This window comes from Caretta caretta, chromosome 16, assembly GCF_965140235.1.
Source record: "Caretta caretta isolate rCarCar2 chromosome 16, rCarCar1.hap1, whole genome shotgun sequence".
Classification (NCBI taxonomy): Eukaryota; Metazoa; Chordata; order Testudines; family Cheloniidae; genus Caretta; species Caretta caretta.
The window spans coordinates 8,717,916-8,840,696 of NC_134221.1; the positions used below are offsets into that span (position 1 = coordinate 8,717,916).

The window sequence follows — 122,781 nt, forward strand, 5'->3', positions numbered from 1 at the left end:
TACTGAGACTCTACCAGCTAGTTCATGCATGTGAACATTAAGATCTTTGTATGCAAAAAGTTCTATTCTCAGTCCACTAAAGAAGCAGCTTTCTTACTGGGTTATGGCTAGGACAAGAAAATGGTGTTCACGCTTAGATTAGGGTTTGCGTTGAGGGCAGAACCAGGTTTGGATTCAAAGGCACTGAACTGTGAGCTGTCATGGTGAGCATTCAGCCCAATTACTGTGTGATCCGCGGACATTACGCATTTCTGGAAGGCCCCCTCTGGAAGAGCTAGGCTCCAACTGTTTGGATTCAGACAGACTGTGGATACAGGACATTCCCCAGGGTTTGAGGGTATTTCTGGTCTGGGCTTTGGTTCAGACTGTTCCCTCCTGGTTTAGTTTGACAACTGCCACCATCAGTAGTGCAAGTAGGGTGGTACTGTCCAGTATGCAGTACTGACAAGAGATTTTTAGGGAATACAGGGTACCGAAAAGACTTGGGGCTAGCTAGGGGGTGGGGGCTGCGCTCTGCTCTTTAAAGGAGCGGAACACAGCTAGGGAGGGCATTCATTCTTTAGATGGCTTTAACAGCACAATGCATACACTAACAAACTTAAACGAAGGCTTTCAAATTTTTCATCAAAATTGTTTTTCAGTGGAAAACTAGGTTTTGACTCAAACATTTTCCGCTGAACACATTTTGGTTTTAATTTTTGTGATAAAATAAAGCACTTTCCAGCCAGCTCCACTTTTTTGTGAAATTGTCGGTAGCTCTTCCTTCTACTTGGGCAAAAAATCTACTAAAACCAGCCTTTCTCACCGTATTTCAGTTCTTCGCTACTCAGCTCCAGGAAGTGAAGAGAGACAAGAAAATGAAAAGTAAAGGCGTGGGGAGAAAGTTAGTCAAATACTTTTGTTTTTGAAACGAGTTTCAGTTCAAGCGTTGATCAAAGTTCCCGACGAGTTGTTGTTGGTTTTAACTCCTGCCTGAATAACAACAAGCTGGTAAGAAGGGAGGCCTCTTTGGTAATGGGAGCTACAAATGAGATGGTGAAAGGCACAACCTGTACTGAAACTATCTATATGTTTCCACTCTCAGTCTGCCGGTCTGTGACACTCTCTCTTTCCTCTTTGGTGAATATGATTTACAGTAAAAGCACAGGAAGCTGAATGATTTCCTCTGAGGAAAGCACCTGACAAAGAGGTAATATTGCAAGTAGTGAAGTAGTCTCTGTGAGTAAAGTCGTCAAATGGTTTGGCTTCATCACCACCTGCTACATCCTCCGAGGTTTCAGTAAAAGACCTGATCCCAGAATGAGAGGGCTTTGATGTGGTCATGAAAGTGCATGACATTCAGAAGGTATGAGAGTCCTGAGCTGCTCCTAGTGACAGCCCAAGTACAAGCAGCTTTGAGTTTTCCATTGTTTTTGTGACAAAGCATTTAATCAATACGTCACATGCTATACCACACCAGAATCTGCCACGATCACCCACCTTGAGTAGTACCTTACTGTGCAAATAGTGCATTGATGTCAGTGGAACTACTCATGGACCAAGACACTACTCACCGTGAGCAAGGGTAGCAGCGTCTCTCTCTTGGGAACTGTGGTGGGCCTGTCAGACAGATGGCTGGGTAATCTGCAGTGTCCTGTGGGTGTAACACTGCACAGCTGCCATTTTACATCCTCTCTCCTACCCCCACACCCCACCCCTGCCTCCTGTGAAGCGCGAATCCTCACACCAGCTTTGGCTGCGGGACCATCACTGCACAGGCGCCATTTTGGATCTCCCATCCTGTGAGGAGACAGTTCCTTTCAGAAGTTTAAAAATCTTTTTTTCAGATACCTAAGAACCGACAGCTGAAGTTTTCAGAGAGATTTGGCCACCTGGCTCACATAAAAATGTATGAGAGGTAGGCATCCAAATCCCTTAGTCAGCTTTGAAAAATCTCAACCAAAAACTTTCTGAAATTTCGAAAGCTGTCCTGACTCAAGAGCCAAGTTCCCCATCCAAGCAACTCCTCAACAGCAGCTGCAGAAGGTACGAGGTGTGGATCTCAGTGGGAGCAGGAGTCCTCTACACGTCAAAAGTGACGGCCTGGTAAGTGGGTTTATGTGTATGTTTGTGTGCAGGTATAGGTGTGTGTATCGTGGCATGAGGGATGGCAGATTAGGAAAAATGGGGATTTTATATTTTGTTAGGGATGAGCAGTTTGTCCATAAATGGAATAGAATGTTTTAACTTTTCTTTCTTTCATACCCAACCCCCTCTTCTTCGAAGAACACTCTATAAAATACACAGGCGTCATAATGGCAAAAGAGGATTAACTCTGGCTGTTCCTTTCTCTCCTGCGAATGCCATAAAGTTTCTAAAGCCAAATGAAATCATTGTGGAGTAAATGAGGCAGTCAAATGTGATGTGAGTGAAGTGTTACTTTGCAGGAGGAAAGTGACGGGGTGTAAACTGGATGGTGAACCATTCCAAACCCAATGAGAAATTCCTTAGCTGTGGAAGTGCCGGATGCCTTTCAGTTGAAATCAATGGGGTTGAGGTTCCCAAGCTGCTTTTGAGCTCCCAAAAAGCCAGGAGTGGTTTGTGAGAGAGGAGGATGGCCTAGAAAAGCAAAGCTATTCTCTCTTTTTCCATTTTTTTCCAGAGAGGCTCCCCCCACCTCTCATCTAACCCTTCCTTTTCTTCACCACAAGAGAGATTGCCCTGTTATCTTGATGAGATTCTACTTTAGCAGTCATTCGTTCATGATGAGGCTGCCCGCTTTTCCAGGAATTAAGATAATTTGTATTGTTGTGTGGACGATGTCTACTTGCACTTCCTCTGCAACAATCAGACCTTGTTTATTAGGACTCATATGTGTCTTACCCACACACAGCTTCTCTGGCACTGGAGGCTGAGATTTCTTTACCTGTGGAGGCAGGCGGGGAAGTACCCTAGGGGAGGCTATACGCACACAGACAGGCGTTATGAGAGTTCCTGATCAGACATTTTCAAAGAAATGTATTCCATGAGACATGGGTTGCACGGAGCGCTGATGGGGCTATCCCCACCAGCCACTGGAGCTGCTGAAGAGACTGGGATCAGCACAAATGAATAATTATTTTTTGTCTTTCCCCCAGTTTCTCTTTTACACACACAAAATTCTCCAAACCATAAAATGCTTGTGTACACCTCTCTATGTTAGTTTAGCAGTAAAAGTTATAGTCTGGGGGAGATCTGTGAGTTGGTGTGAGAGGAAAGAGCTGAGCTTTATTTGTTTTGCTTTATTTTTAATCATCACCTGCATTCTCCATTTATCTTCCCACCAACCTTCTTTACAGAATCATTAGCAACCCTGCTAAATTTAATCTCAGGGGGTTACACAATCAACTACTATGGCAGGGAGCATGAACAGAGGAAGTATGGATGCATGGCTAAGGCAGTTGACTGGGACTCATTATCTGGGTTCATTTCCTGGCTCTGCAACAGATTCTTTGTGTGTCCTCGGGCATATCACTTCCTCTCTCTGTGTCTGACTCTCAGTTACGCAGACAAGCACAAAGCTTCTTTTCATTCAGGCACTCCCATGTCTCCCACTACACCCATCTCCCTGCTCAAATCTTCTTAAGGAAAGATACCCTGAGTTGAAAGTTGACGTTGTTTATCAGACAATAATAATCCACTTCCCACCTCCGAGTGACTGAAGGACATATGGAAAAAACCCGTCCTGCTCAGGATATAGAAAGGTCCTGCAGCTGTAGACATCAATAACCGGCTGGACTACCCTTTCTATCCAGGAGAGAGTCCAAGAAGTAGGACTACCTTGTCTCAAGGCATGCTGGGAAGTAAACACTGCATGCAATCCCATGAATTTTCTCTGAAAAGCTCTTGCGTGGGGCGACTCTGAGGGGAGAAGCCTTTTGTGAGAAGACATATACTATATCGAGTTCAGTTTCTTATGTTTAAACATTTGGTCTGGCTCTTTGTTTTACTATTTAACTAGGCAACAACACAGGCAAAAATAAATTCTGTGAAAATTGATGAAGCGATAACAAAATAATCTTCCATTCTAACATAGAAGTGCAATCTTGTAATTATATAAGCCCTGTCCACACCCATCACTAATCTCTAAGCTATAGCTTGCAAGGGCTTTTCAGTAATGTTCACATCATGAAATCTACCACCACCACCAGTAAAGCCAGTTCCCAAACCCCTTCTGACTGCGCAGTTTCCACTGGAGGAGTTTCTCTGTGTTTCTCGAAAGAGGAAGCAGCTCCCATAAGTAAAATTACTCACGTGTTTATTTTCTGGATTGGACCAATCATACTGGTCCCCAGGGTCTGAGCAGTTCCTGCCATAGATATACTGCAAGCATTTCTTGAGCACTGTGGTAATGCAAATGTTCAAGCCAGATTCTGTTTCAAATTTCCTTCGAAACATCCTAAGGTCTTAATCAATTCAATCCAATTAATCAATTAAACATCTTAATCAAGACTTTCTTTTAAAAAGGGTTAAAAATTTAAAACGAATAAAAAGAGGATAAAAATTTTAAAAGTGCTTAAATGTCCTAGTACAGGGATCGGCAACCTTTGGCCTGTGGCCCTTCAGGGAAAGCCCCTGGCGGGCTGGGCCAGTTTGTTTACCTGCAGCATCAGCAGGTTCGGCCGATCGCAGCTCCCACTGGCCGCGGTTTGCTGCTCCAGGCCAATGGGGGCTGCCGGAAGCGGTGACCAGCACATCCCTCAGCCCGCACCGCTTCCCGCAGCCCCACATTGGCCTGGAACGGCGAACCGCGGCCAGTGGGAGCTGCGATCGGCTGAACCTGTGGATGCTGCAGGTAAACAAACCGTCCCGGCCCGCCATGGGCTTTCCCTGACTGGCCGTGTGCCAAAGGTTGCCGATCCCTGCCCTAGTACCGTCAGGGAGTGTCCACACTTACGGTGTGTGGAGTACACACACTGCATGTCCAGCTAGAACAGGTATAAGTAGCAGTGTGGCTGGGGAGGCATGGTTGAGGCAGGTAGGATGTCTTACATGCCTGAACCCCCAGGATATATATATGGGCTCTCTACACTTCCCCCGCCTCCCCGCCATAGCCTTTCCCCGTTGCTGGAGCCTTTCACACAGCCTTTAGCTACACGTGTTGTGCTTATCCTCTACATGCTGCCATAAGGGCAGAGCCGAAGTTCCATTTTCAAAAGGGACTTAGGCCCAGATGTTCCAGTGTATTTAGGGCCCAAATCTTCCAACTGATTTCAATAGGAATTAGGCACCTACATCGTTTTGGTGATCTGGGCCTCGGTGATTAAGCTGAGAAAGGCAGCTAGTGGGAGTCTCAAAAGCACTTAAGCAGGTTAGGCGCTTATCTCCCAATGGGAGATGAACATCAATAGGCATTAGGGTCAGATTTTTAGGCACCTCAAGATACAGATAGATGCTTAGTAGAATTTTCAAGTGCCTAAGCACCAAATTTCCGTCGCTACCAATGGAAGTTAAGCACCTAGGTGTTTTTAAAAATCCCATTAGGCATCTAGCTGCATAGCTCAGCATTTAAATTCATTTAAATATATGGCTCATCTGCTCCTAAGTCACTTAGGAACTTTTAAGAATTTTATCCACAATGACTTAATTTGAAAGTGGCTTCTAATTTCTTATTTGGGGAAAAAAAATAATCTAGATGAGTCTCTAGATCAATCTTGGCAGGTTTTACATTAACTTAAAGCTGAAAGTGTTCTCATAATTTTTACAAAATGACTCTGTCAAATTAGAAGTAGGGATGGAGGAGGGACAGCGAGAAAGAGCATTCTATATCCTACAAAAGATGCTGCAGTGTGTTTTTTTATCCTGAATCAAAATTGCATTAGGTCAGTGGTTTTCTTTTGACATTCATTACTTTGAGGTTTTGCCAATTTCTTGCTAGTCAGTGGCCCTGAAAAAATATCCGGTAAGGTATCTGTCAGTGAATAATTACTGGAAATATCATCTCTTTCCCATTCAGCTTATTTGCATGACTTCTGTGACTAGGTGGAAACCTAAGCTGGTCTATACCAGCTGTGTTTGGATCTCCCCGATGAAATCTAAGCCGTTAGCATAACACCACAATGATTAGATAGAGGTTGTTTTGGGATGCTTCTAGTAATGAGGAAATCACTTCTATGCATTTCACCTAATTCTTTGCTGGCTGAATGTCTGCAAGCAAATTGTGAGTTTCTTAAATTTGCTTGTTATTCAAAATTATTCAGTGACATTTCACATTAATGCGAAGAACGGTCTGTGTAGTATTCAGCCATCTTTGTGTGACTTGAGAGGAGATGTGATCCAACAATGAATGCTTTGCTGTTCTTTTCTGGTACCTATCATTTGAAGGGCTCACTCTGTGCTTTGACAAATATCAATGAGAAGTGTAATCCAGCACCTTCCACCAATATCCCTGGAGGGATAACTCAGTGGTTTGAGCATTGGCCTGCTAAACCCAGGGTTGTAAGTTCAATCCTTGAGGAGGCCATTTAGGGATCTGGGGCAAAAATTGGGGATTGGTCCTGCTTTGAGCTGGGGGTTGGACTAGATGACCTTCTGAGGTCTCTTCCAACTCTGATATTCTATGATTAAGTTTTATTTCAGTACTCTAGAACTGGCAAGATACCTAGATTGATTAGCCAAGTGGAACTCTGATTCAGAGATGTAAAGAGAGTCTAAACAGCTTTGAATTTTGGGCCAGGAGTACCTCCTTGTAACATGGGCATGGTGGGGATGATGCTAACAGATGAAGAATTTACAAGTGCAGTCAAACACAAGGCCTGGAACATTAATTGTGACTAGAGAGCGCTCAGCTATAATGCAAGATAGAACTAGCGTGCCATCTGCTGGTAAAAAGAGATAGAAATAATTCTAGCTGAAGCCTGAACAAATTAGCGTGGGAGAGAGAGTGTGACTCCCCACCAAACGTTGGGATGGGGGAAGATGTGAACAAAAAGATCCCTCAAAAAATCATTTGCTAGTATCAGCCAATACACTTAGCCACTTCCCCACAAAGGGGTTTGCTGTTATCAACCTTTAACTCATTTAACAGGCTCCCTGCATTTCACTCTCTGACCTTCCATGTGTAACATTTGTTTTGTGGTGAGTAACTTGTGAAACAGTCATGTGGAAGACTCATAAAAGTGTGTTGTATTGTCTTGGTTCTTGCAACACATCCTATTGTAGGCTGCTTCTGAAACGTGGGCACTGAAACCTGATAGCAAGGCAGATTATAGTGAGAGTTATTGCTCATGTCTGCTTTGCTTAGGTAGCCACATAGCAGTGGCTGACTACTCTCCACATTTATTCATTCGTAGCATAAAACCTTGGATGGATTCGCTAGTAGGCAGTCTCTTCTTTGGTTGCTCCAAAGTCCTGACCAGAAATCTGCAGGGGAATGCCCCCAGGACTTTACAGCTGTCAAGCAGCCAAAGCGCAAATGTAAGAAACAAATTGAAGGATGCAATTTAATGAAACAGCAAAGATGCAAGTGATGATGAAGGGGGACAAGAAGGGAGATGGGAGTTTTTCGAGTATCTTTGTTCACTTTTTTATACCGTTTCAATTCAGCAATTTCTGACCCAATCAAATGACTGCAGTAACCCTGGATTAACTGTACCTCTGTACGGGACAGAAGAAAACATGGGTCTAAAACAAGGCGTTGCTCATAGGTCTTTTCCTTCTTTATCAGACATGGTATGAAGATGTAGGCTGGGTTTGTTGTGTCCCAAGTGAATGGCAACCTTTCATTCACATGCTAAGAGTTAGGGTTAAAGGCAAAGGACTAACATCTTTCTCTCTAAGGCACTTATATGACTCCCCCCACCCATTACCATAGCATCAGACCACCTCCCAATCTTTCATGTATTTATCTTCTCAACACCCCCCTGTGAGGTAGGGCAGTGCCATTAGCCTCATTGTACAGATGGCAAACTGAGGCACAGAAACACTAAATCCCAGAACCTCTAAGGTAGTTAGGCACCAAACTCCTATTTCATATACTTTATCAAATACCTTTGAGGATCTAGGCCTCAGTGACTTGCCCAGGGTCACAAGGAAGTTTGTAGGGGAGCGGGAATTGAGCCCAGGTCTCCTAGTTACATGGTAGCACCATAACCACTGGGCTATCCTTCCACTTCATCTTTAGAGAATGCATCCAGCTGTTGGATGGATGTCAGCACAGCTCCGCCAAAGTGGGATATTTCTTAAATTTTCCAGGGCGTTTAGGACCATAAGTCCCATCAAAAGCCAATCCTTTAGGTGCTTTTGAAATTCCCCTAGAAAGTGAGCTGTCCAACCATGCATGAGGCTTTTATAAAGTCTGGTATGCTTTCTTCAGTGGGCTGTCTTTACCTTGATTCTTCCAAAATCTCAGTCCAGAACATCTGGGCTTTGAATCACACCCACAGAAGTGGTTGTTTCATAGACATTATGAGTTGTCTCATGAGAAGTTTTCTGTTGAAGAGGACACTCTCCTGTTCCTTTTCAATCTCTAGTCTCTCCTGTAAAAGGTTAGGACTGAGGAGGCAGGGGAAAGTGCCTTCAATGATGCTAGCACTGCTGTGAGTGGCGAGAGCTTGCTGGCAAGGAGTCTGCCGTACGTCTTCCACTGGTCTAGCAGAATCTCCACATCAGCTTAACATGCAGCTCCCCAACTGGATGAGCTGGCTGTACTCATCTGTGCTCGTACACTCAGCCACTGGCTCTGGGCCAGAGAAGGATCAACAACATTAGGGGAACGCTGTAATGGAAACAGGGTTTGATCTGTTTCAAAGGATTACACTATGGAAACACTCTTGAGGCTGGGAGAGGGGAGAATCTTGTAATTGGGGGCCTTGAAAAGAACAGGGCTTGGTAAAAATGTTGTGGCATCGTTGAGGCCTTTAGGAAGAAATGTGGTGGAAGACAGATATATTTTATGTCATTAGCTAATCACACATGTATTTTTAACCTAACCATATTTTAGCTCCAATGTGATATCGAAACTTCAGGTATTCGGGGAGAAGAAAAAAGGCCCTCTTGGACAGAGTTTTGCAGGACGTTGTTGCAACAAGGCACACCCACCTTGGCCAGCAGCATGAAGTCCTTGTTAGAACAGATCTGCTCACATCTGTGTTCACAGAGCAAGCATTTTCTTTCCAAGCCACAATCCAGAGATGGCAGAGGAAGAGTCAGAAGCCCACAACCGAGGAGCATGGAGAGAGCAAGGTAAGGAAGAGAGACCAGGGCTTAAAACAAAAGGTTTTTTATTGTCTTTAAATCAAAGAGTATGGTACAGAGGAACTACACAGAGGCTTCGTTCATTTTTTTTTTAAAAGGAGCCCTTTATTTACACAGGTGTCCCCCATCACCAATTGGTAGCTAATCCCACCTTTGCATTTTGCTGGTTTGGTTTTGTTAGTGATTCCCACCTAGTTGAACGTAAGAGTCAGTCAGTTCGATGGCACGGCGAATGTGCTTCTGGATAGGAAAAAAGGAACACCCTCTAAAAACCTCCCTGAGCATTCCACTGCAAGGAGTCCACCAGAATACTTACACCCAAACACTGACAAAAGGGAGCGTGCTTTCTGAATAAATTTAACATCCTGATCATTCTCAGCCTTCTTTACTCCCCTACTTAAGGAAATATACCCTGGACGTGCACAAAGTTGATGCATGAAGAAAATGTAGAGGTTTATTTAAAATTGTGCTTTATTTAAAAAAAAATACAATCAGACACTGTCCTGCTGTGTTTCGGAAAGCATGACAAAAATGTAGCTTATTATTATCATTATTATTATTATTATTTTGTCATTATATTAATAAAATTAAGATTTTGCTTATGTTTTAAATTGCTTCCCCTTCCCCATCTTTCTCTGCGATACATGATATATATATATATATTTAAAAAAAGCTTTCCAATGACCAACAGAAGTTTGACCAATAATAATAATAATGATAATCATACAAATTTGTGTGTGTAAAATATGGCTGGTTCTCAAACTATCAATGTACAGCCTTTCCCCCCGCCCTTCCCTTGAGCTGCCCAAGAGACCATGGAAGAATCTTGTCACGGAACCTCTCTGAGAAAAACCCCCCTCCCAAAATCTAAAATCAATATAGGACCCTTGAGATTGTTGTCTTTGGTGTGAAGGGCATTAACCATGGGCAGCGAAAGCTGGTCTGCAGAAGATGCTGTGGTTGCATAAGGCTGGTCACTCAGACTGTAGAAGGAGCCCCAGTTAGGCCAAGCGTCATCGATGCTTTGGTAAGATTACCAGCTGCCTTATCTCCCCCTCCCCCCTGTTATTCCAGAAAACCCTCCCACTACCCCCACTCGGCTTCCCAAACTTTCCTCCATCTCTGGGTTTTATGCTCTCTTTCGTCTCCCTTCTAGATTCCGGAAGCTGATGGGTCTCAACTTCATTTCTGCAAACTGGATGGAGTATTCATGGCCCTTCCAATGGAACCAGTTAACACCCTGCAAAAACACACAGGCAACATGACCTCATATTAGTACAATCTGCATCCCTGGCTCTTATACAGCGCTTTTCTGCCATAGATCACAAGAGCGGTGAAATGACTTGTTCAAGGTCAGCTCAAGTAGGCTAGCAACAGAGCCAAGAACGGAAGCCAGGTCTCCTGACTGCCAGTCTGGATCTCTATCAACTAGGCAATGCTGCCTGTACATGTATTATTCTATTCTAGAACCTCATAACAGAGAGGTTGCAGTATATATTATTCTCCAGGATTTCTGCATTATGAACTCAAGACTGTAAAGCAGGAACGGACCATTATAATCATCTCATCTGACCCATGCAACCCAGACTTGAATTTCACGCAGTGATTCCTGCATCAATCCCAATAAACTGTGGTTGAATTAGAACATCTCCAAGAGATCTCCAACCTCAATTTAAAGGCTGGTGAAGAATTTACCATGTCCCCTGTTCCAACTCCAGCTACAACAATCTGTGACTAGAACAGCAGTGGGTTCCCCGCAACTTTTGTCCCTGAGACCAACTCCTGGTGTGGGATTAAGGAGGCGGTAGTCGCTTTGAGATCCATCAAAGCCAGTGTTCCTATGCCATTCCTTTTACTGACCCCTGCTGGAGGAAGCAGCGGCTTGGGCTAGAGTAACAGTGAGCTCTCCCAAAACTGTCACTCCTCCACTGTTCTCTCCTAGGTTTACTTCATTTTCAACAGAATGCTCTTTTCTTAAAACATGAGAACCTGTATTTGAAGTGATAAAAGCTCCAGCCCCAAACATTCCCGTGAACTTTCATGGGAGAACGAACAAAGAAGGTTGAGAACATATTTTGACCGAACTGCAATTCTCATTTGGTGAATGTGATTTAATATAACTCCCCACCCCACGATTCATTCAGTTTTAATGGTGGGGTTTCTCCTGTCTCTCTGAAGCACTATATATTGGCCACAACAAGGGACTGACTAACAGAATGAATGAACCAGTGACTTGATTTGGTATGGCCACTCCTACATTCCCATGCCTTGAAGATCGTTACGTAATGTTGCTTTCAAATGGCAAACTCACCTGACTGTGGCTGTTGTCCCCATATCTGCCCATCAGATTGACTCGGTGACAATTCTTGTACCAGAAAGCACCTTTGTAGGACAACGCACAGTTTGTGATGGCAGCGTCATTGTCCTTATCAAAGGTGGAGAAGGACCGTCCATTGTGATAGGTCATGGAGTCACCTATACAGGAGAAACCAAGAGAATGGTGTCAGAGTTTTCACCTGACTTCTATTCTGCATGTGCAAATGATTCAATGGGTAGGGGCAACTCTGAGTTTTTGGGCATAAAATACCTTGGTTGCTCCTGTAGAAAAACCTGGCAGTGCATATCACAAGTTTTGCAGAGACCACTTTGAAACCGTGGTCCTGACTTTCACTTGAAATGCTATTTGCCAATAAATAAAGGAGAGATGCACCCACACTGTGAATTTTGCCTCTGTATCCAGATTCTGAACCCACCACAAGCTTCTTGGGCTTCAGATCTGGGGGTTTGGTTCAGGCCCATCTTGGCTAAAAATAAATACCAAAAGTAAACGAAGGCCAGTTAACGGAGCTATGCTGATCTATATCAGCTGAACATCTGACCTAAACATAATTGGTGTGTAGGCTTAAAAAAATGACAGATGTATACATTTTAAAACTCAGTAGTTTAAATGGATTTCCTGTTCACTCACTGCACTTGCTGAATCCAAGATTCAAACCCTCAAGGTGCAGCGTTTCTCTTGTTCGAATCAATGTTATATTGTTTAACAGCTGCAGCAGAGCAGGGCACTGCATTTCTTATGCTACTTTAGATGTCAATAACGTTATCAGGAGAAACAAAGAACCCCTGAGACCTTTAACTTCAGCCTTGGCAGATGCTCAATTGCCTTTCCGCTTACCTCTCAAAAATGCACTCATCAAATTTAATTCTATGCAATGTGTCCTTTGGATCTGACAACTCCACAACTGGCTGAAGTGAATTTGATCTCCACGGTCACTTCTACGGCTCTGCGTAAAATTGCTTTGGGGCCAACTGTCTGCAGTTCGTGCACTCGGGGCTCAATTCCCTGGTCCCCTGTCCAAAGCCAGAGTGAACAGACAGTGCAGGGGGCTCTTTGTGTAGGACACTGATGGAACTGAGTCTCCCCTTCAGCTGATGGCATAGCAGTGATGCTGCTACTGTAACCCATGAGCTGAAGCAGCAGCCTCTACCTCAGTCTGTTTGCCCTATACTGGGGGAGTTTGACTGTTGGGGCTGCACAATTGCTAAGCCATTGGCCACACTCCTGTCCCTGCTACTCAACTATCCAGAGAGCCACCATGGACAGCGTCAAGGTGCATAGTCCCCAGAGAGTTCTTTCTGTGGCCATGCACAGCAGAATCACAGTATTTCTCTTTTGTTTAAGCCCTTACGCTCCCATGCCACAGAATTTTGCCCTTGGTCCTTACTCTGTCAACAATGAAGCCAGAGAGGGGGCTGGACATGGTCTGCAGGCCTGGGCTTAATGGGATTGAAGGAGGCAAAGGCATTCTTCAGGAACATCATCAAGCACGTTATAACAAGGCATCAGCGGCACATTCTTCACAAACGGCACTGCAGCCAGCTATCCTAAGCCCTATTAATGACAGGTAGGCAGTGCTCGCATGAGACATGTGTCTGTTTAATATGTTTGTTTACATTTGGTCGTAAGCATGTTATGAAAAGTGGCACCTGAAGGAGCAGAGCATTGAGAATGGAATCAGAGAGGAAATTGATCCTTTCATATTTTCAAATCTCCCCCCACCCAAGAAAAGACTTACTTTCTGTGACAGCAATCCCCATCGCTTGCACACAGAAGTTGTTGCTCTGAACCAAGTGGAAGGAAATTGTAGCTCCAGCCAGATATGGAGAAATGCATAGCTCCTCCCTCCCCCACCCCTTTCTTGGCCTATTTCTGGCCTGAAAAAATATGAGTTTTAACCAACCTGCGGTTCCACTGTATCCATCCACTTTTAGCCGATAACGGGTCTTGGAGTCTCCCACGCTAAACCGGTCATAGAGAGCATAAGCTGTCTCGCCCTTGTCTCGCAGATCCACACGCAGCTCATACTGGCCCTGGGAAGTGATTTTGTGGAGGGTCTCCAGACCTGTTGTAATGAATGGATATATGAGTAAAGAACCACTGTGTTGTCTCCCTCTCTCTCGATTTTCTGTCTTAATGTCTTATTACCACATATTACATCTTCCTGCCATGAGCCTCTTTAGAGAAGCCAATATTGTGGTCAGCGACATGGCTGTCATGCCTACAAGTGACTCGTTCTCTTTTGTTTCAGAAAGCTCTTGCCAATCACTTACCTATCCAGAATTCATCCTTGGGATCCCCAAACCCAGCAGTGTAAGTCCTCCAGTTCCTGTAGAAATCCTCCTTTCCATTGTGACGCCTCAGAAACACCTAAAACCCCAACATGCCAGTAGCTTTATATTTGCAACAGTTAGGACTTTTACACACTAAGGACTTCCATACACCAACCATCCCAAAGCAACATGGGCACTGACATATTTCAGCCCAAGCTAGTACAGATTTTAGCAGGGCCACTGAACATTTTTTTAAAGCAAGGCCCATGTTTCTTCTTGGGCGCCAAGCCACCTCTATAGTTTGCAGCCTGGTAGTCCCTGCCCTCTGCTTTCTTAGCACTCCCTCAAAGCTCAATATCACTCAGCCTTATTGCCAGGTCCTTCTGTATCCTTCAACCTGTTGTCCACGAAGCCTCAGTATTTCTCAAGCTCCTTGCCTTCACTCTGACACTTCTCAGACTCTCAGCCCCAACTGGCTTCTTTGAATTCCACAGATTCTCAGCACCATACTTTGCTGTTCCTCTTGCCTCTGTTTTTACTGCCCTGCTTACCCACCCTTCAGTGTGACGGTAGACCTAATGCATCCTTCTCAGGCCTCGTATCTCCTGCAAAGCTTTGGAACTGGCTGCACCTCTGCTTCAGTCTCCCACCCCGACTGCAGTCGGATTTAGAACGAAAAGTTAAATGTCCCATGTGTTTTGGCACATTAATGCAACATCATTAATAATGAAGTAATTGATTGAGGCTGTGCCCTATCCCATGTTCTTGACTCAGGCATAAGGGAAGAGTGACATAGAGGTTCTGGATACTCACAATCCATCCACCTCCATCAGAGGTCATGTCACAATACACCTCCACAGACTGGGACTTGTTTCCATTCATATATACGGTGTAAAGTCCAGAGGTACTTTCTCCATTCAGCAGAACTTGGGAGCAGTCTTTAGGGTAAGGATAGAGAAGTCCAGCTACACACAAAAGAAAAAAAGCAGAGAACAGTGCTTGTGAAATCGTTTATGAAAAGGGGATGCAGCTTCCTGTCATTTAGGTAATTAATTTGTGAGCTCTTTCTGGTGACAAGGCAAATGAATGTATTTCATTTAGAAGAGATACTGCTAAGAATGGCGTAATGTACTAGTGGTGCACAGACTTGAAAATTTGCAAGAGAAAAATCAACTTGACTGTCCACAAATCTGGATGAAAAAATACTGATATTTTGCAGTTATATAGTACGTTCCTTCTTCAACTTGCTCATTAACTAATGAATCCTTACAGCACACTAGGTGCATTAAACAGCAGTGTCCTTAGTATACAGTTGTAGAAATTAAATCAGAGAACTTAGGTGACATGGCCAAGAAGGTTTCTCATCTGGTCAATGGCCCAGCCAGGAATAGAGCCTAGGAGACCTGACTGTAAATTCTAGAAAATCCTTGATCCTGTATTCACACCCTAGACATTATTGTAATAATCTTTGTGCAAAATATGCCTTGTGAGAAGTCATTTAAAAACTAACACCACACTGATCATTAATAATCTTATGTAACATATGTACATAATGCCTATTAAGCATTATGAACACAAGCTGAAATTATGACTGCCATTTGTTTACCAGACAAGTTTGGGGAGTAGGTAAACTGGTTACTCAAAGACAAAGGACGAACTTATACCTCTAGCCAGTTGTCATCAAAGTTGATTGGTAGCCACCTGTCAAGTGGCCAGTCTTTGGCAATGAAGGGGGGTGGGGCAGGAACAGATCAATCTGCATTTTAGAAAACAACATTTTTCACCCCAAGCCTCCATGTCTCCTTCCTCACAGATGGAATAAACTTTATGTAGGCATAACTCTCAAGAAAATGCATTTCAAAGGGTGACAGGACAATAAAAGTGAGGGGCAAAATATCCCAGTTGATCTCTCGTTCACCTAAGAAGACAAAGGAACCAGCCATTTGACTCTGAGGGGAGATCCTGACCTGAGAATTTGGTCAACCATGTTGCTGGAAACGTGGTAAGGATTTTACCTTGAACCAAGTCTAGCTTGTTAAGTTTTAGCTACTAGAAAGTGTGTTCATCTTTATGTGTCTTGTAATCATTTCTGACTTTCATACCTGATACTTGAATTCACTTAAAATCGCATCTTCTTTTGTTAATAAACTTGTTTTGTTTTTTAAGCTAAACCAATCCAGTGTTTAATTTAAACAGCACTGTTTGGCCACTCCAGTTAAAGTAGAAAACTGTTGAATACTGACCCTTTACAGAGGCAATGGACCTGTAAAATCTGAACAGTCCAGGGAAGGGCTGGACAGTGCAGAACACACATTTCTGGGAAAATTCAGGACTGGGAATTTGTTGGGATCACTCTGGAAGTAGTAACCAAGACTGCTGGAAGCCAGAGTGTGACTGGAATGCTGCTGACAGGCTGCTGGGGCCAGAGCCGCTGGACCAGAGCTGGAGCTATACACAGACACGGAGTGTGTGACTTGCATGCTGTAAGACCGTTAGTGAGCATCCCAGGTTGGGAGTTACAACAGCAAAGCATTGTGAAGCACCCAAGGTTGTGGACCAGGACTATATATAGAGAGAAGTTCTGGGTTGCAATCCAGACCAGTGTGGGGTTGTGTATATATATATTAATTTTAAAAAATCAGATAATATGTGATAAAAGGAAATATTTAGGGACAGATTTCTAAAGCTAAGCCTCCTGTGTATGTCTGCAATTTTGAAGGCTCAATTAACTGTATTTATATGCCTACCTACCTACAATGTCGGCACAATCATGTAGTTAAATGTTTAAGTGACATCAGTTCTGTCTGCAACTACCTGCAGGACAAAACTGCACCTTTAATGATTTGCATGTATGGCACATGAGACTATAACAGTGGAAGCATGGGTAAAGCCAAGACGAAAATTGGGACTTCTTCAACAACCAGTGTAATGCAAAGTATGTTATAAAACAAGGTGTGTGAAAAAGAAAAAAAACAATGGTGCATTTTTTTCTCATTACAACTTAATAGAGGTATAGGTGCAGTCAATACAATTTCGAACACAAAAAATCCCCCAAACTATTAAAATGTGAATGTTTCTGGCATTTTCTTGACATCTTTGAAATGACTGAAAATATTATTGATTTTAGCATATTCAGTGGAAATAACTGCAACAGGTGTAATTAAGGGATGTTCTGGAAATGTATATTAGGTGAATTTCTATTATTAACACTTTTATAGTCTCAAAGCCAGCTGTGTAAATGTAACTCAGGGTCCATTGTGTATTATGTGACGCACTCTGTGCCAGAGGATTTGAGTCCGTTACAGCTCTCTACTATAGGACTTAGGCCTCCAATTCAGGAAAACATCCCTACTCAGGGCAATTACTCAGTGGGGAAGTAAGCACACTTACTCATGTGCTTGCCTCCCCACTGAGGTCAACAGGACTCAAGCATGTACTTAAAATTAAACATGGACTTAATTGTTTGCCTGAATAAGGTACTAGCTCTTTAGCTGAAGCTGTAGAGATTCATGCTTTAGCTTTGGAGGTCTCCAGTTACTGGTCATGAAGGTAGATGTCACTTAAACACATCAGGATCTGATTCTGCTCCCACTCGCTGATGTAGCTCCATTAACTTCAATGAGGTTACTCCTGATTTACATCAGAGTTGACTGGAAACAGATTCAGGGCCCTGTGACTTTACCTAGCATTTTATAAGCACTTGACCTGATGTCAGCATAGATGGCAGAAGTCAGAGGCAAACATTTGAAGACGCTGTTCAGTTTGGAAGGTTGAGAATTGTGAGAAGTGAGGAGAACGGCAGGTGGAATTTTGTAGCCATTTAATCCTTAAAAACAACATTGTATTTTCCCTGCCATCAAAAATGTGGCAACAGGAGAACTGACTGTCAGCTGTGATGAGGCTTTCAGAATACTTGATTGCATTCAGTTTACTGGAGAGCCTTCCCAGGTAGGATCAGAACAAACACTCTGGGGTAGCAGCATGAAAACTGAGTGAGCTCAGTGGGAAAGAGAGAAGGAGAGGAGAAGCTAGTCCAGGGATTAAAGCTGTAAGGGCCAACCTGAGTGCAAGCCACTCCACCCACAGGCTGAATCAGGCTCTGTGTGGGTGGAGTGTGGAATGGTTGAACAGCTGAAATCCAACCTTCTAGTCTGAGGGCAGTGAATGGGGCTGCTGCCTCATACAGAGTTTAAGTGGTGCAGGGAGCCTCACGCTGGCTTTCTACACAGAGGCTAGCCACTCGTATAGATGCTCAGGTTCCTGGGTGGGGTTGTACGGTCCATGCTGCAGGGGCTTCACTGTTAGTGTTTTTCAAGCTAGCTAGATCAAAGCTAGCTCAAGCTGCATAAGCTATAGTCACACCTCTGACTGCAGTGTAGACATACTCACTGCCCTAAGCACACTGCAGGTATCCACTGCCCTTTGACTTCAATGGGAGCTGCATCTGCCTATTCCAGAGCTCATTCCTAAGAATGGACCAACCCCTCATACAAAGCAAAGGCCTTACTTGTGGTGAAAATAGTCTGGATTATCTTGCTCTTCAGGGCTCTGTTCAGTGCCTGCAGCTTCACTGTGTACTGGGTGGATGGGCTTAGCTCAGACAGGCTGTAGGAAGTTGCCTCAGGTCCCAGGATGACTTCCTGTTGGAAGAATAAATCCTACAGAAACTCTGAAATGAACAAACCCATGGACTGGAACTGTTGCATATTTTAGATTTTCAGATGCCTTTTTATGTAAATTATTGATGGTATTTTTAACCGTTTCAAAGATTTATTATGAAACTTTATTCCTACAAGATTTTTACCAGACTAACGTCCATTAGTAATATAAGAAAGGTTGCCTGGAAATGAATGTTTAATATTATAATGTTTAAGTAGTGTAGTTTAAAAGCAAGCATGGTAGAAGTTAACATGGCATATATATACACATCATATTCTGCCGCAGGGGCGAAATTCATCAAAAATTAAGCAGGATTGTCCTTTGTGGTATGTCCGTAGATGCCACGGAATTGAATTTCCAAACGTGACAATTTTGGACAACCATCTTGAAATATCTAGACAAGGCCTGATGTTCAGAAAGTGCTAAACACCCGCCCTCTGAAAATTGAGTCTTTAAAAGTGGCTCAAGTTGAGCACCCAAAATCACTAGTCACTTTTAGACACATATGCCTATTGCCTTTATGCCATAGACTTTGGATGGGAGAAGGCAGCTGCTTGCTGTCTTATTTTTTTCCCTATTGCGGAGAGAAGATAGACTATATGTTGTCTCGGCTGCAGCTAAGTTTTCATTATTGGCTCCGATTCAGGAAAGCACTTAGACATGTGCTTAATGTTAGACATGTGCTTCAGTCCCATTGACTGGCATTTTCTGAGCAGCTCTACCAGCATGTCTCCCAACTCAGAATTTCTGGGTTAGATCCAAGTGCAGTACCTTGACTTTGCCATCGATAGACTCGTAGATAAGGAGATAGCCGGTGACAGAAGCCCGTGGAGGCCTCCATGACAATACTGCTGCTTCTGACTGGACCTCAATGGCATTCAAAGATCTTGGTGCATCCATGCCTAAAGGAGACAAGATACAGTGAGTGCAGTGCTGGCTTGATGGCAGCAGACAATGGAACCTTTGGCTGCAATGCTGGGGAAAGGCTTGACACTGCACCTGTAGTGAATTTGGTGAAGACTGTCTCACTCTTCTGAGGTCCCTTTACTGCATAGATCCTTAGCATATATTCAGTTGCAGGACGAAGGCCATTAAGGTCATATTCCACAGTGTTCCCAGACACCGTCTGAGTAACTTCTGGATCTACACAGCGAACACACAAAAGATGGGAACAGAGAACTTTAGTTTGGGGGCCACTAGAAGTCAGGGGGTCGGTTGTAAGTGGCGAGCACTCCTCAGAGGGAGGCTTAACACCAGCGCTCCGTTCAAATGTTCACATCCTGAGCTAAGGGCTGATCGTTCATTGGAAGGAAACCCATTTTTCGGAGGTGTTTCAGGACGAGGATGAAGTAAGGAGAAGCAGTGGCTCAGTGGAGTCATTGCCTCAACCCATACCAAAGCTGAATGCAAACTGTTAACTCTACAGTCAATTCCATACCCAAGTACTAGCGCCCCCTGCTGTATGTGTTGAAAATAACAGTGAGTTTTCTTTTCGCCTCAAGGATAACACAGATACAGCTCTGCTGCTGCTCACCACCGGGATTAGGGACTGACAACTTACTTAAATGAGGATGCTGTAACATGCTCCTAACCAGCCTTCACCTCTCAGATTCAACCTTCCTCTCCCCCTTCCCAGTTGCTGAATTCAGTCCTGAGCACCACTCTCACCGACTGTGGTCGAGCTCAAAGACGCCCCCCACTGACCCTTCTTACCATCCTCAGCAATGTAGGAGATGACATAATTGTCCACTGTGGCAATCGCTGGCTGCCAGACTGCCAAGGCCTCAGAGTCTGTGATATTCACTGCTACCAGTCCTGATGGGCTGTCCAGAGCTGAAAGGACAGATAATACCATAATGAGGGAATTATACATATTAAGGGTTTCCCTGCTGCATATAATATGCTGTGCCAGGCACATAGTGAAAACTGAGCAGACACTGCTGCCCTTGCGTGGTCCTCTTTGGAATGGGGGGGTGAGGGAAGGGGGGTTACTGGAGAGATGTCGAGCTTCACAGAACAGCACTGCTGCAGAGGGAGGTCATCATGGGAGAGGATTAAACTCATACCAAGAGGCTGGCAGTGAGAACTAATTATTTTCAAAGTCTCAGTTCCACAGGCTCTAAGATAATACTCTTGACATCATCCATCTTGGGGCCTCTTTCAGACCTGATACCTTTCTCTCCTCAATGCTCTCAGTTCCAGACAGGTTCTTGGGGAAAACTCACACTACCGAGGCTGGGGAAAGGACTGAACGGATGGCAACTCATGGCCATTACAACCTTCTACAGACCTCTAGCCACAATTGTTTTGAATCACATAATCTGCTTTTCTACATTCTTTCTTGTGGGGATTGCATCTTCCCTCCTTTTCATGCCTTCCATCAGAGACCTTGCACTGGGACCATTAGCTGCTCCCAAGGGTGAGGGATATGAAGTATGACCTGGCCTCCAGTGCTGAGTGCATTGCCCCTTCCTCCCAGTGCTCTGTACCCCTATAAGCCCAGGAGCATTATGAATCAATTAGACTGCAGGTGGTTTCCAAAGGGATGTGGGGGAAACCCTGGTTTATTTAAAACTATGCTAGACAAAAGAGAGATGAGAGAGAGGATGGTTTTCTGGAACTCAGGAGACCCGAGTACAATTCCTTGTGCCACCCCAGACTCCCCGTCTGATTGTGGCCAAGTGACTTAATTAATCTGTTCCTCAGCTCCCCATCTATAAAAGTGGGCTAATAATGCTTTCTTTCTGTTTTGCCTGTTTAGACTAGAAGATATCTGAGGCAGGGGTCTGTCTCTCACTACAAGTTGGTATGTGCTTAGCAGAATGGGGTAGTTAAAACATCTAGACTCATCTGCAATACAAATACAAAGAATAAATAACCAGTAGGCAAAATACAAAAGAAAGAAATCCTCTTGTCAGTATCAGGGGATAGCTAAAATGTGACTTGGTTAGTGTTTTTCAATTCTGATTTTTATGAGTCTTCTGTATGACACATGAACTTGAACAAACTTACTAGGACTTTATTTCTTTTGGGCATTACCTGTAGTCAGAATTCCAGAGATAGGCTCGCTTTCTTCAAATCCTTTGATGGAGATTATACTGACAGTGTAGTCTACACCTGGGATCAGTTTCACCAGCTTGGTCCTAGCCTTGGTTCCATCCACTGTCACAACATTGGGAGTACCTAGGAGCAAACCATATGTCAAGGCAATGATGAAATGATGTTCCAGCTCGTGTTTAGGCTGTGGTGCTGTGCTCCAAACAAAGGACTTCATTTCCAGTACGGAAATAAGTTTCATGGAATCATAGAAATGTAACGCTGGAAGGGATCTCAAGTCCAGCCCCCTCCACTGAGGCAGGACCAAGTAAACCTAGACCATCCCTGACAGGTGTTTGTCCAACCTGTTCTTAAAGACCTCTAGAGATGAGGATTCCTCAGCTTCCCTAGGAAACCTGTTACAGGGCATAACTATCCATATAGTTGGAAAGATTTTCCTAATAACTAACCAAAATCTCCTTTGCTGCAGAGTAAGCTCCTCATTTCTTGTCCTACTTTCTGCGGCACAGAGAACAATTGATCCCCATTCTCTTTATAACAGCCCTTAACATAACTGGAGACTATCAGGTGCCCCTTCAGTCTTCATTTTTTATGACTAAACATGCCCAGGTTTTTTTATTACTCTTTTCTCATAGGTCAGGTTTGTCATTTTTGTTGCTCTCCCCTAGAGACTCTTCAATTTGTTCAGAACTTTCTTAAAGTGTGGTGCCCAGAACTGGACACAATACTCCAGCTGAGGCCTCACCAGAGAACAAAATAGTTACCTCTTCTGTCTTACATACAACACTCCTTGTTAATATGCCCCACAATGATATTAGCCTTTTTTTACAACTGTATATTGTTGTTGACTTATATTCAATTTGTGCTCCACTATAACCCACGGTTCCTTTTCAGCAATACCGCTCCCTAGCCAGTTATTCCCCATTTTGTAATTGTGCATTTGATTTTTTTCCTTCCTAAATGAAATACTTTGCACTTGTCTTTATTGGATTTCATTCGGTTGATTTCAGACCAATTCTCCAATTGGTCAAGGATGTTTTGAATTCTAATTCTGTCCTTCAAAGTGCTTGCAACCCCTCCCCACATGGTGTCATCAGCAAGTTGTATGAGCATATTCTCCATTTTCCAAGTCATTAATGAAAATATTGAATAGTACTGGCCCCAGGACCCATCTCTGTGGGACTCCAGTGAATCGTTGATAACTACTCTTTGACTATTGTCTTTCAACCAGTTTTACACCCACTTTATAATAATTTAATCTAGATCACATTTCCTTAGTTTGCTTATGCAAATGTCATGTGAGGCTGTGTGAAAAGCCTTACAAAAATAAAGATAAATCATGTTTACTGCTTCCCCCCCATCCACTAGGCTGGTAACCCTGTCAAAAAAAGGAAATTAGGTTGTTTTTTGCATTCTTGACAAATCTTTGTGGGCTGTTCCTTATCACCCTATAATCCTCTAGGTGCTTACAAATTGACTGGTTAACAATTTGTTCCAGTATTTCCCAGGTATTGAAGTTAGGCTGACCTATCATTCCCCAGGTCCTCTTTGTTTCCTTTTTAAGGATAGGTACTATGTTCATCCTTCTGGGACCTCTGCTATCCTCCATGAGTTCTCAAAGATAATTGATAACGGTTCCGAGATTGCTTCAGCTAGTTCTTTGAGTAACGTAGGATGAATTTTGTTAGGCTCTGCTGACTTGAATACATCTAACTAAGCTATATATTCATTAACCTCTTCTTTCCCTATTTTGACTTGTGTTCTTTCCCCCTTGTTGTTAATATTAATTGTGTAGAGTATCTAATCACCACTAACCTTTTTATTGAAGGCTGGAGGAAGATAGGAATTAATCACTTCAAACTTCTTGATGTCATAAATTATTAGCTTTCCTTCTCCACTAAGTAAAGAACCTATACTTTCCTTCATCTTTCTCTTGCTCCACTGTATTTAAATAACCGTGTGTTATTACCTTCAATATCCCTTGCTAGGTGTAATTCATTTTGTGCCCTATCCTGAGTTTGTCCCTCCATGCTTGTGCTATGTACATCAGGGCCAAATTTCCCCCTTGGTTAAACCCACTGACGTCAATAAGATTGAATAGGTGAAAACAAGGGAAAATTTTGACAGTTGAGGATCAGTAAAAATAGTCTCCCTAAAACATAAATCAAAGGGGCTGGTTTATTCGTGTTTTTTTCCCCCTAGTGGTCCGAGTGCCAACATTTGAATATGTGTAAGGAAAAACTAAAATCTTTTGCACGGGCATGGCCACATTTTCATGTGCAAAATGGATAACTGTCACGTGCAAATGTAGGTATTTGCACATGCAATTAAATACAAAGAAATCAAAGAGTCTTGTTGTATATTTGGACCGCTTTGGTTTGGTTTCTGATGGGAGGTGAAGAAAGGCCAGATATCTATTCAGAGTCTCTCTTTGGCCCACTTAATCTCAGACCAAGACACAGTGCATATTAGCCTGAGAGGTCCTACCTGCATAGACAGGGACTCGGGATATTTATTTATTCCAAATTCTGGTCCTACTCCAACAAAGCATTTAAGCACATGGTTAATTGTATGCTTTTGAGAAAGCCCAATGAGTTCAATGTGACAACTCATGTGCTTAAAAATTACATATGTGCTTTGCTGGATCAAGGCCTAAATCTTAGTGGAAAAACCAACTCCAGTTATCTGATGGTGGTGGTTTCCCATTTTGTAGTTTCCTATCTCCTTCCTGTTCTGTTCTGTAGCACTTCCAGGATGTTTCTTTTAGTCCCTGGTAGGTGCTCTTCACATGCTGTTAGGTAATCTTTCCACCCAGGGGTCCCATGAGTTGTGCTAAAGTCTATTACTCATCACGGAAGTCTCATGAAAAAGACAAGCTTCCCATTTGCCAGTGAAGCACTAAAACAGAGAGATATGGTGGATGGAATGAAACATCCTTAAGGGATATTCAAAAAAGCGTTGACTTAGAAAGCACAGTTAAAGCCACAGATGACATTTTAAAAAACAAACTATTTTCAATCTTCAAGGGCCAGCTTTTCAAAGGTGCTCTGCATGATGCATGCAGGCTGAAGTGCCTAGGAGCCAAAATGGGAGCTGAACTCTTTGGAAAATCTGGCTCCAATTATGGGTGCTCCCGAGCACTCGGAAATCTGGCTTTTTTGCAAGTCTGGTCCATGGCATACTAGATATGCCATTCATACAGTACGTCCACCCACTGGAACTGGTTAAGTGCACAGTAATTGTGCCTGCCAGCTGCCGGCTAGCCAGAGAATTGAACCTCTGTGTCCTTCTGATATGGAGGCTAGACCTCTATGTACCGAGTGACTGACACCAGCATCACCGTAGTCCCTTCCACTTGCTCTCTACTCTCTTTTACCAGTGCACCCTTATTCCTTTCACTACCCCACGACTTCCTCACCTCCTGTTATGGGGATGTATGAAATCCGGAAGCTCTCTACTCGGGTCCTTGGAGGTGACCAGCTGACTGTGGCTGAGTTTTCAGTAATGTCAGAGAACGTGAGTGCCTTGGGTGATCCCACAGCTGCCGGTGGAGTCAGAGGGAGAGGGAAAAACACACCACACAGACACAGAGAAAGAGTTAAAGCATGTGCTTATCAATCATTTTTTGCTGGAATAACAATTGACCTCAGCCTCCTGTCCCAGGATCTGAAGCTATAACTATCTAGTTCAACGTAACGTGAGAGAAAGTTCCACACAGCTCAGGGTTTTATTACCCACTCAGAACAATCAGTCCTGATTTTGTTTTCCAATAAAGTTACAGCCATGTCCAGCCTCATAAAAAAGCTATTAAATGTATTCATATTATATATTACTTTATTAATAGTATATTGCAGGGAATAATGGCAATTGCAGGGGTTATGGAACAGATCCATTTTTTGGTTTGCACTCTATATTGTACAGAATTTGTTCTAGCCATTATTTTCTCAACCCAATTGCGCTTGGTCTATTTTTAGTTTTTCATTGAACATCAGAGGCAGCCCATCCTTACACCCTGAAAGCATTTGTGCACAGCAGTCTTCAGAAATGGAGAAAGCCCTCTTTCATGGTGCCAAGTCCCAAGCAGGCAGGAAGCCCACAAGAGGTCTTGAATCTGCAGTCTAGGTGCATCAAGGGCTCCATCCTGCGAGAGGTTGAGTGCCCTCAACTCCTGCTGATACCAAAGGGAGTGGAGGACGCTGAGAAACTTGCAGGATCAAGCCCCAGATAAGATCACAAACTCCAAGTAACTCCTAGCCCAAGTCAAAATCACTGAAGGTTCAGAATGCAGAGAGAACACAGTACCCCCCTCCCCAGCACCAGGGGGAGTCCCAGCTGTGCAGTGTGTAGAAGAAACCATTCACTCCCTGTGGTGCAGCACTGTTTTGGACTTTATTTCTCTCTCTGTAATGGCATGCAGAAGGGAATCAGGGGCAGCCAGTGGAACCACAACTACATGGATCCACTAGGACAGGAGGCAATATCCCCTGTGGTGTGGCTGTGCAGCCAGCCTGCACCCTGCTTATGAAAACGGGGAGGATTCCATCACCTCGACCCCAGAGTAGAGCCCCCGGCTGAAAGCCACTTTAACTTGAGCTTTGCATATGAAAGCAGCATTTTACCCAGGGAGCAGGAGGGGAAAAACACATTCCCTGGCTGGGAAGTGACTGGATATTTACAGCCAGAGAACAAATCGTTTTGAGGGAGGAGGACAGGGAAGGAATTCTTTTGGCTTTCATTCCTATGGATAAAACCACTGCTTCTTCTTCTCTCTCTCTCTCTTTCCAAAGCAGGGGCCATCACTAAGCAGAATTTAAAGGGGCCTAGGCGAGGTATGTACTTGTTGAGAGCAATGCAGCCGATGTTTCGACTGCAAACTCATTTGGGTCAGAAGCCGTCTTGTTCTGTACAGCGGTAAACGCATTGTAGGCCCTTAACAATAAGTAAGAATAAGAATATTCACTGGTTGGTGTGTACACAGCCGTAAATGCAACCAGTTGACCTGGGTTTATGGCTGATTTGCATTGCCAGAACAACACAAAGCAGCCAGAGCATAACAGTGAATATGGCCCCATATATATTTTTGCATAAGTGAAACCACTGGGGGTAGATAGGTCTTATGAGAGATGGGGAAACAGTGAACCTTTGAGGCTTTGGTTTCTCTCTCTCTCTCTCACACACACTCACGTACACACAGAGGCTCTTTTGTTAAAAGCCTGCTGCCCTTCCAACCCTGTCTCCTAATACCTTTGTATACGCATTGGCTGGAATCAGACATGTAAATCGGACTGCATGCACCACTTGGATAAGTAGAAAAACATGTGTCAAAGAGATTCAGTCTGAAGATGTGTTCTAAATTTTTGCCAGTCTGCGCAGTGTTTTAACCAATTAGATCTTAAGTGTGATCTGATTGCGATGAGGGCTCCCAGCACTGTGAGGTAACAACACCTGGCTCTTGAAAGTTCATGTTCAGCATTTCAGTCCTAATCTGCCCTTTTGTCTAATAAAAACAACCCTGATCATTGTTAACAAAAATAAATAGCCCACACAAGAGAAGTCCATTAGCAGAAGAGTGACAAATACCAAACACGAGCTATATGAAGAGGATTAGTGGAGACAAGCCAGGGTATATGGTGAGAGGGAAAAAGAAAGAGCCTGTGGGTGAAATGGCTTGCAAAGAAAGAGAGTTTGCAGGAAAAGGAGTCATAGGGGGTTGTGACTTCCAGGTGCTCCTGGGAGCTCCAGCAGCAGGGCACTAAATCAACAGAAGGGAAAGGAAAAGAAAACAACCTGCACTCCACTGAGAACTGTAAATTATCTCCACAGCTTGCTGTCCACCTTGGGCTGCTGGGTTTGTTCAAAAACAAGAGCGGGGCGGGGGGCTTAAAGACAAAGCAAATTGGGTTTGGTAAACCAGCACTGCACCAAAAGCTGCTGCTGATTTAGCCATCAATCCACAATCTGAGGGAAACAGTGAAGAAGAAAAAACATGGATGAGACAGAGCTGGAAATAATATCGATTTAGTTTTGCAATTCCAGTGAATTTAATAGCTGCTGAAAGCTGATGGATTGATAGCCCTGGAGACTGAGAGCCTCTAGTGGGACCAGATCCTGACATTCTTATGCATGGGTGAAATTCATCCCCGCAAGGAGTGCCTGAGTACCACTCCAGCCCCACCTATGCCCTATTCTGAGCAGTTATGTGATGTATGGCCTGGATGGTGCCTCTCTGCATGGGGCGAATTGCACCCTCTTTGAATAATCCCACTGTCGTCAATACTGGACTAGACCCTTGAACCACAGCATAGGTACAGCATGGGCAGTGACAGTGCAAAGCATTTCAGGTTCACTTCTACTGCCAGTGAGACTCTGTGCCATGCTAGAGGGGCCACCTCTTGGTGTGAAGGAGGAGTTCACTTTCCAAACGGACACTTTATTTTTGGTCTTTCCAGCTTTTGTTTCAAAACAAAATGTAAAGATCTTTTTTATACCTCAAATTATTTCTTTTTGATCATTTTCCATCAAATCTTTTTGAAATGTTTCATTTCATGACATTTTTTGATATTTTGACTTTTGCTTCCTATTTGGAAGGGAAAATAATGGTGAAATGTCAAAATTCCTCCAAATATTTCTTTACCATCATCGCAGAAATGCTATGAAAGTCTAACAGACAGAAGCTACTAACTCAAAAAGCTAATTAGGTTTCTTGATGGCATTGGCTACTGTTGCTGGAAGTGGCATAAGTGGCAGCCTAAATCATCTAACTGGGATTCTGTGGGCCAGGCTCTATTATCAATTATCCATGGGCTATTTATGGGGGTCTGTCTTCTGGACTATTAGCTTCAATAGCTGACATGCTCCTAAATCTTTCTGCCAGGACCAAATCAGAATGTAGGCATGAGGAAATTTATAACTGCCTGTGGTTTACCATAAATATTCTGTGAGTCAGTGAAAATAGGGACATGCTGCTAAAACCTACAGTTGACTTTAAACAGCACCCTCTCTCAAGAGTCAAACCCGTGGGTTGACAAAAGGCTGTCTGTGATGGATTGATGTTCTGCGTATTGCAAATGTCTCGGACTGTAAGTACATTTGCTTGCTGTTTGTTTAAGGAACATGGTTGTGATCAGTTAGAAGCTGGTCACAAGTGTGCATTGCCCCTCAACCATGGGGGACCAGTTAGATGAATCATGGTGCATGCGGTCTCAGTAGATGCTTTCCAACACTGATCTACCATTGGCTCTTTTCTTCTCCAAACACTGGCTAAAGGTTATCAAGCCAGATTTAGGGCCTGATTCACATTTTCATCAAGACCCCTTTATACCACTCTGGCAGTTTAAAATGGCCTGGAAGTGAGAGTTTATTCCAGGGGAGATTTGAAAGGCACACATGGGAGTTAGGCACCCAGGAATCAAGCTTCAGGATCATGGCATTGGCATTACTCCATTTCTGCGCCAGGTTAATGGAATTCTGCCTGGGTAAAGTTGGCATGATACAGTGTAGAATCCAGCCCTGTTTTTTTTTAAGCAAAATGGCACTAATAAACTCTTGTGTCTGCCTCTTTCCTTGGGGATCCCATTAACTGTAAGACTCAGCTAAATAAGCACTGACACATGGATACTGTACTCACAGTCAAGCTGATCTACAGCGTCCTCTATTTGAGGACTTCAGCGCACTCCCCAGACACTAAAGGGCTTGATCCTGCAAAATGCTGAAGACTCCTGTGAACTGCTGAGCATCTTTAGCGCCCATTAAAACCAGTGTGAGTTGAGGGTGCTCAGCACCTGGCAACCTTGCAAATCAAGCCCTAATTGAGTACCCTCTCAATAGCCCTGTGAGTTAGGTAAGTTTTATCATCCATCCTTCAGAGGTGGGAAACTGAGGGAAAGTGAAGACAACTGACTGTCGAAAATTACGGACAGTGCCTGCAATAGAAGCCAATCTCCTGTCTCCCAAACCCCGTGCTCTAACCACTAGACCATGCTGCTTGTCTTCAGATAACAAGTATGAAATAACCCTCCTTTTGTTTTATTAAATATGGTGAACAAGACCAAGCAGAAGAGTATGCTCCATCAGATGGAGCAGATTGCAAAGAAAAGAAATCTTGGTGAGAGTTGTTGGGGCAAACGGCTTTTAAAAACTTTGTGAGAAGTCAAACTGGATGTGAGAGGGACAGAAATGAAAGAGACAGACATGCACGTCATGCTTTTCTCCCTCCGTTGCAGAGGCAATACCTGTGGTAGCTACTACATTTATGGGCTGGGAACGTCGTCCACTGATAAGTCCATAGAGTTCAATGTCATACTTAGTACCCTCTTTCAGCCCTGTTATATCTTGGGTGCGTTCATGGCCTGGCACTATTAGTTCCCGTGGGTCAGACTGCCTGTCGGTATCCCTGATTTTAAGAACAAAGCTGTCGAAGACCCCATCATCTGCGGTCCAAGACAGACGGAAGCCATCTGGGGTAGCATCTGAAACCAGAAGGTTGTCGACCTCGGGTTCTGCTTCTAAAAAAAGGAGAAAATAGCAGTAGGAAGAAGAAATTAGATTCCCCCCCCCCCCCACACACACACACACCAGTTCATAGTGACCAGCTCTAGGTCGGGTCAGAGCACGCTGCAAAAATCCAACCACAGTTTAAAGAAATTGGAACAATCTGCTAGCTATAAAAAAGAAAAAAGAAACCTTTGGATATTCAAGAGTTATACAGGTACTGTACATGATATATGTGTGTGTGCGTATAGGCGTGCCCAACTTTTACAATACCCCAAAGCAGAACAAATATCTGGATACAGGCCATTTGCCCCGGTCATGAAATATTGAAGATGCTAACAGTAAAAGTGATGTTTATTTGTTCTCTGGCTTCCACTAGAGTTACCCATCCTTTGCGAGCCCTTTATGACAAATAAAAACAAGCCATTGTTAATAATCTGCAGCTGTGCTTATATCGTTGCTTGCTTCTCCCGCTTTGATAGGAGCACTGTAGAGGAGTCACTAAAAAGTTCCTTCATTCCTAACAATTATTGCATGTGGTTCTGGACTTCTTGATGCTTCTGATCTAGCCTACAGTGTCCACTTTTCCTTTGGAATCAATGCTGAAGCAGCAAGGGGAAATCAAGAAAATCTATATCCACAATGCTGCACGCTTAAGTCCAAAGAGGTTTATCTAACACCCCTAGTAGAGGAATCCACCTAAGAGGATTCCAGCAGTTACCTAAGATGGTTTCTCACTATTATTGTGGTTATCTGCCTCATAGGGTACTCTAGGCATCACTAACTGTAGCAATGTTACCAGAATAATAACTGTTTAACAGTATCTCCAATGCGGTTGTATTTTTCACAATAAAAGGTCCATATTTATTTTCTCACCAACGTTCAGCCATATAACTCTGGCTTTGCTGGTGCATGGAATGAGCAAATCCTGTGGCTGAGACTTGGTGAAAAGAAGCAATAATTGTTCAATAAGGCCAAAATGCAGCTGGAAAAACTCAGCTACGATGAGAATGAGAACACGGGCAATGCTTTGTTAAGAGATGCCCAACGCTATTGGTTGTAATGATCCTCTTGTTTATTTGGCATGGAGAATGAAGGGGAGGAGTCCATGGGCGGGAAGCCCAGCATGACTCTCCTGAATGGTCTTGTTGCATAGACAATTGAAGAATATCGAGGTACCTGGTGGCTTATAACATGGTGAATTCGTCTGGTCTCCTTTCTCCAGCTAAGGGTTCTTTCAGGGAGCAATTTACCCCTCCACCCTGTTCCACTCTTCTCCACTGGACCCCACAGAGACAGAACATAAAGAGAATACCAAGAAACGTAGAAATGGGATCACATTAGTGAACCTCTCAATCATGATGAGGTATGTGTAGCCATGATGAAAAAGGATATGCAAAAGCCATGGTTTGTTTTGCAAATGGATTGCACACAACATCTTCCAGGTGAGAAGAGAAGCATGAAAGAGAGGACGGAAAAGAACAATTTGCCCACGATAATATACCTGTAACAGCCACAGTGCTTAGGGGCTTTGTTTGGCGCCCCTGGGCAAAACCATAAAGCATAACCTCATAGCCAATGCCAGTAATAAGGCCTTTAAGTTCCAGTTGCCGCTGGGCTCCTGTAAGGAGGAACTCCTGTGGGTCCAGCAGCTTGCCAGAATCCACCACGATTACTAGAAAGTTGTCAAAGGCATTCTCCGATGCCATCCAGGACACCGTGAACCCATAAGGATTAATGTCAGAGACAGTTAGGTTTTCCAGTGGGGGCATGGACTCTAAAAGAAGGGAAGGTGCAAAAAAACAAAAAAGAAAAGAAGCATAAAAACATTGCAAGTTAGATAGTGTCACAGCTTCCAGCAAACATCAATCACAAGTTTTCCCCCAAAACCATAAGATTTAATGGAAATGCATGGCCACTACAGCAAGGCTGAGATATTCAAAGGAGCCTAAAGAAATTAGGTGTTCAATTCTCACTGCATGCCAATGGGATTTGGGTGCCTACTTCCTGTAGGTCCCTTTGAAAATCCCCAACCCTGATACTTAAACAAGTTTCTTCAATTTCACATGCACACAGAATCAGTTGTGAATAATAGAGGTTTACGCTGCTTTGAATAACACATCTATTTCCATCCTCCCCTCTCCATCACCATTGCTTTAGGGACAAGCCTCAATTTTCACATATCTCACGACTTCACACCAGTATCGCCTGCTTTTCTTTCCAATGGTTGACCCAGTGGAACCAGGGCTTAAACCAACATGGGTCACTGCAAACGTAAGATCTAAACACTGAAGGATTTTTTACTTGGAGAGATTGTGCTAACAACAGCTAATGACTGCAGGTAGTGGCTGAAGATCAGACTGGCTAAAAATCTTAATAGCCAACAGTTCCTCCCCTCTCTCCCCTTTAACTGATATGTTGACCACTTAAAGAGATTCCAATACAGAATGCTTATTCCGGTAGTTTTCAGACCAAAAGGGCACTAGTTTAAGTTCAGAGGCATAGGGCCATGGGTTCAAAAAAGGTCAGTTTCCATTTCGGCACTAAAATTAAGTGGCCAGGCTATCAAAAGAGCCCAATCTGTTGAGCTCATCTGAATATCTGGTCCTAGGTGTCACAGGCCTAGCCCAGATTGTGGGTGCCCAGCCCTTGGCAATCCGATCCTAAGCTTTTTAAAAATCTGGCTTTGCTCTCCCATATGGCCCACTCATGGAATCTTGCAATCCTTCCTCAACATGATCACTTACTACAGTGGAAGTTTATCCCTAGTAAGAGTTGAGTGGATTTGGTCCTTGACTTCCTTCTTTCCTTCCTTCCTTCCCACCCCCCACAAAATAACCCCGCCTGCATTTCAGTATGTGTGACTACAGAAAGAGCATTGAACAGTAGAGATGGACCCAAACCAGAAGCATGGATCTGAAACACGCAACTCAGGCATCTGAGAAAGTTTTTGAGCTGAATTCTACAGCGTAGGCCATGTCTACGCTTGGAGGTCGGAGTGCGATTCCCAGCTCGCACAGACATACTTGTGCGATTTCGCACCGAGCAAGCACGCTAAAAATAGTACCGTGGCTGTGGTAACGCAGGCGTGGTAATGCGAGTAGCAGCAAATGGTGGTGCAGGCTTTCCTCCGAGTACAAACCTACCTGTAGCCCACAGGCAGGAACTAGAGGTGGCCAGCCCATACTGCTGCTCGCTGCTACCCATGCTATCATGGCTACACTACTATTTCTAGTGTGCTGACTTGATGAGAGAGAGAGCAAGTTTGTCTGTATTAACTGGGAACCACATCCCTAGCTCCAACTGTAGACATAGCCTTAGTCTGATCCAGGAGCTCAGATACGGACCCCCAACTTCCAAACTTTGGGAAAATTCGGGGTTTTGATCAGAATCAGAACTTCTAGGCTTGAGCCAATCTCTACACAAAAGCCACATGGCTCTTCAAAAACTAGGCATGAACAATGAAGTATTTCTTACTATTATTAAGGGAAGGACCCGAGAACCAACTTTGGGGCGCCCTGTGGCCTTCTTGTAGGAACTGAGACATTGTTTCCCTCATTCTCCCATCCATAGTATTAAGCCATTTAAAATAATATATAAGTCCTCGAGCTTTGATGGCTGCATAGCAATGTACCAAAGGCTTTGTTAGAATTTGATGCATGTGGAGTGCATGACGTGGGCAGATCAGGTGCCAGCTCTTAGCAAGGCTTTAGGCCTCAGCCGAGCACTGACAAATTCAATGCTGGAAACTAGTCTGTTTTACCTGTGCGTTAATATGGTTTAGATGGGTACTGGAATGATAACAATGTGTTTAGACTTTATGAAATGCTTGTAAGTTGCTGCATGCACTAATCTCACTTAGAATTTCTTTATCACATGATATAAGTTAATATTTAAGTTCTTGCTGTGTAACTGTAAAAAATGTTTGCTCTGAAACTGTGAACCCAACCAGGAGGGTTCATTTCCTGTCCATCAAGAAGGCCTAAATGGGATGATTTAGTTGGGGATTGGTCCTGCTTTGAGCAGGGGGTTGGACTAGATGACATTCCTGAAGTCCCTTCCAACCCTGATATTCTGTGATTCTATCAAAACTAAATGGGCCATCGTAGGACATCACAATACAAAGACTTTGCTAATTACTCCCCTACACCCATAAAGAGGCTACCTGCAAAAGGGCTAGTTCCATTCTGGAAGAAGGAACTAAAAATAGCTGACAAGAAAAAAATTCATCTCTTTTGTTGTTTGGACTCTCACAGGACACAAAAGAGAAGCAGAGGTCCCCAGGGTCAAACTGGGTTAGTCCTAAAAGACATTCAGAGCTGACAGATTACTACAACTGTGTCACCTTCTGAAACCATAGACTGTAACTCATTTGTGTGCACGTTTGCCTGCTTTAACCTTGCATAATGACAGGTTTCAGAGTAGCAGCCGTGTTAGTCTGTATCTGCAAAAAGAAAAGGAGGACTTGTGGCACCTTAGAGACTAAAATTTATTTGAGAATAAGCTTTCGTGAGCTACAGCTCACTTCATGTATCCGATGAAGTGAGCTGTAGCTCACGAAAGCTTATGCTCAAATAAATTTTAGTCTCTAAGGTGCCACAAGTACTCCTTTTCTTTTTGCTTTAACCTTGTAATAACTCTTTCATTTCTTTTCTTAGTTAATAAATCCTTAGATAGCTGACTATAGGATTGGCTACAAGTGTTGTCTTTGGTGTTAGATCTAAGGTACAAATTGACCTAGGATAAGTGACTGGTCCTTTGGGAATGGGAGTAACGTGAATATTTTGTGATCTAAGGTGTATAGCAACCAACTATCACCCAGTCCAGCTTGCCTGTGTGGCAAAATAGACTGGAATGCCGAAGGGGACTGTCTGTGACTCCATGGTAAGACTGTTACTGTAGTTAGGAGTTCAGTGAAATCTAAGCGTAGAACATACAAGCAGTTCGGGGTCTCTGCCCTGCTTCTTGACACTCTGGCACTCATGGTCATGGTGCAGACAGCATGACAGAGTGGTTTAAGGGAATTACACTAATCTCCTACTGAGCATCCCCAAGATATACTGGATCCAACCCCTCATGGGTTTGCTTTGCTGGAGCCTTGATAAATAAATAAAGGACCTGAAACATTGAAATTATTTTCTAGAAACAGGTTTACATGAACTACAGGCAGACAAGAATTTGTTTGCTTGCAGGAAGCATAGCATGCTTACCTAGATCTGAGAAACTTGCCTTCAAATATAGCAATGCCACATTTGCTATAGGGAAGCATCTGTACTTTGGAGAAGCAAAGAACAGGACTGGAGAAGGCAAACGCTGGTTCATTTGTAACGCGCTACCATCAGGGAGGGAGGTCACAGTCAGCATCCTTGGGACTTCAGTGAAGCGCTTGCGCAGACTGCCTTATGTAAGGGAGGCTACCCTGGCATAGTGCCTTTGCAGATGGTGTTACCTCTGTGTATTACTTGAGTGAGGAGGAAAAGGAAAGCTAATGAGACATGAGCTTCTGGATGCAAGCGCATGCAGGACGGCTGTTTGGTCGAGGCAAAGTATACAAAGAACGGAGAGAAGCTGTAGTGACAGCCTCTGTTACTGTGATATGATGTGCAAGGAATGCTTAGTCTTCAAGGAGTATAAATGGACTGCAGGCAGCATGATCATTCATGCATGAGTGTCAGGTTATTATATTAGATCTGATCTGAGTAAAGAGTGAAACAGCAACAGAAATGGGCTGAATCTTGACGTCCTCTCTTACTGCCACATGTAGAGGTTCAAATAGGCACAAGGGTGTCTGAAGTCCTGGCCCTTTCAATTGCCACGTGTCGTGCAGAAAGGAGATGCCCATCTCACAGATGATTAGAGTTAATCAGTGGAACTGACCCAGAAGGACAGGTGGAATTTTAAAGGCCAGGGCTGCTCTAAATATCCAAGAGCTGAAATGAGGCCTAGAAGGCATTCAGGTTAGATAAATGAGCCCATGAAGTTAACCTTATTTTTTCAAAGCTCGGTGAGGGAGGTTAATTGCAGCTGAAGTTAGGAGTAAAGATTTGGATGGGTTCTTAATTCACCTGAAACTGTTCTCCCCTCCCTCGCCCTAAAAATGGATGATCTCTTTAAGTGTCAACATTACTCAGTTTCACAGAGAAACAACCGCCACACTTCTCTCCTTTCCTGCACATTAATCAATGTTGTTTTTTTTTTTTAACAAAAAACAAACACACAAAGCAGCAGCCTTTAAACGGGTACCTGTCATGACAAAAGCAGTGAGGGGCTCTGTGTGGACCCCTGCATTGGTGGTGCCCTGAATGTTAATATCATAGCCAGTGTAATCTGCCAGGCCTGAGATGCGAGCGCTGCGGGCCCCTCCTGACACCGTAAGCTCCTGCGGCGCGTGGGCTGCATAGGAATCTCTAACATTTATAACAAACTTTGCAAAAGGCCCATCTCTCGCGGTCCATGAGAGGTTGAAGCTGTCGGGGGTAACGTTTGTGAGTGTGAGCGTGCCCAGCTGTGGCTTGGCCTCTGAAGGAAAAGGAACACAGGTGAAGAGAAAGCATTACTTAGAGCAGGGCAGTGCTTAGAAGCAGGAAAGAGTTATGGCTATTTAAGGGTATAGAGCAACAGAGCCAGCCTTTACCATCTGCTGAGCAATGGCTGAAGAAATAAGGAGCTGGGCATTAAAAATAGCCATTGACAAGGGCTTTCAATTTAACCTCTTGCAGGTGTTTATTAGTTTTAATTTTTTCTTGCTCTTTTTTGTTTACTGGTAAATAGATTCAATTGTCTCGCTTAACCGTGGGCCTGATTTGCAGGGGTGCTAAGCACACACAACGCCTCATGAAGTTCAAGGGAACTGCAGATGCTAAGCACCTCTGAAAATTAGGCTCTCAATGACTGCACAGATCTGAACCAAGACTTTACTTTTGCAGAAGGCCACAGAAGGTATGGCACACTTCAGGTTAAAGTGCTTTACCAACAAGATCAGGATCATTATCTTCACTGTCCAGATGGGGAAACTGAGGCACAAATGAGTGAAGTGATTTGCCCAAGCTCATACAGCAGGCCAGTGGCAGCACCCTATCCACTAGGTCACACTGTGGACCACTGAATGGAGGACACAAGATCACTGCAACCCCCTTTTTCAGGACTTTAGGGAAGTCTTAGGGAAAAATTCTTCTTAGGGAAAAATATTCCCTTTTGGGATAAATTTCATTCTCATCCTCAAAGGAATAACTTTGGAAATTGGAGCCAAATCCATCCAGCTTTCACATAATTCAACAATGAGGAGTCTATTTAAACCCCATGTGTTAAAATGTTTTGGGGACATGAAAGTGTTGGTTAAATGGAGTCAGTGATATTCAGGGGGAGTTATTGGTTAAGTGACTCACTCTGGGGGACGTAATCTTAACAACAGAACAATTAAAGAACACAGAGAGACCTATAATTAATTGACATATGAACTGATGCAAGTTACCGCAATTTACCCACCCAAGACTTAGATTAAATGGGCCAGAAGAGTTTGTTCCCAATCCACGCTGCCGCCTTGGTCTAGTCCAGGAGCAGGGACATCTCAGTGACCCCAATTAAGGATGCATGCTGGGACTGTCATCATGCTGCCATCTAGTGACCAGCAGAGCCAGCATGGTCAGTAATGAGGTTGTCATGGCGTGAGCTCGGTGCCTGGGGAGATGGCGGAGGAGATCAAAAAGTATTCAAGATGCAAACATACGTAAGGGAGAATGTGGTGAAACCAGGCACGGCACTGTCAGTCCTGCATGCAGGTTGTAGAGAACAGTCCTTTCCACCCTGAACCCGAAACGGGCACATTCCTTCACATGCCATTCCCACCGAGCTCAGGCAGGCCCACGACATGGCATCCAGATTTCAAAGGTTACGACATGCAACACAAGTTGAAAATCTCTCTCCAGGCCAGGCTTAGTGAGTTCCCAACATCCTGTAGTCTCCACCAGTGCTGGAAAGGCTCTGGCATCCACCGGAAGGCACTGTGGTGCCCATTCCCCTACAAGACTCACTGGCAACAGTGCAAGTGAGAGGGTACAGGGCCGAACATCAAGAAGGGATGGACTTCCTTTTCAATCCCAGCTCACTGCTGAGGGGATGTGGAAAGATGCCAGGCAGAAAAAACTCTTGGTACCAGCACTGAATAACTGGACCACATCATGCAGTTCCTGTTGGTCATTGAACATGCTACCCAAAGCACCAGTAAAAGATACAAATGCCATGAGAGACATTTGACTTTTACAAACAAAGAACCAAAATGGCATGCAGTTGCCTTTCTGGTATGACACAGACACAGTGCCCGTTCCCGTGATAAGAAAGATCACAGGCAAACGAAGAGAGAGGGTGTGGAATGAACACAAAGAGTGTTCAAAGTCAAATGCAAAGATGTTCCAGAATCATCTGGAGCAATTTAGTTATATATACAGAGAGTTTGCAGATAAGTGTATATATAAATAAACCAAAGGTTTAGCATTGTGCTTCCTTAATTCTGGGGACACTTTTCAGCCATTTCCAGGGTCCCAGATCCGCTTCTTTCAAAGCAGTCTCGGATTCAGCTTATTCCAACCTGTCCCCATAGTGACCCTTCCTGTAATTTACTAACAAGGGCCATCTAGATGAGGAAAAGTGAGGTCTCTTTGGAGCCACGTTCTAAAGCAGTTTGGTGGATAAGAAAAGAAAGAATAGAAAAAGTAAATCTGGAAGGTGAAATACCTGTGGTAACCAGTGCTGTCAAAGTCTGAGCACCTTGGCCATCAACTAGACCATGCAGTTGGACAGTGTAATTAGTGGTGGCTCTTAGGTTGGTGATTACAAAACTCCGTGAGGCCCCTGGCACTGTGTACACCAGGGAATCCAAAGGCAAGTCAGAGTTTATAACTTCTAAAACAAAGCGATCAAAGGCAGCATCCTGAGCTTCCCATGTGAGGGACACACTGTCTGAGGTAGCGTTTGAGACAGTTAGTTTGCTAAGGAGAGGTTCGTCTACTAGAGGAAGAAAAACAAATGGAAATGTGTCGGAATTATTAGAACCAAAAATAAAATCAAATAAAATCAATGTCAGAAATGGAAAAGACCTATTTAATCACATTTTCTGCACCATGACCCCTCTCATTTTAGCCAAAAGCTCACCAGGATCCCCCTGCCCATCTCATTCTGCTAAATGGGAGCATGATTTTGACTCACTGACAACTGTTTGCAATCCTGCTGGGGGTCTTGATCCCCAGGCTGAGAAACCCTAATTCATCCCTCTGCCAGGATACCACTCCCCACCTACAAATGTATCTGCTATTGACTTGATCACAGATACTTCATATTACGCTGAACTGCGACTGGCATCCTAAAGTTCCATAGAACTGTCTGTCAATCATGTCAGCAGCAGCATCACCTTGTTACAATTCCTCCTACTTATACGGATTTTAAGATAAAGCACGGTCTAGTCCTTGCAATCTGTGAGGAGATATAACCTGCATTACTTGTATAATCTCTCACCAAATTAATGTAGGCACCTTGTTTTGAGATAACTTTGTGACCAGCAGTCCCGATTTTACAGGGACAGTCACGATTTTGGGGGCTTTTTCTTATATAGGTGTCTATTGCCCCCCATCCCCATCCTGCTTTTTCACACTTGCCCTCTGGTCACCCTAGCAGAGAACCATTTGCATATGAGGTCATATGAATGGAGTCACTATGGGTAATAAAAGATTACTGCATGTGATACAGAACCCTCCCTTGAGTAATCCATCTACTTTTGTAATTTGCTGGTTTTCTACTTCTAATTCAATTTTGCGCACATACAATAGGATTCCTTCTTTCCTTGGAATGGCTGTGCTACAGAGATCCAGATGTGAAACTTCAGGCTGTTCTAGGTGCTAAGAGTAAAATCCATACCAATGCAGCCAGCCAGCCCAGGGCCGTGAACCACTTCAGTCCCATGTAAAACCTAACCTGAGGTCTTAAATGGGATTAAATCTTAAATGGGATTAAAATAGGGCGTCGGCCTTATATAATTCCTCTGCTGTGGAGTCAGTTTCACCCACACCCCATTCAAAAAGAAGAAAAAGCTTTGCCTATACATCTGCCTATTCAAGAGAAATAACCCCCCTAAATGCAACGTAACAGGTACGAACACATGTTGCCACTCTGAGGTGTGCCTAGAGAAGTGTTGGCTCCATGCTCAGCCCCTAAGCAAACTTGTTGGGGTTCTCTACCAGAAGCTGCCCCTGCTCGGATGGAGCCGAGAAGAAAGAAAGCTGATTATTTCTGTTGTGAATAAGAACATCCCTCATCGCCGTGATGTCCTTTCCCTGCACTGGACAGGCAGGTTAAACATAATTGTACAGGTTAAAATAACGCCTGCAGCTCTTCATCAGAAGGCGTTGTAGGGGGAGGTAAAGGATTTGGTACCGGGGGGTTGGCTGGGGAAGGTAAGGGTGAGGGAAAGGTAAGGTCCTGTAAAGAAGAGTTCGGAGAAAGCGGAGTGAGTATGCGAGGTAGGTTTATATACCTGTAGTAGCTGCAACACTTATTGCCTTTGTGCGGAAACCACGCGTGCTCCCAGAGAGGTAGACAATAAAATCAGTTTTGGGGGAAAGCCCTGAGATATGAGCAGTCCTTAAGTTGCCTGAAATGTTGTACTCCATGGGCTCCTGTAACCTGCTAGAATCAATAATTTCAATGGTAAAGGTCTTGAAGGCCTCATCCGTGGCTGTCCAGGAAAGGTTGAAGCTTTCGGGGGTAATGCTGGAAACCGTTAGTTCACCAACTTCAGGTTCTGCTGCTGAAGAGGAAAACAAAAGGAGTGAGAATTAGATGCCCCCTCTGAAGCCGTATGTTCAGAAATGCTGTGCTTGCATCTACAGCTACCACTGTTCTACGTTGAAAAGAGGAATGGAGGGTTCGAATAACAGGTTGCTGCAAGCAGACATGAGCTAAGGGAAAGAATGTCAAAAAGAGAAAGCATCTAACAGTGCTGCATAAACGAAAGCTGTAAGACTGCAATGGTTGTCCATGCTTCTGAGCGCAGCCAAGCATCCTTGCGTATGTCTTCACTGCAGCTGGGACCATGCTCCCCAGCGCAGGTAGACAGACACACACTACCTCTACTCAATCTAGTGTGCTAAAAATAGCAGTGTAGCCGGGGTAGCATCGGCAGCTGTCCAGGCTAGCCACCTGAATACCAATCCACCTGGACCCTCTGGGTACCTACTTGGATGGCTAGCCCAAGCCTTCACCTATGCTACCCCCTGCCACTCTGCTATTTTTAGTGTGCTACCTCACACCAAGCTAGTACATGTCTGTTTACCAATACTGGGAATCACATTCCCAACTGCAGTGTCGATGTACCCGTTGAGGTCTGAGCATGAAAGCAGATGTGTAAGAACACACCAAGGGCCTTAAAGACCTGGAGAATACACTTCACTGATTTAAATTCGCTGAAACTAGATCCATGGCTTAGTCAAGGAAAAAGGGACGAGTTTCATTTGAGCTGTTCCTCTCTCCCTTCCCGATTAAAACACACAAAAGTTGGCATCTAGTCCTAGAGCTTGACCCAAAGTACAAAGCTGTGGTAGCTCCCTGGGGCTTCCTTCCCTTCTGCAGACATCCCTGACAGGCCCCCAAAAGGCACGAAACATTCTGACAATGGAAAATCCCCTGGAAAGAAAAGTCTTGAAAAGCCAAGTGGTGAGTGTGACTGAAATAGAAGGGAAAACCCCAGTAGGGTGTCATCTGCTGTTTCCAATAAACTAACAGAGACTGAGCAATGGCTAAGCCACACTTCGGCAGGACACTGTTGGTATGTCTACATGGCAAGCAGAAATCCGTGGCAGCGAGTCTCAGAGCCCGAGTCTACAGATTTGGGTTTGCTCTACAGTGCTAAAAATAGCAGTGTAGCTGTCCAGGCTTGAGTTGGGGTCTGTTTTCTTTTTAACCCCCTAAAGATTACTTTCTCCACCTCAAGGAGATTTATGTCCACTGTGACTAGACTATAATCCGATATCAACCCATACTCAGAACTCCTGATGGAAGCTTTTAGTGAAAAGTCAATGGCAGTATACAGTGCAAAGCAAGCAATTCATGTCATAAAAACCACTCTAGCCAAGCCAAGCCACGTAACGCACCACAGCAAAAAGCAAACAGTACATCCTCATTTCTGTAATTCAGTTATAAATTTTCCTAGTTCCTTCTAGCTGCTGGATAAAATGTGCTCTGAGAGAGCAAACAAGAGTAAGTCTGAGCCATCCTCCAAGCTAGAGAGAAGTTGCAGCAGGTTACAAAGGACTTTAAGGAAGGGTCCTGTGAATACTGTCTGAAACAGATTGTTAGTGCATCTGAAGGAAGAGCCACTGTGTCCCAGCCATTGTCACTGAGTAAATGAGATATAGAAAGCCCCATTAATTATAGTCTTTCTGAGTATCTAAAAGTGGCAGTGGCATGGAACAATCCAAGGAAGGATATGTTTGACTTGTTACAGTAGAAGTGCACTGGGTTGCAGGAGATATACTCCTAAGGCATAGCCAAATGAGAGTGGCTGCAATCCATTGCAAGTACAGAACAGGTAGTGCAAATAAAAAAAAATCTGCAAGGTGAAGATGAGGGACAAAATCCAAATTGGAAGGGAAAGAAAATCAAATATCTGACTTGGCAGATGGAACACATGGTCTAGGTTCTCTATATCTGAGGGTTAATTATTTAGAGTTTTGTAGATCATTAAAACAGTGTTATTTTTTATTTATGAGAGATAGGCCTGAACCAAAACCATGGAACATCTTTGAGGGATGCAAGATCTGGTTATGAATGTGGAGACTAGTGCCCATCTCTACTTTTCATCAACCCAGATACCATATTTACATCAGTGAAAGGTGAATGCATATCAATGAAAGGTGTAGAGATGAGTCATACAAATTACTTTCATTATTATTGATAATTTTACGCAATTTTTGGTTGTGTAAGACCTGAGTCTTCTCTCAGCTACACCAGCTTTACACCGGTGTAATTCTGTTGACTTTAGTGGAGTTACTCCTGATTTACACATTGTGAGAGCAGTAACAGATTCATACTGGTTAACAGCCCAATAGATGAGATCACCTATTAGCAGTAATTCCACATTGTTTTTTGTGCTTTGTTTTGAACATAACTTTTGGAATCCAAGAAACACAAGTGCTCATGGCCTTGAATATCTGGGCTATAAAGTCAGGTTTTCACAGGTTTCACAGGACAACGTCTGCTCTTTCTGATCATGTGCAATGGACATTTGGGTCTTGCAATTAGTTCCAACCAGAGAAGTGAGTAAAATAAGCAAAAATAAGTTGTTCTGAGGACAAATGGGAGCTCCTGAAAGCAAATGACAGCATGGTGGCCCGGAGACTCTCATTAGAAAATCTGATCATCACGAGACATTTCCAGGCATGATATGTTCAGCCAAGCTTTGATAAGCCTTGAGGATTAAGGGTGCTCATGCAAAAGAGTGCAGACATCCAAGCTCTCACTGGACACTGCAATAGCGCTGGCCTATATGCCTCTCTGCAAAGAAAGAAGTAGCATGGAAACTGATGAATAAATTAGAAAGGGTACCTGTTGTGGTGTTAACAGAAAGGGGTTTGGTCCTGTAGCCCTGAATCACACCATAAAGTGTGACAGTGTAGGGCATGTTAGCCTTGAGGCCAGTAACATTCACAAAGCGTAGGCTGCCTGGGACTGTGAGATTCTGAGCTTCTTCTGGATTGTTAGGCTCCTGCACCTGAATGACAAAAGTCTCATAGGCCCCTTCTGCGGCTGTCCAGTTGAGTTGGAAACCATCCCAGCTAACCTTCGATACTGTAAACTTTCCGAGCTCAGGTTCCTCCTCTGAATATGGACAGAGAGTCAATTAGTTACTCAAATTACAGATTAAAGTAACAAATAATTGGGGTGCTACCGGATGACTTTCCAGGCTAATGAATTTCAGTTATAATTAGTGTTCCTATAGATGCACTATTACACACACTTCTAGATTTATGACAGGTTTCAGAGTAGCAGCCGTGTTAGTCTGTATCCGATGCAGTGAGCTGTAGCTCACGAAAGCTCATGCTCAAATAAATTTCTTAGTCTCTAAGGTGCCACAAGTCCTCCTTTTCTTTTTTCTAGATTTATGTCTGCCCTTGGTAACTCAGTGGAAAGCTTCCTTGAGACTTGGCAATGCAGAGCTGTACAATAAGCAGAGAGCAACAATAATAAATAATCATTTTAATACTATAATATTTCATGTAGGAAGCAGCTTTGGAGCTTAGAGCATTTTACAAACATTAATTAAACCTCCTTGTGAGGCAAGTCAGTATTTCTAGAACCATCTTACAGCTGCCATTAACAATTCAATGTTTGCTACTCTAAAGTGATTGTGATACTGCTGTATTTCCTGTTCCAAGGTTAGACAGATACAGAAGTTCCCGTAAGTACCAGGGCTGTGAAGTTTATGTTTTTAATGGGGTCCACTTGAAGCAAGGTTGGTTTCGTTTGTTTTCAAATAATCAATTCCTAATTCAAAATGACAAAGAATGAATAGTGGTTTCTTTGCCCGTACATGCCCATCTTTAGAGATTTGCCCTAATTGTGGTTAACACAAGTTTAATGAGGGCAGATAACAATAACTTCTTTAAAAAGACAAGCTTATTATTTCAAAAGAAGAATCTCAGTGACATGCTATAGAAAGCCCTCCTGTGGTGAGGGAAGACAAGTGACAGACATTATGTTTTTCAAAGTCACGCTGGAAAATAGCATCTTCTTATCTGTTGGTTATGCATGGGGAATCTCCTCTTTTAATCTGTGGCTAACTTTCGGACTGGGCTCATTCCATAGCTCTCTTCTCTCTTATTTGCAATGGCTGAAAGCAAGGTAGAGCAGCCCTAATAATGATGACAGGGCCTGATTGTGCAACCCTTACACACGTTGCTGAGCACTTACTCGTGAGAGATGTTCCACTAGGACCTGATTTTCAGTTATACTCAAGGTTCCTTTAAGCCACATTGATGTAAGGTGCTTTAAAGGTGTGCACCCATTTTAAGGCAGGTTGGTGTAAAGGGGCCTTAGTGTAAATGAGAACCAGGCCCAATGAGATTACTTGTGTAGTTGCTTATCATGTAAAGTAAGGGTTGCACATAGTGTATGTGTGCTTGCATGTATTGCATGCCCTAATGCATACAGTATGGGCCTAATTTTCAGAAATGCTGAGCCATCAATGGGAGCTCCCATTGACTTAACTGGATTTCTGAATACTCAGGCCCTATATCTCTGTATAGGAAAGTGGTATCACTCAGGTCCACTGAAGCACCAACTAGCTGCCTCCCATCTCCCTTTGACCCTCAAGAGATGACACTGTACAGAGTAACTTTTCAAATCAGTGCTGCTCAAGAACTTTGCATGAGCTGTTTTAACAAAAATAGGGATCAGACACTCGTTATGATATAATGCAAAAGGGAGAATGCAGGCTGGAAAAGAAATCAGTGATCATTTGATGGCAGTAGAGATAAAATAAGACATTAATTTAAAATCAAAATACACCCCCCTCCCCCCAAAAAACGAAGTCAAGTCACAGCGAAGTCTTTCAAGGAAAAACATTATCTATTTTGCAAATGCCATAACAACTTAAAAGCCATTCAGATTTCCCTGGACATAAAATTCAATTTCCATTCTCTTCCAAGACGCAGGCTCACAAAAACACTTTTCCTTTCAGTTTCCTGTTCAGGGACATGCATGTCTGATCTGGAAATGCATCCAACTCCCATCATGCTTTCCTGTTCTCATACACAAATCATGCAATGCACCAATTCCAATTGCTGGGGAGCTCGGCCAGCCTCACCAGTAACGCCTTGACCATACATGACAACAGAGATGACAACAACATGGGGAGTGAGATGAAGAGATGATGTTTCTTAGGTTAAAAAAAAAAAAGATATAACACGTCGTAGAAAAAGATGAGACTGTTCTAGCCATTTCCATACCAGTGATTTTGTTACTGGCACGTGGACAGGGAGTATTACTAGTCTATTGTCTGTTTCTCCAACTCTACATTTGCATCTTGGTACCTGATCATTAGTGAATTGCACTCAGAGTTTATACGGTTGTTTCCTTTTACTGTTGTATTGCTCAAGGAGAAATGAATGTGCAAAAGGAAAATAAGAGGCTGTTTAAAAACTCTGAAAATCCCCACTCACAATGTGTTACAATCTTTTTTTTTCCCCCTTTCAGACATCACCACTTCCATGGAAACACTGCCAGATACTACCTCCTTGCAATCTTCCCTTTGTTTGGATCACAATCCAAACAAAACCCAGTCACATATCCTGCTATTTCCATGTGTCTTGTAAATAGCTGATGCATCGAATCCCGTCTTTGCATGCAATCTGTAAAGGGAGAATCAATGCTATGCCCCTTCAAAAGCTGGATGGGGAACTGTCCATGCTACATAACTCATTCCAAAGCAACAGGAGTTTTGTCCCATGCAGAAAATAATTTCAGAAGGAAGCCATCTCTCATGAAGCCTGGCATTTCTGCAATGGAACTGCAGTACAAGATGAAACCCAGAATGTCAAAGCAGAAATGAGAACATATGGATAACAAAATCCATAGAAAATACCTGTGGCAGCTAGAGCATCCAGTGACTGAGAGAGCTGACCTTGAGTGCTTCCACGGAGATTAATCAGGTATTGTGTGCCAGCTGTGAGATTGATAAATTCTGTTTCTCGTAGGTTTCCGGGCACAGAGATTTCCTGGGTCCTGTTTAAACTGGGCAGGCTTTTCAGGGTGATAAAGAACTGATCAAATAACGCATCTTGTGCTGCCCAGGATACTGTGAAACTATTGAAAGTCCTGCCCGTTATTTTAAGGTCATGAAGTTGGACAGTGAATTCCAGGGTGGAAAAATCAGTGGGTACTGAAAGCAGAGTGTGAGAATCAGTGCTTGGGTTTGTTAAGTAACTTAGCTCAGTAGGTGCTGGGCTGGTAGGATTAAGTGTTGTTTCGCTGTCTGATTCTCCAGGTGCTGTGACTAGATGTGCTAAACAGAGGTAAATCACAAGTTAAGTTTTCCTTATTAAAAAAAATAAATAAATAAAAGGCAAAGAAACCAAATGATGCCTAACATCTGAGAATGGTTAGTTTCTGCAGTTTGCATTAAAGATCACTAGACACAGAGAAAGCAGATGGGGTAGCTGATTGTTTGGAGACTGAATCCAGGTCATAAGCAGAGGAAGCATTACAAAGCATAATGTCAGTCTCATACCAGCCACACTCAATGGTAGCTCTCGAGCATCAATCACAATAGCTAGCAATTTAAGGACACTAGTTTTCAGTAGAGATACAGGGCCATCAGTGTAAATCAGCCTAGCTTCATTGACTTCCACGGAGCTATGCTGATTTACACTGGCTAAGAATTTGGCCCTCAATCTCTTAAACATGCCTTCTATCCACACAATATGACGGGTAAAACTGCTGATGGAAACGGGAAATGGAATGCATGCTAGGACTGCAAACATATCTAAGACAGACTGAGAATTCAGCTATAGCAGTAGCATTGCTAACTTTCTTCCTACCCGAAGAAAAACAAACGTGGAGCTGTTTCTGTCTGTACACATGCCTCATTCTTAAAAAAAATAAAATGTGAGCCTTCTTTCTTTAAAGAGCTCCACAAGACAAAGAGATGAGCCAGCACTTGCTCTGTGCATGGGTTTCCATGCTACCCAAGAGTAACATGCCTTAGACCACAATCAGCCTTTGGGATTCTGAGCATTGCACAGATAAGAGAGAACGCCCATCGCAGTTGGAGAGCAACAGGCAGAGAACTTTTCTGAGACTTCAGTTAGCCATGCAGCATTATCTCTTCATTCGTGGACTAGCCACATCATTCCACACTGAAAGGGCTCCCCTGCTTTCTTGTCTCAGTGGCATTCATTTAAAAGACAGTGAGCAGCCTTCCACCACCAGGCAGATCAGCATGGGTACGTAGCCTCGATTCAATATCTGTCTCCAAACTGACAAAATACTAGCATAGCACAAAAATGTTTGCAGAGAGAAAGAACAATTAAAACATCTTGAAACAAAAGCAAAAAAAAAAAAAAAGAAAGAAAAGAAAAGAAAAAGCGATATCTAGAAAATACATTTCCAGCACTCATGTAAAGTACTTTTCTGCTGATCTTCAAGAAATCTGAAAGCCTATGGAAACCATTCACTCATACTGGTCATGGATCTGTGTAACTCTATTATTGACTTAGATAGAGTTCCACCTGATTTACTCCAGTCTGAGACCAGAATCTATATACTGTATAAATGAAAGACAGTATCTTTATTACCATGATAGTGCATTACCTACCATGAGCATTACTATACTAATTCCCATTTTGCCAGTGAGGATACTGAGTTAGCCTATAGTTGTTAACTGGCTTTTATCAGAGTCATTATGTTCATGTGATACCCATAGGGGAGAAAAATTGAGGAAAGCATGCAACATCTAAGTATTAACCTCCTACAAGTCTGTGAACTGCTGTTACACTGGCTGCATTTTGCCAAGACTTGCCACCCGTTCTTTTCTAAGTATTTGTGGCAACAGCAGAATCTGAGGTGTGTGTTAGTTGAAGGCAAATGCTGCCTAAATGTTGACTACTCTACATGCATTCTACTAGCTAACATATATTGTAGAGTACATCCAACTATATAGACATGCACTGGATACATACACAGAACATGAGAATTAGGGGGAACAGCAAAATTATCATAGAGATATGGGGTCCGTTATACAAATTGAAATGAAGATCGTGGAGACGTGCAGAAAAGAACGCACAGCATGGAAAGATGTGAGCGGAAAAGGCAGACTGATTTTATACATCCTTTTGCACTTGCTGCAGAGATAAACGCATAACTGAGGGGACAGGGTGAACATTAGAGCTAGTTGACCATTTCTGAATTTCAGAAATGTGACAAAATTTCACAATTTCAGAAAAGAAGGGGAAAGATTTCAGTGATATTTCCACAAAATTCTAGCCCTCCCCCTATTGGTTTTGAGAAGCTTCAAAGTTGATCAAAGGTTTTCAATTGCCCAAATATAAATTTTTTGTAATTCCAAAATAAAAAGGGGAATTTTTGGAAAAAAAGTCACAATTTTCTTCCTTTTTTTCTGTCCAGCCCTACAGAAAATGACTCCATTTTAATTATTTATTCTATTATTTGCAGGCAAGGACTTAATTTGTCATGCAGTCTGCTAATAATAGAAAAAAGGATGGTGGAGTATATGATAACTCCAGTGAGTAACTCACATGAAGGGGACACCCTTGCAACTAGTATTGAATTCTGGATCTAACTATTACCAGTAGGTTAAACGTACTGGGCCAAATGCTGCCCTTAGTTTTGCCCATGGGATTCCACTGACTTCAGTTGGAGTTGCAGGGCATAAATTGGCCCATGACATGCAGGTAAAGCTACACTGTCATATTATTTACAATCATTTTGTTGCAAAACTAGCTAGGGATACTGTTTGAGGGTTTAATAACAAGACCCACAAAGGGGAAATGAATGGATGATAAGTAGAGAGAAAACCAGATTAGCTCAAAACTAACCCATAATAGAAAAATGAATGGCTTAGTGTACAGACATAGAACGGAGACAGAAATGCAAAATAGCTGGATACATGGAAAACATCCAGGTAACGTAGCTAGTGATAGCTATCAATGTATAAGAGATTGTTAACAACTAGATGAATGGACAACAGAAAATGTAACAGTTTGATTGTTGAATAACAAAGTGGGTGTGTGGCAGAGACATGTGAAGATAACAACAATTAGATAACTGGACAAAAGAGAGACAAACTAGAAACTCTGGATGGATGGGTGAGAGCCAGACAGAATGTCACCTAGTAGAACGATGAGTGAATAGCAAATGCACAGGAATTAAACACATGAAAGGGCATTTGGATGGACAACAGATAAATTGCTATGAGAATTCCTTGTCAAAGTGAAATACCTATATTTATTATCCTGAGGGTAAAAAATTCAAACGGAGGTGTCCCTTTTATACATATAGCCTATTCTTTCCTATATGGATGTTCTTGGACTTTCTAAAGGAATTCCATTTTAATTCCTCACTAGTACTTTCACTATGAAGAACGTTAATGTCCTGCCTAGAAGTCAGATTTCTCTGGGTGCTTGGTACAGAGCTGGGAGTGTTACTTTCTACTATTTCTTGTTTCTGTCTTTTGCTTTATTTATTGGAAAGAGGTGGCCACAATCAATTCAGTGCCATGTCTTCCATCAACCCAAGTTCTATGACTCAGGGCTCTCACCCTCCCCAGATAGGATTTTGGCATCAGGGTCAACCATGAAACCTCCATCTTATTTTGGGCCCTCCATTTAAATATCCCTCTCTTCTGTCTCAGCTAGATGGTTACGCTAGCTTTGTACCATTGGAGAACAACAAAGGGGAAGTAATTGGTGGCCAGGATCTGATTTAAGGTCTTACTTGTGGTGGATTAATATACCACAATGGCTACCATTAAAAATTCTGTATTGCCAGTAGTCACTAGATACTGATATCTGCAATACCCATTTATGCCTCTGTTTTAAACAGGAATCCGATGTGGTAACTGTGTAGCATCTGTTGGCAAATTACTTTTCAGTGATAACCACTGCAGGTTCCTGTCAGGCTGACTCACCTATTCATTGTTGATAATATTACTTTGAGCTTGGGAAAACGGGGACAAAACTTCAGACAAGCAGAAGCCATAAGAGAAAGAAGGACTGACACAGAATATTGTCAAGGGTCCTCAGCAGATAGAAAGAATCTTCTTTAGTCATTCAACAGAGTAGGAAGCTGCCTTCTCCAAGCCATGCTCCCATTCAGCTCTTGACCTGTAACTCACTTCCATAGACAAGAAAGCATCTCATCCAAGACATGCCAGTAGTCACTGAACAATCTGTGCACTGTTGCAGAGGAATGTTAAGCAGGCACTCAGCTATTATAAAGTCCATTCATTTATTTCCACATGCCACTCATGCGTAACATACTACTGTCCCTCCTTCTCCAGCATCCACATTATGCTGCTCAGGCATCGCTCCAGAACTGGAGCAGGGAGAAACAAAGATGCAATCTGATTGCTCAGTTTCCTCAAAGCTGGGCTATGTGGTTACACTACAAATTGACTCTCTGCCTCCATAAATGTATTTGGAAAGATATGCTGGAGAAATGGCCTTTCCAGCTAATACATGGCTTATTCCTCTTTGCTTCTCACGTCATTCTAAACTGCAAATATACCATGATCCTGGGTGGAACAACTAACAAAGTGGACCATGATTAGGGACCCCTTAGTTAACAACTGAAAAGATGTACCTGTTGTAGCCACAGCTTCAAGAGGATGGGAGCGCTGTCCTCCAATCATTCCGTACACCTTGATTTTATAGGATGTGTTAGCCTGGAGGCCATCAATCACAGTGCCTAAGGAGTCTCCAGGCATGAAGACTTCTGCGAGAGGCCCAGCTGCCAATGCCACCTCCTTGTACTCCACCACAAAACTAGTGTAGGCTCCTGAGTCCACCTTCCATGAGAGACTAAAGCCATGCGCTGTCACATTGGAGACCACAACATCCCTCAGCGTATCCTCCCCCATCCCAGAAGCCTCTGAGCTCCAAGATCCAGAGTACTCATCTGGGCCAGGAGTCGCCTCCCACTTTAGATCTAGACTACGTGTGGCTATAAAGAAATAAACAAGCAAAGGGTAGAATATGAAATACTTAATTCCTTCCTTTTTTTCAAAAGAACAAAAGTCAATGAACTGTGCACTTCATACTTATTACCGTCTAAGCAGATTTTGAAACCAGGACCTTCAGCACCAAAGCACAAACCTCTACCACATGAGCTAAAGGATCCATTCCGTTACTTGGTAGCAGTAGTTGACTGTTATCCACTAATGGGCTGGCCACTGAAGGAGATTGTGACACACACTCTTTGCCAGCGTGCTACACAATTTGCAAAGATTCTTAAGTTGTGTGTGCGTGCTTGCGTGCAAAGGGGGTGGATGTTGTTTATATTCTCAGAGGGAGATTGAAGAAAGTATGAGGGAGAACCAGCCAGACATACAACACATAAGAAAATAATGTCTTCAGCTCAACAGGAGCAATGCCTATCTTACAGGATTTCAGAAAGAGATAATTGGCAGATACAAACAAAAAAACCCTGCAAACCAAACCAAAGGCTCCCTGACCTCTGCAGGCCTGACTGAACAAACAGAAGTCAGGGAGGATTAAGGAGAAAGACTAAAATACACAACATGGGTAAAAGAAGGGAACTTTGAAAGCAAATACTCCCTGCCCTAAAGCAGGTTGCGCTCTATAAGCTGCATGTGAATCAGTTTCCTTTTTTTTTTTCCCCAGTGCGGAGGACAAATCTCTCTTTTAATGAACGAGTGTTTCCAAGCTGCGCCCCTGGGTTCCTCCGCTGCATCCTTCCTAGAATACAAAGAGCTAGTTCGGTCCTACTCATGCTCCTGGTGCCTTCCACTTGAATCAGATACTCTCCGGTCCCTGCTGCTCAGAGCAAGCACTCCCCCGCCGCCCCATGGTGAAGCGGCGCAAAAGCCATCTCTCGCCGTAGGCAGAGTGTGAGAGCTAACAAGATTTGTTTTGCTTGGCCTGAGGACTGGAGGATCTCACACATGCTGGAACATGGACGGAATCATGAAAGCAGCAAGCCCCCAGTTCACACATCCACAAGATCTTATTTTACAGCCCCTGATTCTTATGCATTTGGGATGCATCCATCCCCAGTCAAGGGACAGATCCCAGAGATAGGTTACATCAACGAGTGCTGCTGCCTCTCTGGTGCTTCAGGAGCCTCTCGGTTTATTCACGGCCCAGAGCAAATGCTTAAAAAATTACACTGCTTTCATGCATTTTTTAAGATATCACAAGAAGATACAGAATAAGGTTTGAGGGGATTTGATTCTGATGCTAGACATGACTAGCTTGTGAAACTCCACATCAAGGTCCTTCTGATGTATGTTGTTTAAGCCTTTTCACCTTCTATGTGCATTTCTTGTGAGGGTCTGAAGATTCTTCAAAGAGAAGGGGGAGAAACAACCCTGGAAAGATCAAAGGTTTGCTCATCCCTGCAGTGTAGACCCTTGGCTTTGTTCTGTGTATCAGGGCCTGCTGAGTTTTCTCCCACTCGGCTACTGGCCTTATTTATTCATCATACAATTTACTTAATGTGGATGTTTACAGCATATGAACTCTCAGCTGTCTTGAATTATCCAACTCTGTATAGCATTTATATGTACAGCTGGCATGAAAAATACTATGGAAAATAAAGTTGGGTTGGATTGGATTGACTGCGTGGCAGCAGAATAAGGTGCCTACTTCAATTTTCAGACTTCGCAATACCAGGCAATGTTCTCTTGTCTACAGCTGCTAATTTGTAAGATCTGAGATTTCTTGCATGGGTTTGTACTCTAGATGGAATTGAAGGAAAGAAAATGAAACTCCGAGGCCCAGATCTTCAGCTGGTGCCAACCGTTGTAACCTCACTGTTTTCAGTGTAGCTCTGCTGATTTATACCAGGTGAATGCTAGCCCACAATATTTAAACATAAAACACCCTGAAAACATATAGGAGCTGATTATCTTTTACCCTAAGGCCATAGCCTGATATAGTCCCATCTCTGGGCCCCATTTACACACTGAACAGTTCCTTACTCAACAAGAAGTCCCTCTGACTTCAGTAGAAACTCCTTGAGGAATAGGGTACTGCTCAAGGTGAATACTGGTGGACGAATGGCCTCTCTTTTATCGAGAAGTGTAGCAGTTGTGGTATCCAATGGACTCAAGGGACTGAGACTAACATTAGGACATCAGCTTTCCTCTCCTATTGAAAGAGAAAAATGGTGACAGGCAAAAGCGGAATTGTGAGGGCTCCAACCATGTTTTGATGCTTCCAGTGTCAAGAAAGGCTGCAATGAAAATTCATTAAGGTGGTGGGGGGGAATGTTAAAGGGGTGTGCTGTTAACATCTTTGTCCCCCTTCTTTGATTGCTAGAGTGCAGGGAAACAAAATAAACCATTAGACCGACACACACAAAATCGTCCAATTTAAAGCAAAGAACGAGGTTGTACATTCCCTGCTGGAGAATAAGTGTATTGTGTGGGTCACCTTAAGGGATAAGCAAGCACACAACAGAGGAGATGGAGAAAAACAAAGGGATAAGGAAAAGGCATGGCTACACCTCAGTTAGGCTTTCACACACTAGACAGAGAGAAACCAGGTTTTCACAGCCAGCTGACGTATTCAAAGCTGCTCCCCAGCAGCGTCTTGGAAAGCCGGTGACATTTTGTTTGGACCATCTCACATGCTCTTTAAGAGGATCTGACACAGTGCACCCATTCAGATGCTGTTACTTACCAGTAGACTCCTTCACCATTGTGGGTTTGCTTTTGTGCCTGCCCTTCTCTGCCACTAGGGTGATGGTATATTCTGTACCAGCCTCCAGCCCTCGCAAGAGGTAAGAGGTGCTATCTGCTGGTATCTCAATTTCATTCTTCATCCCAGAGGGGATAATGTAAGTGAGGCGGTAGCGGTCGAACTTGGCCAGTGGTCTTCTCCAGTGGAGGGAGAGGGTCGTTTCAGTGTTATCAGTGACCTCCAAGTCCTTGGGGTTATCCAGATCTGCACATTAAACCACAGAGGTTATTTATACATCAGAATTTTTTCTGTTCCTCAGGGCAGGAGCTGTGTACTGCCATGTGGGTATTCTCTCAGCTCACTGCAGAAAAAGCCATAATTACTCTTGCTGCCTTAATAGATTCACTGTATAATGATAGCCTGATTTCCCTTTCTATGTCTTTCAGACCCTATTCCTTGGTCTAAATAGTAGCAGGTGAAGTTCCGTTTATGTGCAAACCAAACTGAATCCAGATCTCCCTCACTAACATTCATTTCAACAGGGCTGCATGGAGGAGAGGCAGAATCTGACCCCCTCATTTATTCATTTTTTAAAAGGTATTCAGTTTCAGCTGTAATTCCAGCACTGAGCCCGTGTGATGAAACTAGAGCACAGGTTCTCAGCCTGGCAGTCATGGGGAGAGTGGGTGCCACAGACAGGTAGCAGGGGGTTGCAATTGCACGGCCCTTCCCACAGCGGTAACGGAAAGGGGGATGCCAGTACAGAAACAGGTCTGGGTACAAAAAGGGTTGAGATCCATTGAACTAGAGCAAGTTTTTAAGAAGACCTCCAATCCCGGGGAAAAGACTCACAGGGATGGAGAATTTGCCACATCCCTCACTAAGCTGTCCCAATGGTTAATTGGACCCACTATTAGCATTTTATATGTTTAGAACTGGACTATACCGTATTTTGTGGGCTTCTCTCTTTTTCCCAGCAACAACATTCACTTTTAGTGGAAGAAACCACAAGGACTGCACAATTTACCAGACTTCTACACTTGGCCCCTAACTGGGGCTCTTGAACAGCTCCAGCTTTCTTTGCTCTTTCCCCCTGGGTGGCCAAGAAAAAGGATCATCTCACCGGTTGCAGCATTCATAGTAGCGGGAGCGCTTTCTCTGTCCTGCTTCACTGCTGTCACTCCAATGCCATATTCAGTTCCAGGCCTCAGACCTACGGTGAATGTGTAGAGATGTGTCACTGTTTAGGGATGGTGCTAGATAAATAGTTTCTTGGTTTTGTTTTTAATAAGAAAACTATAGTGGCGCCGGATCTTTCCTGTTCTATGAACATTAAGAGCCAAATTTTCAGACACTCTCTGGTGGGCCTCCAATGTGGAAGAAAAACCGGTTGCATGCACAGTCAACTTGGTGATTTATTATCATCATTGCATTACCTCGAGACTTCAACCAAGATCAGGGTCCCTGTGTGCTAGGCACTGTACAAACACATAAAAAGTGACAATTCCCACCTCAAAGAGATTATGATTGAAATAAATGTAACCTGCACGAGTGTGCAGACTTCGTGTTGAATGTGAAAATCCCAACTGCCTAACTTGCAGGCAAGAGGTCAACCTGCAAGCATAAAAAAGTGCATGCTCACTTCTGCAAGCACGTGCAAAAGTGGCATGGGGAGCCGGAGCCTTGGTGTCAGATTTTTAAAGGTATTTAGGTGCCTGGAGAGTCAGATTTCAGAGTAACATCTGTGTTAGTTGGTTAGTCTCTAAGGTGCCACAATTACTCCTTTTTTTTTTTTGAGATTCAGAGAGGCACCTAGAGAGATTTCAAAGTTACCCAAAATCAACTGCCAGTGATTTCAAAATTGATTTGAAAATTCCACTAGGTGCCTATCCGCATCTTTAAATACCTTTAAAAATCTGGCCCTCAGGCTGACAATGTGGCTCCTGACAGGAACAAAGACACAATGTACCCAAGTTGGTAAAAAATGAGAGTCTCCTGGTATGTAAATCATCTTCAAAGTCTTTTACATCCTGAATATCTTCTCTACCATAAAAGATTCAAATACACTTATTATCCCAATCTGCATGGATTTTGGTGTGGTTTTAAAGTCTCTTTCATATATTCACATTTCTCTTCTCATCTCTCCAATATGACTCTTTATAGTGCTACATTTTTGTAAATTCTTTGTAATCCATTCAGAAGATACAGTCCTTTACACTAAGTGGGTCTCCTGTTCCTCTGTTGTGCAGATATAATTCTTAGAGTTGGGGAAAGTTCCATTCATAGCAAAGGAAGATCAGATCTCTCTAGATAGCTTATGAGACCCTAATGAAAACAATGCTCTTATTGAATATTGATGCAATTATGTTGTGATTATATAAATATTATGGTGGGCTGAGGCACCAGCTGGAGACATAAAATAAAGCCCAAACTCTGGTTCAATTCAAGATCCCTTTATTCATGGCTAGTTTTATTAACCTAAGATTTCAAAACAGTCAACAGCTGTGAGGGGAGAGGACAAGGCATTATCCATGCAGTAGATTCCTCTTTGTTTTTAGAGACCTGCCCCAGATCAGCCATGTAGCAAGCAGGTACCCGGTTTCTATTTGTAACCCGTTACATGCCTTTACACCTTGCCACAGTGCATCGTGATGATAGGAGGTCAGATCTCCAGATGGTTACTGGTGCCAGTTACATTAACAACAATCTCACTTTGATCCTACCTGTGAGTGTAGCCTTGGTCGTGACCTGGTTACTCCTTGGCACAGTTATTTCAGCATGGTCTCCACCTGAGATGGGAGCAAACTTGATTCTGTAGTTATCGATGCTGGCTTGGCTGTTCTTCCACTCCAAGGTGATACTGTTGTCTGTCTGAGACAGGCGCTTCAGGTTCTTCGGTGCATCCAAGTCTGAGGAGGGAAAAAAGGTTTTCTCTCTCAGGACAGAAGGAAAGAATGATTCATACGCCTGGCATATGGTACCATCTACAAGATAAGATCAATTTTCCCACAGAAGTTGCCACTTCAAGGAAAGCAGACACTTTCTGTGAAATTTTTTCATTTTGTTTAATCGAAAACCCAATTTTCCATCACATTAAAGGTGTGACGGGAAATGGTTGACCAGCCCTGGAATTCAGTATTCAGAAGATACACTCCAACCCTGGCCTAAAGGAGTCTCATCTCTTGGAGTGAAATAGGGATTTTATCTAAAAATTCCATGAGCTGTCATAATTCACTCCCATAACGGACTCAAATCCTGCTTTGGTGAAACAACTCCACCCTGGGGCAAAAGAAGATTTCATTCTCCTTGTTCCATTTATTCCCCAGCATTGTCATATGGCTCCATTAACAGATCCAAACCATGACTGCATGCTAAAATGCACACCTTTTACCAAAGCATTCCCAGCATAACCAAAGGTGAAACTGAATTAAAAATCAAAGCAGGCAGAGATTCCCAGGACCCAGGAAGGGGAAAAAAAAAGAGTTCTCTTCTAATCCACAATGGATGTAGGCAGAATAATGCATCTGTTCAGAACTAGGCACTGTGGTAATGGCGGTTATAGGAAAACTTTAGATCAGTAAACACACAGGCAGGCAGATAAGGTAGGAGGAACACTGTTTGGTGGTGGTGATGGTGCGGGAAACGGGAGATTCAAGGTAAAGGTATCTAAAGGTCCTAAAGAATCTGGGAACCTAATTTCAATTTTCAAAAGAGATGCAGGCACTTAGGAGCCTAAGTCTCTTGGAAAAGCAATGGGAGCTAGGTTCCTAAGTCACTTTTGAAAAGTTTACTCGACTTCCATAAACCTCTATGACTGGTACAGTGCTGTGCTGGCATAACAACTGTGAAGTGAAGCAACATGCTACAGCTAATTCGCATGGATGTGTTGATGGTGATTGGAATAGAGCAGAAGACAAGAAGCTATGACCATTTCTGAACAAGCTCTTTACCTGTGACAAAGATTTCCTTCACAGGGTCGCTGGCCATGTCCCCACGCCGAGAGATCAGCGTCACCTCATACTCTGTGTGTGGCTTCAGATTCCCAATGGAGTACTGGCTTTCATCCTCAAAGAGGTCGATGGTCGTCCTGTCCCTTGGAACATCCTTTGGTCCGTAGGTGAGTTCCATGTCATCAATTTCAGCCAAAGGTTTGAACCATGTGATTAAAGCTGTGGTGTCTGTCACATCTCTTGCCTCAATCTGGCTTGGGCCATCAAGCTCTGTTAAGGAAAGAGGAAAAACATGAATTTTCTGATCCCATCATAGAGAGATCAAACACAGTCTGTACATTGACCCTTAATAGTTGAATCAAAGCAAAGTTCAAATACGTGGCTCCTATTAGCTGAAACTCATCTTCATGTCGACTTCCTTATGGCCCTTAACATTCTACCGATGCAGATGGAAAGTGCTGTGTTACACAGGAAGGAAAAGGGACGTATACTGAGCCGGTCCTGCACCGGCACAGCAAGGATAAGCAGCAGTCCAAGCAAGTTCTTCAGCTGCACGAGGACTCCTGCTGGTGCCAAATAGTTTCCATGTGGTGGGTTAAGGATGCAGAGCCTGTTTCACTTTGTTGCACTCTCTGAATGGGAATAAAATGTATGCTGGCCCACGGCCAGCTGGAAGAAACATCTCCTTTCCTCCCCAGACAGGTAACCCACTCATTCCTTGTGTCAGCTACTTCAGTTCTTCCCGGCTATGTGTTTTCAAAAGCAGAAACTTTTGAAAGTGTGGCTTGGTTTGCCTCTAGTTTAGCATCTCCACAGAGTACACCAAATAACAGAATAGTACTTACTCGTGGTAAACACTCTAAACAACCCAGGTCCTCTGGTTTTGTTTTTCACTACATGCAGGGACACGTTATACTGTTGTCCTGGTGCCAGACCTGGCTGCATATATGATGTGTCTGGTCTCTTCAAACTGTTGGTTATGTCCCCATTATCTTCCTTTTTCTGTAACACACAAGGCACTTGGTTAAAATTCAAGTTGGACTAACTGCTTTTTTATTCATCCAAACTCTAACGTTTCCTGAAGACAAACTGATTTTAATGAAGTTTTTGATGGGAAGGTTTCCGAGGTCCATGGAGGGACTCTCCGGTCATTTCCAGGGAGACAGCACTGAATCCAAAAACAGACCTTTTGGAACAATTCCATTTTGTGGAAACATTGGAAAAGTTTGGTTTTCATTCCAATGAGGAACAAAAACGAATTTTAAACCCTCAAAAGTTATTGTGAAATAAAATGGGCATTCTCTGGCCAGCTCTAGTTTGAATGCAGCATAAAAGGAGCCCAACACTCTGCACTTGTACACGGAGGCATCACGGGATGAGCTTTTTCCTTACCATATTTCGGAAGACGAGCTCCCAGCCATCAAATGAAATGTTCAGAGGATCCCACTCCACCTGCACAGATGTCTCCCTGATGGATTTGAATGTCAGACCTTCAGGAGCAGGCAGATCTATGAGGAGAAACAGCAAGAGGGTAGCTACATGGATCATAGTGTTCCCACAGATCAGAAAACTAGGTCTTCACAAACGAGTACCGTGATGAAAATCACTGGGAATGTTTTGAGATCCTCCAAGATGCTTACATGGTACTGTGACGGGTGCTATAGACAGATAGATAGGCAACTAGTACAATGAACAAACACACGGTGGACAGATAGCAAAGGTGGGTTCTGTAGACGGATGGATGACTTTTTTTCTGTCCCCAAAGATGCCAGAGTTAATTTGGGACCCAAACGATAGGAAAATCTATCCACCATCCTGACTCCTCCCTCCCACTTCTCCAGCCACAAGGGCTTTTTAATCATCCTTGATTTCCAGACCCACCCCGCCAAAATGTCCGTCACACCCACAGATATGTTGGTGCCTTTTAAGAGACATGCATAGCTATGTACTTGCCAGTTTAGCAGTTCTGTGGTACACTGCAGCACTACATGTTAAAGCAGAGATCAGACTTTAGCCCCTTCTACTTACAGGTGATAGTTCCCTTCCGTAGAACCTTTCCAAGCACAGTAATTAGCACATGCATGCAATAAGTTAAATATATTATATATACCCACAATGCCTTTGCTTTCTCAAGTGGGCCAATTGGAAATATATGAGCATATTTGGGTGGCAAGACTGAAACATGAGGATAATGAAGAGTGAATGCACTTATTTAATCTGGCTTTGATGGTGCACATTACTCTTAAAAATAAAGCATAATATTCTACAGCAACAGCTTATAATAGTGTTATTATAGGGCTAGAGGGCCACGGGTATAGAATAGTATGGTACGGCATGGCATGCCTTACAAGAGGCTGAACCTTGCAGTAGTGAAAGGCATTGAGATATCATAGAGAAAGGTGAGACAGATGTGCAATGAAAGTGATTTGTACTTGGAAGCATTGAAAATCCAATTACAATAGTACTGAGCCAAATGCTTTTACGTGAATGCATGAAAACGATTTTACAGGTGGAGTCCCAAAGCCTTAAACTGTAGCCTGTCATGACAGTAGACAGAGTTTTGGTTTACAGGAACCCAATGATATTCAATGGAAGGCTTCATGCAGAGCAGGAAAGTTCCAGTACTGTAATTCTATCGTTTTGAAGGCATACCATTGCAAGAAGAGATTGGAAAAGAAAACTGAGGAGACTCTGGCTTGGTCCAGACTTCAAGTGGAATACAAAAGAGAAAGAACAATAAAAAAAGAAAAGTCCCAAAGAAAAGAAAAGAGACAAGTAAATGTATATTAGGGAGCAGAGAGATGGTCAAATATAGAGATTTGTATTTATTTTAAACTCACAGGTTGCCACCCTGGCACTGATTGGAATACTCTTCTTGTTCTTTAGGATGGCAAACACACGGATAAAGTATTCCACACCAGGCTCCAGTTCACGGATGGTAGCAGATGTCTTGTTTCCAGGCACCCTGAACTGCAGTTCTAGGCCACCAACACTGGTAGGAACATAGGTGATGAGATACTCATTGACTAGATTCTCATTCTTCCATTCCAGATTGACCGTCTGATCTGTCACATCTGTCACTGTCAAGTCGCTTGGAGAGGACACTGCCAGGGGGAGAAAAAAAAATCAATGGAGACATTAAGACAGTGGGCCAATTTCTGCTGTCACACCCATATGCAACTCCTGTTCATAGTAATACACGCCCCCCTCTAATGGCTGATGCACAGAGGTTTATAAGGCCACCAGAGCTGCCTGTTAGGGGACTTAGTGACTTATCTGAAGTGCTAATGGCCCATGAGTTTAGCTGAAGATCCTGGGTTCAAATCCTATTGTCAGCTTGGGTGAGGCCAGCTATCTGGAATTACTTCAACAATTTCAGAAGAATTATTCCAGATTTTCATGGGTGGGAGATCAAACTAAGACTCAGGATTCTTCTGCTGGGAGGAAACTGGAGGAGATAAAGAATTGGAAATGTCACCACAGGGACAGCAAAAGGAACACAGCAGGGTTTCATAGCCCAAGAGTTACAACTCCTATTGGAAAAACAATGAGGAGGCCTTGTGGCACCTGAGAGACTAACAAATTTATTTGGACATAAGCTTTCGTGGGCTAAAACCCACTTCATCAGATTCATGGAGTGGAAAATACGTGGGTTTTAGCCCAGGAAAGCTTATGCCCAAATAAATTTATTAGTCTCTAAGGTGCCACAAGGACTCCTCTTTGTTTTTGCTGATACAGACTAACACGGCTGCCCCTCTGAAACTCCTACAGGAGTGACTGCAAGTTGTCTTAAGGGCCATAGGTTGTGCTAACAGCAAATGACAAAACTCCCAGTGCTGACTCGGCTTTGCTGACCAGCAAGTCAGAGGGGATGGGAGCCAAGACTGTCCATTCCACAGGTTGATTTACTCCCAAGGAGCAGTCAACCAACTGAGCTCCTTGGTCTCTCCTTGCATGGTGCCACAGCGTGGCACGCACTCTGTTCTGTACACCTGAAACAGTTGCTATGCTGCAGATGCAAACCCCCCACTTTCCCAGTTCAGCATGAACAAGAGGTATCAGACATAGGAAACTTATCTTTAATCTGCAACCTGGCTATCAGAAATATACAGAATGCAGGCTGTCAACCTTTGAAGTCTTTAGCCTATACTCCAGTATTCCTGGAGGGCCACAAGTCTTATTTTTGAGTCAAAGCTCCCTCTACACTTTAAAAAGCTACTTCCCTTAGCAAATCCAGCTGACCCCCTAGTTCTAGGACTCTTTGCTTTCCCCTTGGCTGAGCAGATGTATTTTAGCTACAACCAGTGCAGAAGAATACAACAGAAGAAGTGTCATGGGAAAGTAAAAGTGCAGGAGGCCATATTGCCAGCTACTTGTAAATCGCTGCATAGCCACTGAAGTCCATGGGAATTGTACAGATTTATACCAGGTGAGAAACATAGCTACAGTGTTAGCCTCACTAGCCTCTTGGTCATCAAACTATTAGACCCAAGAAGAGTAGAGATAACAAGAATTCTGGTCACCTTGGCCAAATGCTGCCTTAACCCCAGTGACTTCACTGGGGTCATTCCTGGTTTATACCATCGTAAACAAGATCCGAATCAGACCCCGGCTTTCTAAAAAATACCCTTAAATCTCCATTCGCTGATGGACAAATAGAGGGTAATTTAAGGGTGGTTGGCTGGCTGAGACCAACACTAAAACCTACCATTGGAGCAGTCATCCCCTTCGTATCCGTCATCACAAATGCATTGCCCATCAACGCAGCGGCCCATGTCATTGCAGTTGTTGGGGCAGGATCGCTCACCGCAGTCCACTCCTCGAAAGCCCTCGTCGCACTGGCATAGCCCGTTGACGCAGAGCCCCCGGTTGTTGCAGTCACTGGGACACCGCTGTTGGCTACAGTCGATCTCAGTGAACCCATTGTCACACTGGCACAGCCCGTTGACGCAGAGCCCCCGGTTGTTGCAGTCATTGGGGCACCTCAGCTCAGCACAGTCCTCCCCCATGTACCCCTCGTCGCACACGCACTGCCCATTGACGCAGCGCCCGTGCTCATTACAGTCGTTGGGACACCTCAGCTCTCCGCAGTCCTCGCCCACGAAGCCTTCTTCACACACACACTGCCCGTTGACGCAGAGCCCCCGGTTGTTACAGTCGTTGAGGCACCTCAGCTCTCCGCAGTCCTCGCCCACGAAGCCCTCTTCACACACACACTGCCCGTTGACGCAGCGCCCCCGATTGTTACAGTCATTGGGGCACTTCAGCTGGCTGCAATGCTCGCCTGTGAAGCCCTCGTCACACTCACACTGCCCATTGACACAGCGGCCCCGGTTGCTACAGTCGCTAGGACACCGCAACTCACTGCAGTCTTCGCCCATGAAGCCCTCCTGGCACACACACTGCCCGTTGACGCAGCGGCCCCGGTTGTTACAATCTTTGGGGCACTTCACTTGGCCACAGGCGGCGCCAGCAAAGCCCTCGTTGCACACGCACTTCCCGTTGACGCAGCGCCCCCGCTTGTTGCAGTCCTTGGGGCACCGCCGCTCGCTACAGTCGTCGCCCACAAAGTCCTCATTGCAGATGCACAGCCCATTACTGCAGCGGCCATTGTTGTTGCAGTTGTTGGGGCAGGTAAGCTCCCCACAGTCCTCCCCGGTGAAGCCCTCCTCACAGTAGCAGGTCCCGTTGACACAGCGGCCACGGTCGTAGCAGTCATTGGGGCAGATAAGCTCGCCGCAGTCTTCACCTGTGTAGCCTTCGTCGCACACACACTCTTTCTCCACACAGCGCCCACGGTTATTGCAGTTGTTCAGGCAGAGCGGCTCACTGCAGTCCTCACCGGTGAAGCCTTCATCACACACACACCGACCGTTCACACACTTTCCATGCTCCCTGCATGCCACCGGGCAAAGCTCTTCACTGCAGTCCTCACCGGTGTACTCCTCAAAGCACAGACAGACACCATTGATGCATTTGCCTTGGTCACTGCAGTCATTGGGGCAGGTGAGCTGGCTGCAGTCCTCCCCAGTGAAGCCCTCAACACAGATACATTTTCCATTGACACAGTGGCCTTTGTTGTTGCAATTGTTCGGGCATTCTGGTTCTGAGCAGTTGGGTCCTTTCCAGCCAGGTTCACAAATGCAGCCACAGTGCTCAGTGCTGTAGTTCCCTCGTCCACTGCAATACGGCGTGGTGTCCACTTGTCCTGTATCAATGAATCAGAAAACTCATTACACCTAACAGATTGTGGTGTGCGTCACAGAAGTTAGACACACAAGATTGTTACTAAGACCACTCTGGTACTGCTCGTAGGGCACGGGTCAGGGTTACAAAATTTTATAATCTTGTATAAAATGGCAGGGGTAAGCATCCACTGAACCCAAGGACAACTGTTACCTCTTCTCTTAAAAAATGGTAATGGTGGCAGTAGTGGGATGATGCCAATGTGGACAGTGAGCTTGGATTCGTGGCCTGCTCACACAAATATCACATAGTGATTAAGGGATGGGTGAATCTCAAAAAATTTGGCGTGGATAAATATCCAAAAGTTTTGTGTAAGATTAAACCCTTCAGGTTTGGGTTGTGCCAAATATACTCTGAAAATGGCTTCTCACACTTCATTCTGCTGCTCTGACAGCCCCGACCAAACCCAACAAGAGCAGAGGTATGTTGAAATTTAAAAAAAGAGATAATGGTAAGAATTTTAAAATGTATTATTTATTATTAATCATGTTTATTACAGTAATACCTAACGGCCAGCCAAGAATGGGGACACATTGTGCTAGGTGCTGTACAAACACACTGGCTGTGCTGCCTTGGGCATATATAGTCTCAGGGACTCATTTACCCCATCTGTAACATGGGGATAAGATGGAGTGGGGAGGCAGTGAAGAGGAATTAGAGTCTGTGCAGCACTTTGAAGTCGACAGGCACGACCCGCTGATGGATTTCTGGCCAGGCCAGTGGATAATACTTTCTGTCCTTACAAAATGATAATCATAAGAATATAGGGCCTGATTCTCAGCTGCTGTTATAAAGCATGGCTTTGTTGAAAGCTCAGATGCACAAAGGTACTTGGGCACCTAAGCCCCAGTTTTGGCTGCGCTGCGATCCACAAAACTCCCACCAAACCCTAATCCAGACACCTACGTGTTCAGGATAAGAGCTCCCAAAGTGCCCATGTTTCAGCCTCTGGCCTCACCTGCTGCTATCTCCCTCTAGGCCTGTGGCTGCTTATCTGCAGCCTAAGCCCCATAGGGATCCATGAACCGGGTGATTCATGAACCAAAGGGATTCATGAACAACAGTTGTCTGGCTATGGCCTGTGGATAAATCCAAGTCTTGCAAATGTATCTTAACATTTCACAAGCTGGCCAAAAATATTTCCAATTTTGATGGCACTTCAGAATGAATGGGGTTCATTTTCCCCGTTTTTTCAACAAGCTCTCATATTTATTCGCAGCCAGGAGCCAGACTGCTACGCAGCAGCTTCGCCCACCCGCCTTACCCTCTGCTGTTAGGCTGCTGTGGCAGCAGCCAGCGCTGCTGGAGCACTGATCTCGTAGAGAGGATACCAGCCCCTCCAGCTCTTCCAGTCTGCTCAGCAGATCCTTGATGTCAGGGGCAGCTGCACAGCCACAAGCCCGGCGGGGGATGTTGATGCGGTGTGTGAAGACAATCTGGTTCCCCTCGTTCACCGTGTGCTCCTGGTAGGTCTTGCTTGGCTCAACCTGGGGCTTCAGGTCTGCGTCCTCATTAGCTGAGTCCAAGTCCACAGAGCAGAGGGAGCCCATGGGTACATTAATGTTGTAGACGTGGTTAAAGACCACAGACTGGTTATCCTCCGGCAAGGTCACGTTTAACCCGGTCTCCCGCTTCTGCCGGATAATTCTCTTGATGAGCCCACCGTTGACATGGTGGTGTAGCAAAGCTATGATGGCACAGGTCAAAACCTGCAAGGGAAGCCCCATGGTGATATTCGGCTCCTTTGGGACACTGCTGGTTCCTCAATGCCGTTTTGCTTTCTCAGTCCGGAGAAGAATTTGGAGAGCCAGCTCCAAACAAAATTCTATTTCTCTTCTCTTCCTGCTGTGCTTTCCCCCTATAACAGCAATGAAAGTTGCACAGAATGAGTTACCACTGCACCTCCCAATTAAAGACCCACAATACTGAAAGCCGGGAGGCCTGATAAAGAGTTCAGATGCACCACCGCTGACATCAAGAGCCAGTCAGCTTCAAGTCACTGAGCCTGCATTTAAACACCACCACAATCCATCCCCTTCCATCCAAGACCCTGGTGCACTTGCAAATGAGTCCCCATTTTACAAGTGAACATACCGAGCCACAGAGAGTTTAAGTGATTCACAGGGCCAAGAACGGAAACCAAGACTGTTGACAAAAATTCTACCCACCGGTGCACACATGTAAATTCCATTGCTGACAATGGGCACTGTCCATGTGCACTCGAGGTAAGAATCCGGCCCCCTGAAAGAAGTATTGTGAGCAGTAAGTTTGGGGGCTATTACTGAAGGATACTCTGTTTTTATAAGGGTAAGAAGCAGAACTAGTCAAAACACAAAAATCAAGATAAAAGAAAAGGAGGACTTGTGGCACCTTAGAGACTAACCAATTTATTTGAGCATAAGCTTTCGTGAGCTACAGCTCACTTGAGCTGTAGCTCACGAAAGCTTATGCTCAAATAAATTGGTTAGTCTCTAAGGTGTCACAAGTACTCCTTTTCTTTTTGTGCATACAGACTAACACGGCTGTTACTCTGAAAAAAATCAAGATGATTTCCTTTAAAAACAAATGGAAATTCTACATTTTGATGTCATTCTAGTAAGAAACTAAGAATCCCTCCCTCCTCTCACCCAACAACCAAGCGGTCTCAGCCTAACAAGCATCAGGCCATTTGAGACCTAAATCATGTGTCATCTAGCACGTCACAGCCACTAAGCCCATTTCAACTGTTTCCTTTTATTTACAATTGACTTGGGGGGTAGAAAGGGGATCAATGTCAAGACTTAATGTGTTTCTTATATAGACCCCCGCAAAGGAATTGGTTTATGGCAGTGAAGTAAATGTGTTCTCAGACGAAGAGTCAAGCTTATGGACTTTGATATCTTCTTCACAGCCACACTGATTTACATCTGCTAAGGATCCAGGCCATCGTATATACTGGGAGAAACAGATATTAGTTCAAGTGTAGCAGGTATCTTGCACTGTGCTGAGCTACATCAATCTCTCGGAAGGGTAGGAGACCAGACAGGTGTGTGGGGGAATAACTGGGAAAAGAAAAGAAAAGAAAAGAAAACCCCTTTGATATACCTGAGCCCTTCAAGAGAAAGAGAAAGCTTCACATTGACACAGGTGTGAACAGGTCTTTTCAGCAACAGGTGACTCCTTTCACCAGGCACCATTTTCCAATATCTGATCTTTCATCAGCTATCCATAAAGTACCTACTTTTAGCCACGGCCACCTGGCTGGGCCAGAACAGCCCTTCCTGCATGTCATTCTTTTTTAATTCGGGAGGGGAAAAAAAAAGATGTTGAGGTGAATTTCAAGTGGGCTGAACTGGAGAGCAGATAAAAAAAAAATAACCGCCCCCTTTCCCCCAATCTTCGTCCATTCACAATTAGCCCTTCTTCTCTCAGACCAACATACTCAAAGAGCCTGCTCGGCAGGCTATCCAATCACTCCCTAATAAATACCTTAATTTTTGTGTTGCTTTCCACTCCCAGAAAAGTCTTGTTAAATGGATAGATCAGTTGTTGGCCCATGACTGGATGTGGCCTCTCTTTCTTTGTGTTGGTAATTCCCCAAACAGCAATAAAGACTCTGATACCCAAGGCTCTGATGGCAATAGATATCAGCTGGGTAACCAGCTTCCATGGCCCTTTGCCTCCCATGAAGTGTAGAGATCAATTTAGTTTCCCCATGCAATTCCGCTGGCTTTTACAACAGGAATACCCCAAGAATACCCCAGCCTCCTTTATCCAGGTCCATTTTCTGCATAGACAAAGCAGGGCTCCCAAAGAGTGAACTTTATATCTTTTTTATTAGGAAATAAATCAGAACCATACAATGTGCAACTGCATCTTGTTCTCTGTCTAGGAGACCATTCAGCTTTGAATCATTCTCCAGCACTTTCCCTGTTTGTTCAAAAGTGTTTGAACCCAGCTTCTGTGCTGGAAAAAGTCACCAGGTAAATAATAATAGAGGTGGTCCTGAGCCAGACACTCCCAATGGTTGGTGAAGTTCAGATCTAGATCTACATCTCAATTTGTGACCTAGGCCCATCTGTAAATGGGGCTCTGAGTCATGCAAGTATCCCTACTCAGGATAGTACTTAAAAACAGGCTTACTTCATACTTGTCCTTGAATTCCAGTGAAGTCAGGATTTATGTAGGTGCTTAAGGCCTTTCCTGATTTACATGGCAGTTTCCACTTGAGGATCTCAAAGTGTCTTACAAATGATGAAGCGGAGATCCCAGGTACGCTATGTATTTTACCCCGAGACCCCAATTGTCTCACAAGTTATCTGTAGGTGTTTACAGTTTCTTGCGAGATGTCTGTGTCAGATGTTAGCCATGTCTTGCTCAGTGTATAAGCAAAATTATTGTCCAAATTGACAACAAGATACTGACAGACAAAAATCTAGCTACATTTAGGAACTAGTTGGTGAAAGGATCAACAACAGACTGAAGGCTGGGATATAGAAAGGGGTCTTAGGCATATTGATCTACTGTCTTTCCTGATGTCTTCTGACTAACCTTCAGCTCGCTAGAAAGAAGATGACATTATAGGGATATATTGACCTGTGTGTATTAGTTTGGAACACGCAGGGAGGCAAGTAGGTGGACATAAGTAACTGGGTTATTAAGCTTGCTGTGATTAGACCTAAAATCCAACCTTTAGTATAATTCCTCCCACAAGGCCTCAAACTAATATAACAGGCACCTAATCATAGCAAATAGCCCAGTTCCTTATGTTCCTCTACTTGCTCCCATCCATGTTCCAAACTAGGAAACAATACTCACCGGTCAATATTATACCCCTATAATGTCATCCTAATTCTCGTGAGTTTAAGGCTAGGCAGAAGACATCTGGAAAGTTAGGCATCCAGCTCCTAACAGATTTCAAAAGGTTTGAGCACCTAACTCCCTTAGGCCTCTTGCAAAATCCCAGCCTAAAGGGATATGGATGCAGTCCAATGCCCATTGACCGCAATGGGAGTTGAATATGGCTCTGTGACTGTATTAATTGTGTCTTTGGAATGTGGCTGGAAACTGAAAAACCTGTTTTCTCAGTGGGCCACTGTCACTCCACTGTTGAAGAGTCACAAGATCATATGCAGATTTATTGTAGGTGCGCCAGACCGAATCAATTAAGCCTCCCAGCTGGAGGATGACTCTGGAAGACTTCATCCCTACTGACATCTTTTTGATATTCTTCAGGGGTGGTCTGGAAGAAGCACTCCACGCTGCCTGAGTCATGGTCGTTGTGCTTTGATGCAGAGCGCAGGATTCCAGTGTATCTTGGCTGATTCAGATCAGGTGTTTCTTGTCTGATCTGACAAGGATCCGGCTTGGGGAGCCGAGTTCCCCACTTGGATCTGAGATCTTTCCTAATCTACCAGGCAATTTCCACACAGTACTTTATAAATTATCTATTCTTTGGCTGGAACAACAAAGGCAACACTCCTTCCTGCAACTCCCACCCTTCAAGCATGTTTACCCAACAGTTCTGGCCACTAGTGACCACCCAGGAACAGGCATTTAAAAAGGGAAAGATGTAAGCCAAGCAACCTGCAGCATTTGCTCTTTATTTTCCTCCCTCAACCCCCCTCTGTGATGTTTCTTGTTGCTATGCAAGTCAGCATCCAAAAGTTAGACATATAATCCAATGTAAATATCTCCTAAATATTTCTCACTATAGACCTCAAGGGTTGAGATATTTTAATGTACGGCAGGTTATAAAGCTTGAAAGAGTTTGCAAAAGAGGGCCCAGATGCAACAGCCCTTATTCACCAAGTGCTCAATCCTGTCCTAATGCCAACAAAAAAACTCGACAATGATTAGGTACCTGATGGGTTGACCCCCACAGCCCATCATGCTGACTAATACTGTTTCATTGTTTCTTTATGCTCCCTCATCTGTCTTTCTGTCTCCACTTGCTGTCTCTGCTTGGGTATGTCTACTCGAGCTGCAGTCACACATTGTGATTGCAGCGTAGCCATACCCTGAATCTTATGAGTACAGGTTAGCAATCAAGCCCTTGATCGGTAACCTTTAGCAGAACCATCTGTCATAAATATTCTAAGTGTATTATTTTTGTCACTCGTTACCTTAGCTCTAGACACAGTACATCTGAAAAAAACAACCACCAGGAATGCAGTTTGCATTTTTACATGTTTTTATTCAAGATAATAATTAGGCTTCTTAGCTAAAATGTAATGAAATAGGACAAACATTTTGTTTCTGATTGGGAAAATAATCCCATCTGGATTGCAGGGTTATTTTTTCTTTTCCCTTTCTTCCCATTCTTCACTAGTCTGTATACTTTGCTGCAGACTTCATCCAGCTAACATATAGTAGAATCATGAAAAATAGCCACCACAATACAAAATGCATTTTAGGCATAATTCTCTTTTGTGGTCTACACTGTGGGCTAGACTAATGCCTAGTCTACACTTGTTTTGCATACAGAAATCCCATTGATGTAATTTAGGATTTCTGCATGGAACAAATGTGATGTGTAAGGACCAGGATTTTGGCCTAAAGCAATTGGTGGGGAGGGGAAAAGGGAAGAAAAATATATGGCATAGGAAATACAAGGCAGAATATTTTCTAACAAGACCATCTTCTTAGAGATGAGCTCTTTAGGGTTAGGTATGAATAAACCTGAGCCAGTATCTTAGCCTCTGGTTAGGTTGGATATACCAGTCTAGAGATCTTGGAGTAGCTTGACAAACAGGCATCGGCTTATAGCACCCAGCCCGAGTCAAAGACTAATGTCAGATAAACACACACTGGGCCTGATTCTCCTCTGACACGATTTTCACAGTAGTATTACTGCACTGACTTCAGTGCTCAGTCCAGCCCATTGCTCGTAAAGCTGACAACATTGCTGAACGGATCAAAGCCATTCTCTTTACTTCATACTGAGTCAGATTTTCCTGGCCTGGGGTCAAATTTCCAAAAGCACTTAAGTGACTTCGAGACTAATTCTCATTTACTTAAATGCCTAAGCCGAAGGAGCTTTTGAAAATGTTACTCCTAACGTCCACGACTGGCAACTAAGCCACCAGGATTGAGGGTGCAGGAGGAGTTAAAACAGAATCCTCTATTTCAGACCCTCTCTACTGGTAGGCTGAAGATATTGCATAAAGATTTAACAAGAGAGTTGCCGTGGCAGTAACGTTGTGCAGAAGATGGCAGAGAGTCACTGCGGACCGTTTTGTTTTTCAAGGAAGCCATAAGATTAAGTGTGACGGTACCTGATCCAGAAGTTACAACAGCCTAAGCTATTGCCTCAACATCACACTGTTAGAGCCTTGGACATATGCTTTAGGAATTAAGTGAATTGCAGCCAGGCATTCAGAATACAGAGCAAAGGCCATGACCAGAGTCCTGGTTTTTAACTTAGGCGGAGGGAACGCTAAAGCAACTATTAACATGCAACTGGACCAGCTGACGCAATGAAGCACGGTAGAGGCAGCAGAGTTAGCCTCTGGTGGAGGATGAAGAAGCTTCCATCAGTTTCAAACTAACCCCTTTGGCTGACTCGGAATTCCTATTGATCGGGTTCAGAAGAAAATACGCACACTTCCCATGAAAGAATGACTTGTTGACATTTGATGATTATGAGAAAAGAAATGGGGGAAATGCCTGAAGAAACACTCCATAAAATATTGATCGCCATCAATGAATAATAAATAATAATAATAATATATGATGGAAGGGAGATGGACTCTCCATAATACCAAGAAAAACAGCACTTTTCTTTTACACAGCAGCACCTTACCTCTGAGGACCTCAAAGCATCGTATTTTTTTGGTTGTTGAAAGCTGAATTTTTTTCACTTTTTTAAACATAGCAAATCTATGTTTTTAAGTGAAAATGGAAAACAATATTTACAATGATTGCAGAACCCAGGAGTCCTGACTCCCAGTGGCTGCTAAGGAAACACAATCTATTAATATTTTCCAAAAAAGAAATTAGTTGGAAGCTACCAGGTTTGAAGAGAAATTTATGGTCTCATAGCTTATCATTCTAGAGTATCTTTTGGTTCATTTTGTAAATTCAGAAGGAGTGGCAGGACCGTCAGAGGATTTCTGGACACATGGCGATAGAAGTATGCGAAAAAGAACATTGTGTGGTTTTAATCAAGGCAGATTGCGGCGGGTGAGGAACTGTAGGAGGTAACAAATCCCTCTGCAGAGCCTGCCCTGAAGAAGGCAAAACCTGAGACCATTTCTTCAGACACCTGCCACATGTCACAACAGGGAAATTAAATTCACAGATGTGCACACATACATTTAGACCCATGCTGACGCTGTCACCATCCCGAGAGGATGGGAACAAATAGTGTCAACATATTTTATATTTCTGCATGTTTTGTTAAAATCTAGAGTGAAAACATGCGGCTAGATCATCAGCTGGCATAGAGCTGGTTACACATATTCTGTGGCACCCCTTGGCATAGGAAGCATAAAATGGTGCACTTTGTACTCTGCTAACCGTTGACTCCATAGCAGCCCTCTGAGGCTTATCAGGACTCAGGGCTTCTCAAATGTGCACCAGGGGCTAATTTGGTCCCCAGTTACCCCAAGGATTGGGGTGCATAGAAATGGTCAGCTCTGAGCATTGGTGTCCCTATTTTGTGGTGTCCTTGTCTCTCTGTCTCTTTCCACCAGACAGGTACAGAAGACTCATACTAGGAATTGCCCTGCTCTGGGATATTTTCCCTTTCAGGACTTGGGGAAATGGTAAAGCTCAGGCACTTTCTAATGTGGTGCGAGTGACCTCATTCCCAAGGATTAGCAACTGAAAAGCGGCTACCAGGGTGGATTTTCACAAGGAAGAGCTTCAAAAGCCTCAACCCAACTAAAGAAAATCTGCTAATATTACTGCTGTGCCAGGGCCCTTGACCTTGCATCATCTTCTCGAGCACAGGTAGGCCAGGGAGTAGAGGGTATTGAAATGTTTTAAAGAATGTAAGATGCAGCCAGGCAACAAGTGAACAGTTCTGAACTAATCACGTCTCCTCATTGCTGCTGTACATTTAAGCCTAGAAAAATACTCTCTCTTTCCACCGGAGATGCCAAAAGGCCTAAGAACCTAGTGGGAAATCCTCAGTGAAAAGCAGACTAAATGAAATCACTCCAGAGAGTTGAAATGATCATTTGTAACAACAGTCCTTGACTACTTCTGTACTGCAGCCTCCCAAGAGCGTGGGAGGAGTACTACCAATGCAAAACCATTGCATCTTTTCCTTTGGCTGCCATCTGATTTGTTCTGAAGGGGAAGGTTTTTAAGAAGGATGATTCAAGCCACTTCAGAAAGTCTTAGTGAGTTATGGACCTTAAGGGTGTAGTGAAATTGTGTGCAGTCACATAGCTCAGCATCCAGCAGCTCTCAATGTTCTTACTGGGAATCTCTGGCTGCTGAATTATTTAGAATATCCAGTAATTAGTCCTTCTACCCTATGGAAAACTCTTACACTGTGTTGAATCTCCAGAGTCCAGAGAGGAAAAAGGGAAAGCAACAGTGTGTGTGTGTGTGAGAGAGAAATAGTGATTCCCACACTCAGAGAAGTTCTATCTATATATTGATCAGTACGTGATGTTACACCCCATATTCTTCACAGAAATATGGTTATGATACGAATATGGCCTAACTAAGATATATTTTTACAACTGTGTGTGTAGTTGGGGGAGGCACACCAGACAATGGGCCATCACAGCCTTGATGAGCCATTAGGAGAGAACGATAAGACTGCAAAGATACTAATCTCCCGCCTTCGTCAGAGGCATCCTGGGACATAGCCGTGACACCACCCGGTGAGGTGGTCCTGTCACCTGATAACAAAATACCACTTTGGACGTTGCTGGTATTTTTCCTCTGTAGGGGAATGGGAATCAAACAAAGGATTCCCGCTTTAGGTGAATTCTTTTTTAAGGGCTGGGGAGGAAGTTGATAGGAACTCTCCTCCATTGCGTACCCAAGAAGCACTGCTGAAAGAACCTGAATGGACAAAGGAACTAACCTGAAGGGAAAGGCAGGGGTGAGTCTAGACTGAGACAGGGATCAAGTCTGCAAGAAAAAATAACTGGAACTCTAAGCTACTGAAACCCTGCAACTTACCTAAAACAACATTTAGGGTAAGAAATTACTTCTTGAAACCAGTCTCTTTAAGATCTTAAGCTTAGTGTGTGTGTTTTGTTTTATTTACTCAGTAATCTGCTTTGTTCTGTTTGCTATCCCTTTTAAGTACTTAAATTCTGCCTTTTATAGTTAATAAATTTGGTTTGTTTATTATTAAACTAGGTTTGTGCAATTTCTAACGGGGGGGGGCAATAAGTTGTGCATATCTCTCTTCACATTGAGGGAAAGGGCAAATTTTTATTAGCTTGTGCTGTGAAAATCTTTCCATACAGCACAAGACAGTATTATTTTGGGTTTATTCCCCAAAAGGGGTGTGGCCGTGAGTGCTGGGTGAATCCTCTCACACAGAGCTGTCTTCAGTCTGTGTCTGCAGCTGGGTATGGCCCTACCTGTGTGTGTGTGTACTACAAGAGGCTGGAGAGCCTAATTCAGCAAAACCAGGAGAGGGAATCCAGACTGGTGGAGCAGAAGGGGCTCAGTGAAACCCCAGTACATCAGGTGGCACCTTAAAGGGGGGCAACTCGTCACAAGGTCCATCAATTCCTATTAGCCAGGATAGGCAGGGATGGTGTTGCTAGCCTCTGTTTGCCAGAAGCTGGGAATGGGCGACAGGGGATGGATCACTTGAGGATTACCTGTTCTGTTCATGCCCTCTGGGGCTCCTGACATTGGTCACTGTTGGAAGACAGGATACTGGCTAGACGGACCTTTGGTCTGACCCACTATGGCCGTTCTTATGTTCTTAACCTATATTTAACCAAGGGTAGTTCTTTGTTCGCCATACAGCAACTGGACCACACAAAAAAGGTTTGGTTTTCCACTTCCTACAACCTGATGGGCCTAGTTCTTTAGATCAAGCAATACAGACGGATGCTTTGGAGCTAGGCAGTTTGAGTTCTATCTCTGTGGACATCATCATAGAAGGTTAGTAAAAGAGAGAAACCTGATTGGAAATCCCAGATCCAAAGAATCCAAGATTGTGGATCCAGATTCAATGGCCCCCTTCCTTCTAATGGACAGGAAGCGAAAGGCTAGATCTGAAGGCCCTCAAAACGCAGCTCCAAATGTGTAGATTGAATCCACCTCTAGAAATTCAGTGTAAGAAATACATTTGCAGAAGGGTTCTTACTTTGAAGAGAAATCCATAAGGAACGAAAAAGCGGGAGAGAACGCCCTCCAGTTTTCTGCTTATCAGAACACCAGATCAGGCGCTGTCACATTGAAATGCAGGCGGCAGCCAGTTGGAAGGAAATTATATTTTCTCAGTTTAGGCAAGGATGTCACATGCCGTTATGTTATCAAGTATCATCTTGAATTAAGCCCCAAATCAGCCAACACTCTCTCAGATGTGGTGACCCATTTGTGGGGTAATGAGTCAAAAAGCATTGCCGTATGAGGTGATTTTCATGAAGTGGCACACAGTGGATCCAGCTGCATCAGACAGGACGCAAGAAAAGCTTGGCCTCACATCTTCATGGTTACACAAGCTAAAAAGCAGGACATGCTAAGTCCAAGAAACATAGCTCTGAGCTTGCCCTGGGCACTAACATGGGGCAGAAACACAGGGACATGAGGAAAGTAGTTGGGAAAAAAAGAAGAATGGATGAAAAATTCATTCACTTAACTAAAACGATGGGGGGCTGAAACTGCAAGGCCCCCTGTGGGCCCTTAATTCCTGTTATTCCTAGAATATTTCAATGATGCCCAGAGACCCCATAGAAGAGACACTTCCTGTTCCAAAGAGCTTGCAGTCACAACGGACAAGGAAAGTATTATTACTCCCATTTGAAAGATGGAAAACTGAGGCACACAGAGACCTAGAGCATGTCTACACTGCCCTGCAGTTTGGACTCTGGGAGTGTGAACTGCAGCATGCACCAAAAAGCTGTGCTGTAACTCCTCAGTGTGGATGCTGCAGGTAAAAATTTAAAGGTCCTGAGTTTGCGCTGACATAGTCCTCTACAAACAGAAGTATGAGTGTGAACTAGGGACCTCTAAAAGTTTGTGCCCACAGCCTCCACATGGGGGAGTTAGAGCGCAGCACTTTGATGCACGCTGCAGTTCACGCCCCTGTAGTAAGTACAAACTGCAGGGCAGTGTAGAAATGCCCTAAGTGAATTACCCAAGGCAATGCAAGTCTCTGACAAAGCTGGAAATAGACCCAGGTGTCTTCAGTCTTACTCCAATACATTAAAACACAAGACCACCCTTTCTGTCTTGCAGCTGAGGTCTCAGCCTCCTACAGGAGGCACTCAGAACCTCTCAGTATCAAGCCCAAGTTCTATGACCTCATTTTCATGTTCCTGCCTTTACAGCTTAAATAGCTCTTATTTGAAGGACAAATTGAGGCTTTTGTTTGATGTGGATAAACGTCTGCAATGAAGGGCTTTGGCTACATCCTGCAGTCATCTGTTTCACATCTCGCTTTGGCACAGCTCTTACTGACCCACATGGTCACATTTACAAAGGTCCTCCTTAACAACTCCCAGATCTTGTCCATTTTCCATGGACAGCATGGAAAATGATTTGCACCCTCAATTTGTGATTAATTTTTGTGCAGCAAAGGAGGTGTTTTATGTTCAAAATGCATGCCCCGTAAACGTTGGTGGTGCAATTATGGAAACCCCATTCCTTCCAAAATGACTTTGAGGACCTCCTATGTGGGCAGTCTTTCTCAACGACCAGTCCCGGGGCTGGCACCGGTCCCTGAGATCTCCCTGACACAGTTTAGGAAGGCAGCAACCGTGTCCCTGGTATGGAAAATGTTGAGAAACTCTGTGTTAGTGCACTTCAGATAAACAAAGGAAGCTGTGGGAGGCTATAAATAGGCCCTGAGGTTTATGTTTATTGCTCCAAGGGTCTAGGGTGACCAGATGTCCCGATTTTATAGGGACAGTCCCAAATTTTGGGGTCTTTTTCTTATATAAGTTCCTATTACCCCCCACCCCCGTCCTGATTTTTCACACTTGCTGTCTGCTCACCCTACCAGGGTCCAAACCCAGCCTCCATATCAGAGAGTAGCAATATGATAGTAGTAAACAAACTTGTTTTGACCGATCAACTGCCTGGGATCTTGTTCTAAGTGCAGCTCAGCTGGACCTGAGGATTAAGCTCCTAAACTCTGGGCACCGGATAATATTTGTCCTTCCTCGCACTGGGCTGTACTTATGCTCCCAGCCCTCCACCACTGGATTCTATTCATCCCCCTCTCCTAAGGCAAAAGGCACAGAAGGCTTTAGGCACACAACTCGGGCTTTCTATGGGAGTTGGGCAGTTAGCTGCTCTTTCTGCAGCTGAAAATCTCCCCGCTATTTATCAGCTTGGGTTTTTACCCTTTATCTCATTTGGTAGCCACGGGCTTTGGAAACTCATTCCTATCACTTATGGCTGTTCTTGTTCTACCACTCACTTTTTTTCAAATAGTTCTTGGCCGTTTTCTTTCCCCTTGAGTAATTTCTTGTGATTTCAACAAGGGAATAGCTGTACAGTTTCTGCTTTACAGCTCCTACTGTGTATCATCCTGGAATTAAACCATTAAGATTAATATTCGCCTCCATCCCTCCCATCTTGGATGAAAAGCAGCATGCAGAGGAAATTTTGCCAAGGGTGTTTTGGAAGGAGTTTAAATTAATTGCTTTGTGTACAATTTTGAATTTAGAAGAGTCTTGTATTACAAAGGCATCAGCGTGACATTACCACGAAGGGAAAGAAAAAACTAAAGCCAACGACCGTAAACCATGTGAAAGGAGCTATAGTAAATTCTGAGTGATAAAGCACACACGGATCCCCTTGAGAGACCAAATCTACTGTGGTACAATAGCAATTTCTAATGAAACTAGAATCTATTATTGCATTCTAAACCACTGGTTTCAGGAGGTTTGTACTCTCAACTATAGAAACTCATCCTTGGCTTACCCTTGTCATTCAAGATCCTAGACAGAGAACATATATTTCCAAATTAAACAGTCGGTTTGGCATTTTGTCAAATAGAGGCAGTTTGTGGATCAGACATGGGTTTTTTCCCAACATCAACAGCACAGAAATCATATTCAAATCTATAAAATATTAGATTTGATGAGCAATTACTTGCAACTTAAATAGAAAATAAAGCTAACTGGCCAAGATACAAGTTGGGAAAAAATGACAGTAGAAAATGTGCATTAAATAGATTTCATAAAGGCTTTTAGTGCATGCTTCTTTGGGACTCCATGATGCTGATGAGCATCTCAGGTAAATTCAGCCTGACACCTTAGCAGTCCATCAATTTCACTGAATTCAGAGGAAGGTTGGTTTTGGGGATAAGGCACTAACCTGGGACTCAGGAATTTTGGGTTACTTCCCGATTTCTGGCATAACCTTGGGCAAGTCAGTTAAGCTCCTTTGAAAATCCAAGCCTAAGGGAGTTAGGCACCCAAATCCCATTGAAAATGAATGAAAGTCGGTTGCCAAACTCCCTAGCACCCTTTGAAATGTTCAATCTTTGATATCTCCATGGCTCAGTTCCTGATCTGCACAAGACGAATGAAGCTCTTTGGTTCAGGGACTGTCTCTTACTGTATGTATGTACAGTGCCTAGCACAATCGGACCTTGATCTTAATTGAGGGGCCACTAGGTGCTACTGTAATACGAAGAAAACTAACAATGAGCCTTGGGGTGACTACAGATAGTGACAAAAGGGTTAATAATATTCAGGGTACACCACCTAAAGAGGTTGCTAATACAGAAGATAAGAACAGTGGTGCAGAGGGCAGATGAGATGTCTTTGGAAAATATACACTCTGATAGTTCTTTCAACACTGAAATTGACTACCACGGTGGTTACGGCTGCTGGGTATAAGATACTCTTGTTAAAGCCTCGCCTATGTAATTATTTATAGAATAGGTTGAAATGCTTCCTTTGGAGCCATTCCAGAATCTGGACACTCTTGGAGGAAATTAAACAGATCTGTGTTTAACATTATTAAATTGAGATTAGTGTAGCGGTAGGGCTTCATGCTGCCATGTGGGAGATCTTGGTTTGAATACTGTTCTGAATCCACCGCAATGCCCCAGTGCCAGAGTATTGGAGGAGCACAGATCCACTCCCCAAAGAGAGGGGGATGCTGAGCGGGCTTTCCTTCCCCTTTCCAACAACTCTGGCTGACTGAGGAGTAGCATTCTGCCAGCATGAGCACCAAAAAGAGCCCATATGGAGTCTGTAGTGGGCAGGATATTAATCCTTGCCTGTCCTTTGCAGCCTTAAGGATAGCAGGTGTGATGTGGTGTCCAGACCACGAGGGAATCCAGATTGGATGTTGATAATCCATTGTCTGTGTGCGTGCCTATATATGAAAACTCCAAGAGCAGCAGCACTGTCTCCCCTTCATAGTTCAAACCATCGGAACTATGACGGCTTTTGCTCTTTGACGTGGACTGCAGGATTCCGGCCTGTCTGGATTCATCCATCAGGAATTTTCTCTGATCTGGAGAGGACCAAATTTGGGGAGATAAATTTCCTACTTAAATTTCAGGTCTTTCTTGCCCTCTCTTGCCCAGGTGAGCACAGAGCAGAAAGGATATGTGCAAGGAGACACTTGCTGGGCACACTCCCAATCCTTGTGATCAGGGAGCACAAGAAACATTCCTGTCTTGTGCCTACAGCAGCCCTAGCTTTCTCGGAGCTGGGGAGAGGACAGAGAGGGTGGAAACTATGGCCCCCAGCCCTTCTTTGCACCAGCCAGCAAATGCAGTGGAATGGATGTTTCACCCTTCCAAAGGATGTAGCTGGAGTCAATCAGACACAGATCCTCCTGGACCGGCAGCTGGGCAGTGTGACTCTGCAGTGCCCCCTGTGGAGGACTGTCATTTAAAGCTACACTTTGGCCCCTAAGGTTTTTGGAACTCCCCTTCCCCCTAAAAGAAATTCACAGGCATGCCTTGATTTGTTGTAACTTATCGTCAACTCTCACTCTTAGGGCTGATTCTGTGGGCCCTCACTTAGGCAACACTATCACTGAAATCAATAGGAAAGTTGACAGAGCAGGGACCTGCAGAGCAACAGCATGCATTAGGGGCCTAATGCAACATCCATCAAAGACCTCCTGGGCCTGATCAACTCAATGGGAAAGAGCTTTAGATGTATCCTTGAATCTCCAGCCTGCTTTTGGTTTGCATCAGACCCGTAAGGTTATTTAAACACAGTTGTTTTGCATCTAAGGTTTATGTTAAGAAGCATCGGATGTGGCATTATGTAATAGTTATGTTTAGCCATCCGCATTGTGGTCCATTTCTAAACACAGAAATGAACAAGCTTCCAATAACTCCTCTCTGATGCCACTAGAATTAAAGACAATTAATTAAGCTCTGGATAAATAGAGATAATCCTTAACGGACGTGGCTCCATAATTCAGAATTAGCTCATGACTGTCTTTGATCTCGCATGTAATGCATTGCTAATGGTGTATAATTAGAGTGAAATAAATGATGTGTCTCAGTCTGTGTTACTTCATTAACAGGAGATGGCAGATCCATTGCTTTCCAGTGGTTCCCTGGGTTCCTTGCTATGCAGAGACTGGCTTACACCAAATATGCTTCCAGCTCGCAACACAGTGGGATACTGCCATGCCACTTCATTGTGCAGTCTCTGTCCAAGCACTGAGGTATGTTCAATAACAGTAAAAGACCTTTGTCCCTATTCTTAATGACACACTTGTACAGTCAAGGCTCTATGGAGCCTTGCCGAGCCTAGGAGCTTGGTGCTCCGTACCTCTCTCACTCATGCCCAAATGTCAAGCAACATCTGGATCCTCATACCCAAAGGCTGGGATTTGCAAAGCCCCTGGGCAATTCAAATACCCGGTTGGCATCCAAATCCCCTAAGCCGCTCCTTCAAAAAAATCTCAGCCACATTGTACGAGAGCCAGGGGACACTAATGCTGACAGCAGCCCATACAGGCAGTCAGGCAGGACCCTGGCTTCGCATCTCTCCCCGTGCGTGCGGGAGGAACACATGCTGCACCCTGGTAAAAGGGTAACTGCTGCTGCATGAACTCCCCCAAGAATCCACAGAGGCACTGCACCTGAGGTTTCAATATTCCAAGCACCGACGACAACCAACAAAGTCAACAGGGCCTGAGGTGCTCTAGGAACTGTCGCTGGTCCTCAGCCCCTTCAGCGAGGGCAGTGGCTGTAAGCGAAGGTCCCTGGAGAAGCCTGTGAATGCATGGCAGGGAACCTAACTAGGGACATCTGCCTTGCTTTGCATTTCCATACATGTTTGATCTCAGCACCCAGGGAAGAGATTCGTAAAGCCTTTTCCCTGCTGGGGAGGATTGGGGAGAGGGGAGTGGGAGGGGATGAATGAGCGTCCTTGCAAAGCAAGCCTACCATTAATTTTAGGTGAGCAACCAAGTCTGAATTCATGTAAGCAAGTAATCCTGTCGATGAGGTCATGTGTTCCTCTGAAGGGGCTTCTTTGTGCCTCCGTGCTAGTTAGCAACGCTTTGTCTGTTATCAAGCATTCGATTCAACTCACAAAAGCAGGGTCTTTTTAAAAAGTTGCAGGAAGAAGCGAATAAATACACTGGATTTTCTTTTGCTTTGTGTTATTCAATGTAGGCAAAGAGCAATCAGATGGGAAAGGGGACACAAGAAAGGGGTGCGTTGTTCACAGACGAACAGCAATGCTCAAAATCCTAATCTATTTTAGGGGTTTCTATAGCGCCCATCACTGTAGCAGATCATGATACACATTTATATAGCACATTCCAGCCTGAAGGATCTTTTCTTTCCACATTGTACATACTTTACAGGAGTCATTTCACACCACCACTGAAAAAAGGTCACCTCGCGGTTGGAGCGTAGCATTCTGTCTGCACTCGCGGAATCCGAATTCAAACTAAGGATTTGGGGAGGAGGGGCGGTTTGAGGTAGATCAATTGCAATTTGCCCAACTTGTACTTTGACCTGCACACTAAGGTTAACACCTCTCCTCTCAGACTGGAACGCGAACTGGGTGAATAAAGGATTTTTTCAGGTCTGAAGTAAAAAAATATTGTTTTTGAAAATGAAAATTTCCAAACATTTCAGCAAATTGGGGGAAAAAAAAAGATTTGGATCAAATGATACATTCAATTTCAATCATTTAAAATATTTTTGGAATTTTTAAAACAAATCAAAGGAACTTTTTATTTCAAAAGTCATTTAAAACCAAAAAAATCAGAATGTTTTGAAACTTTCAGAATTGTTTGGTTTTCCCTAAACAATTTGGCAAAAGCAGCACAAACTTGCAAAATGTTTTGGTGTTGCCAAATCTGAATTTTTCATCAAAAAAAAAGTTTCACAAGAAAATCTGCACCCAGCTGTAATTGAAACACTGTGATGTACATCTCAGATGGCTTTTTCAGCGGCACAGTGCCCTTTAACACCAGGCTGGGAACGTGGCTCATTCTTAAGAAGGAAGAGAGAACCATACTGAATTGCTGTCAGCACTTCCTACCACATCTCGCTTTTCTTCCAAAGAGTTGTAACGTCTAAGTCTTTACTCGGGTCCAGCCATGCTTAGCTAATGAGGTCTAACAGGATCAGAGTCCCAAGCAGTGCGGAAAGTAGTTGTTTTACTATATTTTACCTAAAAGGATTCAGGACAAAGATGCAGGGAGGTTGTAAAACACCTGCTGTTAAACATCTGTACCTAATCGAATTGTATCACTTCACATCAGTAATTTGCTGTTACTCTTGGTCTTTATTGGAAAAACAGAATTCACTTGCCTAGCTGCTGTATTAATTTATGGGTTTTTCCTGTCCTCATCACAGTGGTATCAGAGCACCTCATTAGGAAGTGAGTGGCTTACCAGGAGCTCCATGTGCTCCAACTACCAGGAGCTCCAACTAGTGCCTGGCGGTGATCAGTCTACTACAGAGTTATGGACTCCACATGATCTCACCGTGTCACTTTGCTGTCACCACACTGTGCTACTGTACTTTGCCATTACCACTTGTCTTATTGGAGGGAAAGGTCCAGCTCAATCATGATGGAGCACTGACAGATTCAAAACAGTGTTGTCAATCCACAATTTTATTGTGTGTCTCATAACATCCGGAGTTCTCTAAAAGCCCCTGCTCCTGGAGCCATGTGGTTATTTGGACATCTCAGCTTTCATTTAAACAGAAAAGGAAGTTCCAACCTCATGGCTATAGAGGAAAAGCCTAAAAACGTGAATACCAGCGGCTCAAAAGCCAGAAGGCAAAAAAGAACCACATTTTAAAAAAATTCTCCTGATTTAAGCCAATCTCACAATTGGGGGACTGGAGGGGCCAGGGGAAGGAGGGAGAGACAACTTGTGATTTTTTGAATACTAGGGGTTTGACAGTACTGAAATCAGTCCAGAAGAGGTAATCCAGTAAGGGGAGAGGATGAAGGAACCACCAAGAGTTCCTAGGCAGGAGATGGCCCATCCACCTTAGAGAAGTTCAAGGTATTAGTCCTTATCTTCAAGATGCTCAGTAGCCAGGGTCCAGCATATCTAATGCACCAAGATAAAGACCATGGTTGAAAGCTCTGCTCCTCTGGTACAGTGGAACTCTCTGCTATATGGGTAAAGTTCATGGTGTGGAGAAAGCGAAGAGGGAATAATTATTTAGCCCTTCACATAACAGAAGAACAAGGGATCTCTCCCCCAAAATTAATAGGCAACATGTTTAAAATAAACATAAGGAAGTACTTCTTCACACAACACAGTCAACCTGTGGAACTTATCGCCAGGGTATGTTGTGAAGGCCAAAATTATAGATGGGCTCAAAAAAGAATTAGATACATTCATGGAGGATAGGTCTGTCAATAGCGCTTAGCCAAGGTGGTCAGGGATGCAACCCCATATTCTGGGTGTCCCTAAACCTCCAACTGAAAGAAGCTGGGACTGGACAACAGGGGGTGGATCACTCAATCTTGCCCTGTTCTGTTCATACCCTCTGAAGCCTCTGACACCAGCCACTGGCAGAAGGCAGGATACTGGGTTAAATAGACCATTGGTCTGACTAAGTATGCCTGGTCTTATGTTCATCTCTGCAGAATCATAGAATCATAGAATATCAGGGTTGGAAGGGACCTCAGGAGGTCATCTAGTCCAACCCCCTACTCAAAGCAGGACCGATCCCCAATTAAATCATCCCAGCCAGGGCTTTGTCAAGCCTGACCTTAAAAACTTCTAAGGAAGGAGATTCCACCACCTCCCTAGGTAACGCATTCCAGTGTTTCACCACCCTCCTAGTGAAAAAGGTTTTCCTAATATCCAACCTAAACCTCCCCCACTGCAACTTGAGACCATTACTCCTTGTTCTGTCATCAGCTACCACTGAGAACAGTCTAGAGCCATCCTCTTTGGAACCCCCTTTCAGGTAGTTGAAAGCAGCTATCAAATCCCCCCTCATTCTTCTCTTCCGTAGACTAAACATCCCCAGTTCCCTCAGCCTCTCCTCATAACTTATGTGTTCCAGTCCCCTAATCATTTTTGTTGCCCTCCACTGGACTCTTTCCAATTTTTCCACATCCTTCTTGTAGTGTGGGACCCAAAACTGGACACAGTACTCCAGATGAGGCCTCACCAATGTCGAATAGAGGGGAATGATCACGTCCCTCGATCTGCTGGCAATGCCCCTATTTATACATCCCAAGATGCCATTGGCCTTCTTGGCAACAAGGGCACACTGTTGACTCATATCCAGCTTCTCATACAAGTGCTTCAGTGACTTAAGAGCCTAAGGTCATTTTCAGAAGCAACCTACAGCCAGATTTTCAAAGGTATTTAGGCACCAAGAGATGCAGATAGGTGCTTAACAGGCTTTTCAAAGTGGCAGGGCAACTAACGTCTATATTTAGAGGCTTCAGAAAATTCCACTAGGCAACTATCTGCATCTCTAGGTGCCTAAAGACCTTTAAGAATCTGGCCCTAGATCGGAGGATTTTCTCTCTCTCTCTCTCTCTCTCTCTCTCTCTTTCGCTCTCGCTCTCTCTCGCTCTCTCTCTCTCTCTCTCGCTCTCTCTCTCTCTCGCTCTCTCTCTCTCGTTGGCTCATTGTCTAGTCCCAGTTCTGTTTCTCATCGCACTTTGGAGTACCAGTTCCTATGGTACCAAGGCAAGTTTGGCCATTTGGCAATAAACCATCATGACAACTGGTAAATAAACTGTGTGTGTGTGTGTGAGAGAGAGAGAAAGTGTTTTTGATACTAGATATGATCTCGCTCTCTCTCTCTCTCTCTCTCTCGCTCTCTCTCTCTCTCGCTCTCTCTCTCTCGTTGGCTCATTGTCTAGTCCCAGTTCTGTTTCTCATCGCACTTTGGAGTACCAGTTCCTATGGTACCAAGGCAAGTTTGGCCATTTGGCAATAAACCATCATGACAACTGGTAAATAAACTGTGTGTGTGTGTGTGAGAGAGAGAGAAAGTGTTTTTGATACTAGATATGAAGCAAGCAGTTTGAAATGCTTGAAGGAGGGGTCCAGTGTACCAATATTTCTAATTTCATTGCATTGTTTTGGAGTGTTAAAAATGTCCTTCTCTTTTCTTACCAAATGCTTTGGGCAAGCTGGTGAAAATCAGCACAGCTGAGTGCCAGTGACTTACCCAAGCTTAGAATCTGTCCCTATATTAACTACAACAACAAACAAACAACAACAAAATAAAAAAAAAACTCCCCACAATTTCTATATGAGGCAAAATATGGAGTAGATCCTCAATTGGTGTAAATGGGCATAGCTCCACTGAAGTCAATGGGATGATGCTGATTTATTCCCAGTGAAGGGATGGCCCTGATTGTTTAAACTGCTTGCTGCTCCTTGCTGGCTTAAGTTTTATAAATCAGGATGTTAAAATGCAGTTGCAATAAAAAATACAAATTTTGCAAATCGGGGATTACTTCCAAACTGGCAACACAGAGACATGGATCTTTGTTTGAACTCTGAGTGGAGCATTAAGAATTAATGTTCTTTTTGGAGTGTTTTTTTTTTTCTCCTTATATCTTAAAATTTATAAATTTATAACATCAGCCCAGAGTGGTTTGTGTTCTGTTAAACAGGCTACGTGTGCAGGGGAGAAAACATGCTCCACACATCTGCTGTGACACATGGAACAGAGTGCAGGGCAGGGCAAGGCATTCAGCTCACGTCTGTTGTACAGCGGATTTTGGGTTTTGCAATGTACTAGAGACAGTTCTTTCTCCCAGCTCCTCTTCTGAGGTTAGAGGACGAAACACTTCAACTCATCAGGCTAGGCAATCTGTTTAGAAAATTAAAATGCAAGGGAAATTGGAGTTGAACTGACATGTACTGCAGCTGAAGCAAAATGGAAAGACTAGAGTTAAAGCTAGATTGCAGGGTGATGCAGAGACCCCTTATGTCATTGTAAAGCTAAAACATGAACTGAACTCACAGGTGGATTGAGTTCTCCAGTTTCAGACAAGCTACCACTGGTCAATAGTCTAGATGAGAGCTTCCCAACTAGAGGCCTGCTCAACTGTAACCAGAGAAATAAAGCTGGCTCAATATGCTGGATGGCTGGAGTCCCCAGACAACCATTTAGTGTCAGCAGGAAACATTTATAAGCCCTGGTTTAGTAGCAGCATGATCTAGTGGTTAGAACAGGGGATTAGGATTCAGGATTCCTTGCTTCTATATTATTGTCTCTCATAGCACTGTGTAACTTAACCAGTGCGCCTCAGTTTGCGCATTTACAAATTCTCAAAGGGGAAGCATGGCTGAATGAATGAATGTTCGTAAAGTGCACTAACAACCTCAGATGAAAGGCACTGAAGAATCCCTTAGCTCACAGTTAGATACAATATTCAGGAGCGCCACAGCCATGCCAGTAATTAAATACATTAGAATAATTGAAGTCTGATTTCCCTGATAAGGAAACTTCTTTCATTCCCATCTATCTATAGGATAGCTATCTATAGGATGGGTTATCTTTTGCATCAGGGAGGAAGTCCTCATAAGAAAATAAATGGGCAGAACACCATGAAGCTGCCTGGATTTAGAATTTCTGGTGGAACAATACTAGATTGAAGACTTTGTTTGGAGCCAACATGTGGTCAGCAGACTAGGAAAACAAGATGAACGTATGGAAATAAGCGATAATACTAACAAAACCCTACAGCCTTTGGGGACAATGTGTAGCTGGAATAAAATCCAAACTTTGCATTTGGAGCTAATATTTTACATTTACCCAATGCCTTTGATCTCAAAGAATCCCCAAGGTCTTTACGAGCTGAGCATAAGAATAACTTCATATGCATGTGCACACGCAAAATGCACCCTCACTCTATGGTGAAACATATCAGCTATTTAACAGCATCACTGTTGTGTAGTGATGACATACCCTGTTAAACAGCTGACATGTTTCTTGCTTTAGGACAGAAGTGAAGAACACAATACTCGGCTGAAACTGCGGAGGGATTTTCATCCAAGCCATGACAGACAATCTGGATGTTTTAGGGGACAGAATATGATCAGAGTGACTAATATTTCTGATAGATGGAAAATTGGGAGGGAGCAATGGAAGAGCCAACCCCATCCTTCTCTTGCAACCCAATTCTCACTGCCTCAAAAGAGGCACAGGCTAGCAGGAAATCCAGTCCATGCACAAAGCTTGTTTCTGCAGAGAGCTTGGTTATTTGAGCATAATTTTCTGGAAACAGAAATTCGCAAAAGAGAAACAAAACAAGCAGGTCAGTGGGGTGCTTTCAAGCTACATTCAGAATCCCGGCAGGGTGCAAAGCACTCAGCCAAGTAGAGAAATTTGCTACAAACTTGAGAGAAAATAAAATAAAAAGAGGGGACTATGCATCTACTAAATACTACCTCCCCACACTCCTCTCCCGAAACTGCAAAGCAATCTCCATTTTTACTGTAGTTTCCAGGGCTGGAATTAAAATGCCTCTGGCAGATACAACATAGACAAAGAATATAGATTAGAAACAGCAGTATACATCAGCAATGTGAACAGCAACAAGGGGATGAAATCAGGGGGAAAAAGAAGGCTCTGTTCTAAAAACGGAAGCAGAACTATAGAAATATGCCTTCTCAAAATGACTGGAAACAGAAGGTCTGGGTTTGCACTTTCCTTTTGTTTTGTCTCCTGTTGTAAACTCCCCTGCCCTGCTCCCCACCCCCAGCATTTGCGGCACAGAAATCAGTCTTACCCATTAGTTTCTGCAGACCCATATGGAGCTGCTGGACTCTTAAATATGGAAACAGGTCCATAAGCAGCACTCAAGGAAGCTAAAGACCAGATTAGTGCCTTTTCCAGTAAAAAGCCTTCCACAGCCAAAGCAATATTTGTGCTTAATCATACAGCAAAACCAATCCTACAATCTGTACCTTTTAATAAAACTGTGCCTAATGGTAAAAGTATTTGCTTACTCTTGCTCTTCCTGCCTTTAGCAAAGATGTGCGCATGGCTGGAAAAGATCAACAGATTTCTAAACTTGTCTTTGGAAAGTTTCTTTGCCAATTTACACTTTCTCGAGAGCTCATTACTTTTTGGGTAGACATAAGTGACTTCACTCTGAATTATTCCAAGTGTTTCACAGACACAGTTTCAAACTATGAAGTTTGTATTCTTCTCCCTATTAATCATAGCAACATATGTTAATTTCATATACAAAGCTCTGTTTCATTTCCAGAACCCCCACTGTTTCTTCCACAACCATCCATAGACTTTCAACAGCCCATTTCACATAGCCCCGAAGGGTTAGTTTCCATTAGGTCACAATGGTCGGAAGCTGGGAACCAGAACTTCTGGGTTTTGTTCCTGGTTCTTCCGCTGACTTGCTGCCTGATGCTGGGCAAGCCACTTGGCATCAATTCTGAATTGGGTCCAGAGAAGCTAAGACTAACTGCACAATTTCGTTCTCATTTACAGTTTCATGGAGTTACTCTGAATTTATACTGAGGTACATGAGAGCAATATTTGGCCCACTAATTCCAAGTAGGAGGAGTCTAAATTGCTGTTCATCTGACCCTGCACCCTCCAATATGTAATTTACACCATCTTACAGTGACTGACTTACTCTGTTAGACATGAGTGAGGCTCTCTTCTATTAACTTGTAACTTACACGTTCCTAAGCATCAGTTCGCCTCTAGATTGGTGTATCTCACATAGAGATGGGCCAGAATATGGAAGTGTGACAAGAAATACAACCAACAGGAGTCCGTAAGTTAAAATGCCCTTTGCTTTACTCTAATTTACAGCTTCTTAAATATGAAAGGGTTGGAAAAAAGTGTAAGTTACATAAATTTAGACTTTTTTTCATTCAGATTTACACACTAGCAAGTGGAATAAAGTATTTCTGAGGCTGTTTTCTTTAACATAACCTTACAGATCTACTCTCAATTTGTCCACTGGACTCTGCCTCAGCTGTGCCATCTGTAAAATACACATAATGCCTCATAGGGGTGTCTCCAAACTCAGCTTACTCACATTTCTGCCACACTTTGAGGTCATTGGATGAAGGTGCTATACAGTATGTTATTGTTACTAAGCCAAAACCAAAATACATATAAAAGAAGTCAAGAAGAGTGAAAGTACATTAGTGCCCACTCACCTGCCTCTAATCACAGTATGGTGTCCACTCAATCCAAAGAAAGTTTTTCCTTTAGCGATGCTGTTCAACAGGTTCATAGAATCTGAGTCGCTTACTTCCACATAGCCCATAGAGATGTGGTGGTCACAAAATGCAATTGTGGTCCTGCCTGCCATCATTTGAATCAGTTCTGAAGCATCCGATGAAGTGAGCTGCAGCTCATGAAAGCTTATGCTCAAATAAATTTGTTAGTCTCTAAGGTGCCACAAGTCCTCCTTTTCTTTTTGCGGATACAGACTAACATGGCTGCTACTCTGAGTTCTGAAGCAACATCTCCGTTATATACCTGTTTGGGTTGCGAGGCCGACATGAAAGACTGCAATTAAGTCTCCTTCATGGGTGTTTCTTTGGTGTAAATTCAATCATGGTCAAGTTTGCAGATGAAAAACACAGTTTGAGAGAGTTCGCCAACAGAACTAACTGGCAAAGAGGGTGACAGTGGGGGCTACAGATCAGAAGAGATGTTGGACAACACAGAGAGAAGGAAAGAAGCACAGCTACAGAATAAGGGACATAAACAGCCCAACTCATTGTATTAAAGTGATTTGATTTTCCTCATGTCTCCAGTTCTGCCATAATATTGCTTTTCCATGTTCCTTTGCACTATAGCGACCACAGAGAACGTGTGGGATTGGGAGGGGAGTCTCCTTGACCTGTTGTAAGTAGTCCACAATAAAGAACAAATTGACTATCACTGCTCCTGAGGAAAGCAATAAAACCTCCAGCACCCCCCCCCCGCCCATGTGCTCTGGGGGTGGATTTCTTCCCCACCCAACTTTGATGATTAATTTATCCCACCAGTGTGAGCGAGAATTACTATAACCAAACATCTAAACGTGTTTAGGCTGAGAAACCACTGCACCTAGAAACACAGAGCAGCAGTATTCATGGAAAGACCTTCAGACCTAGTGCTTCGCCCTCTTTCCCATCACCACCTCTCTGAAGAGGATGCTTCACTAGATGGCCAGTTTTTCTGCTTCTTTCAAAACAATCTTTGCAGTTTCTTCCATTCTACTCTCTATGAGCAGTCCTTTCAGAGCTGTCTACAAGACCACCACCCTGACTGCATTCAAATCTCTCCTCAAATCCACCATTGACACCCCTACAATAAATTTGCCAACTAATATCAACAAAGTAGAGGGGCAACTAAGAGTAGTTCACCGTTGCCAGCTCTCATATTAGGAGTCTTGTGATATTTGGTATTTCTCTTAAAAACCCAGCTCCTGGAATCATGTTATCCAAAAAAGAAAAACCACCCTCAGGCTCTCTTTGTTTTAAGTAAGTTTCTAGCCTTCTAGTTGCAGGAAAAAAGCTTAAAAGCAGGAAGACAATGTGACCTATAGGCTCAGAAAACGTAAGAGAAATAAAATGAGCCCCCTATTCCCCCCCCCCCCATGTCATAATTTTCAGGCCAGGTTCATGATTTTTGAAGGCTCGGGGTCAGCAATACTGAGAAGGATGTGTAAAAACAAAATGGAGCTTTCAAGATCTGACCAATAACCATGAACCCATTCCACACACGTTGAACCCCTTACGTGTACTTTGGGGGTCTGATTCCTTTTTCTATATTCTAAGATTTTCATTGCCCCTTTTTTCCTCAGAGACACTGGTTTAAATCCAGAGTGACTCCACGCTAGTCAAATGTGATACACTAGAATGACAATGGTGAAAGGGAGAGCGTAATTTGACTAATAGCATCTCTTCACTTTCGAGTTCGCTTTCCATCACAGTGAAAACATAAGTTATATTTTTAAAAATAGTTTTGTAATTATGCTAAAGCTTGCAGTTAGGGAGTAAAGCACTTATGTTATCAGCACATAATATTCATTCATATTTAAATGACTGTTCATTTTGCACAAAGGTGAGGTTATGATCACGCATAGCCTATAGAAATAGCAAGCCAAATCCATCCTTCCCTGGAGTTACCCAATCATAGAATCATAGAATATCAGGGTTGGAAGGGACCTCAGGAGGTCATCTAGTCCAACCCCCTGCTCAAAGCAGGACCAATCTCCAACTAAATCATCCCAGCCAGGACTTTGTCAAGCCTGACCTTAAAAACCTCAAAGGAAGGAGATTCCATCACCTCCCTAGGTAACACATTCCAGTGTTTCACCATCCTCCTCATGAAAAAGGTTTTCCTAATATCCAACCTAAACCTTCCCCACTGCAACTTGAGACCATTACTCCTTGTTCTGTCATCAGCTACCACTGAGAACAGTCTAGAGCCATCCTCTTTGGAACCCCCTTTCAGGTAATTGAAAGCAGCTATCAAATCCCCCTCATTCTTCTCTTCCACAGACTAAACAATCCCAGTTCCCTCAGCCTCTCCTCATAAGTCATGTGTTCCAGTCCCTTAATCATTTTTGTTGCCCTCCACTGGACGCTTTCCAATTTTTCCACATCCTTCTTGTAGCGTGGGGCCCAAAACTGGACACAGTTTTCCAGATGAGGCATCAATGTTGAAGAGAGGGGAACGATCACGTCACTCGATCTGCTGGCAATGCCCCTACTTATACATCCCAAAATGCCATTGACCTTCTTGGCCAATCAAAGGATTTGTGTTGTAATTTTGTTTGTTATTTCATAGAACGTGGGCTTTATTTATGAAAATAAAGATTTATACTGGGGTTACAAAGCCAGCATGCAATTATCCCGTGTCCCATTCCATAAGCCAAATATAACACAGTCCCTTCTTTTAAGTTAATGTTGTAGAGGGATCTTTGCATATAGAGGCAAATGAAGTGGTCGTCTTCTTTCTTTATGACTTAGCTTAACTAGAGAACACAGTTGGCACACTTGTGCGTTGGCCTGGAAAAAGACAAAGTGTTTAAAAGATATGAATGGCTAAGATGGCAATTGGTTGGGAAGTGGAAAGATATTTTAAGTAAAGGTTGTGGTTCTTTGCACTGCAGTTTGTAATTTTGCTTTGCTTTAACCACATAATTATTCCAGCTCTGTGGATTACACATTGGGATGATGCGTCCCTCAGACCTCACCATAAACAGACACTGCTCTCAGCTATGTGAAATATTACTGCTTCCCTCCCAACCCCAGGGGGCTTATGACTTCCTCTTACTAGGTGCTGAGGGAGCGAGCTGGCAACACTCCTTTGAGATAACCCTAATTTTTTAAAGAATTCATGGTTTACTTGGTCTGCATTCCATCCCAGCTGAGAACTCCTCTGTCCTTGGTACTAACATTTTAAATTTGCAGGAACATGCACATTTTACCAACACATGAGATCACAGAAATAATTCCTAGAAGTCGGTCTCCCTCAAGGCTAGATAGTTGCTTGGCCTAATTCTGTCAGATATAATGAAATCAAGAACTTGCTTCTTTGGAGACCAGCAGTGGAGTTGTAGATCCTTCCTTAGACCCTCTATTTTATGAGCAAAAAATATTGTTGAGAGGCAGAGATGGGATGGAGTCCACTCCAGAGGGCGCAAAAAACCCCGCCAACAGATCAAATCCACAAACCATGAGGGAAATGGGGGCAAAACACTTGAAACAAGAAGTAGATCTTTCCTCCTTAACTCAGCCTGAAATGCTCCTTGGTACTTTGATGTAAAGCATAAGCTTTCATCGTGTAGGGGAACAGAAAATCTAGACACACGGGCAGCTCTGAGCAAATGGTGCACTGAATCAATGACTGCACTTGTGCAAGAAGTCTGCACAGAGACACCTTGCACATTGTTCGGAATGTCAACAAACTGAGGCTCTGCTGAGCTGACAGGACATTTGAGAATCCTCCAAGAATATCCTGACCCATTCTCTCAAACATATTCGCTTGGGATCTATCCACTCAAGAGCCATGTCTGACTGCAACTTGAGCTGTGGAACCTGAGGAGGCAGGCAGGGCCCAATTTTATGCTAGCAGATCTCCACTGAAGTCAACACACTGACATCAACAGAGAATTTGGCCTGCAGTCTCTAAGCTCATCTGATTGCACAGAGGAAAACCGATCCCTTTAATTGCATGCAGAAATTAAATGAATTTCAAACAATGACATTGGTGAAGCACAGGTGTAATACGTTCTATCCACTGAAAAGCATTCAACAGACCCAGCTCTCCTCTCACCCGTACTGGTTTTACATTGCTGTAATTCCACGAGAGGTTACTCCTGACTTACATGGATGCAAGCCAGATCAGAATCAGGTCAACACACATTGCTGCATCCTGGGCAAGCTGAAGTTTCTTTACAATACAACTAGCTCGGTGTTCTGCATGGAGCGTTATGCATTAGGTCTCACTCAACTTTCCAACTCTGAGTGCAATGCTAACAGCTCCCTGATTAATAGGACAAGCTCTGTCCATATATAAAGCAATTGAAGATAAATTAGACACTTCAGGACTAATTCTCATTTACACTAAGCCCTTTGCACCCATCTAGCAGTGTGCACCCATCTGGTAGTGTACAAGGACTTTAGAGTTTACACCAATTGCAAGTTATATTTACACTCAATGTAAGGCTCCTTCATACTTTCAGAGTACTGTAAGGTGGCCTTAGAGTAATTGAGAATCAGGCCCTGCCCCTTTAAAACAACACTATTAATTTGGAGCCAGATTGTAAATGCCTTACTCATGATGATGAGCCATTACTCAGGGTAGTGCCAATGAGGGCATTTGTGTAAGTAATTGACCACCAATTGAATAAAGGGTTCATAATCCGCCCTTAAGAGATCCCAAACAAATAAATCACAAGAATAAACTGACTTTCCCAAAATGTCTGTGGCAGCACCATATCAAAGATGGTATAATCAGTAAAATAAGACTAGTAGAGCAGCGAAATAGCTCCAGAAGTGTGACCAGATCAGAGTCAGATTGAGAGAGACCAGGCAAGTGGAAATCCATTTCTGTCCCCTTTTGGCATGTCACACTCTTTGGATCTTGTACTCTTTATAACAGACTTGGCAATGCAGTAATTGGGTGATCATTGGGTCACTGTAATTGTGAGCCCATGGGGGGAATGGAAAATTTGATCGCTTTTCTGAAAAGCAATCTGGTGTAGTGATGCTTAAGTACCACAGTTTTGGGCACCTTAGAGATGCCAATAACCATAATGACACATGAGTGTGTGTGTGTTTAAGTAAAAGCAACCCCACAGGCCTAAGGATTGAGAGGCCTGAACATCAGAGTGAAAAACATTACACCCACTCTAAGACTATTTTACACAGTGGTGTCAAGAGGCATAAGGGTAAATAAGAATCAGGCCCACAGAGTTAAACTTTAACATTAACTCCCCGGTTCAGCAAGGATCTTAATCACATGCTTCACTTTAAGCGTGTGCTTAAACTGTTCTGATGATTCAGGATAGATTATAATATGTTTTGCTGAATCAGGGCCATCACACCAGTGATTTTCAAAGGAAAATAAGTGAGTTCAGCACCCCTCCACGGGCCATCTTGAAAACCTCAGTCTAAAACTACACCCAGTTCATCTCTTGCTAGATCATCTACAGCTCAGCACGAGGATGGACAAGATATCTAAGAGATATCCTAACTGATCTTTTTCATTTCTAAGATTTGATTTTTTTGTTTGTGTCTGTATTAAAACTAATTCGTTTCCATCACCATGTTCTTCTTAGTCAATTACTAAAAAGAATAGGTTTTCTAGCCATGAAACAATATCATTTTTGTTAGGGGTTTGGAAACCAAACAGCTATATGAATTGAAGAAAGCTTCCTTTCTGCTCCTCATGCAGTTCTGGTTAAAAGGAAAGCATTTTCTGTGTGAGTAATCTTTATAAGTAGGCACCAGAGCTCCCCTCTTGCTGAGGAAGAATGGCTAATATGTGATGGGTGACTGAATGAAACCTTGGCAAGGCTACCCTCCATTTTCTGAAGAATACAAAATGCCACAGGCTATTTGCAGACAGGGATTTTCTGGTTAGAAATTCTTAAAACTTGGCAACAGCCAAGGTTAGTTTAATTGAAACGACAGTGGCAACACCATTAAGGATGTGAATTTGAGGATATTTCTAATGTCCGAGTCAGCTCGGAATGAATTTGTCTTTTGAATCCAACTTACAAATAAGCCTTTCATATATATGGGGGAGGGAGGTAAATGGGACATCATTTCCATTGGCTCCATAGCCCAAGGAGCAATATCTTACTTGCGTTTTATTATGGACAGTTTGTGAGCTATGTCCTCAGCTGGTGTACGTTAGCCTAGTTCTTCTGAAGTCAATGCAGCTACATTGATTTTAACCAGCTGAGGATATGGCCCTGTATTGCTGTGTGTACTAGCAATGGAATTTGGGGTGTGTGAATGACACAGAGAGAAATCCTAATAAGATATTTTTTTCTCATCTAAGTATGATGAAAGATATATAATCTAAATCACATTTACGTTGTAACAGCTTTTCTCCTATTTACAAAGGCTAGAAAAAGACCATAGGTAACGTTTTTTTCTGCACTGCACTATGGACTTCATAATATTCCTTCGTCATGCATCCAAACGTCTGGCTAGGCCCACAGGTATCCCTTGTCCCAAAGAATCCTCTCCCATTCCTGTCCCAACCATTTTGTGCAGCTTAGTTCCATCACAATTTGGGGGATTTTATTTACTGGAAGAATGCCCAGTTTTTAAACTTTCCCCACATGCAGAAGGCATTTAACTTCAACTTGGATTGGCTGGAGTGGGGAATGCACAAGTAAATAGCGGGGCCATCTACAGGCATGGTACACACCCCACAGCCCAGTGGAAACTGAAATAGCTCAACAAGGTATCTGAGAATTGTTCATTTTGCTTCTTTCTGACATTTTTCTTCTTTAAAGAACTGTCATTTCATTTCTTCCCTTTGAATCACACAAAGAGCTTTTACAGCCATCAGTAATAATCTTTTTATCTTGTCTATTTGTAAGGTTCTGGGGACAGGGACTGTCTCTAAGTGTATATACAGCACCTAGCACAACTAATGTGGTCATAACAACAACAGCTTAAGAGGTCTGATCCAAAATCCACTGAAGGCAATGGTCAGAGGTGCTGGAACTAGGGGTGCTGCAGCACTCCCAGGCTTGAAGTAGTAATAACAACCCAAATACATGGTTTCTGCCTTCAGCACCCCCACTATAAAAATTGTTCAAGCATTACTGGTCATGATAGTTGATTTCAATGGACTTTGGATCAGGCCCTTGGAAGTCCTTTCCATCCATAGATCTCAAAGCACTTTACCAATGAGAGTAAGTCTCATAGCTCAGTATTGACCTGCAACTGTCCCCTGTTCTTCCATTCCTTGGCCCAGGGACTCATGTGTATTTTCAGGCACAAATCTAGGACCAAACTTTACCGATCCTAAAATGATTTGTATTGTCTGCCATAATATTTCTACCCCTGGAAGATCATGTGAGACTGGTCCGTAAAATCATGTCATTCTGATTCCCATCTTTGTTAGCTTCTCCCCCTTCAGTTGTAACATGCTTTCTGTGATCATATTGCAGCTATTATCTTGAAAACTGCCAGGATGAGGTATTAATGCTTTATGATATTTTCAGACATATATTTTATAAATTGTTTTTTTTTAAATGAAAGTCTCAATTCCTGAGACTATGCTGCTTGGAAAAAAAAGCCATTTAAGAATTTAAGTTAGGTAAAGTTAAGTTAGGTGGGGGGAAAACAAGATGGTAAATTAGAACATATTTTTACAGACCAATGTCTTACAGCCTGCTAGAGTTCAAAACAAATGCTTTCTACCATTGGAAAGATGAAAGTCTTAACTTTCCAGCAGTATAAATCATGCATTTCTAACTCTGGAGGTTTATGAGATATTGGACCTTAAAACTGTCATTGGCCCTTTACCTAGCAATGACTTTATGGCATGTGTCCAGGGCTGAATATATCAAGTCCCAGACTTCAAACTGGAGTAATTTTCAACCTCCCTGTGTCTCTTATATTTAATTATGTGTGGAGTTTGTAAGGTAGACAAATGGCTAGTTGGTAACTACGCAGAGACCACCCAACTCTTTTTCACTTGTGTCCAAGTTCAAATCTGAACCCAGATCTTATGCAGTAAGAGGTTTATTATACTCTAATTAAAGTTAACTCACTATGTCAACTTACAGAGTAACAGCCGTGTTAGTCTGTCTTTGCAAAAAGAAAAGGAGTACTTGTGGCACCTTAGAGACTAACCAATTTATCTGAGCATGAGCTTTCGTGAGCTACAGCTCACTTCATCCGATGAAGTGAGCTGTAGCTCACGAAAGCTCATGCTCAAATAAATTGGTTAGTCTCTAAGGTGCCACAAGTACTCCTTTTCTTTATGTCAACTTAGCAGCTCTGCAAGGGTGAGGTTATATAATGTGAGGTTCACCAGAGGACTGGCATAAATTCTCATTCTCCATTGTCAATTCATGCAATCCAAAAAACCAAATTATTAATACTTAGCATTTTCCATGATGGCTTTGCATCCAAAATGCATTACATGTCAAAGTCATACAAGCCTAGGCAAACATTAGATGAGATGTGTATTATCAGAAGAGTAGCAAACAGCTGTAAGTGGGTGGCCATTATTTCACATGATGATACCCCTTGAGGTTATGAAGCTGCTAAACTTTAGACTCGCAACCAAACCCATTTTCAGTTCTGTATTTTGACAGCAGAGAAGGAAGGAGAGTATGGAACCTACCCAGAGAAATATAGACTGTGCAGCTATCTAATCTGGTCTTGCTTATCCCTAAGTGAAAGAATATCTTTAATCAAGAGAGCTTTGACAGTCTTGGTAAAGCATCCCAGGACATCTGCACCTATGAAAGAGTCCTTTAGTGTATTATAGGGATTTTATAAACGGCAATAGGGATTTTATAAACGGCAGGTTTATGATCAATAAGCCACCACTATCCAACTCCAAACACCTTTTGAAATTCCAGGCTGGTAACATGATAGTTAAGAGTAATTGCAATTATTCTGGGGGAGAGGGAGGGCAGACAGTCTATCCCGAGCGTGGCGAGGCTAGCAAAAGAAGGGATTTCCCTATAAAAGTTATGCAGTCTGGCCAGAGTTACAGTAACTTTGGGAAGTGCTGCGGAGTCAAATTTTATGGGGCACCCAGCAGCACTAATTCAATGGAAGGGCGGGGGTTTTTTTAGGTCCCCCTTTATTGGGGCTGGTTCAGCAATATGTACTGTCTGACACCTCTTGCTATGTGACACCAGCTTTGCTGTCAGACAAGCCTCAGCACTCTAATCTGCAAGATGCATGCTTTTCTGTGGATCATAGGGCTCCTCCAAGGGCACGGATAGCATCAATACTAGAAAAGTAACTAGAAAAGCCTCTTCTCTGGGATGAAAGGAGACATAGAATGACATTAATGAAGAGAAAATCTGGCACATGAATAGTAATTTGTTGCAGACAATGAGTGCAATGGGGCCAGTGGGGGTGTGGGCAGGATGGAGTCTTTTGACTAGTCCCTTTTTACTCAGCTGTTTTACAGCTGCTAATCTCCACGTTCATTAAGATGCAAACTCTTTGCTGGGCTGATAGTGGAGAGGGGGAACACCTGCAGCATGAGGCTGAGCATGAACTCCCCAATAACTGGTGTGAAAACCCAGTGGCATTACTGGTTCAGCTTGATTTTAATTGCGCATGTTGATTTGATAAAAAACAATCCAATTTTTCAGATTTATTGCTTAGAAATGTAAAATGAAAAAAGACACAAAAGAGAAAACTCCCATACCATATCTAGGTCTCTCTCTAGCTCTCTGTTATAAAAGAGTTAATACTTGCTAAGTCATCAAACAGTACATACCATTTACAGGCTCTTGTTTTAAAGAATTTCAGGGCACATACAGGCACTCTGATACATGTTAGATAAACCATGTTTTCTAACTAATTGAATGTGTGTAGTTGTAAGTTTTCCTCTCTGCTACTTTATTCCAGCATATGGAGGGGAAGTTTGAAAATGAACATTCACTAAAGGAAGACATTTGCTAAATGAACTGTTGGGAAAACAAGATACTAATCAGACTTTCTGCCCTAGTCACTGAATAACTGCAGTGTACTGCCTTTTGTTCCAGCTTCTGTATAAATGAAGTATTGGTAAAGAATACCTGTCTTGTGCCTCTGGACTATGGGTGTCTCTACTGTATACTAGAGACATTTCGTGGTTTTCCATTTATGCCAGACAGCATAAACATAACATTTTATCTGCCCAGTGCAACGAAAGTTTTGTAAAGGTGAAAATACTAGCCCAAACCCAGTTCTTCTCATTAACCAGATATTAAGTTGTAAAACACAAAGGGAGAACACTTAAAAATGATGTAACTACAGAAAGTTCTGAAGTAGGACTTAACCATTAAACAAAGCCGAGGATTACAGTCTTCTCTATCAGCTGAAGCAATTTAAGCCAATAGGATCACTAGTAATGCCAAAAATTGTAATGCACAGGGAAATAATTGGCTAATCATGAGAAAGTAACTCTCGTTAGTACAGAAAGTGGCTCGTTTTTACCTATTATGATGGCAGAATTTCAACCCTCTACCCTGGAGTCCTCTTGTCCTGCCATTTAAATACTTAGTAATAAAATACCAGCTGTGTGTGCCTTTGTCTTTAGTCCCCCAATACAGAGTCAGATGTCACTATACTTGTGGAAGAAAATGGAGCCCAGTGCGGGGAAAAAAGGTGAGGGGAAAAAAAAAAAGCTTTAGCGCAAGGGAAGTGGCCAATTAAAAATTAAAACCTTCCAACTCTTTTCAATTCATACCTAACAGTCTAGTGATGAGAATTATTTGAAGTGCCTAAGAATTAGAAGTGGGCTTGATCTGATAGGGGGCCACCTTCTTTAGTTACTTGAGTAGCAAAGTGAACCTCAAGAATTCCACTCCACCCAGACATTCATTTTGTACCCACCTTCTCATCCACATTTCATCTGGATTTCCCCACATCTAGAGCTCAGCAATCCCCACACTCATTCATTCATTGATTGGTTCATTCATTTGTTCAGGCCAATGCCACTGAGACACTCATCTGATTATATCAGACCTCAGAAAATAAAAACAGACTGAACGCATGCACACTTCATGAAAAACTGTTCCCAGATGAGATCCTCTGGCAGCTCAGACTGAATAAAAGCAGTGACTGTAAAGTTCACTAGGGCAGTCTATTATTGCAAGCTTAAAAAAAGAAAAAGCTCCGGAGAGTTTTTGTCGCTGTTCTTGTTTAGGGGGTTTTTAGATTTAGCAATTTGTGATGAAGCAGACTTACCTTACAAGCTTTGATATGAATTAGATCCCACCACAAGCAGCCTCCATGAAATAAATAGGATGTAAAAATCAGCAACCGGCTTTCCACTTTGTTGCTGTCCTGTCAAAACTGAGAAAAAGTTGTCTTGTCTTATAGTCTGTGTGTGTTTGAGAGAGAGAGAGAGAGAGAGAGAGAGAGAGAGAGAGAGAGAGAGAGAGAGAGAGAGAGAGAGAGAGAGATGTTTGACAGTAAGGCAAACTATGGTCAGAGCAGCCAGCTTCTGCCTGGTTTTTATAGCTGAGCTAGAAGCCCTGATCCTTGTCTCATTCCACTGTAATGGGATGCCTCAAGGCAAGCTTTCCACTTTTTTTTTTCCAGTTGGCTTATTAAAGGAACAGCCTCCCGAGTCCCTTTGGAGCGTGGGTTAGCTTGTCAAACTGAAACACACCACACACAAAGGTATTTGCATGCAGTTTATGGCTAAAGAAGGAAACCCATGAGGAAAAAAAAAAAAAAAGTGAGCTCAAGGCAAGTGACTCAGAGGAGAATATTTTCCTTACAGCATCAGCAAAGTATATTATCAGAGTTTTTAGTCTTTCCCCCTCTTTTTAATGCTGTGAAATAAAATCCAGTAAGAGCAGGAGGGTGGCAAGCAGGATTCCAGTTCCAAAGATGCTTCTTACACATCACAGCCCCCTCATTTGGTGTAAATCAGCCAAACTTCACTTGGTTTATGCCAGTTTACACCAGCTGAGGTGGAGGCCCATGTAACTGCAACCTTGCATTAATTAACTAATGTCTCTGAGCTGCTGCAAACGCAAAAGCTGTGTGGAGGGGGGAAAGAAGAAAAGTCTGAGCTGAGCTCCAGCCTGACGCCTTGAAAAGGAGAGAGAAAAGAGAAGACTCGTCTTTCTTCTTGGGATTTGATAAAAGGGGATTGTGTGTCTCGGGTGCATGTGTGTTTGGAGAGATAATCTGTTCTCTTGTGTGATGCTTGTGTTTCATCCAGCTGGGGACAAAGCCCCCTCACCTTCATCCCTTTTTCTCACCCAAAGCTATCAATAATCTACAGACCACCCCCTTTAGTATATTTCGAGGGCATCTTTTTTGTTCTCTCTATTCTTCCCTTGAACCTCAGGTTTGTGACTGAGGGTTAAATGTGTCCTGGCTTCAGTATGTACGTAACCTGTATGTTCTTCCTATCGGGCAGTATAAACTAGCCCATTCAGCCCACCCCAATTACTTACCTTTTAAAAACCTTCAGAGTTTCAGCTCTGCCCTCACCTAGCTACTGTCCTGACCACACATCTCTGATGTTCTTCCAGTAAGCAAGCACTGCCGTCTGATGCACTCCCTTTGGCCTGATCCAAAGCCCATTGGAGTCAGCGTAAACACACCGGTTGGCTTGAACAAGCGATGAATATGGCTCCTAAAAAGGAGTGGGATCCTTTTGAGCTGCAATCCGAGGGCACCACCTGGACGCTGGCTGGAATTAAAATTGGTTGACTGGCTCCTTCCAGCTACTTAACCCCTCTGACTGCATCTCCTGTCAGCTGGCTGTTCCTAGGAACTCAGGATTTGCCACACAGGATCAGACCACTTGTCCATCAAATCCAGTATGTTGCCTCCAGCAGCAACCAATCCTTGCCGTGTTAAGGGAATTACACTACAGGGAATATCCTGCCCATCCGTACATATCTAAGGCAGACATAATAGATATGGTCAACTGTGCTCTACTGCACATGGAGGAGGGAAAGAATTTCTGACCTGGGGCAGTCATCTTAAACTTTGAATCCTGTGACTCTCATCATAATTACTTCAGATAAAAAGACTGGATAATGCTCTGACCATTTGTAAGAAAATAATATTTGATTCTATTGTTTGACCCTCTAATGGACAAACTGGAGGGACTGACTCAAGAGCTGATCAGAAAGAGATGGAAAATTTAATATTTTATTGGATAGGTCCTCGCATTTTAAAAATAAAGGAAAGTGTCAAAATTCAGATAATTCCACCCACCTCCACAATCAGTCCAAAAAAAAAAAAGAAAAATGGGAAGAAATCAGAAGACTGTTGAAAATTTTCCTTGATTAGCCTCCCACCCAATTTCAAAATTTTCAACAAAATTTCAAATTTTGAATTTTTTTGACCAGATCTAGTGTTTGCAACTCTGCATCCGCTAATTCAGGAAAGAATCCTGATCCAGGAAACACTGATGCAGAGGCTTAAAGTTAAACATGATTTATGGGCTTCACAGATAAAGGATAGGTTTCAGAGAAGCAGCCGTGTTAGTCTGTATCCGCAAAAAGAAAAGGCGGACTTGTGGCACCTTAGAGACTAACAAATTTATTTGAGCATAAGCTTTCATGAGCTACAGCATCCGATGAAGTGAGCTGTAGCTCACGAAAGCTTATGCTCAAATAAATTTGTTAGTCTCTAAGGCCTGGTCTACACGGGGGGTGGGGAATCGATCTAAGATACGAGAATAGCGTAGCTGAAGTCAACATATCTTAGATTGATTTAGAATCACTTACTTGACGTCCTCGCGGCGCGGGATCGACGGCCGCTGCTCCCACGTTGACTCCGCTTCTGCCTCTCACCATGGTGGAGTTCCGGAGTCGACAGCAGAGCGATCGGGGATCGATTTATCGCGTCTACACTAGACACGATAAATCGATCCCCTATAGATCAATCGCGACCCACTGATCCAGCGGGTAGTGTAGACATGGCCAAAGGTGCCACAAGTACTCCTTTTCTTTTTACATATAAAGGATGTATTTAAACAAAGTGTTTCCTGAATGGGGGCCTATCATTGCTCTTTAAGAATCTCCATGTTAGGAGTTGTCTCTCATTTGTTCTTTATATTCTGGTCATTTCAAATATCCTCCAAAATTTTTTACAGTGGTCGTTGCTAGTTCTGTGTTAGCAGAGGCATCTATTTTCCCCAGGCAGCTCAGGAGCAGCAGCCACATTAAATAAAGCTGGTGAAGCTTCTGAATTTTGATTTTCTGTGAAAACACGGAATGAATTTTTTCACAAATTTTTTTTATGGGGGGTGGGGGGGGCACAAAACATTTGTCCTGTTTTTCAATTAGCTATAGAGTTTGTCAAGAAGAGGAAGAGAAGGATTTCTTCCTCCCCTCCCCCCATTCCAATTAGTGACAAATCCTCTGTTCCAATTGTTTGGAACCAGTTCTGTTTCCAAGAAGTTGTCCCCCACTACTGGCAGTTGAAGCTAGACAAATTCAGATTCGAAATAAGACACACATTTTTAACAGTCAGAGTAATTAACCATTGGATAAAAATTTCCCAGGATCACGGTCGATTTTCCATCATTGACAGTTTTTAAAAATCAAGATTGGATGCTCTTCTAAAAGGTCTGCTAGGATGATCTAAAAGATTTTGGAGAAGTTCTGGGGTTTGTGTGATACAGGAGGTCTGGCTAGATGATCACAATGGTCCCTTCCGGCCTCGGAATCTATGAATAATCACCAATAGAACCTGGGAGAGAAGCTGAGAGTGGTCCACTGTCTTCTAAAAATGCCACATCCCCATTGTGCTGTGCAGGTTGCACTGGGACTGATGTTCTCTCAAGCTGCATTGACAATGTTATGCAAATAGATAGGGCACCCGCATGTTTCCTACTTTGCTGTCTAACCCTTTCCAGGGCACAGCTACTCTAGTGCAGATCTCCCACGACTGCTGGCTCTTGTGAAGAGCAAACGTTGAATACTGGGTGAAGTGTGATCTATTTGGCAGTTAAGTGTGATGGCGGCTCAGGCAAGGTTTCCCCCCCAGATATAACCATTGCCCAGTTGGCTAAGAGTATTATGGGAATTCACAGTGTCATGGGGTCATAAATTAAGACCAGAAGGGACCATTATGATACTAGTCTGACCTCCTGTGTAACCCAGGCCACAGAACCTCCCATTCCTCAGGTAAATTTCAGCTATTAACTACTGCTGGAAGCATGATCCTGGATTTAATGTACCAATGCTCAGTTCTGACAGAAGAAATCCTCTGTTCCTATGGTTCTTATATTAACAATGCATTCAGGGTTATCCCTTCCTGTCCCTAACTCTAGCATATGCTAGGAAAACATTTTATTTCATTGTCCAAATCCATGAAACTGTCATAGAAAGCTAAAAATGTTGGATTGTTCAAAGTCCTTTGCTGTGTTTGTCTCAGTAACTGTTAATACCAGCCTTTTGCCTTCACTTGTTAAAACCTGTTCACCATAATTTTCCTCTTTGTTTTCTCCACCCACTACTCTATGCAAATTTCAAGCCAGGTTCCCTATGAGATTAATGTTTTAGGCAAAAGTTCAGACCTGTTCTTGTTTCTTCTTATTTGGCTCACCCCAGGCCTGTTCTTGTTTCATCCTATATACTCACTCCTCCCTAATCACATACTGGTGTTTTAATTTATGTATCAGCATGAAATGATTCCCTGAATCAGAAGCAAAACAAAAACTGAATCAGTGGGGGTGAGGGGGATTCTCTTTAAAAGAATTCTGGGTCAGAGATACACATTTAGGCACTGGGGTCCATACCAAGCAGGACAGGAGCCCAGGTCTCACTGCTGATGCGTCCTCTCTTGAGAAATAAACTTTGATGGCGAGATTTGTTTGAGAGAGAGGAGGGAGGGAGCGAATTTCATCCTATGTGACAGTGAAAGAACATTAGACTAGAGAAGGCTGATTTTTAGCATTCATAAGACTTATAGAACCTCAAGATATATGTAGAGAAGGACATAATGGATAGATGGGCCCAGGGATGACTGGACTCTAATGGCAGGACACCACAGTTCAAACTTCTCATGTTCACAGACTGGGATTCTGGAAAACACTGGTCAGATGTACATTGAATCACATCATATTCTGTGAAAATTGATTACTGGATCTCAGGTAGTCAGTGGTGGTTAGGATTTCTGACTTAAACTCGACTATCCTATTCTAGAATAATTTAGCCTAGAACAGACCGATATTGACAATAGGATTTGAATGCAGCTTGCCCGTAGTGCTGAGAATTCATGTGTTTTTGGTGGATCCTGATGTGTCACTAATAGTGTACACAACCCTAGGTAGCATCATACAGATGGGAAAGCAGCAACTCAAATGAATCTGCCTCATTAAACATAAATGATCAGGTGATCATGCTTTTATTCAGTGGAATAGATACCTGGATTGAATGGCTTTAGGCCGCAGGAAATATTCAAGCACAGGCATTTGGGAAGAGATGTGTTTCCAGTTAGAGACAAATGATCAAATGAGAGAGTGATAACATTTGCAAGTAATTCAAAGTTGGGAGGTAGAACAAAAACAGATCATATGTACAGATGGATTAGTGGTATGGAACAACTTACATATGAGAAGAGGTTAAGAAGATTGGGAGTTTTCAGTTTGGAAAAGAAATGACTAAGGGAGGGATATATATGATAGAGGTCTATAAAATCATGACCGGTGTGGAGAAAGTGAATAAAAAAGTGTTATTTACTCCTTTACATAATACAAGAACCTGGGGTCACCCAATGGAATTAATAGGCAGGTGGTTTAAAATGAACAAAAGGTAGTACTTCTTCACATAACACACAGTCGATCTGTGGAACTCATTGCCAAGGGATGTTGTGAAGGCCAAAACTATAACTGCGTTTAAAAAAAGAATTAGACAAGTTCATGGAAGATAGACCATTTGTCTTAAGCTTAAGACTGGAACTTATTTGTGCTTTACCTGCTTTAACCTGGCAAATAACTCTGATTCCTTTTTCCTAGTTAATAAAATCTTTAGGTAGTTTATTACAGGATTGGCTACAAGTGTTGTCAAGTATGAGATCTAAGGTGCAACTGACCTAAGGCAAATGACTGGCCCTTTGGGACTGGGAGTAAACTGACTATTGTCAAGATCTTTGGTGTAAGGAATCATCTATAAGTTTACCCGGATGGCAAGATAGAAAGTACCCAAGGGGACTGTCTGAGAGTCCATATTAGGTTGTTTTAGTACTTGAGGAGCTCACACTTGGTAACTGGTTGATGAAATCTAAGTATAGAACTCATAACCAATTTGTGCCCTGCTTCTTAACAGTCTGCCTTGAGCTTCAGATTCATGCCCTTGAGACACTGCAGGACAGCTTGGCAGGCTGTAACAGTGTTTTGTACTGGTTAGAGCAGGACATTAGGAATCCTGACTGCCCTGCTTTCTGTATTACTACTTCAAATCATTTTCCACACCCATAAAACAGGGATGAAAATACACTGAAATTCTCAGATGGAAGGCACAGTATTTTTTTTAGAACTGCAAACAAATTAGAGAGGTACCTCAGCTCTAACGTTCCAATGTGAATCCAGATGAAAGACTGAGATTTTACAAAAGTGATACAGTAAAGAGGAAAATGAACTAGTCACATTGGACACCAAGGAGGAATAATGGCTTAAAAATAATATTTAGATAATGGACCTTGGTGGAAGAAAGCTTTCTAAAGGTGGATCAATCAGGGGAATAGGTCTTTGTGTTATATGAAAGGTTTATGGAAAAAATAGTATATAATAGCGTTGGTTCTTTCTACTTGACTAAATGGACACCAGATCTGAAAGGTCCCTGCCAGATCCCAGTCTCCTTACTGATGACTTTAGGACAAGTAATTGCCCAGGGACATTTGTGATCCTAGCCCATTTAATCTCCTTTTGTTATATTGTCTCATCTTTGAGCCAATGCTCAGAAAAGCTTAGCAGAATAAAAAAAATATGTCAGGTTAGCGTTTAGACCTTTGTATCTTCCCTTGCCCCATATCTTGAAAGTATTGAGCTTCTAAAACATTAAAGTCTTGACTTCTACATGCCTCTAACCTGTAGGTGGCTCATGTTAAATCTGACTGTGTTATTCTTCTAACCTTGCTATCATCTTCTCTTTCAATATTCTCATTTGATTTCTTACTAGAGAAAGTTCCACTTTTTGTAAGAAGCCATTTGTTCAACACATTCAGTATTTTCTTCTGTCAGCAGATGATTGACACATACTTGATTGTTACGAATTTGTTCATTTGAAGTTATTCAGCAAGTGGTTTACGTGAACATAGTTCCACTTAGAGTTTACCAGGGACCCATAAATTATCCTGGCTCTGTGCTTGGAGTGTTTGGTATTTGTAACTTGCTGTTCATGTAGCCTGTTTAGCAGTTAATTTTCCTCCCTGCCTTGATTACTTCCAAACCAATCAAGAGCTCTCAGGATGGCTGCATGGATGGTTCCTGTATGAATGCTTGAACCGATACCTATAATAGTGGTTAATGGAGTGCAAATAGGGATTTGTTAGAAACTTTTCCAAAGGATTCTTAACTTTTATGGATGGCTACAGTTGTGTTCTGGCTCCCACCTTATTAATGAAGTTCCTGCTTTAGATTTGGCTACATCCTAACAGCAGCAGCACAAAGGGGCTGTTATGATCCATTAATGAGAAGCCAGAGAACTGAAAGGCCCATTCTTAATGTCAACGGGAGTCCAACATGAGCAAGGACTTCAGGACAGAATGCTATAAACATAACACTTATGGCGTATCTATACAATCCGCAGCAGCAAGCCTTCCAACCCAGGAGAGCAGGACATGAGCAGCGATTGCAGGATCAGATGAGCAGTCCTGGGGATTTCAAAGGAATTGATCACACTTGTAAGGAGAAGAACTGTACCCCAATAATCTAATTAAATATAACTGGCCAGCAATTCCAGTACAAAATACACTGGAATTACCCACACTTTTTTCTCCGTGAAATGCTTCTCAAGAAGAACAGAAAGTCCTTTCTTGTTTAGAATGTGTCTATTGGCAGGATGTTGTCTTAAGTGTTCTGTTTATGCCCCGAGAAGAAGTGGGGTGCAGCTGTTTGAAAGTAAAACCACTGGGCTTATGCAATGTGTCTGCACAGGAAGCAGGTTGCAAGGGTCTCTTCCTGTATCCCCTTCTTTAACTCTTCCTTTGGAGGCTGAGGCGTTCTGTTCTGAACAGCCTCCACTTAACCCGGGAAGGCTTCAATCCCAAAGCAGGAGAAGATAACTGAGGAAGCTGCAGTCTCTATCAAAGAGATTTCAAGTCCCCTTATCAGGAGAGAAAAATAAATCAGGAAAGCTGGTGTTGCCTAGTGGCTAGAGCAGTGGACTGGGACTCAGGATAAATGGGTTCTATCCCTGGCTCTGCTGCTGACCTGCTGGGTGGCCTTGGGCAAGTCACTGTGCCTCAGTTTCCCCATCTGAGAAATAGGAACACATACACTGACCTTTGTAGAGTGCTTTGAGATCTACTGATCGTAATATCAACCTCTTATAACACTTTCTATTTTTAGAATGAGGAGTCCTTGTGCACCTTAGAGACTAAGAAATATAATTTGGGCATAAGCTTTCATGGGCTAAAACCCACTTCATCAGATGCACGGAGTGAACAGTACAGTAGGAAAATAGATATATAGAGCGAGGACATGAAAAAATAGGTGTTGCCATACCAGCTATAATGAGACTAATCGATTAAGATGAGCTACTATCAGCAGGAGAAAAAAAACCCTTTTGTAGTGATAATCAGGACAGCCCATTTCCAACAGTTGACAAGAAGGTGTGAGTAATGGGAAAAATTAGGGAAAAATAGTTTTTACTTTGTGTAATGACCCATCCACTCCCACTCTTTTTCTCCTGCTGAGAATAGCCCACCTTAATTGATTAGTCTCATTATAGTTGGTATGGCAACATCCATTTTTTCATGTTCTCTCTCTCTATATATATCTTCCTACTCTATTTTCCACTCCGTGCATCTGATGAAATGGGTTTTAGCCCACGAAAGCTTATGCCCAAATACATTTGTTAGTCTCTAAGGTGCCACAAGGACTCCTTTTCTTTTTGCTGATACAGACTAACATGGCTACCACTCTGAAACCTATTATTAGAGATACTTCCAAGGATAGAACATACAACACCCTTTAAGTTCACCACATCGAACCAGTGCTCTGGCACAAGGAGTAATGCGAGAGTCAAGAACTGGTGACAATTAAAGTGTATCCACTTCCTTCAGCCCCAGTGACGGTGTCAGAATTAAGAGCAAGATTCAGACCCACTTTTATCATGTCTTATATTTGTGGCAGACTCCCCTGCAAGCTGATGAGACTAAATACAGCTTGAGGCCTCTAGTTAGCTAGAGAGAAGACAGAGCATATTCCAAGTGGTTGTATGAGAGGGAGTATAAATAAGGATGTGGAGCAGCAGAAAGCTTTTGTCAGCATGATTGCATTGCTTTTGGCTAGTGAAGCCATGCATAGCTCATGCAGAGTATTCAAATGAATGCCAGCAGTGCCTTTATACCACAACCCACCACCTTGCACTCACTATGGCCCAAACTCAGGGAAGCACATAAGCAAGTGCTTAACTTGAACTATGTGTTTAAGTCCCTGTAACATAGCGTACTCCCCATCCATACTACCCCCCCCCCGCCCCCTTGTTTAAGTAGTTCCTTCTGATTCCCTGAAGCTGGGGTCACTAAGTATCATTAAGATGCCATATCACCATCATCAGCTGGGAGCTAGTTGCTAGGTCACAGGCAAGGCTGAGCCTGGCTTGTCTTAAAAGCCCAGCCAGCCTGTCACAGTCCCATTGACCTTACTGTTAAAGTTATGCATGTTAACCATGTGCTTACAATGTTTGCTGAAGATGTGTCGTTTCCTAAATTGGGATATTCATAACAAATACATAAAATAATAATAATTATTATTAATAAATAAAATAATATCTGCTAGGGACTTCACCATTGATACCTATTTTATGTGGAAGTTCGCTCAGATACTATGGGGATGGGTCTTAGTATAAAACCCCAAGATTATTAATGATTATTATTAATAATAAGAAGAAGAAGCTCTTATATAAGTTAGGATGAGCATTATTTTGTGTAAACACACACACACACACACCCCCCCTTTTGAGACAGGTTGCCTTCTGTAACTGAATGAGACTGAATTCAATCCCATATGTCACCCATTACAGGAAGGTCGTGTAAGTTCCACATGTGGCTGGCGCTGTCGATCCTGAGCATCCCATGCTAGCAGAGGAGAAGATGTAAAACGGAGTCGATGGCGCCGAGCAAAGGATCCACTTTCGACATGGGAAGGGACGAGTTACATGCTTTACTGATTACTGCGTGACTCTACATGTAGTGTGGGGAAAATGTGCTACTTTTATGAGTCCTCTACATGTCTAGCCCAGATTGCTCACTAGGAAGCCCTCTTCTCCTAGTTCTGAGTTTGATGAGGCATGTCTGAAGTGCTTCTATTGACACTGCTTTAGGCAGTGTCAGGGCTAGTCATTCAGCATAGGATTAGCCCATCTTCATCTTTTTTTTCCAAATAAAAATGGCATAGACACTGCATAGCTTCCCCTGGTACCCTGGAATAAGCAACAGCCCTGCAGGGCTGGGTGTTAAAATATGCCTGAAGTAAGTACCTGCTGAGCTAACAGAAGCTGTGCTTAGAAAATACATTCATTCATAAAGAAAGCTGCAGAGTGGTTACAACAAATGGACCACCCATGAAGTGTCAGTTTGAGAATATGAGTCTGCAAAGGCATAATACCTGTTGCCCATGGATTTACCACCTCATCTGCCATTACTGACACTAAACACTACCCTCCCAGGACAGAGGAAAATGACGTCTTCTGAGCCTTACAGCTAAATATTACAATTCATTATTATTATTCCTACTAATGCTTCTTATTTGGGTTAGCAACATTCTTTACAAAGCAATACTGTGACTGCAATGTGTTAGGTGTAGTGAGTTTGTCAGGCCTGATAGGAGTTGCGGACACAGAGAAGTGAACCACCAATGGGCCTCCATGTCACACAAGGCTTCTTCCTGAAGAAAACAGTGAGTGCAGAATTCCAGGCTAACGAGTAGAAATTACAACTCAGTCGGATGACTCGTACCCCAGGGAACTATGTCTACCCACCTTCAAGCTACAAGTGACTTGGCTAGAAAGGTCACTAGTTTAACAGGTAGCATTCACCAACCCGACAGGTATAGAAAGATCCAAATAAAACAGGAGACGAGGATGTATGGGAGCATTCTGGTCCCATGGGCCGATTGTAATTAGGGTGGTGGGAAGTGGATAGGACACCACTACTCTCCAGTAATTACTTTTTGCTGATGTAAGGCTCAACATTGACTGGCTGTAGAGAGAACCACATCCAACCTGGAAGGATGGTCAGGATGGCTGTCCGAATGCCAAAGGGGAGAATGGACAGGAGAAATGGAATAGGGGAATCTTGTAGCGTCCATTGTGATGGAAGAGACCAGGTTCCGAGGTTATTAATTATACAGTTATTAATTATATGTATTACTGTAGCTCCAAGATGCACTGACTCGGATCAAGCTCCGATTGTGCTTGGCAGTGTGAAGACACCACAGTCTCTGCTCCAAAGAATATACAATCTAAATCGACAAGACAGACAAAGGTTAGAAGAAAGGAATTACTTTTATCTCCATTTTACAGGTGGGAAAACTGAGGCATTGAGCAATTAAGTCACTTACCCAAGGCAACATAGAGCGTCAGTGGCACGGCTGGGTGTTGAATGCAGATCTCCTGAATCCTAATCCAGCACCTTAACCCACAAGAGCATTCTTCCTACCAGAGGAATCTTGCTCCAGGATGCAAGAAAGACTACAGCAGTCATTTGTGAAAGGCTGTTGACTTAGGCTATGTGTACACTAGAAATGCTACTGCAGTACAGTTGAAGCACTGTAGCGCTTCAGTGTAGCCATTTACTACAGCGACAGAAGAATTCCTCCACTGACCTACAGCTGTCTACACAGGGACTTAAGTCTCCTTAACGAGGTCACTCAGGAATGTGAATTTTTCACACCTTTGAGCAACGTAGCTGAGTTCACCTAACTTTCTAGTGTAGTCCACCCCTTACGCTCCATAGTCTTGATTCTTCTCACATACCGGCATAACTGCGTTGACTTGCGGGGAGTTAATCTTGATTTACACTGGTACGAGAGAAAAGTTAGACCCTACGCCATTCCCCTTCATAGGAAACACCCCAACAAGAGGATCTGTCCTTAAAGTCATGAACAATTTTCAAGGGGTAGGACAATGTCTGTCAGAAATCTCAGGCGGTGATGGAGAAAGTCTCACTGCTGAGTTTATGAGAGCTCAGGAGGGCTGGAATCTCCCTGGGTTCATACCTATGGAATACGGGAATATTTCACTGCCTGGATCTTACAGAGTTCAGACTTCTGTACATACCTCAGTGGAAACGAAACTGTAAAATGTAACTAAAATGTAAATGTCTGCAGGAAGCAGACACATACTAGACTACCTCTCCCCTTTGTGCCTCTGTTAACAATTAACAAGCTCTTGGTTTCCATTTTATTCTGTGATCTCATTCATGGATTCATTAGCAGGGGACATAATAAACCCAGTAGTGAAACACAAAGCAAGCTTTAAAAAAAAAAAATCAGCTCCCTTCACAAGTTGCAGGTGGAAGTGCTTTGTGGCAGTTAAGACACTTGTCACAGACAGCTACTTACTCTGACATGCAATATTACCTGGGGACTAATATTACCATGACAATATAGGAAGGGTAGCACATAGGGCTTGAACAAACCATTGGCACTGATGCAGATTGGTGATGCAGTAAGGAGCTATGGCCTTAGCAAAGTTTGTTGACATTTCTGATGTAAATTTAAAGCCAAACCCTCAGCTGGTATAAAGTCATATAGTTGCAGTGGAGTGAATGGATTTGCACCGTCTGATAATTTGACTCTCATATTTTAAAATAACCCTCTACTTTACAAACCACAGAATGACACACACTCTCAGGTGAAGCTGAGAATAAATACTTCCCTTTGCAAAAAAGTTTTGCAGTAATAATTCAAAACTCTATTGCTTACAGTAGTAAAACAGGTGTTTGGGGCCAATATTGCTCTGTATAGTAGGAGAGTATAGGCGCATAAACTGGTGTAACTCCCTTGATGTTGATAGAGTTATTCTGATGTACACCAGAACGTAACTATTCCTGATTTACCTGGGGGCGAGAGAAGAATCAAGTCTGTCCTATCTATCTACCTATCTACCTACCTAGCTCACAGTGATCATCATCTGAGTATTGGAGAAAGTACAGAGTACATGAAAATGAACAAATAATGAGAAACAAAGTCAATGGAGCATTTTAAACTATTCCAAAATTTTGGTTTGGGCTGAGTTCTAGGAAGGGACCAAGGTTTGGAAGGGCTACGAAGACCTCCGGTTTTTGGCAGAATCTTGACTTCTCTAGTTCAGAGCTTCCAGTTGCTATACTGCCAGGATACACAATTCACTGCCTTAACTGGTTCATGACACCCACGTGGCTGCTGCGTTTCAAAGCTCAGCTGTTGCCACGCTTTGATCATAAATCACAGTTTAATCATAAATCACTGAGCTGCAGATTTTTAGCAACTCTGCAGGGTGTTTTCGGGGATATGTGGCAGGAAAGGCCATTATGGAAGGGCAATATTATTGGCTGATGGAGGACAGATCATTTTAGTTCATAATTCTCCCTCCTAGCTTTCAACCCAACCTGTGAAATGTACACTGTTGCTATAAACATACAGATATGTTGGGTAACAGAAGTGGCTCACCTGCACGGCCTTTGCAGCTTGTTCTGGCCTTGTCCAGGGCACACTGGTGGCATGGCATGAGTAGAACTGGGAAAAAAGTCTCTGTTTTCAAAGAGGGACGTAGTTAGGTGAGGGACCTGAAATTCACGAACATAAACCCGTGGGCAGGGAGACAAACAGATCACTGGCCTCTCAGCATTATTGATAAAGCTGTTTCTCATGGCTCCTCCTACTTGCCTCCAGCTGCATTCCTTATTGCTAATGAAACAGGGAGCAGGGTCAAGCGGATGCTGCTGTGGTGGAGAATCCACCAGACACCCAGGCTCCAATGGTGTGGATCTCCAGCCAGAAGCACTAAGGCCTTTGCGGGTGTTCTCCTTGCAGAGCTGCCTCTCCTGCCAGCTGTGTCAGTAGAATCATGTTTCCGAGGGCTGGCAAGAAACCCCTGGTGCTGTGTGACTGCTCTCATGTGCTTCATGAGAGCTCTAGGGAATATTTATTGCTGCAATCAGTTAATTCCCAATTTGTATCCTGCCATGTAGCAGAGGGAAAGTATTGTGTACACTGCTTCTTCCTAGGCACCTCCCCCTGCTCCTTGGCCCCACTGCTTTTCCCTTCTAGGCCTATGGACTGTGTTATGGGGAGGATGGAAGTGGGGATGCAGAGGGCGGGGATTCTCTTCCTGCTGTCTTTCTCCAGTCTGGCCCTTCCAGAAGTTTTAATCCAATTTGCTGGGAGTGGAGGAGAGGGTAAAATCGCTAGTCTGCTCTCTCTTCGTTCATTGCTTTGCTATGTAATGTGTTGTACTGTAGCCTGCATCAGTAGATGAGGTTGTTAGTGATGAGGTCACATCATAAAAGCAGACGAAAGGTGCACAGGGAGGCATTTTTCCTTGCCTTTCTCTCAGTGTTTCCGGAAAAAGCCTATACACCTCTCCTCATATCCTGCCTTTGGCGTCTTCTGGGACCAAAGGGAAACCTCAAAGCAGATGAGATTTAACTTACTTATGTTCTCTGTGGCTAACTTGGATTTCATTAAAGACAGCTGTAATCCCAGACTCCTTTGACTGGGTTAGCTCTATTCTTGTTTTGCCTTTGTGTTCTTAGAGACCTAATATCAGCAATAATCTTAAACCGCAGAGAGGAGTTTGGCATCTGTCACTAGTGTCTAACATAGTCATAAATTCAATATATAGCAATGCAACTGCCTGTAATTAAGTCCTGACCACCAGCTCCCACCTACCTCTTCTCTCCCCTTTGCTCAGAAAAGTATGGTCCTCTCTAGGCTTAAGCTAGAGACCATCATATCGCACAGTAATGAGCAGGTATAAATACCAAGGCAGGGGGGTAGGTAGATAGAAGAGTACAGAAGCCCAGAACTGAGTGAACATGGTGCAAACAGGTGCTTTTCCCATGTTATATAAACTCCAAACTCACCCCTGGACTCATTACTGAGTTTTGGTTCTGTTAACATAGAGATTAATAACAATAGAACACATTCAGTTTAAGCCATCTTCCTTGGCTTACTGCTCATCTGGTTCCTCCCTCAGGATTGCTCAGCCCACATCCTAGGTCTTCTCCCTCTCAAGAGCCACTCGCACCTTCCTTATGTCCTGCATAACCCTCTTAACACTTTCCCAGAAGGATCACCACCTACTCATAGGGATGGCAATCACAGATAGCTTGTTACAGATAGGAATCGAATCCCTCTTACCCCAGGGGCTATGTCTACACTACAGATGCTAGAGTGGCACAACTGCAGTGCTGCAACTGTGCTGCAGTAGCACCATAGTGTAGACAGTAGCTACAGCAGCAGAAGGGATTTTTCCATCGCTGTAGTTAATCCACTCCTTCAAGAAGCAGTGACTAGGTTGATGAAAGAATTCTTCTTTCAGCCTAGCAGTGTCTATACCAGGGCTTAGGTCAGCTTTACTACATCTCTCAGGGGTGTGAATGTAAACCTTTAAGTCACCTAGCTAGGTCGACCTAAATTTTAGGTGTAGACCAGGCCATGATAATGTGTGTCCCTCCAGCTTCAGGTTACGTTGCTTGACATCTGTTTGTGTGGCGGAGCAGGGGAAGCCTGTGTTTCAGGGAACATTGAAATTGAGGTTTTCCCCATTGCCGAGTGGACGATGGTCCTCTCAAGGCAAAAAGGTGTGTGGGGTGGGGTGGGGTGGCATGTCAACAAATGAGACACCACTGCAGAAGCAGACACTCATCAAATGAACATAGAAACTCACTTTTTGTGCAGGAGAAGGTGGCTCCTTTAAATATTTATCTATTAAGGTCTACTAACACAAGGTTAATAAAATGGGATAGTGTGGAGAACTTTCTGCTCTACCATGCCTATTCCTCGGCCTGGTGAGATGGAAGGTCTCCACAAAGGCCAAGATGCTTTCACGGGTATAAATTTACAAGTATTGCTACTATTGTATTTGTTATTTGCATTACAGAAGCACTGAAGGGCCCCGTGCAGGAACATGGCTCCATTATTTTAGGCACTGTTAAAAAACAGTCCCTGCCTGCACAAGCACACGGAACTAGACTAGCAGAAGAAAGAGACACATAAATGAGGTTGTGGTGGAGGATGGAGTAAGGGTAAAATAAGTATATTGTAGCACAATGGGAATCAGTCACGCTCACCTATTTCTACTTTTTTATACATAAAATCATCTCTCCTCCCCCCAGTTTGTGTACAAACATTTGCCCCAAACTTCCTTTACAGAACTTCAGCTGGGGACCTCTTTCATTGCACAGGAAAACATTTGATATCAAAAAATAGTAACTGAAATGAGCCTGTTTTCCTTGGCCTTCAGCATCAATATGAAATACAAGATTTAACGTTCCCAAAATGGATAGAATACATTAGTGTAGGCTTATCACCAATGCCAAGGCCAGTTCCTACTCTTGGTTTCACCTGGTTGGATTTCATTGTCTCAAGTGAGACATGCATGGGAGTATCTAAGGCTCTGTAAGACATTTAAGCAGGGGCCTAACTTAAAGCACATGAATGGTCCCATAACAGGATAGTGGAGATCCAAGTTCACATCTCTGCTCCACATCAGGCAGGGTGGGATTTGAACAAGGATCTCCTATATTGAATGGGAGTTCCCTAACTACTGGGCTGTTGGATACAAAGGAGAGAGGGTCACCAGCTCTTTCACAAGAACTAAGGGTCACCAAATTAAATTAAGAGATAGCAGGTTTAAAACAAACAAAAGGAAGTATTTCTTCACACTACACACACAGTCAACCTATGGAACTCTTTGCCAGAGGATGTTGTAAAGACCAAGACTATAACGAGATTCAAAAAAGAACTAGATAAATTCATGGAGGATAGGTCCATCAATGGCTATTAGGCAGGATGGGCAGGGATGGTGTCCCTAGCCTCTGTTTGCCAGAAGCTGGGAATGGGCAACAGGGGCTGGACCACTTGATGATTACCTATTCTGTTCATTCCTTTTGGGGCACCTGGCATTGGCCACTGTCCGAAGGCAGGATACAGGGCTAGATGGACCTTTGGTCTGACCCAGTATGACTGTTTTTATGTTCCTATGTTCTCTGTCTAAGTATCATAACACCCAAGTCCCCCTTGTGCGTCGAGTCCTGGGAGCATTCTCGCTGGCTCTCAGTGATGTAACAGGTGTACCCCCAATGCTCCATAACGGATCAGGTCTGAGATTGCTCAGTACAGTGCTATAGCAATTCCATTTCGTAATGCCATCAAGATACCCCCCGCTTTGCCTTGAGAATGGTGACTGTATTGCTTGAAGAGTTGAACGCACGCAGCTGCTGGCCTCACGCCACAGTTATTACCCCACGTGCATGCAGCAATAACCACTCAGGAATGCTCCGCCTCTCATTGTCCTATTGTTAAAGTACAATGGAAATTGCTGCTTAGGGGAAAACATATGGTCTGATGCGTCAAGCAATCTTTGGTGATTGGCCATATGGCACGGGACATTTATGGCCTTTACACACATTCCTTTGATGTTATCATTGAAATCACGTCTTTCCCCCTCCCCCCCGCCTTTTAGGGTCCGTTTTACAAGGTGTTGTTCCCGGTTTGCTGCGCAACAAAGTGAGCGGGACTTAGGAGCGCCCTAGAACACAGCTGCCATCTCCTCCGCCCCCTTCGACGTGGCTCCGACTTGACACCCGGGAGGTGCAAGCACACCATAGCTACTGCTGCAGCCCTGGCAGGACTAAAAAGTCAGACAGACTCCCTACGTCTGCTCTAGGGCTGCAGGGGGAAATGAGTGAGGAGAGATTTTCCACTCTATAGCCAGAGGCCCGTCTTACGGGAAATTTCAGTCAGTAAAAGCAAAATGTTACTGGAATGCCGCCTTCCCTGGGCTTGAATGGAATTATTTTATTATTATTAGATTTGGAGAAACAGGTGTGACAAATTCATCACTTCCCCCGGGGGCTTGTTCAGACGCTGCGGACTGTGCAGATTGTGTCAGATGCGAATGGGCTTCTGTCTGGCAACGTTACCTGCAGACGGTACCTGTTTCTAATTAGCTGCGTGTGATTTCCCCACCCCAGGCTGGGAATTAGCAGCCCAGAGGGAAACCATTTGATACTCTCCGCTAGATAATCCCTCCTTTGCTCAAAGGTCTTGGCTCAGTAGTTGAGTGAGTGAGACTCCTCTCCGTCATAAACGGGATAGTGATGAAGTGTGGGGGGGACCCCAATGCTTTGTGAGTGGCACTGTGCAGCCTACTCTCCCCCTCCAGTGTGGGAGGCTAACAATAGGTCCTCTCCTGCCCTGCGGGGTGAATTCCATTGAATGGCATTGAGCACCTGTAAAAACAAAACGACCTGTGTTCCTTTAGGTGATGTGGTCACACACGTTTCGTTCAGCACTACACCTCAGCTAGCAGACTTCCTCCCTCTCTGCTCCAGTTCCCGCCACATTCCCCCAGATCCCAGCCACTCAGGCTGAGTACCATGGGATGGATTTTAACCCTGACTGTATTGACATTGTGTTCTCATTGGGACAAGGAGCTTATACTGATATGTGACTGCAGCACAATTAATTTCACTACTAGCTTGTATGTGACTCAGTGGGCATTTCTGGGAGTAGGAGCTGGTTTAAATGAACCCCTGTCTTGCTTAGTCCTGTAGCAGCAAGTCGTTTTCTGAATAATAAGCTCCTGACTACTAGGGAAGCATGTTAAGGCTGATGGTCCTTGACTTAAGAAGCAAGGTGGACTAAGGCAAGGTGTCTCTCCTGTTAAGAATTGCTTGTTTAAAGGGACAGGGTCAGGTTACACAGCTATGGGATAATGAGTAGGGTATGGTGGTTTGGGTTTGACTCCCTTACACTTGGTGGGTCAAATTCAGAGGTAAGCCAGAGGGCAAAGGGATAAGTTACACAGTGGTAAGCAGGTGTGAGTCTAAGGGTGACTAGAGGGAGTCTAGCTGGTATAACATCCTAACATGCTAAGAGCAGCAGAAGAAGGTGTAGACTTACCCACGTTTGAATGTAGCCCGATGTATTAAACCCTCTCTTCCTCTGTTGTTGTTGCTCACAAAGGTCATGAAAACTGACAGCATGGATTTTCTGAGCTTTGAACATCATGGCGCTCCCTCTGACTACAACCCTCATGCCTGACTGTGGACATACACTGCCTGTGAACTGGCAAGATTCCCCTCATGTTGGGGTGGAGGGAAGGATTCAGGGAGCCAAGCAAAGGGTTTACAAACTCTGCAAGCCACAGCCCCCCTCATCCCTGCACACAGGCAGGTTTGGGGAGGGTTTCAGACCGGCTGGACCTACTGACCCATCATGCTGCCACCGACAATGGGGACAACGCAGCGCGTTGCAGAGGCAGCTGCAGAATGGCTATGCTGCCATTTCACTGTCTGCAGGAATGCTCTTGGCTTCTCTCTGCAAGAGCCCTGCAGAACTCCCTTGTGCACGGCTTATTGGCTTGTGCTGTATGCAGGGTCCTGGATAGGGCCCTTCCTGTCTTACACAGACATATATTTTGTCTCTACTTGCTTTTTCCAAGTTGCTCGATGAAAAGAGAAACTCTACTTCCATTTTTATTTATAATCTGTTTCAAGCCGCTTTCTGCTTCCCATGCACAAAGCACCAGCAAAAGGCCAGGCTGTCTGAGTTGCAGTTGGTATAGGGGAAATTTTCTGTCCCAGCAAGAGACTTTTTATTGAAAATAAGGTTTAAACAAAAATCATACAATGTTGCCGTTAACATTACATCTTGTCAAATGTAAACTTGGCACCTAAACTACCCTGATGGCATTATACCCATAACTTTCCCAATGTGTTCGTTAGGCTAGAATGACCATTTTAGGGTTCTTTGTACCTCCCTCTGGAGCAGCTGATACCAGACACTTTTACAGACAGGATATTGAACTAGATGGATCATTGGCTTGATCCAGTCTGGCAAAATTTGCATTTTCCTATTGATACTGGTGGGAGTTATCACAGTGGGGGACTATATCGGGTCTCTTTATTTTAACCTTTTCATGCTTTACCCTGCAGCTGTGCTCCTTTGCTCACTCAAGAGGAATCTGATTAATTCAGTATATTGAGCGCAATGTCATGGGAGCCTCAAACCTACAGTACAGACTGGATTTAAGCAGAACCTGGAAGTCGACATAAAAGGTCAGGGGTATTTTTTAGATTTGGGGGGGCTGAGATGAACATTGAGGGCCAGAGGCTGATCTTCGTTATGATGATGTAAATCCAGAACAGCTTTATTGACATCAGTGAGTTATGCAGATTTAGACTGCTGCAAATGAGATCAGGGCCTGGCACGCTGTCAGGTCAAAAGGTTGGTACTCCCGACCCTACGAAAGGAAGTGGTTAACATTAAAGCCAACTGTGTCAACAGACTATATTCCACCTGGAGGAAGAAGCGTTCTACATGTGGCTGAGTTTGACATCAGAAATGTGAAGGTGCAGTCTCCTGACGTATTACCAGGAAACATGAGGTGAGATGTAACACGTCAGTGGAATATTATTTTTTCCTTAAGACCACAAATAAGCTGATCATTGAAACACTGGCTCGGAGACTGGGGTTTAGGGAGTATCTCTAATTACAAATGGGCAAAAGACAGCAAGAAACTAGATCTACTAGGAGAAAACCTGTACAATCTGGATGCTTTTCCTAAGCTTTACCAAATTTACCCTAGTCCTCATCATCGTGGAAATCAAGCTGAAAATTGCATGAGATCTGGCTTGCCTCAGAGCTTTCCAGGGCTTCCTGCATCACGTTTGAGTTGCTTCCTTTCCTGGCTAAATCCAAGAGGCACAGTAGTGTTGATGACTGAAAACTGAAAATCTGTACCAAGAACATATTAAATACTCGGATAAAGGGGCCTAATTAAGATTTCTGCAGGTACAGGCAGACGGATATCAGCGTCATACAGGCAGGATGCTATTCTTCAAACACAGGACTCAGCGGATATGCAATGGTATAATCTGAATAATGAGATCAGCTGAGATCTTTTTTACCTCATGCACCATTAAATTAGAAAAATACGGTGCTTAGCACATGTTTCTAGTCCTGGCCAGTCACAAGATGCCATATCTTGAAATGATTA

The 122,781-nt window shown here is 43.4% G+C and overlaps 1 protein-coding gene across 8 annotated transcripts; it reads right to left on the reverse strand.

Moving 5' to 3' along the window:
- Window positions 1–9,222: 9,222 nt before the first annotated feature.
- TNC (tenascin C) lies at window positions 9,223–103,059 on the reverse strand. Of its 8 annotated transcripts, XM_075120549.1 has the most exons (28): window positions 102,841–103,059; window positions 101,615–101,722; window positions 65,916–66,509; window positions 63,114–64,613; window positions 61,246–61,509; window positions 59,798–59,913; window positions 59,251–59,407; window positions 58,406–58,675; window positions 57,179–57,364; window positions 55,579–55,668; window positions 54,456–54,719; window positions 43,621–43,893; window positions 40,553–40,825; window positions 38,761–39,033; window positions 36,274–36,549; window positions 31,535–31,807; window positions 29,772–30,044; window positions 24,959–25,081; window positions 21,523–21,666; window positions 20,197–20,316; window positions 19,483–19,626; window positions 19,255–19,385; window positions 18,332–18,464; window positions 14,638–14,789; window positions 13,825–13,921; window positions 13,455–13,616; window positions 11,525–11,688; window positions 9,223–10,453 (listed from the first exon to the last, which is right to left on the reverse strand). In XM_075120549.1, exons 3-28 carry the CDS (start codon window positions 66,376–66,378, stop codon window positions 10,343–10,345), a joined length of 6,432 nt encoding a protein of 2,143 aa, XP_074976650.1. In that variant the 5' UTR covers window positions 66,379–66,509; window positions 101,615–101,722; window positions 102,841–103,059; the 3' UTR covers window positions 9,223–10,342. The 8 variants fall into 8 exon arrangements, with proteins under 8 accessions (XP_074976650.1, XP_074976651.1, XP_074976652.1 ...); XM_075120550.1 differs by lacking the exon at window positions 102,841–103,059 and having other exon boundaries at window positions 40,553–40,822; window positions 101,615–101,913; XM_075120551.1 differs by lacking the exons at window positions 43,621–43,893; window positions 102,841–103,059 and having other exon boundaries at window positions 101,615–101,911.
- Window positions 103,060–122,781: the final 19,722 nt, after the last annotated feature.

Excerpts from the sequence above, each read along its gene's own strand:
- TNC (XM_075120549.1), bottom strand. The coding sequence starts at position 66,378 with ATGGGGCTTCCCTTGCAGGTTTTGACCTGTGCCATCATAGCTTTGCTA. Across the intron at positions 58,676-59,250 it reads GTTTAGAGTGTTTACCACGA|AGCTTGATGGCCCAAGCCAG; the intron begins GTAAGTACTATT and ends TTTCCTTAACAG. Across the intron at positions 54,720-55,578 it reads TACTATGAATGCTGCAACCG|ATCTGGATAACCCCAAGGAC; the intron begins GTGAGATGATCC and ends TTTAATGTGCAG.